The sequence below is a fragment of the Oncorhynchus tshawytscha genome, linkage group LG04, assembly GCF_018296145.1.
Source record: "Oncorhynchus tshawytscha isolate Ot180627B linkage group LG04, Otsh_v2.0, whole genome shotgun sequence".
Lineage (NCBI taxonomy): Eukaryota > Metazoa > Chordata > Actinopteri > Salmoniformes > Salmonidae > Oncorhynchus > Oncorhynchus tshawytscha.
This window is the reverse complement of record NC_056432.1, coordinates 21,129,745-21,249,613: the sequence shown is the minus strand read 5'-3', so window position 1 is coordinate 21,249,613 and position 119,869 is coordinate 21,129,745. Positions and strand designations below refer to the sequence as shown.

The window sequence follows — 119,869 nt, the reverse complement described above, 5'->3', positions numbered from 1 at the left end:
ATGCAGCCTCTGGATATATAGTTTCCAGTTTACATAGAGTCGAGTGAAGTTCCTTGAGGGCCGTCTTGGTGTTCGCTAGAGGGGGGGGGGGTGTTCACAGCTGTGAGTATAACTGACGAGAATCCTCTCTGACAAGCATTTGATTGTAAGGAATTCTAGGTCGGGTGAGCAGAAAGACTTGAGTTCCTGTGTGTTGTTATGATCACACCATGAGTTGTTAATCATAAAGCATACACCCCCGCCCTTCCTCTTCCCAGAGGGCGATGCATGGAGAAGCCCGATGGCTGGACCGATTCCGACAACATATCCCAAGAGAGCCATGTTTCTGTGAAACAGAGAATGTTACAGTTTCTGATGTCTCTCTGGAAGGCAACCCTTGCTCGAATTTTGTCTACCTTGTTGTCAAGACTGGACATTGGCGAATAGTATACTCGGGAGTGGTGAGCGATGTGCCCGTTTACGAAGCCTGACCAGAAGACCGCTCAGTCTGCCCCTTTTGCTTGGCCTTTGTTTTCGGTCAGTTGCTGGGATTAGATACATTGTCCTGGGTGGTGGTCCGAAGAGAGGATCTGCTTCGGAAAGTCGTATTCCTGGTCATAATGTTGGTAAGTTGACATTGCTCTTATATCCAATAGTTCTTCCCAGCTGTATGTAATTAGACTTAGGATTTCCTGGGGTAACAATGTAAGAAATAATACATAAAAAACTAAATACTGCATAGTTTCCTAAGAACGTGAGGTGAGGCGACCATCTCTGTCAGTGACATCTTGCACGTTAGATGCAAAGTAATATGTTCAGAGTAATAGTTTTTTTAAAAGTTTGGTGTAGAATACATGAAGTTGATTTATTATATGGTCAGTTCCAGTATTACGGAATCATGGGAGATTGAGTTTCACAGTCCGCCATTTAAGTCTGAAATAAATAAATAGATCGCTAAAAAGTATTTCCATGTGCTTACACGGTTTATAATATTGATTGTCTTTTTACATAAATGATAATAACAGCGAGCAGATTTTTAAACAGCTTGCTAAAAGGCCTACACGCTCCCGGGAACAAACATGCTAACGTTACCTTGCAACAGCAATGTTGGCCAGAGTGAATAAAGATCACTTCCAGTTAATCAAATCAAATCAAAGCTAATAGTATTGGTCACATACACACGATTAGCAGATGTTATTGTGAGTGCAGCAAAATGCTTGTGCTTCTAGTTCCGACAGTGCAGCAATATCTAACATGTAGCCTAACAATTCCACACAACTACCTAATACACACAAATCTAAGTAAAGGAGTGGAATAAGAGTATAAAAATAAATATATGGATGAGCAATGACAGAGCGGCATAGGCAAGATTCAATAGATTGTATACATTTGTATACCTTTATTTAACTAGGCAAGTCAGTTAACCTTTCGGTTACTAGCCTAATGCTCTAACCATTAGGCTACCCTGTCGCCCCAATACAGTATATACATATGAGATGAGTAATTATTAAGTAAGCATTATTAAAGTGGCATTATTAAAGTGACTAGTGATCCATTCAATAAAGTGGCCAATGATTTCAAGTCTGATGTAGGCAGCAGCCTCTCTGTGTTAGTGATGGCTGTTTAACAGCCTGATGGCCTTGAGATAGAAGCTGTTTTTCAGTCTCTCGGTCCCAGCTTTGATGCACCTGTACTGACCTCGCCTTCTGGATGGCAGTGGTGTGTTATGGGTTGCATCAATCGAATCTGGTATCAGGATAAATATGACATTGAGTCACCGATTGTATGCTATGTACTTTTTATTAGCTAAGCAATAAGTGGTTAATGCAATTTTCGTATATACGGGTTCGCTGTAATACCACGCAGGGCAGAACAGAGAACTGACTTGTTCCTGACAAAGATATTATAATATTCTCTGACAGAAGTAGTTCCTGCTTCCGAGCCGGCCTGTCACAGAGTAGAGACCTGGCATGGTTTAAACTCCAAATCAAATCAAATTTTATTTGTCACATACACATGGTTAGCAGATGTTAATGCGAGTGTAGCGAAATGCTTGTGCTTCTAGTTCCGACAATGCAGTAATAACCAACAAGTAATCTAACTAACAATTCCAAAAAACTACTGTCTTATACACAGTGTAAGGGGATAAAGAATATGTACATAAGGATATATGAATGAGTGATGGTACAGAGCAGCATAGGCAAGATACAGTAGATGATATCTAGTACAGTATATACATATGAGATGAGTATGTAAACCAAGTGGCATAGTTAAAGTGGCTAGTGATACATGTATTACATAAGGATGCAGTCGATGATATAGAGTACAGTATATACGTATGCATATGAGATGAATAATGTAGGGTAAGTAACATTATATAAGGTAGCATTGTTTAAAGTGGCTAGTGATATATTTACATCATTTCCCATCAATTCCCATTATTAAAGTGGCTGGAGTTGAGTCAGTGTCATTGACAGTGTGTTGGCAGCAGCCACTCAATGTTAGTGGTGGCTGTTTAACAGTCTGATGGCCTTGAGATAGAAGCTGTTTTTCAGTCTCTCGGTCCCAGCTTTGATGCACCTGTACTGACCTCGCCTTCTGGATGACAGCGGGGTGAACAGGCAGTGGCTCGGGTGGTTGATGTCCTTGATGATCTTTATGGCCTTCCTGTAGCATCGGGTGGTGTAGGTGTCCTGGAGGGCAGGTAGTTTGCCCCCGGTGATGCGTTGTGCAGACCTCACTACCCTCTGGAGAGCCTTACGTTTGAGGGCGGTGCAGTTGCCATACCAGGTGGTGATACAGCCCGCCAGGATGCTCTCGATTGTGCATCTGTAGAAGTTTATGAGTGCTTTTGGTGATAAGCCGAATTTCTTCAGCCTCCTGAGGTTGAAGAGGCGCTGCTGCGCCTTCTTCACGATGCTGTCTGTGTGAGTGGACCAATTCAGTTTGTCTGTGATGTGTATGCCGAGGAACTTAAAACTTGCTACCCTCTCCACTACTGTTCCATCGATGTGGATGGGGGGGTGTTCCCTCTGCTGTTTCCTGAAGTCCACAATCATCTCCTTAGTTTTGTTGACGTTGAGTGTGAGGTTATTTTCCTGACACCACACTCCGAGGGCCCTCACCTCCTCCCTGTAGGCCGTCTCGTCGTTGTTGGTAATCAAGCCTACCACTGTTGTGTCGTCCGCAAACTTGATGATTGAGTTGGAGGCGTGCGTGGCCACGCAGTCGTGGGTGAACAGGGAGTACAGGAGAGGGCTCAGAACGCACCCTTGTGGGGCCCCAGTGTTGAGGATCAGCGGGGAGGAGATGTTGTTGCCTACCCTCACCACCTGGGGGTGGCCCGTCAGGAAGTCCAGTACCCAGTTGCATAGGGCGGGGTCGAGACCCAGGGTCTCGAGCTTGATGACGAGGTTGGAGGGTACTATGGTGTTGAATGCCGAGCTGTAGTCGATGAACAGCATTCTCACATAGGTATTCCTCTTTTCCAGATGGGTTAGGGCAGTGTGCAGTGTGGTTGAGATTGCATCGTCTGTGGACCTATTTGGGCGGTAAGCAAATTGGAGTGGGTCTAGGGTGTCAGGTAGGGTGGAGGTGATATGGTCCTTGAGTAGTCTCTCAAAGCACTTCATGATGACGGATGTGAGTGCTACGGGCGGTAGTCGTTTAGCTCAGTTACCTTAGCTTTCTTGGGAACAGGAACAATGGTGGCCCTCTTGAAGCATGTGGGAACAGCAGACTGGTATAGGGATTGATTGAATATGTCCGTAAACACACCGGCCAGCTGGTCTGCGCATGCTCTGAGGGCGCGGCTGGGGATGCCGTCTGGGCCTGCAGCCTTGCGAGGGTTAACACGTTTAAATGTCTTACTCACCTCGGCTGCAGTGAAGGAGAGGCCGCATGTTTTCGTTGCAGGCCGTGTCAGTGGCACTGTATTGTCCTCAAAGCGTGCAAAAAAGTTATTTAGTCTGCCTGGGAGCAAGACATCCTGGTCCGTGACTGGCTGGATTTCTTCCTGTAGTCCGTGATTGACTGTAGACCCTGCCACATGCCTCTTGTGTCTGAGCCGTTGAATTGAGATTCTACTTTGTCTCTGTACTGGCGCTTAGCTTGTTTGATAGCCTTGCGGAGGGAATAGCTGCACTGTTTGTATTCAGTCATGTTACCAGACACCTTGCCCTAATTAAAAGCAGTGGTTCGCGCTTTCAGTTTCACACGAATGCTGCCATCAATCCACGGTTTCTGGTTAGGGAATGTTTTAATCGTTGCTATGGGAACGACATCTTCAATGCACGTTCTAATGAACTCGCACACCGAATCAGCGTATTCATCAATGTTGTTGTCTGACGCAGTACGAAACATCTCCCAGTCCACGTGATGGAAGCAGTCTTGGAGTGTGGAGTCAGCTTGGTCGGACCAGCGTTGGACAGACCTCAGCGTGGGAGCCTCTTGTTTTAGTTTCTGTCTGTAGGCAGGGATCAACAAAATGGAGTCGTGGTCAGCTTTTCCGAAAGGGGGGCGGGGCAGGGCCTTATATGTGTCGCGGAAGTTAGAGTAACAATGATCCAGGGTCTTTCCACCCCTGGTTGCGCAATCGATATGCTGATAAAATTTAGGGAGTCTTGTTTTCAGATTAGCCTTGTTAAAATCCCCAGCTACAATGAATGCAGCCTCCGGATAAATCGTTTCCAGTTTGCAGAGAGTTAAATAAAGTTCGTTCAGAGCCATCGATGTGTCTGCTTGGGGGGGGATATATACGGCTGTGATTATAATCGAAGAGAATTCTCTTGGTAGATAATGCGGTCTACATTTGATTGTGAGGAATTCTAAATCAGGTGAACAGAAGGATTTGAGTTCCTGTATGTTTCTTTCATCACACTATGTCACGTTGGCCATAAGGCATACGCCCCCGCCCCTCTTACCAGAAAGATGTTTGTTTCTGTCGGCGCGATGCGTGGAGAAACCCGCTGGCTGCACCGCTTCGGATAGCGTCTCTCCAGTGAGCCATGTTTCCGTGAAGCAGAGAACGTTACAGTCTCTGATGTCCCTCTGGAATGCTACCCTTGCTCGGATTTCATCAACCTTGTTGTCAAGAGACTGGACATTGGCAAGAAGAATGCTAGGGAGTGGTGCACGGTGTGCCCGTCTCCGGAGTCTGACCAGAAGACCGCTTCGTTTCCCTCTTTTTCGGAGTCGTTTTTTTGGGTCGCTGCATGGAATCCACTCCGTTGTCCTGTTTGTAAGGCAGAACACAGGATCCGCGTCGCGAAAAACATATTCTTGGTCATACTGATGGTGAGTTGACGCTGATCTTATATTCAGTAGTTCTTCTCGACTGTATGTAATGAAACCTAAGATGACCTGGGGTACTAGTGTAAGAAATAACACGTAAAAAAACAAAAAACTGCATAGTTTCCTAGGAACGCGAAGCGAGGCGGCCATCTCTGTCGGCGCCGGAACAATCAGCCTATCGTTGATTGTTGGCACACGAGCTGGTCCTAGCCCCCTAGGCGCTTCAGCGGTCAGTCGTTGTAGTTGTGTAGAATATCTATGCGCTCATACACTCGATACAGTTATCACACACCTGGCTCCTGTTATCAAACAAAAGACCGTTTGTTCCCTACCCTACGTTCTGTATGTTCCCCCAACAATTCATGATAGCTGCCTACACCCAAGGCCAGCCACAGCCTTTCCGCTAGTCACACCATATGTTGCAAAATGTTGCTTTTAACATACACAGACACCCTCATGATAGGCCAAGCATATTTTCAACCCTCACAGGTGTGAAAAGGCAGTGGCTCGGGTGGTTGTTGTCCTTGATGATTTTTTGGGCCTTCCTGTGACATCGGGTGCTGTAAGTGTCCTGGAGGGAGGGTAGTTTGCCCTTGGTGATGCGTTGTGCAGACCACACCACCCTCTGGAGGGCCTTGCGGTTGTGGGCGGTGCATTTACGGTACCAGGCGGTGATATAGCCCGACAGGATGCTGTGCATCTGTAAAAGTTTGTGAGGGTTTGGGTGACAAGCCAAATTTCTTCAGCCTCCTGAGGTTGAAGAGGAACTGTTGCGCCTTCTTCACACTCTGAGTGCCCTCACCACCTCCCTGTGGGCTGTCTCGTCGTGGTTGGTAATCAAGATGATAAAGCAATACACATAACTGATTAAAATATAATAATAGTCCAGAATTATGCGGGCCGAAATACAGAAACTACAAATGTATTGGTCATTTCTTGTCAGATAAGACATTTTTAAATTCACTTTAAAATAGCTAGCCATCGACTGTATTGTGTGAGTATCTATTGTCAGTCACTCATAAGGGTGTTTTTGTTTAACCCATGCGAAGGTGACCAAAGACATGACTGAAACAGCAACTAATTTGCTGCGATTCATGTACAATGGAGGAATATTCATGTGATATTTGAGTCTCTCGCTCACAGATTGATTCGATAATGAGTTCGACTTACCACTCAAACGTGCTCAATGACAGAAGGGATTTTTTTTTAACTAAGTTGTTAATTTGATTGATTTCTAATAGTACAACCTAGATTCAAAGCAGTTATTTTATGTAGCTGAACATGTCATTATTACAAACTCGTGAAAGTGACAAATGTTTTAATTTTCATCCAAATCTATTTCATATAGGAGTTGCAACCCAGTCTCTCATTCATGATGTACTTTATGTACAAATTAGCACAATGTCTTTATGTACGAATAGCGCAAACTCATGGCACATCGAACTCCATCAATGCCACGCCCCTTCTGAATCCTATAACTCAATGTTCTCAGAGTTTGTGCTAATTAGTACAAATAAACATAACTTGCTATCTACTGCTATCAAAACTTCATGACCTTTGATCACGTGATTTAAAAAAAAAGCAGTGACCAACGATGTACATCAATTTGACAGAAGTGATTCTCTCGAATGCGCCCATTGACCTCTTTAACCCCGGTCTGCCGAGTCTGCTTCGCAAGCATTCCCGGAAGTCTCGCGATGTCGGGTCTCTCAGTTTAGAAACTCTGTGGCGCTGCCCCTCCTCACTGGTTTCCACTAGTTACCACAGCCACAAAGTGAAATGTGGCTATTATCGTATAAATGTGTGAAAGTAAAAATGTGCTTCTTGGTCGTAATTTAAGGTTAGGGATTGGCATAAGGTTAGCAGTGTGGTTAAGGTTAGGGTTAGCTTTAAAAACGAATTTTTGGAAAATAAACGGTATAAATAGGCGGGGTTTATGACTTTATGGCTGTGAGATCTAGTGACGATCCTCCTTACTAGCACTTCCGCACTGTAGGCAAACTGCAATCTTTTTCAAGACGATTCTAGATTGAAAAGTAGATTCATGTAAAGTGATTTTACCGAGACAGTTTTCGAGGCGTGATTTTCCTATTGACAATAGACGATAGGTGAATGTTTTCTCTAGCGCTGAAATGTAGTAATGCTGTTGTCTTTACATTCGGGACACTGGTAAAATATGGCCACTGTTTTAGAGCCGCATCTAGATTCCCGTGATGAAGAGAAAGAACGCCGAGTAGACATAATATGCGTTTGCTTGATCGTTTCACTAAAACAATGAATGACGCCTAGCTGTGTTTCTGTTTGATCCAAGTGGAGTGACATCATTTTTTCTGAATATTTATCAAACATCAGTTTGTCTTCAGACGATTAGGCTCCGCGTCTGCTGTCAACCATGTCTCCGCACAGCAGCATAATAATAGGCCTAAGAATAATAATCCTACTATATTATCAATTGAGATTGTTTTACGTCTTGATATGTTTCAGTTTTCATATTGATCTCTTATAATATCAGCATTATTGATTGTTCAAAGATTTATTTGATAATAACGAAAATATTATGTCATGATTTTCTATTTGGGTATGGTACACTTCACATTACACTGATAGTCATTGCTCAGAAACATAAATTAATGTTGCACTCTTATCATCATGCTTGACCCTTATAATGTAGTTTGAGCCGTTTTGATGTCTTAAGCCTTTATAATGACATATGTTTGTCTAGGACATTTTCAACTGCCTCAAGCTGGCTGTTATTAAATCAGGATGATTCTGTTAATACTACCTCATAAAGGGATCATATTCTTATAAAAAGTCTTAAAATGCATTTTAACCACATGATATTCCATATACCTGTTATCAAATGCATTGCCACTGTGTTTTCTCCCTCCCACCAGGCCTGCAGGCAGCTGCAGGAAGCCACAATGTCCATGGCCCAGCAGCAGAACCAGGTGATCCTCCAGTTCCGCTTCGGAACCTTCGGAGACTCTATGCTGCAGAAGATGAACCTGCTTCGCCGCCAGACCCGCTTCTGTGATGTCACCGTGCGCATCAATGACCTGGAGGTACACATCTATCAGCCACCTGTGTTTTTGCACATATTATAAGCATTCTCTGCTGCTTATATTATAAGCATTTTCTGTTTACCAAGTTTTTATATATTTAGTATCTTCTTTTTATCATTATTTTATTAGGCACATCACCATGAGGTGCAGTCTCTGTATGAATTGTGCTATACATTTTATTACATATTATTTATAAATATTATTAGGTCCCCGGACACAAGGTGGTGTTGGCTGCCGGTTCTCCCTTCCTCCGGGACCAGTTCTTTCTTCAGGACTCGTCCACAAGGGAGGTCCAGATCTCCATGACCCAGGAGGCAGAGGTGGGCCAGCGGCTGCTGCTGTCCTGCTACACAGGCACCCTGGAGCTGCCTGAGCTGGAGCTGGTCAACTACCTAACCGTGGCCAGCTTCCTCCAGATGGGCCACGTGGTGGAGCAGTGCACCCAGGCTCTAAAGAAGTTCATCCAGCCACGACACTGCCAAGTGAAACAGCAGCCTCAGGAGGAGGAAGGAGATGGAGAGACTCTCAGAGCCTCTCCCATCCAGAAAATACAGGAGCTGCCCCATGCCCAGGTAATAAATCGTGAGGAGGAGGATGATGAAGATGATGATGTGATAATTCAGCCGATGACCCCTACCCAGAGGCGAGACAGGGGTGAGGGCGAGGAGAGCCCCATCACCATCGTAAAGGTGGAGGCCATTTGTGAGCGGGTGTCGGAGATGTCTGAACGCTCCTCTGCCTCCATTGCAGGGTGCTTCCACACCAGCCCCCCATCGTCATTACACTCCCCTGAGCCCCAGCACTCCCTAATCAACTCCACCGTGGACACCCGGGCTGGTGAGATGACCATGCCACATATGCCAGGATACCCGCTCAGCCCCCCCCCACTACCCACCTCAGCCACAGGGAGACCTAATCTGGGTGGGCACCTACGAAACTCAGACAAATCCCTTCAGTGGTACCACCAGTGCCCAAAGTGTGCCCGTGTGTTCCGCCAGCTAGAGAACTACGCCAACCACCTCAAGATGCACAAGCTGTTCATGTGCCTGCTGTGTGGAAAGACGTTCACCCAGAAGGGTAACCTGCACCGGCACATGCGGGTCCACGCTGGCATCAAGCCCTTTCAATGCAACATATGTGGCAAGACCTTCACTCAGAAATGCTCTCTCCTGGACCACCAGAACTTACACAGTGGAGACAAGCCCCATCGCTGTAACTACTGCGACATGGTGTTCGCACACAAGCCCGTGCTCCGCAAACATCTCAAACAAATCCACGGCAAGAACAGCTTTGACAACGCCAACGAGCGGAGTCTACTACATGACGGGGTTCTTGATTTTGAGTACGGGCGTCTGCAGGACTGTAGCATGGACAATAGCATGGACAATAAGCCTGTTGTTATGGATGACTCTCTTTAGTGCTGTATCACGTTTCATTTCTGCTGAGTCATAAATTAATAGATGCGTAGTAGTGTTAGCTGAATTGTAAACCGTATCGGACGGTACTTGAAGGTACAACACTGAATATTAGAATAAAAGTTACTGTAGACGTATACAGTATGTGTTCATATTTTATAACAATGTTAATTTAGTGAATGAGTTAACATGATATTTAAAAAGCTGCCCTGGTTGTGTGGTGTCATTTTTGTAATACATGTAAATGCATATTTTATTTATGAATAGACAACAGAATGTGAATCTGTTAGATTTTTTTATCAGATTAAAATAGCAAGCTTTAAAAATGTGTAATGCTGACATTTCTGTTAAGTCACAACAAGTGTTCTTAAGTGAAATGAGTGCCAAAAATATTACTGACATGATTTGTCCTCAGGAGGATTGTTTTGGCTAAGGTAGCCCACAGTAGGACCAAAGTGATGATAGTGTGTCTTTAAAACATAATATGTTATCATTGTCGATTAAGCCTGTTTTGGAAATGGGTAGACAATAAATTCTTGTATCTTGTGAGAGGATGTGACGTGGGTGAGAATGATGAGGATGTTGTGTTTCTACCATATCAGAGGAGCAGACACCCAACAGGAAAACAATGAGTCCCACATTACTTTAAGTGACCCTAAAAGCTGATCTATTTACAATGTTATTAGATTGGTAGGTACAGGTTAATTACAGTGTGTGTACACATTGATACGTAGTACGGGTAGTTTGGGCCCAACTGTCAATTAGAATTTATTTGCAAATCTAATTGAGAGCCTACAAAGTCCAAACAGCTATAGTTAGCTGTGCAACAATGTGTATCTACACTGTAATTACACTGTACCTGTCAATGTAACCACCATGTAAAACTAGTATATATATATTTTTCAGCACAATGGAACCAAACAAGTTACTGTAGTCAGCCTGTAACCCCAAAAGCATTACTATGCTTCCTACAGCAGATGGAGCCATTGTATACCATGTAATCTCACAACATGATGCGCTGTCTTTTGTATTCTCTGAGAACACTACATATAAGTTACCCATTGTTATGGTTGTATTACTGATGTTACAGTACTGTAATTCAAGATTGTAAGAGGATTTACATTGATGACCATTCCCCATGCCACAGCATCAGGGTTATTATAATATAGTAAATGAATGTTTACACTAGTCTTTTTATCTGCTCTATTTAGATATCAATATACTATTGTACTTCATACCATGCCTTATGAATAGATGTATTCACTGTCACACTGATCTCTGTTTTATTTACATAGATATCAAATTAAGGGGCCACATCAGTTGATTGACTACTTGACTGGTTACAAGTAACCTACAGACAGTTCTATATGCATATTGAGTGCAGTCTAGCCTGCGCAGATTACAAGATCATTATACTGTATCATATTGATGGCATTTCTGAGTAGGTAAACACATCACCAGGGATTACAAATATCTGCAAATCTGAGCAGGCCTGCACAGAGTATGTCTGTAAATCTGGAATACGCCCTCTGTGTGTGTGCAGGTGCATGGACGCATGGTCTGGTGCAGCTGGCATGTCTTCCTGCGCCTAGCCCAATCACTCAGGCAGACAGGATCTGCTTGGCTGAAACTCTGCAGCTCCACTGTGCAGCCAGTCACAATCCTGCAATCCTGCAGCCAGTCTCCTCCCGCTCCGGCGCTCAACGTCACCGGTCTACTATCCACCGGTTCTGGCAACCCATCTTTACGCACACCTGGCAATCATCATTACGCACACCTGGCAACCATCATTACGCACACCTGCACAGTCACATCTGGACTTCATCATTACCTTCATTACTTACAATTTATCTAGCACTGTTTTGTCAGTCATCAGGTAGTATTGTTTGTGTGAGACGCTTCTCTTGTTTTGTATCATTCCATGTTCGTTATCATTAAACTTACTAACTGCACCTGCTTCCCGACTTCCTGTGTCTATGTTACAATTGTTTCGTGGAATATGTCATTTAGACGTTGTCACTGTATATGTTCTGTTGGTACAGATATTGCCTGTTTTGTATATGTGGCCCCTATTAAACCAGCTGTGTGTGTGTGTGTGTGTGTGAATCCATTAAGCAACAGCTACAAGAGCAACATAGCTTTAATCCTCAAATTGCTTAATTATGTCAACTGAAACAACTAATTTGATTTGTTCATTTGTCAAAAATGCTCTGTGTTCACATTAATGAGTTTCTCAAATGTTTTGTTAATTGTGGGCAGGAGCTCTTAGCCTAAAGGTGATAATTGTCAATTTAATACACTGACAAAAACATACAATGCCAAAGAAGTGTGAGTTTTGTTGATGTTCTGTTTTGGAGTCTGCAGACACAATGCCCAGAGAACTGTCTATGGCCACTTGCCCTAATATGCTGTTATTATTCAACTGAATCCACAAAACAACAGTGATACGGAATGTTATCAACCAGCCATGTCCGCAACGATTGATGGTGAAAGATCTTTTCCAAGAAGCCATGTGCACCTCAGATAGAATATTAGACATATTACCACTCTGGGACTTGTCTTTTGCATGGTCAGGCCTCCAGACTGTGGTCATTGTTTTTACAAATGGGACATTTGGGTAGAATTATGGATCCCTTTGTTAAACAAGTCTTGTCTAGAAATAGCTTCAAATGTTTTGTTTTAGTGCAGAATATCAAATATTAGTCACCCAGTGAAGCCCTCAGAGCTCCTTTTGTTCTCCACTGGACATTTTAAGATGTTTTAAGTGCCTGCTTGTCTCACAGAATATGTCTGTCTTAAGGGGCTGGATGTCAAGAACATGAATTCAATTATACTGAGAAGAAACACAATGTTTTTAGAACTGGTCCTGTCCCTGTCTGACTCCGGGTGTTTTCTGTCAGATAACACAAACATAAGGATGTAAATCATAGGTACTGAGGACATTATATTGTCAAGTGGAGTGCATAATACCGTAGTACAGTATATATCCACAGTAATCAAATCAAATCAAATGTTATTTGTCACATACACATGGTTAGCAGATGTTAATGCGAGTGTAGCGAAATGCTTGTGCTTCTAGTTCCGACAATGCAGTAATAACCAACAAGTAATCTACCTAACAATTCCAAAACTACTGTCTTATACACAGTGTAAGGGGATAAAGAATATGTACATAAGGTTATATGAATGAGTGATGGTACAGAGCAGCATAGGAAAGATACAGTAGCTGATATCGAGTACAGTATATACATATGAGATGAGTATGTAAACAAAGTGGCATAGTTAAAGTGGCTAGTGATACATGTATTACATAAGGATGCAGTCGATGATATAGAGTACAGTATATACGTATGCATATGAGATGAATAATGTAGGGTATGTAAACATTATATAAGGTAGCATTGTTTAAAGTGGCTAGTGATATATTTACATCATTTCCCATCAATTCCCATTATTAAAGTGGCTGGAGTTGAGTCAGTGTCAGTGTCAGTGTGTTGGCAGCAGCCACTCAATGTTAGTGGTGGCTGTTTAACAGTCTGATGGCCTTGAGATAGAAGCTGTTTTTCAGTCTCTCAGTCCCAGCTTTGATGCACCTGTTCTGACCTCGCCTTCTGGATGACAGCGGGGTGAACAGGCAGTGGCTCGGGTGGTTGATGTCCTTGATGATCTTTATGGCCTTCCTGTAACATCGGGTGGTGTAGGTGTCCTGGAGGGCAGGTAGTTTGCCCCCGGTGATGCGTTGTGCAGACCTCACTACCCTCTGGAGAGCCTTACGGTTGAGGGCGGAGCAGTTGCCGTACCAGGCGGTGATACAGCCCGCCAGGATGCTCTCGATTGTGCATCTGTAGAAGTTTGTGAGTGCTTTTGGTGACAAGCCGAATTTCTTCAGCCTCCTGAGGTTGAAGAGGCGCTGCTGCGCCTTCTTCACGATGCTGTCTGTGTGAGTGGACCAATTCAGTTTGTCTGTGATGTGTATGCCGAGGAACTTAAAACTTGCTACCCTCTCCACTACTGTTCCATCGATGTGGATAGGGGGGTGTTCCCTCTGCTGTTTCCTGAAGTCCACAATCATCTCCTTAGTTTTGTTGACGTTGAGTGTGAGGTTATTTTCCTGACACCACACTCCGAGGGCCCTCACCTCCTCCCTGTAGACCGTCTCGTCGTTGTTGGTAATCAAGCCTACCACTGTTGTGTCGTCCGCAAAGTTGATGATTGAGTTGGAGGCGTGCGTGGCCACGCAGTCGTGGGTGAACAGGGAGTACAGGAGAGGGCTCAGAACGCACCCTTGTGGGGCCCCAGTGTTGAGGATCAGCGGGGAGGAGATGTTGTTGCCTACCCTCACCACCTGGGGGCGGCCCGTCAGGAAGTCCAGTACCCAGTTGCACAGGGCGGGGTCGAGACCCAGGGTCTCGAGCTTGATGACGAGCTTGGAGGGTACTATGGTGTTGAATGCCGAGCTGTAGTCGATGAACAGCATTCTCACGTAGGTATTCCTCTGGTCCAGATGGGTTAGGGCAGTGTGCAGTGTGGTTGAGATTGCATCGTCTGTGGACCTATTTGGGCGGTAAGCAAATTGGAGTGGGTCTAGGGTGTCAGGTAGGGTGGAGGTGATCGGGTCCTTGACTAGTCTCTCAAAGCACTTCATGATGACGGATGTGAGTGCTACGGGGCGGTAGTCGTTTAGCTCAGTTACCTTAGCTTTCTTGGGAACAGGAACAATGGTGGCCCTCTTGAAGCATGTGGGAACAGCAGACTGGTGTGAAAAAGGTGACATGGCCAGTAGTATCCACTTCAGTAGATATGTCCTGGAGCAGGGGCAGATTGGCCATCTGGCAATTTTGGCAAATGACAGATGAGCTGGCCATTTTTTATTTGGGTGGGCTGGTCAAAATTGACACACATCTTTTTAAAAGTATTTTTTATAAAATAAATGAAAAAGGTGACATGGCCAGTGGCCCATGAGCCTGTTAAGATTTGTTTTACACTTTCATTACAGTAAAGTGTATTATCCTCATGATTCCTGTAATGAAAGTGTGCCCTGCCCTGTGCCTGTTTAGCTGGGGCCTGCTGTAAGTGTAGTTATTTCTCAACTCTCAATAGCAACTATTTTACAACCAAGATATTTGACATGGCTTTGAGATATGGATTGGCGTGAAGTGCTCACCGGCCATTGTGAGGGCTACTACCAGCAGTACGGTCGGGATGATACCAGTATTGTGATATTTTTCCATGGCGAAGCAGATTAAACTCTTTGGTCCTTTAAAAACCTGCTGTATGTAAAATATTCTGTGCTGTAGCTTGGAAAATAAATAAATGTGACTCTGGATGACAACATAATGATGTTTGTTTCCAACATTAGGGCTGTTTTCCTAAAGAAGTTTAATCCATTTTGTGTTTTGTTTCCTTTCCCGATACTAACAAGTATCGTGATACTGCTATCGTAATGGCCCTAACCAGCAGTGGGTGTTATTTACAGTTAGCGATCTAGTTAATGTGTTTTGAGTTTCCACTTCCTCAGGTGTTGAACTCCAATTAGCTTATGATATTAGTTAGTGCACATAAAGATGTAAATGTTATGTGTCAGCATTGTTGTGTCAGGGTGTAGGGTGTATGCTTGGGGATGGGGTGTGTGTGTGGAGCGTGAGTTAGCGGAGCGTGTAGTGACGTGGGCTGGTGTGAATTAAATGCTAGAGCCTCATTTTTGTCCCAGTCCTCCCCTGCCCTGGATTGCTACTGGATGTGCAGGCGTTTGCTCCAACGCTACTGTAACCAACCTTCCTAATCAAGGTCCTGAGGAGCAGCTGTGATGTGTCCACATCAACAAAAGGACAGCTACCAGAAGGTAAAACAAGATTACATGTCCTCATTCCTGTCTCTCTGGCTAAAAAAATATAATGATTTAATAATGTACAGAGCTACCGTTCTTCATCCAAACTATAAATTAATCATAGGCTACATGAGAAATCGCTGATATGTGATATTGATTTCTGACAAAAGTGTGTGTGTGTGTGTGTGTGTGTGTGTGTGTGTGTGTGTGTGTGTGTGTGTGTGTGTGTGTGTGTGTGTGTGTGTGTGTGTGTGTGTGTGTGTGTGTGTGTGTGTGTGTGTGTGTGTGTGTGTGTGTGTGTGTCAACTTTGTCCAAATTGCTGCTGCTTTCCTCTGGTGTTAAGCCCAAGATTACTGTTTTAAACATATCAAGCTGCCTGGTGTGAGAGGGATCATATTAATACATCTATGAAATCAGTGTAGACATTTACTTTGAGTGATTGAACAGTACTGAAATCCAGTGAAGTGGAATGAAGTCTAACTGATTGCCCTGGGGAGAAGCTGAAATAGCACTGTCAGTCATGCTGACTTTCAAAATCCTGCGGTAAGTTGTATGCTCTTCACTTTAAAATTAGAATCCTTAATTAGTGAAGCTGCCATATCCGTTTAGGATATTACAACAACAAGGAAGTTACTGCAAACAACAAACACTGCAATTTTTTAACCATGCAATTATCTAGATCCCTCATCTCCTCGGTTTCATCAACAAAACAATAACAATAAGTTAGGCGCTGGGGGTAACTGTGGCGCTGTTTCCCCAAATGTAGTTTTCATCTTCAAAAGGATGTTGAATTTGTGCAATTGTCCTTAATTAGCTCGCAGTTACTGTATTTAAACTTCACATTGTCATTGCTTTACACAGAGTAGCCTACCAGCCTTGGGACATATTCTTCTATACACACAGTCCCTCACTGTCTCTTTCTCACTGTTTTTCTTTTCATTCATCTCTCTTTGTCTTTCGCCTGTTCACACACATACATTCTACTAATTAAAAACCATTCATGGGGAAATTAGATATTTTAACTAATCTTACTAATTACTTATCTGTCCTCAGGCAAAGCCGAGGGTGCAGAGGCTGGGAGCGCTGCTAAAATCCCACTTCCATTTCTCAGTCTTATTACTCTCACTCATTGTTCTTAATCAGAACCTTGAGATGAATTAAACATAGTCCAGCTGTGGCAATTAGTGCAGCTTACTGCCGGGGGTTCCTGCCACTGTGTGTGTGTGTGTGTGTGTGTGTGTGTGTGTGTGTGTGTGTGTGTGTGTGTGTGTGTGTGTGTGTGTGTGTGTGTGTGTGTGTGTGTGTGTGTGTGTGGGTGCGTGCGTGCGTGCGTGTGTGTGCGTGTGGACGTGATTAACTATTCTTGTGGGGACTTCTGGAGGTAATAGTGAACAAACCAAAAGTTTACCAACTGGGGACATTTTGTTAGTCCCCACGAGGTCAAATGCTTTTTCTAGGGGGTTTAGGGTTAAGGTTAGAAATAGTGTTAGTGTTAGGTTTAGAATTACATTAAGGGTCAGGGTTAAGAACTAGGGTTAATTTTAGGGTTAGGAGCTAAGGTTTAGGGTTTGGGTTAAGGTTAGGTTTTTGGGTTCAGGTTAGGGTTAGGGTTAGGTTTAGGGATAAGGGTAAAGGAAAATAGGATTTTGAATGGGACTGAATTGTGTGTCCCCATAAGGTTATGTGTACAAGACTGTGTGTGCGCGTGTGTGTCTGTGTGTATGTGTGCGTGCGTGTGTGTACAGTATGCACGTTCACATACTCTACATAACCAAAAGTATGTGGACACCTCTACCATCCGTCCTATTGGCCAACGTGCAGTCATTGGAGAATAAACTGGATGAGCTCCGTTCAAGACTATCCTACCAATGGGACATTAAAACCGGTAATATCTTATGTTTCACAAAGTCGTGGCTGAACAACGACATGGGTAATATACAGTTGGCTGGTTTTTCCGTGCATCGGCAAGAAAGAACAGCATCCTCCAGTAAGACAAGGGGTGGAGGTCTGTGTCTATTTGTCAATAACAGCTTGTGCGCAAAACCAAATATTAAGGAAGTCTCTAGAAAGGGAAGCCCAGCCACGAGCTTCCCAGTGACACAAGCCTACCAGACGAGCTAAATTACTTCTATGCGCGCTTGGAGGCAAGCTACACTGAAGCATGCATGTGAGCACCAGCTGTTCCAGATGACTGTGTGATCATGCTCACCGTAGCCGATGTGAGTAAAACCTTTAAACAGGTCAACATACACAAGGCCTCAGGCCCAGACGGATTACCAGGGCATGTATTCCGAGCATGCACTGACCAACTGGCAAGTGTCTTCACTGACATTTTCAACCTGTCCCTGGCCGAGCCTCTCATGCCTTCATGTTTCAAGCAGACCACCATAGTCCCTGTGCCTAAGAACACCAAGGTAACCTGCCAAAATGACTGCCGACCAGTAGCACTCACGTCTCTAGCTATGAAATGCTTTGAAAGGCTGGTCATGGCTCACATCAACACCATAATCCCAGAAATCCTAGACCCACTCCAAATCTCTATTGCACTCAACACTGCCCTTTCCTATCAGGACAAAAAGAACACCTATGTGAGAATGTTGTTCATTGACTACAGCTCAGCGTTCAACACCATAATGTCCTCAGCACAAGGGCCCCTTAGGGGTGCGTGCTTCGTACCCTCCAGTACTCCCTGTTCACCCATGAATGATTGGTCAAGCATGGCTCCAACACCATCATTAAGTTCTCCCTCAATGTGACCAAGCATGAGCATGAGACAAAGGAGATGATCGTGTACTACAGGAAAAGTCGGGCCGAGCACACCCCCATACTCATCGACAGGGCTGTAGTGGAGCAGGTTGAGAGCTTCAAGTTCCTTGGTGTCCACATTACAAATAAACTATCATGGTTCCAAATACACCAAGACAGCTGTGACCTCTATACCAGGCGGTGTCAGAGGAAGGCCCTAAAAATAGCCAAAGACTCCAGCCACCCTAGTCATAGACTGTTTTCTCTGCTACCGCACGGCAAGCGGTACCGGAGCACCAAGTCTAGGACCAAGAGGCTTCTTAACAGCTTCTACCCCCAAGCCATAAGACTGCTGAACAACCAATCAAATGGCTACCCAGACAATTTGCATTGACCCCCCCCAATCGTTTTTTTTTACGCTGCTGTTCATTATCTATTATCTATGCGTAGTCACTTTACCCCTAGCTACATGTACATATTACCTCAATTACCTCGACTAACCTCTGCCCTCGCACATTGACTCGGTACCGGTACCCCTTATATATAGCCTCGTTATTGTTATTTTATTTTTGATCTTTAATTTTTTACTTTTGTTTATTTCTTGAATATTTTTCTTAACTCTTATTTGTCTTAAAACTGCATTGTTGGTTAAGGGCTTGTAAATAAGCATTTCACAATAAGATCTACACCGGTGCATGTGACAAATAAAATTTGATTTGATTTGATTTGAAGAGCATTTGTGAGTTTGGGCACTGATGTTGGGCAATTAGGCCTGACTCACAGTCGGCGTTCCAATTCACCCCAACGGTTTTTGATAGGGTTAAGGTCAGGGCTCTGTGCAGGCCAGTCAAGTTCTTCCACACCGATCTCGACAAACCATTTCTTTATGGACCTCGCTTTGTGCATGGGGGCATTGTCATGCTAAAACCTCCCCAAACTGTTGCCACAAAGCTGAAAGCATAGAATCGTCTAGAATGTCATTATATGCTGTAGAGTTAAGATTTCCCTTCACTGGAACTAAGGGGCCTAACCCAAACCATGAAAAACAGCCGCAAAAACAGCCCCATTCCTCCTACACCACCAAACTTTACAGTTGGCACTATGCATTCAGGCAGGTAGCGTTCTCCTGGCATCTGCCAAACCCAGATTCGCCCGTCAGACTGCCAGAGGGTGTAGTGTGATTCATCACTCCAGAGAACACGTTTCCACTGCTCCAAAGTCTAATGGCAGCGAGCTTTACACCACTCCAGCCGACGCTTGGCATTGCGCATTGTGATCTTAGGCTTGTATGTGGCTGCTCGGCCATGGAACTCCATTTCATGAAGCTTCTGACAAACAGTTATTGTGCTGACGTTGCTTCCAGGGGCAGTTTGCAACTCTGTAGTGAGTGTTGCAACTGAGCCGTTGTTGCTCCAAGACGTTTCAACTTCACAATAACAGCACTTACGTTTTACTGTGGCAGCTCTAGCAGGGAAGAAATGTGACTAACTGACTTGTTGGAAAGGTGGCAACCTATGACGGTGCCACGTTGAAAGTCACTGAGCTCTTCAGTAAGGCCATTCTACGGCCAATGTTTTTCTATGGAGACTGCATGACTGTGTGCTTGATTTTATACACCTGTCAGCAACGGGTGTGGCTGAAATAGCCGAATCCACTGATTTGGAGGGGTGTCCACAAACTTTTGTATATATAGTGTATGTTTGCGTCCTGCCTCTGTTTGATGTGCCCAGCAGCGCAGTAGAACATGTCAAAGAAGTGATTGTTTAGTGATAATGTTACAATTGCAGTATGAAAGTCGCTTTCTACGGTATGTCAGTGTACAAACGTATCCCATCACTCTTTGGCTTTACAGTATGTATTTTTAAGACTTACATAAATAAACAAGATAATAGAATACAATTATTAATGCTTTATTTGCGCTTTAGTGAGTTTGTTGGACTGACTAATCCCATCGTTCATAACTCTGATGAATGTGTAGTCACACTTACATGCTCTTAAGTGTCACTAGATAAACAGTGTTTTGACTCAGACAGACTGACAACAGATAGGCAGGTCTGGCAGCTGTATCAGGTCTGAATCTAGCTACAGGAAACTATTGCAATACAGTGTACTGGTAGCCTATAAAGAGACCTGGATGTGTGTCTGATGGTGTAAGCCTATTTTACAATGTAGAATACAACAACATGCACTATACCTGGGCAAGGTAAAGTACAGTACACAGACGTGTACAGTTTATAGAAGCGTGGGTCATAGAGAGTAATGTACACTTCAGCACCTATAACTGACTGGCTTAACTGTGTTGATCATGGCCATTATCAAGGAACAACATGATGTGTCAGGACTGGTTGGTTGTCATGGAGAGGAAAAGTAAAATGCCACCGCCTCTCTCTGGTCTCATCACTTAGGTAGTACATCTGACCTATGACCTTTAGGTGATGATGCATCCCCACCGGCTCACGCTGGTATGGATAACGTTCATGTGATAAAATTGCTGCTTTTTATCACTGTTTTTTGCTGTCGTTTTGATGTGAGGGGTGAATGTCATCCCACCCGATTTATTGAGTCACAAATAATGACCGACAGACTCAGTTCACTTTATTGGCCTTATTCAGGAATTTGTCTTGCGTCATCAGCTCTTTAGTTCAAAGACATGCAAACAACAGCGAGATCAACTGACAACAACAAGATCACAGAGGCAGATGACAACACAATCAAGATAGGCTCATTCTCCACTGTCCATCAGGTTGTCTGTAGTCCGTCCCTTGAGGATGATGCCAAACTAGACAGTGGACTCGTCCTGCAGAAATGACAGAAATTGTCTCTGGCACCAGTAATCGAGCAAGTGCCAGTGTCTAACTCAATTTGGCCAGGAGTGTGGCGGAAAAGAGACTGTCTTTACGAGTAGGAGTTAGTTATAATAGGTAAATGGATACACTACAGTGATGCACAGCACATGTGTGTGGTTTTGAGTGAAGGTATGGCTCAATGTTCTGTACTCGGATATACATCTTCTTACAGAAATACTGGCTATATCATATTTCCAGTTCCACTGTATAACCAATTACTTCTACTACTGGTACTATTTACTCTCTCAATATAGCTGTATATATACCCATCACACACACTGCAGCTTCACCTTTCTGTGAAGCTGATAATACCTGAAGAAACGAAGGGAAATTAGTCACAGCCCCACCTTCAACCATCACCTTCTCCCAGAGAACAGTGTTTACTATTTGCTGGTTTACTATTTCCTGTAGTAATATTGGGGTGAGACATGTGGGTAGATGTTTACCTACTCTGCAGGGTGAAGGCCACGGAACAACTCAGCACTTGTTCAGCGGGTCCAGGCCGACTTTGGCCCCATAATGGCGGCAGATGTGCATGAATTGACCCTTGACCCAGTGGTAAACACGATCAATGACTGACACCCCCTCCATATGGTGAAGAATAACAAACCACCTCTCAATGCCTGCTCTGTTCCTCTCCACAAACTCGCACACACTGCAGACTGGGCTGGGCGTCTCTCGGATTGCATCTTACCTGTCAGATTGATCCTACCAGCTGATGTGTCAGCACCACGTGTTCTCACTACTGGTGTCCACCATGGCTCGGTTCTTGGCCCTCTCCTCTTTTCTCTATACACCAAGTCACTTGGCTTCGTCATATCCTCACATGGTCTCTCCTATCATTGCGTTGAAGATGACATTCAACTACTTTTCTCCTTCACCCCTTCTGGTACCTAGGTGGCGACACGCATCTCTGCGTGCCTGGCAGACAGCTCAGCTTGGATGAAGGCCCACCACCTCAAGCTCAACCTCAACAAAAAGGAGCTGCTCTTCCTCCCAGGGAAGGTCTGCCTACTCCAAGACCTCTCCATCACAGTTGACAACTCTACGGTGTCCCCATCCCAGAGTGCAAAGAACATCGGCTTGACCCTGGACAACATCCTGTCGTTCTCTGAAAACATCAAAGCAGTACTCTTGCTGGTTCACGCTCTACAACATCAATAGAGTATGACCCTTCCTCACCCAGGAAGCGTCACAGGTTCTAATCTGGGCACTTGTCATCTCCCACGTAGACTACTTCAACTCTCTGCTGGCTGGGCTCCCCACTTGTGCCATCAGACCCCTGTAACTCATCCAGAACGCTGCAGCCCGTCTGGTGTTCAACCTTCCCAAGTTCTCCCATGTCAACCCGCTCCTTCACGCTCTCCACTGGCTCCCAGTCGAAGCTCGCACCTACTTCTAGACCCTGGTGCTTGCCTATGGAGACGCAAGGGGAACTGCCCCTCCCTAACTTCAGGTTCAAACCCTACACTTCAACCCTCTGGACTCTTGGCCGTCCCACCCCAGCAGAAATCTGTCTGAAAATTCAGTCTGAAATTCATCTTCACCAAGTATCTTGTTTAAATCCCACAGTGAGTTCTGTTGTGCATGATCAAAAAGGATGGTTCCATGGCTCCTCTTTCTTTAACCTGTGTGTGTGCGTGTGTCAGTGAGTTTGTGTGTGAATGTGTGTGTGTGTGTCCATGCATGTGTGTACATGAATGCATAACCATATCTCTCTGTGTGTGTATATGCATGTGTGTCTGTATCTGTATTTGTGTGTGAGGGGACACTTGCACACATGTGTACAGTATGTGATGGGGGAGCCTTCAGAGTCTTCTGTGTATACGTAGGTGGGTGTGCACAGTCTGTGTGGAGAGAGTTCTACCCAGCTATACTCACTGGCTGAGCCTGCAGAGAGGGAGGAGCTCTTCCTCTCAGGCTGTTGCTGCTGCAGGCATAGCAAAGGAAACAGAGAGAGAGAGAAAGACAGAGAGAGAGCGAGAGTAAGGGGGAGGAGAGGGCAGTACCATTGCTGCATCAGTGCCACAGCAGAATGGAGCAGTAAAGGGCTATCGTTTCCTCCTTATTATTTTACTCTAAACACTCACTGGTTCAAAAGAGGTTTGGAATCAGAGACTGGAGCTCCTTGCACCGCTGGATGCTCTACTATACTCCTCCTATCCTCCTACTCTCTGTGGATGCTGTGGTATTCTGGATTTCTATTTCTTTGCTTCTCGCCTGCAAAGCACTTCTGCTGCTGCTACTTCTAGACATTTACGGCACTGTTTTGGTTGGAATGTGTTTTTGGCTTCTGATGACTGTTTTTTTCCGTTAAATCTCTCTCTACACTGGTTATAATTTCGCAGAGGAATTATAGATCCAGACTTTTAGATGACCTCCGGGACTCCTTGAACTCCACCTGCGGGTATTGTATAGGGCATGCACAGAAGTTGACATCCAGAGATTGTGTTTGTATGCACCTCTGCAGCTCAGTGGGAAGGAGAGAGGACTAGAGGTGGAACTGAAACTAGTGGGTAGACAGACTACTGCAGCCATGTGTACTGTACACACCAGAGCCTGCATGTGCTAGGTTAGCCCACCAGAAGGCTGGCTGGTACTGGCACACGACTCAATTACGTACACACACCCAGAGACACACACTCATACACAGCAACATTCTCTGCTGTTCTCAGTGCGCAACAGAGGACAACGTTTGCTACTGTAAGACTGCATTGCACTCTGAGGCCAGAAAAGTGGAAAAAGAGACTAGAAGGAGAGGAGCAGCAGAGAAGAGGAGGGGAAGAAACAACCATTGAGTAGCGGCTTACCTCCAGGGGGAACTAAAGTGCAAGGGAGAGGAGCACGGATTGATGAACTGACCGTCTGGTTAAAGAGAGAGAAACTGACCATCTGGTTAAAGCGAGAGAAACTGACCATCTGGTTGAAGAGAGAGAAACTGACCATCTGGTTAAAGAGAGAGAAACTGACCATCTGGTTAAAGAGAGAGAAACTGAACATCTGGTTAAAGAGAGAGAAACTGACCATCTGGTTTAAGAGAGAGAAACTGACAATCTGGTTAAAGAGAGAGAAACTGACCATCTGGTTAAAGAGAGAGAAACTGACAATCTGGTTAAAGAGAGATAAACTGACCATCTGGTTAAAGAGAGAGAAACTGACAATCTGGTTAAAGAGAGAGTAACTGACCGTCTGGTTAAAGAAAGTGACAAAGACCGTAATAAGAGATGAGAGCAGAACTGAACTGACCGGTCTGTTTCCCGCAGCTCCAACATGAACTCTTCCTCCTCTGATGTGAACCAAAGCAGCTCTCCTTTCTGCCTGCTGGGCATGGGCTACTCCTACAATCTCAACACCTGCGTGCTGGAGGTGTCCGTCATTCTCTTCCTCACCATCCTCATCATCAGCGGCAACCTGGTGGTGATCTTTGTGTTCCACTGTGCTCCACTGCTTCACCACCACACCACCAGCCACTTCATCCAGACCATGGCCTATGCAGACCTCCTGGTGGGGGTGAGTTGTCTGGTACCCTCCCTGTCCCTGCTCCACTACCTCAAGGGGCTGGACGAGGAGCTCACCTGTAAGGTGTTTGTCTACCTGGTGTCTGTGCTGAAGAGTGTGTCCATGGCGTCTCTGGCGTGTATTAGTGTTGACCGCTACATCGCTATCACACGGCCGTTCTCCTATGCTACGCTGGTCACACCATGTCGCCTGCGCATCTGTATCGGCCTCATCTGGCTCTACTCCGCCCTCATCTTCCTGCCCTCCCTCTTCGGGTGGGGGAAGCCTGGCTACCACGGAGATATATTTCGCTGGTGTGCGACCTCGTGGCAGACCGATCCGGGCTTCAGCTCATTCATCGTGGCTGTGCTGTATGCTCCAGCCACCCTCACTGTGTGTTTCACCTATGGGAGTATCTTCCTCATCTGCCGTCAGCACACCCGCAAGATCATCCAACGCCTCACACGCTTCGGCCCCCAGGGGAACGAGCGTGGTGAAGGGTGCCTGGATAAGCGCTACGCCATGGTGTTGTTCCGTATTACCAGCGTGTTCTATGTGCTCTGGATGCCCTACATCGTCTACTTCCTGCTGGAGAGCGCCGGCCTCTATTGCCACGTGGTGGCCTCCTTCCTCACCACATGGCTAGCCATCAGCAACAGCTTCTGCAACTGCCTCATCTATAGTCTCTCCAACAGCATGTTCCGGAAGGGCCTGGGCCGCCTGTTCACGTCACTTTTCTCCCCCTGTCTGGAACTGGACTGCTGCACCGAGGGGAAGAAGGGTCCTGCTCCACCCAGCCAGCGCCCAGCCCAGGCCTGCTAGGTGTGACAGTCTCCTACAGACACTGTCTGGTTGGTTAGCTACAGTAAGCTAAGGCCTCGGCTTTAGCTCCTGGTGAGTGCAGTGTATTACTACATTGCATGTCACAGGGTGTCTCGCTACAATGGTAGTGCATAGACCCCTGAGGCCAGGCCAGAGAGGTGCCCAGGTCTATGCCCTTCATTTCAGAGGGGTGGTTTACAGAGGGGTGGGGTTTTCTCCAGTCTTTTTCTGCAGTGTTCTCCCAAGCGTGGGCTGTCTGTTTCTGGCTGTGTGGATCACCACTGTGCATGGAGGAGAAGGTGTAAGGTAGTTTAGATGAACATCAGAATGGATCTGAGGAAAAAAGTAGCAACTCCAGTCGTATAGCTCTGGTGCCATGTTTGGCGCCTGTGAATCTTTAGCCTACCAAATATCTTCCAAATGCAAAAAAAGGACAATATCAGCACAACACGACTTGTATTGTGTAAACCACTGCAGTGAAAAACGTTATTTCAACATTGATGCAAAACTGTTACATTGTGTTCTTTCAGGGTAGACAATAGTGAATCAAAACAAGTATTTCGAAACAAAAGTACTAGAAAGACTGTATTTCTTCTCTTAGAAACTGCAACAGACAGTTTCCATTTTGTAGCAGTTATTGAAAAATTCAAATATTTGAGTGTCAAATTATCTGTTAATGATGCTGTGCACTACATTACAGTATTACATACAGAAAGGATACCAGTTACCAGTAACAGTCACTTTCCAAGAAAATCATTTAGTTTGTTCAGAACCGTATTTTGTGTATTTTATCAAAAGGATTCTTCTAGGCGGGAATGTTGATGTATAAAATTGCCAATTTTGGCAAGATGGCCGACTCTATGCCCACCGGCATTCTGGTTTATCATGGAGCTGTGTCTTCATTCTGCATTCTCAACAAGGAGACAAGTAGATTTATTTGAGAATTGTATTTTCTGTCCATGTTCCCTCAGGTTGAACGTCAGTTGTTTGTTCACCCTTAATTGCTGATGCCTTTAAACTGGTCTTGAAATTGCAAATGCATGACATGCTCCACATTATAATATGGCAGCAATAACATAGTCAAGATGTTCTTATAGATTGGAATTGCATCATGTTAGGCATGCTTCCGATCCAGATGCACAACAAAATACAAAGAGAGACACACTCATTACCGTGTGCATGCTGACTACTTACAGTCGAGCTCTTCTCTCCCTCTGTGCTCCTTGGCTCCTGATATCTGTACAGATGAACTGAGTGGAGGAGTAGCGCATTAATCAGAGGTCTAGACTGTCCTTCTAGAAGGAAGAAGGGTCATGGAGACAATGTGTTTCTAAGGGTTTCATGTAAAGTAGGTTTAGGTGGAACTCCAGTGGGTCTCGAAGGCTTGTATGGACAGTAGATTTGTGAATTGCTTATAGGTTTCTATGTGAACTAAGTTAGATCTGATATGTAGGATAGGAGAGCAGACTTTGGTCAGTGTAAACTTCATTGAAACAATACAATAAAAGGTGCAAAGGTGATTGTTTTGTATGTGCGGGACTCTTCTTATATGATGAACCCATGGGTACCCAGGTGTAGACAATCACTCCCACACACGCACAGTAGAGCAAGCTAGGTTCAACCTACCGTGGCAATTAAGCAAAGAGCATTTTAAGATGGGTCTGCAGTGCAGCACTCTGTATTCTTATCCCCAGGAAAGATTGCATTCCATTCTAGGAATTTCAAGAACCACAAGGACAGCATGCAGGCATCTTTTTACTATAGTGTGTATGCAAAGCTTGTATACAACATCTGTTATGTTTCAAAAATGAACTTTTTTGTATGTTTTTGGATATCTGTTGCAAGAATAGTGTGTCACTGTGGAGTTATGACAGTTGATATCCCAGGTTAATATAGGATAATCCTAGATTTTTTCAAATAAATAATGGGTGAGATAATCAACACTCGTTTTAGGATGATGCTATGGAAATGACTTTTTCCGGCTATAGCCTACACAACAATTTATGATGGTGTGTAAATAGCATATTATACAGTATTTCCTTTAGGTCGTCTAATTTTCAGAAACGTCACCTTTCCGGGAACGACCTTAGTAGTTCAAGAAAACAGATTTATTTTTGTATGGGTCTTTATGGCTGTGTTTACACCGCCACACTAAGAACCCAATTCAGATTTTTTTCCTGACTGTCCACACTCAGTTTTATATGTGACCCATATCAGATTTGAGCATTCTATCTGAAGTAGCACATAGATTCAATGCTCATTTCCTGTCAGTGTTCCTTAACATTTTTGGGTAGTCGTCTTGGTAACGGCACTTCAGAGCAAAACAAATCTGATCTGAGCGTCCAGACTGAGGTTGCATATGGAGCATCAGAACTGTATCAGAATTGAGATCCACATATGGATGTGGTATAAATCTGAACTCAAAAAATGAGATTCCAAAAGATCAGATTTACACAGAGAAAAGGCCATGTCAGAAAAGAGTCTGTATTTAATTAGAATATTTGGAAAGATGTCTGTTTTTCCTCAGGGGCCATCTGTAGGGCTTCCTTCTCCCCATGCTGCTGTCTCTGTTTGTCTGTTTGTGCAGTGGGGGTCTGTGCAATACAAGTCTCTGTCCTCGCCCAACTCTTCTCAAGACAGTAAAAACATATCAGTAGTGGTATTACTTTTATTTATTTGAATTTTTTCCAGGCAGGTCCATTTATAACCAATTCTTATTTACAATGACTGCCGGGCCTGCCACAAAAGGGCTCTTCTTGGATATCTAACACAAGCTTGTTGGTAAACTGCATTATGCGCATGTGATATTTGATATCTATCTGTATCTGATTGGAGAGTAGTTCTGCATTATCTGGCTCACATGACTGTTCTAGAATGGGAGCATGTAGTGTGTGTTCTATTGCGCTCAAATGACTAGAAACGTGAGCGTTTGTTTTATACTGAACTCACATGAATGCTCTTCAATGGGAAAGTACAGTACTCAATGTACTTTAGGTTACACTTCATTTTAAGGGGTTCTTATTACAATGTAATTACATGTGTAATTACACTGTAGCATGTATTGTAGTTAACATTAACAACCAATAGTTACAGTGTAGTAACAAAACGTAACTGGTAGTAATTGCAGTCTGTAATTACAAAGGTGTAACAATCTATTATTTTTACCATGCTTGTTTCAAATGGGCTTAATGTTTTGTTTCTTCTCAGCTGCATTAGATTCAGTAACAACTGTCACAAAGGTTGTGACCCCTCGTGGATGTGCTGGGTGTCCGAGAGATTATGCTTAATAGGCTCTAATTACTTACCCATGAATGTGCACTGTTGAAAATATATCTCCACTCAATGTTATTGCTAGCACTTGCCACCAAAATAAAGTGTACCGTCTGGGTTATCTTGGTCATCCCAGATGAGGAAAAACACACTATTTCAAGCATATTGTACATGGAATGTTTGCCTAAGTACAATGTAATTATTAGGTGTTACACGGGATTTAGCTAGTTATAATGAAGTGTATCTTGAGTGGTACTTACTTGTAATTAATGTGTACTTGTATAGTACACTACCCATCCTGACAACCTGGCCCTCATTTGAAAGCTTCTGGAAGTTTCACTTCATATCTGTACCTTATTGTGAAATGAAGTGAAACTTCCAGAAGCGTTGAAACGAGGGCAGGTTTGGGATGGGGAGTTGTAATGTATTTCGATTGGAACCGCGACCACCATCTCAACTCTCCCATGAATTCTGATAAGGAATGAATTATCATTAATTCTGAGGAATAAAGAGAGATAATGGCCAAACTTCATGAAATATAAAATGTTTCCTGGTGTTGTGTTTTTAATTAACGTGTAACTGAACAACAAGTTTTTTATACATACTGAACAGGAAAGAGACTTTTGCTTTGCTGCCACCATTAGAAACTCCACAAGTGATGTTTTATTGCACATTTTAACTAAAATATAAGGTGGAACAATGCTGGTTTTCCAATGTAAAAAGCAAGCTCTTCAACAAATGTTCTGTACCTCACGTGTTGGTGACTGTACCTGACGTGATGATACGTACTGTATGTATTTTATGACAATTACTGATGACCATTTTGATTCTGATTGTAGCCTGCATCCAACAATTAAATGTGACTTTACCTGCTGGAGCACTTTTTGGCTCATTTCTTTTAGGTTGTGTGCGTTCTTGCTTTAGCATTGTGGGCAATGAGAAAAATGTTTCCTCAAATTGACAGGGCACGGACTCTACCCTCGGTTTTTCAGGCTCATCTGTCCACACAAACATACAAACAAATACATGAGCGCACACGCGCGCACACACACACACGCACGCACGCACGCACGCACGCACGCACGCACGCACGCACGCACGCACGCACGCACACACGCACACACACACACACACACACACACACACACACACACACACACACACACACACACACACACACACCTCTGTAGTGTTTCTCTCCCTCACACACAAAGTGTGTTGATGTAGAGGTGCTGTGGTGCAGCAATGGCTGTGAGGTAACCATGTCGGAGTGTATGTCAAGCCAGAAATAGAGGGAATACGAGCATTGATGTTTATCGTGACCAGGCTGGCTGGATTGCTGGATGCTGCCAACCTGATCCAGGCCTGAGTCACCGCCCATGGACGGGATGGCGGCTGTAGTCGGTGGGAACCTCCGATGTGGAACCTCCGATATCCCTCCTGCCTACTGGAAGTTCTTTGTTTATTACCCTTTCTTCCTTGCTTTCTTTCTTGTTGGTTTTACCCTTTTTTCTAATCTAAATGGGAACTTGGGTTCTGATAGCTGAGAGAGCGTGAGAGCGAGAACAATCTTAGGTAAGTTTGTTGTTTATGCCCAATTAATGTGGATGTTCCCTCAGTACACAGAAATAGCCAACAGCAACTTAATCTCTGATGTGAAGCAGTCAGACAAGCTTTGCTGTAGCAAATGTACAGTACATTCTGCCGGAGGGCACATGACTACAAACCACAGTTACAATAACCCTACCACTACAAACCAGTTACAATAGCCCTACCACTACAAACCACAGTTCCAATAGCCCTACCACTACAAACCAGTTACAATAACCCTACAAACCACAGTTACAATAACCCTACCACTACAAACCACAGTTACAATAACCCTACCACTGCAAACCACAGTTACAATAACCCTACCACTACAAACCACAGTTACAATAGCCCTACCACTACAAACCAAATCAAATCAAATTTTATTTGTCACATACACATGGTTAGCAGATGTTACTGCGAGTGTACCACAGTTACAATAACCCTACCACTACATACCACAGTTACAATAACCCTACCACTACATACCACAGTTACAATAACCCTACCACTACATACCAGAGTTACAATAAACCTACCACTACATACCACAGTTACAATAACCCTACCACTACATACCACAGTTACAATAACCCTACCACTACATACCAGAGTTACAATAAACCTACCACTACATACCACAGTTACAATAACCCTACCACCGCAGGCTAACCACTATACACTTATTAATGTACTGTAGAATGCTTTGTCTAAATCACATTACTTTTTGTACAGTTCTCAAGACACTTGATATGGCAAACAAGCAAGTAAAGTTCATGGTAGGTGGTTGATTATTGTGTGAAGATTTCCGTTTGAGATGAAATGGAAATGAATGGGCCAGTACTGTACTGTAACCTAGCTCTCAGCCCGGTCTGGCAGCTCTCATCCACTTCCTCAGCAGTTTCAGGAAACCCTACCACCCAACACCGTTTGATCTCGCAAACAGTCACATAATTTAAAATAAAAACATGTAAAGAAGGAATCCCTCCTTAAACTGTACAGTAAATATATAAAGTGAAGTAAGAGTAGGATGAGAGATGAGCTGAGAGGTGTTGAGCTTGAGACAACACTCTGGATCCTCTCTGATTTCCTCAATCAACCCAGAGCTGGTGAACATGATGGAGCCAGCCCCAATCTATTATTCATAGAGGCTTTTCTGGTCCACATAAACATAGCATGAATAATTGAGCTACAGGTAATTAATCATTGAAAAGAGCAGGATTGTAATCTATGTGGCACTCTGTACATGGTTGGATGCCTGGGTCTGGACGCCAGCCGACAGGCCCTGTAGTGTACTGTAATCCTTGCAACAGCTCATCTCCCTTCCACATCACATCTCATGATAGATTCATGATGTGGGAGCCTATGGAAATGTGAAATGGCACTATTCCAGACTTCATCATTTAATGCAGACTATACCAGAACCTATGGCAATGCAGGTCTTCTGAAGCCTTGGTCCTGTAACTCAATGGAGCACAGTGAGATGAGGACATGGATCTCTCGCAGTAAATATGTAGACATGCTGTAAAGGGGAACTCACTCTCAGTGAACAGTAGATTAAATACGCTCACTGGCCAGTTTATTAGCTACACCCATCTAGTACCGGGTTGGACCCCCCTTTAGCTCCAGAACAGCCTGAATTATCTGGGGAATGGATTCTAGAAGTTGAACATGTTCCACAGGGATGTTGGTCCATGCCATCACGCAGTTGCTGCAGATTTGACAGCGGTACACCACCACCACCAGCCTGTACCGTTGACACCAGGTCATGCTGCTTACGCCAAATCCTGACTCTGCCATCAGCATGACGCAACAGGAAGCGGGATGCATCGAACCAGGCAATGTTTTTTCACTCCTCAATTGTGCAATGTTGGTGATCGAGGGCTCACTGGAGCAGCTTCTCCTTGCTATTAGCTGATATGAGTGGAACCTGGTGTGGTCGTCTGCTGCAATAGCCCATCCGTGACAACGATCGACAGGTTATGTGTTCTGAGATGCCGTTCTGTACACCACTGTTGTACTGTGCTGTCATTTGTCTGTTTTTGGTCCGCCCGTTAGCTTGCCATTCTCCTTCTACCTCAGGCTCAATGAGCTGTTTTCACCCACAGGACTGCCGCTGACTGGATTATCTTTTGTCACACCATTCTTAGACACTGTTATGCGTGAAAAGCCCAGGGGGCCTTTTCTGAGATACTGGATCCAGTGTGCCTGCCATCGACGATCATACCCCACTCAAGGCTGCTTAGGTCACTCGTTTTGCCCATTCTAACTTTCAATCAAACAGTAACTGAATGCCTCGATGCCTGTCTGCCTGTTTTATATACTATAGCAAGCCATGGTCACATGACTCTCTGTCTGTAGAAGTGAACGGGTGGTGTACCTAATAATAATAAACTGGTTGATAAGTGTATAGTAGTAGTGGTATCGAATCCCAATGTGGAATGGTAACTGTGTAGCAGTTACCATTCCATTTACATAAGTATTCAGACCCTTTACTCAGTGCTTTGTTGAAGCACCTTTGGCAGCAATTACAGCCTTGAATCTTCTTGGATATGACTCTACAATCTTGGCACACCTGTATTCTGGGAGTTTCTCAAGCTCTGTCAGGTTGGATGGGGAGCGTTGCTGCACAGCTATTTTCAGGTCTCTCCAGAGATGTTCGATTGGGTTCAAGTACGGGCTCTGGCTGGGCCATTCAAGGACATTCAGAGACTTGTCACGAAGCCACTCCTGCATTGTCTTGAATGTGTGCTTAGGGTTGTTGTCCTGTTGGAAGGTGAACCTTCGCCTCAGTCAGGTCCTGAGCGCACTGGAGCAAGTTTTCATCAAGGATCTCTCTGTACTTTGCTCCGTTCATCTTTGCCTAGATCCTGACTAGTCTCCCTGACACTGAAAAACATCCCCACAGTATGATACTGCCACCACCATTCCTCACCGTAGGGATGGTGCCAGGTTTCCTCCAGAAGTGACGCTTGGCAATCAGGGCAAAGAGTTCAGTCTTGGTTTCATCCGACCAGAGAATCTTGTTTCTCATGGTCTGAGAGTCTTTAGGTGCCTTTTGGCAAACTCCAAGCGGGCTGTCATGTGCCTTTTACTGCGGAGTGGCTTCCATCTGGCCACTCTACCATAAAAGCCTGATTGGTGGAGTGCTGCAGAGATGGTTGTCCTTCTGGAAGTTTCTTCCTCCCATCTCCACAGAGGACCTCTAGAGCTCTGTCAGAGTGACCATCGGGTTCTTGGTCACCTCCATGACCAAGGCCCTTCTCCCCCGAGTTTGGTCGGGTGGCTACCTCTAGGAAGAGTCTTGGTGGTTCCAAACTTCTTCCATTTAAGAATGATGGAGGCCATTGTGTTCTTGGGGACCTTCAATGCTGCAGACATTTTTTGGTACCCTTCCTCAGGTCTGTGCCTTGCCACAATCCTGTCTCGGAGCTCTACGGACAATTCCTTCGACCTCATGGCTTGGTTTTTGCTCTGACATGCACTGTCAACTGTGGGACCTCAACACAGGTTGTGTGCCTTCCAAATCATGTCCAATCAATTGAATTTACCACAGGTGGACTCCAATCAAGTTGTAGAAACATCTCAAGGATGGTCAATGGAAACAGGATGTACCTGAGCTCAATTTCAAGTCTCATCACAAAGGGTCTGAATACTTATGTTTAATTAATAAGTTAGTAAGGTATTTCAAAAAACTTGCTTTCGCTTTGTCATTATGGGGTATTGTGTGTAGATTGCTGAGGATTATTATCTTTTAATCCATTTTAGAATAAGGCTGTAACATAACAAAATATGGAAAAAGTCAAGGGATCTGAATACTTTCTGAAGGTGATGTATGCCCATACATCCACATTAATACAGGCCTGGGTTGACAAATAATTCACAGTGTGCATGAGTTTGAAGGTAGGAGAAAGAGAGAACTAGTGTACAGCCCCTTCAGAAAGTATCCACACTGCTTTACTTTTTCAAAATGTTGTTGTTATACCATGAATTTAAAATGTATTACATTTTGTTTTCTGTCACTGGCCTACACCAGAGCATGTGAGAAGAGTTGAGTGGTCGGAAATCCGGCTCATCACTCATGGAAAGGTGCTTGAACACCGCTCCAGCGCTCCACATCCTTCTGCTCCTCTAAAAAACACTCCTCTCTCACAGAAAAAAACTGCTGCTCCAAATTAGCTCCATTCATTAAAATCACAATTTAACCACAACATTCATCCGTTTTTTGGACTATCTCCACCTACCATTTGGTTTTGAAGTATTCAAACTAAACCATATGATTTGAATGAAAAGTATTATAATAAACACTAAAAAGGGTGAATGTAAGACGCGCTCATAATTTCAAATAGGCTACATACACCTTTCTTTGGCCACCTCTCCTTCCAGTTCTCTGCTGCCAATGACTGGAACGAACTACAAAAATCTCTGAAACTGGAAACACTTATCTCCCTCACTAGCTTTAAGCACCAGCTGTCAGAGCAGCTCACAGATTACTGCACCTGTACATAGCCCATCTATAATTTAGCCCAAACAACTACCTCTTTCCCTACTGTATGTATTTTATTTATTTATTTATTTAGCTCCTTTGCACCCCATTATTTTTATTTCTACTTTGCACATTCTTCCACTTCAAATCTACCATTCTAGTGTTTTACTTGCTATATGGTATTTACTTTGCCACCATGGCCTTTTTTTTGCCTTTACCTCCCTTATCTCACATCGTATATTGACTTCTTTATACTGTATTATTGACTGTATGTTTGTTTTATTCCATGTGTAACTCTGTGTTGTTGTATGTGTCGAACTGCTTTGCTTTATCTTGGCCAGGTCGCAACTGTAAATGAGAACTTGTTCTCAACTTGCCTACCTGGTTAAATAAAGGTGACATAAATAAAAATAAAAACATGTCATATTAAACAGCATATAAACACATATAAACACTATAAACACTCTAAAGGTCAGGACCACTCTAAAGGTCAGGAGCCAGACAGGGAGCCTAATTATTTAGGCTATATTATTTCAAGGCTATAGCCTACAAAGAAATACATTGTTAAGCGTTTGCAAGTGCAACACACTAGACTGGTAGGGAGTCAGGGACATTAAGCGTTCAGCATTTAAACAACATTTAGCTGTATTAAATCATTAAAGTCTTTAAATTGCAAATTTTTGCTGTGAATTACTTAGAATTAAATATACATTTAACAAAAAGTGCCTTATTAGGCTCAGTCTACATTGCCTCTTAATTCATTTTTAGAAACACTGCGCTAGCAGAGCCACTGGGGATGCTAAATACCGTTTTGCCCACACTTGCCAGGCTGGGCATGGATGCAGATGTTTTTTTCTTTTCTTCTATAGGTAGGCCTAAAGGTTTTTAGGCAAAATAACCAAATCAAAATGGAAAGCTCCTTGAAAGTTGGATTATGACCTATTGTATAGAATAGATAATAGAACAAAAATGAACAAAACTTTTAAGAGATCAGATTTTTCATTTATAAATACATTGCTACAATGACACACTTAGTTATCTACCTGCCTACCTCCTTCCTTTGTTTTAGCATTAGCACATACATCTCCAATCGGCAGATGAGTAAAACATTTAAAGCAGTCATTGAATATTTGTTTGAGCATGATGAAGTTATTAATTAAACTTTGGATGGTGTATCAATACACCCAGTCACTACAAAGATACAGGCGTCCTTCTTAACTCAATTGCCGAAGAGGAAGGTAACCTTTCAGAGATTTCAACAGTTACAGAGTTAATGGCTGTGATAGGAGAAAACTGAGGATAGTAGCATTTTAGTTACTCCACAATACTAACTTAATTGACAGAGTGAAAAGAAGGAAGCCTGTACATAATACCAATATTCCAAAAGAGGCATCCTGTTTGCAACAAGGCACTAAAGTAATACTGCAAGAAATGTGTCAAAGCAATACATTTTGTGTCCTGAATACAAAGTGTTATGTTTGGGGCAAATCCAATACAACACATTATGCTTGTAATTGTTATGAACCGGGGAGTTTTTCAGGATAAAAATAAATGGAATGGAGCTAAGCACAGGCAAAATGCTAGAGGAAAACCAGGCTAATGGGAATCCTAATAAATTAAATCAAAATTCAGTCTGCTTTCCACCAGACACTGGGAGACGAATTCACCAACCAGCAGGACAATAACCTAAAACATAAGGCCAAATCTAAACTTGAGTTGCCTACCAAGAGGAGAGAGAATGTTCCTGAGTAGCCAAGTTACAGTTACACTACTTAAAAATCTATGGTAAAACCTGAAAACAGCTGCCTAGCCATGATCAACAACCAATTGGATAGAGCTTGAACATTTTTGAAAGAATAATGGTCAAATGTTGCACAATCTAGTTGTGGAAAGCTCTTCGAGACTTACCCTGAAAAATGTACAGCTGTAATCGCTGCCAAAGGTGCATCTACAAAGTAAATTAGATATTTCTGTATAAAATGTTCAATATATTTGCTAAAAATGTCTAAAAACAAGTTTTCACTTTGTCATTATGGGGTATTTATTGTGTGTATAGCAAAAAACAATTTCATCCATTTTGAATTCAGGCTGTAACAAAACAAAATGTGGAATACGTCAAAGGGGTACGAATATTTTCTGAAGCCACTGTACATAAAGGTAAGATCTAATGGGAGGGACTCAGATAAGCGACAGGAAAAGTAATACATGATGCCCCCAACTCAACAATGCCATTTACAGCATGAATCTCCCTACTTCAGTCACCACGGCTAAGTTTCATATTTTCATATTTTTATACTGTAACAACCCTACAGAGCAAAAGTATTACAATTCGGGCCCTCATGGTCCCATAGCATCACTAGGTTTCATTCTTCCCCTTTAATCAACCAATCTCGGACCTATAGCTTGATCCGATCCCTGAGCCAGTTAAGTCCTGATACCTGACATGCTATCTCTTTACATCATGAGATTCTACAGCTCAATAGTTCCTCATCTCTTAGAAGGCGGCAGGCTCTGTCCAGGCAACCCTGGGAACTGGGCCGCTAAGAAGACAGAGCTGGAGGTTCTTCCCCACTGCCCTTCTTTTTACACCTCCTGAGGGAGAGGAGGCAGTAGATGGAGCCATGAAGACTTTGACTCCAGACCAACTCAATTTGCCTGAGGCTTCCTAGCTGCCCAGACTGTCCAGCGGCCCCCTTACACCACACAACAGTGACCAGTGTTAATGACGTGACAGAGAGTGGCTGTTGATGATGCTATTTCTCTCCTTTATCTATCCAGTAAGGCTTGTCTCATGATCTCTAGGTGCAGTAAATTAGAAGCACCAGAAACACTACCTGATTTAGAGAGCAAAACAAAGCAGCTCATTCAGCTAATTGATGTTGACGTTATAACAGAACAACTATCGTGGGAAGATTTAACAGGCTTTTCTGGTCTTCTGCTTCATTGATAGATAATGGAATCATTGTCCTAATGGTGTTGGGGTTTCTTGTGTCCTGTCTTGAGTCCAGTCTCATAATTTTCAAGTACAAACATCATACCGTATCTCTTTCTGGTTTAAAAGGACTCCTTATAAACACAACACAGTGCTAGTGATTTATAGTGCAAAAACAAAGCAGCATATTCCCTTGCTGCTGACTTCATGTTACTAAAATTGTCAGCGTAAGATTTAAATAGACTTTGTATGCTATCCGTTGAAAGGGGATGATGAGATCATGTATTGTACTGTGGATTGTATAGGTTATACAAAAAGAAAGCACAGAGGTTTACATTGTTTACATAACATTTACATTGTCATCAAACAGTCAATAAAAACTGGAGAAATCCAGAGCCATCTAGTGGACATGACTTATTACTGTGCAATGAACCCACTATTAGCCTACTAAACATGTTCAGGATACAATGAGGTGAGTTCTACAGTGCCTTGCAAAAGTCTTCACCCCCTTTGCTATGAAGCCCACTATGAAGACCCTAAAAAAGATCTGGCGCAACCAATTACCTTCATAAGTCACATAATTAGTTAAATAATGTCCACCTTTGTGCAATCTAAGTGTCACATGATCTGTCAAATGATCTCAGTATATATAAAGCTGTTCTGAAAGGCCCCAGAGTCAGCAACACCACTAAGCAAGGAGCACCACCAAGCAAGCGGCACCATGAAGACCAAGGAGCTCTCCAAACAGGTCAGGGACAAAGTTGTGGAGAAGTACAGATCAGGGTTGGGTTATAAAAAAATATCCGAAACTTTGATCATCCCACGGAGCACCATTAAATCCATTATTAAAAAAAGGAAAGAATATGACACCACAACAAACCTGCCAAGAGAGTGCCGCCCACCAAAACAGACCAGGCAAGGAGGGCATTAATCAGAGAGGCACCAAAGATAACCCTGAAGAAGCTGCAAAGCTCCACAGTGGAGATTGGGGTATCTGTCCATAGCACCACTTAAAGCAGTACACTCCACAGAGCTGGGCATAAAAAAATAAGCCAACATGTTTGGTGTTCGACAAAAGGCATGTGAGAAACTCCCCAAACATATGGAAGAAGGTACTCTGGTCAGATGCGACAAAAATTGAGCTTTTTGGCCATCAGGGAAAATGCTATGTCTGGTGCACACACAACACCTCCCATTAACCAGAGAATACCATCCCCACAGTGAAGCATGGTGCTGGCAGCATCATGTTGTGGGGATGTTTTTCATCGGCAGGGACTAGGAAACTGGTCAGAATTGAAGGAATGATGGATGGCGCTAAATACAGGGAAATTCTTGAGGGAAACCTGTTTGTCTTCCAGAGATTTGAGACTGGGATGGAGGTTCACATTTCAGCAGGACAATGACCCGAAGCATACTGCAGAAGCAACACTCGAGTGATTTAAGGGGAAACATTTAAATGTCTTGGAATGGCCTAGTCAAAGCCCAGACCTCAATCCAATTGAGAATCTGTGGTATGACTTAAAGATTGCTGGACACCAGCGGAACCCATCCAACTTGAAGGAGCTGGAGCACTTTTGCCTTGAAGAATGGACAAATCTGTTTTTGTGTAGTGTTCTCTTGTTTGTTTCACAGTAAAACTTATTTTGCATCTTCAAAGTGGTAGGCATGTTGTGTTAATCAAATGATACAAACTCCCCAAAAATCTATTTTCATTCCAGGTTGTAAGGCAACAAAATAGGAAAAATGCCTAGGGGGGTGAATACTTTCGCAAGCCACTGTATTTGTTCTAACGTTTTTCTACTACATACCATAAGAAAACTTAGCATTTTCTCACACATTATGCATGTTTACAGTTTGCACTACTGTGCAGTATGTGCTTTGGTACACAGCCCACCTCTAGCAATATAATATCCACATCCTCCCATTTCTTTTACCTTTATTTAACTATGCAAGTCAGTTAAGAACGCATTCTTATTTTCAATGATGGCCTAGGAACAGTGGGTTAACTGCCTGTTCAGGGGCAGAACGACAGATTTGTATCTTGTCGGCTCGGGGATTTGAACTTGCAACCTTTCGGTTACTAGTCCAACACTCTAACCACTAGGCTACCCTGCCGCCCCCTTTCTCTGACCATAACCAAAACTAAACCAAACTTTGTACTGTTACCTTAGGGTGACAAGGAGGAGGATACTACCTACCTACAGTTGAAGTCAGAAGTTTACATACACTTACGTTGGAGTCATTAAAACACATTTTTCAACCACTCCACAAATTTCAGACAGGACATGATTGTTTACAGACAGATTATTTCACTTATAATTCACTGTACCACAATTCCAGTGGATCAGAAGTTTACATACACTAAGTTGACTGTGCCTTTAAACCGCTTGGAAAATTCCAGAAAAATAATGTCATGGCTTTAAAAGCTTCTGATAGGCTAATTGACATCATTTGAGTCAATTGGAGGTGTACCTGTGGGTGTATTTCAAGGTCTATCTTCAAACTCAGTGTCTCTTTGCTTGACATCATGGGACAATCAAAAGAAATCAGCCAAGACCTCAGAAACAAAATGTAGACTTCAACACATCTGGTTCATCCTTGGGAGCAATTTCCAAATGCATGAAGGTACCACATTCATCTGTACAATTAATAGTACGCAAGTATAAACACCATGGGACCACACAGCCGTCATACCGCTCAGGAAGGAGATGTGTTCTGTCTCCTAGAGATGAATGTACTTTGGTTCATTCAGAACAGCAGCAAAGGACCTTGTGAAGATGCTGGAGGAAACACAAAAGTACAAAAGTAACTATAACCACAGTAAAAAGAGTCCTAAAAGGCCGCTCAGCAAGAAAGAAGCCACTGCTCCAAAACCGCCATAAAAAAGCCAGACTGCGGTTTGCAACTACACATTGGGGACAAAGATTGTACTTTTTGGAGAAAGGTCCTCTGGTCAGATGAAACAAAAATAATTATGTTTGGCCATAATGACCATCGTTATGTTTGGAGGAAAAAGGGGGATGCTTGCAAGGTGAAGAACACCATCCCAACCGTGAAGCACAGGGGTGGCAACATCATGTTGTCGGGGTGCTTTGCTGCAGGAGGGACTGGTGCACTTCACAAAATAGATGGCATCATGAGAAATGGAATTTATGTGAATATATTGAAGCGACATCTCAAGACATCAGTCAGGAAGTTAAAGTTTGGTCGCAAATGGGTCTTCCAAGTTGTTTCAAAATGGTTTAAGGACAACAAAGTCAAGGTATTGGAGTGGCCATCACAAAGCCCTGACCTATCCTATTGAAAATTTGTGGGCAGAACTGAAAAACCTGAAATAAATCACTCTCTACTATTATTCTGACATTTCACATTATTAAAATAAAGTGGTGATCCTAACTGACCCAAGACAGGGAATTTATACGAGGATTAAATGTCAGGAATTTTGAAGAATTGTGTTTAAATGTATTTGGCTAAGGTGTATGTAAACTTATGACTTCCAAATGGATCTATACTGAACAAAAATATTAATGCAACAATTTCAATGAGTTACAGTTTGTATAAGGAAATCAGTCAATTGAAATAAATGAATTAGGCCCTAATCTATGGATTTCACGATTGGGCAGGAGTGCAGCCATTGGTGGTTCTGGGAGGGCATAGGCCCACCAACTTGGGAGCCTGATTTAGCCAATCAGAATGAAGCTTTATTTCATCAGCTGTCTGTGTGACTGGTCTCAGATGATCCCGCAGGTGAAGTCGGATGTGGAAGTCCTGGGTTGGCGCTGTTACACGTGGTCTGCGGTTGTGAGGCTGGTTGGACGTACTGCCAAATCTCTAAAACAATGTTGGAGATGGATTATGGTAGCGAAATTAACATTAAATTCTGCAGTCATCATGCCATTTACATGCTCCCTCAACTTGAGGGATCTGTCACATGTTGTGACACAAAACTGCACATTTTAAAGTGGACTTTTATTGTCCCTAGCATAAGGTGCACCTGTGTAATGATCATGCTGTTTAATCAACTTCTTGATATGCCACACCTGTCAGGTGGATGGATTATCTTGGAAAAGGAGAAATGCTCACAACAGGGATGTACACACATTTGTGCACCAAATTTTAGACAATAAGCATTTTTGTGCATATGGAACATTTCTGGGATCTTTTATTTCAGCTTATGATACATGGGACCAACACTTAATATTTTGTGTTTATATTTCTGTTTAGTATATTTGAAAGTGGAGTCAATTTGGAGAGAAACCTAAACTGGTACCTCCACTGAGACCCTGATCATGTAGAGGCTAAAGGCCAGTAGATGGTGCTGCTGCCACACTCCACATGCTTTTCCCAGATGTGCAGGTTTTGGTTCCAGAGCAGCGACAGATTCAACAAAAAAAAATGTATAATAATCAAGCCTTTGAGAAGTTGACATTAGTTTAATCAGGTGTTGGTGTGCTACTTTTACTACGTAGAGGTTGAAAGCTAATGTTTGTAATTACTAATTAAACCCTGACTAAAAATGAGGAAAATTATTGGCAAGAGAGCTGTAAAGTGATGGAGATCACTGCTGCTCTGAAATGGAACCATATTACATATTGCATTTGAAGTCATTGAAAAAATGACAAACCTAAAAGGTAATTACGTGATCAGAGGATTTATAAAGGGGACGGAGATTCATTTGTGCCACAACTCATGAGGATCTGTCCCAAACAATCAAACTGGGCCCTTCAGTTGTCAATGGTTTGAAGCAGTCTATATTTACAAAACATTGCCATAGGCTTTGGCTTGGAAGTGCTAGAATGCACCCTCCACATGCTAAAAATTAATCAATTATCTTGTTCTTAAACCCATGTCTTCAAACACAGCCTGCCACCCGATAGGGGCAGGAGGATTGAGATGGAGGCCCTGAAAAACTGACAGCCCAGCATCTTTTTTTATTTTATATATTTAACCTTTAATTAACTAGGCAGGTCAGTTAAGAACAAATTTTTCTTTGCAATGACGACCAAACCCTAATCCGGACGACGCTGGGCAAATTGTGTGCCGTCCTATTGGACTCCCAATCATGGCCGGTTGTGATACACCCTGGGACCGAACCAGGGTTTCTGTAGTGACACCTCTAGCACTGAGATGCAGTGCCTTAGAACGCTGCGTCACTCGGGAGCCCAACTAAAAAAGGTGCTACCAACCTCCTGTGATATATACATATATAGTTCTGGTCTGACTACTTCGTGACCACTGATCTCAAAAGGACTATACAGCACTGTAAAGTAAGAAAAATCCTATAAAATTTTACTCAAATGGTGCGCCAAAATGTACTTTCATCTATCAGTGGTCACAGACCAAAAGGAGATGAATATACATTTACATGTTTTATTGGGACAGTCAGTGGAAAGATAGGATGACAGACCGCAGCAAAGCTACCACCACTAACGCAAGTGCCAGCGTTGCGTAATCGTACGCCACCTCCTGCTTGGCTCACACTGCTAAAAATACCAGCGTCTCTGCAGATCCATCCGATATGATCATGTGTGTCTAGGATCAAATGACTTCACCATTCCTCTGTGTCAGGCAGTCGCTAGCTTGCCCAGTGTGTGAAGATGCAACTAGAGCTTATTTTGGGTCCCATTCGGGGCCAACGTCAGGACAAGCTGCTAAGAGGGCAAGGCTGGAAGCAAGGGGCTCTAGTGGCTACCATGGAGAGCTTGACTCCAGGTGACAAGGCCTATAACTAACTCACATGTCCAAGACTCTCTTTAAAAGGTTTGTTTAATGCTAAATTCAATTTGTACTGTACATAGATACTCCCCACTGCATGCTCATACAAAACAGAATCCTGTGGTAAGCAGTAACAGCTCAAGAGGAAACGGATGGATGAATGGGTCCAAGAGCAGTAAATCACTAATAACAGGTATAGTCAGCCCTTTATTCTAGGATTGAGACACTCATAAGACTGTAGAAATAGTTGAGGGCAATGAGACAGTACATTCACAAAAAGATAAAAGAAAATGTCCAGAAAACAACAAATAATTGAACTGGAGGGTATAACAAAGCTGCCACTGAAGGAGCGCTCAGGTTTCAGAAAGTTGTGTTGTGTTTTTACAAAGAAATCATTCTGATACATTTTTTATTTATTTAAACAAATCAAATCACAAGTCCATCTGAATATTGTTCTGAGAAAATAATGGATAGAACACGTAATACCATGAGCACACGACATAGACGTGTGCACTAACTTTAGAGGACATTCAATACCAGCAGCATTTGATCAAGTGCAGGCAAAGCCATTAAACCACAACAAACAGGATCTAAGACTTTCTGAAGATAGATACATCAATTACAGAGAAAACTTGAAAAATACATGTATGTCTTGCCCACTGTTACAGGATTAGGTGCATGTGTGAGAGATGGAGACAGAAATTGAGAGTTGTTAATTCCTGGTTGTAGATATCATTCAAGATGTAAATGTGCTGGCCTGAGTAGAGTTATGCTATTAACTGCTACTTTGACATTTTTTTAAATGGACTAGTATTAGTCTACGCTCTGCTAACACTTAAAATGTGGAAATTGTTTTTACAGTACTTAGAAATTAAACTCGTAACATACATACACACACAAAGTACCAGTCAAAAGTTTGGACACACCTACTCATTCAATGGTTTCTTTATTTGTACACTTTCCTACATTGTAGAATAATAGTGAAGACGTCAAAACTATGAAAGAACAAATATGGAATCATGTTACCAAAATGTTAAATCAAAATATATTTGAGATTCTTCAAAGTAACCACCCTTTTCCTTGATGATAGCTTTGCACACTCTTAGCATTCTATCAACCAGCTTCACGAGGTAGTCACCTGGAATGCATTTCAATTAACAGGTGTGCCTTGTTAAAAAAGTTCATTTGCCTCCTTCTTAATGCATTTGAGCCAACCAGTTCTGTTGTGACAAGGGTGGTATACAGAAGATAGTATATATTTGGTATTTTACCAAATAGGCCTATGGCAAGAGCAGCTCAAATAAGCAAAGAGAAACGACAGTCATTACTTTAAGACATGAAGATCAGTCAATCCGGAAAATGTCAAGAACTTTGAATGTTTCTTCATACGCAGTCGCAAAAAATCATCAAGCGCTATAAAAATGGCTCTCATGAGGCCCGCCATAGGAAAGAAAGACCCAGAGTTACCTCTGCTGCAGACGATAAGTTCATTAGAATTACCAGCCTCGGAAATTGCAGCAGAAGTAAAAGCTTCACAGAGTTCCAGTAACAGACAACTCAACATCAACTGTTCAGAGGAGTCTACGTGAATCAGGCCTTCATGGTCAAATTGCTGCAAAGAAATCACTACTAAAAGGACAATAAGAATAAGAGACTTGCTTGGGCCAAGAAACACGAGTAATGGACATTAGACCAGTGGAAATCTGTCCTTTGGTCTGATGAGTCCAAATTTGAGATTTTTGGTTCCAACCGCTGTGTCATTGTGAAACGCAGAGTAGGTGAATGGATGATATCAACATGTGTGGTTCCCACCATGAAGCATGGAGGTGTCGTGAGGGTGCTTTACTGGTAACACTGTCAGTGAAAAATCTAGAATTCAAGGCACGCTACCACAGCATTCTGCAGCGATACGGCATCCCATCTGGTTTGCGCTTAGTGGTACTATCATTTGTTTTTCAACAGGACAATGACCCAACACACCTCCAGGCTGTGTAAGGGCCATTTGACCAAGAAGGAGAGTGATGGAGTGCTGCATCAGATGACCTGGCCTCCACAATCACCCGACCTCAACCCAATTGGTATGGGATGAGTTGGACCGCAGAGTGAAGAAAAAGCAGCCATCAAGTGTTCAGCATATGGGAACTCCTTCAAGACTGTTGGAAAAGCATTCCAGGTGAAGCTGATTGAGGCATAACGTGGCTATTTTGAAGAATCTCAAATATATTTGGATTTGTTTAACCCTTTTTTGGTTACTACATTATTCCATGTGTGTTATTTCATAGTTTTGAAGTCATCACTATTATTTTACAATGTAGAAAAAAGTTCTTAAAAAAACTAAAAAAACTTGAATGAGTAGCTGTGCCGAAACTTGACTGGTACCGTGTGTGTGTGTGTGTGATATATATATATATATATATATATAAAACTCAGCAAAAAAGAAACGTCCCTTTTTCAGGACCCTGTCTTTCAAAGATAATTCATAAAAATCCAAATATCTTCATTGTAAAGGGTTTAAACACGGTTTCCCATGCTTGTTCAAATAAACCAGACAGTTGATGAACATGCACCTGTGGAACGGTCGTTAAGACACTAACAGCTTACAGACGGTTGGCAATTAAGGTCACAGTTATGAAAACGTAGGACACTAAAGAGGCCTTTCTATGGACTCTGAAAAACACCAAAAGAAAGATGCCCAGGATCCCTGCTCATCTTCGTGAACGTGCCTTAGGCATGCTGCAAGGAGGCATGAGGACTGCAGATGTGGCCAGGGCAATAAATTGCAATGTCCGTACTGTGAGACGCCTAATACAGCACTACAGCGAGACAGGACGGACAGCTGGTCATCCTTGCAGTTGCAGACCACGTGTAACACCTGCACGGGATCGGTACATCCGAACATCACACCTGCGGGACAGGTACAGGATAGAAGCAACAACTGCCCGAGTTACACCAGGAACACACATTCCCTCCATCAGTGCTCAGACTGTCCTCAGTAGGCTGAGAGAGGCTGGACAGTGCTTGTAGGCCTGTTGTAAGGCAGGTCCTCACCAGAGATCATCGGCAACAATGTCGCCTGTAGGCACAAACCCACCGTCGCTGGACCAGACAGGACTGGCAAAAGTGCTCTTCACTGACGAGTCGTGGTTTTGTCTCAAAGGTGATGGTCGGATTCATGTTTATCATCGTAGGAATGAGCGTTACACCGAGGCCTGTACTCTGGATCGATTTGGAGGTGGAGGGTCCATCATGGTCTGGGGCGGTGTGTCACAGCATCATCGGACTGAGCTTGTCGTCATTGCAGGCCATCTCAACACTGTGCGTTACAGGAAAGACATCCTCCTCCCTCAAGTGGTACCCTTCCTGCAGGCTCATCCTGACGTGACCCTCCAGCATGACAATGCCACCAGCCATACTGCTCTTTCTGTGCGTGATTTCCTGCAAGACAGGAATGTGAGTGTTCTGCCATGGCCAGCGAAGAGCCCGGATCTCAATACCATTGAGCACGTCTGGGACCTGTTGGACCGGATGGTGAGGGCTAGGGCCATTCCCCCCAGAAATGTCAGGGAACTTGCAGGTGCCTTGGTGGAAGAGTCTCACAGCAAGAACTGACAAATCTGGTGTAGTCCATGAGGAGATGCACTGCAGTACTTAATGCAGCTGGTGGCAACACCAGATACGGACTTACTTTTGATTTTGACCCCCCTCCCCTGCTTTGTTCAGGGACACATTATTCAATTTCTGTTAGTCACATGTCTGTGGAACCGGTTCATTTTATGTCTCAGTTGTTGAAACTTATGTTCATACAAATATTTACACATGTTAAGTTTGCTGAAAATAAACACAGTTGACAGTGAGAGGATGTTTCTTTTTTTGCTGAGTTTATATGACACAAATATTGCAGTGTTATGCAACGTCCATTCCAAAACAGCACATTTCCACTATTTCAAGTAGATATAAAAGATTGTCAAGTATTGCAACACACTGGAAAGTTCCAACCCTGACAATGTTGTGCTTCTTCTCCTTCTTGGATTGATGTCTGCTCAGAGAGATGGGTCCCGATTCTCCACCCTTGTGTGCACTTGCACAATACGTGAAAAGGGTGGAGAATTTGGACAGCCTTAGTAAGGTAGATAAAGCCTGGTCAGACAGGAAACGGGAAGTTTCAAAATGTCAAGTCATCCCCCACTGGCTGCGAGATCAGAAGAAATCCTGAGGACCCAGGTGAATTATAATAGGAGTGGCAATTGTCTGTGGCTGGTAAAAGGCACTGTCAATGTACAAACCACCTACAGAGAGCGGGAGAAAGAAGGGGAGGGAGCAGAGAGACTTTAGTTACGACCGTGGCCTGTAGGAATCAGCGTTACACACTAGTAGACATGACGCCATTTTTGGTCAGGATTTGCTGTGTTGGATCAGGTGAAGAAAGAGGATTGCGGTGGATATTTAAAACAAAAAAGTGGTGACTTGGGTCTAGCTGTGAATTTCAGAACACTAGGCAAGAAGTAATGATAAATAATATTCATTTATTTTTTTCAATTGTATATCTCAAAATACATCTCAAACAACTCAAGTAACCAATTAAATGTATAGATTAGGAACAAAAGACGTATTAATAACAAAAATGTATGGACAATCAATATCCATTGAACAAGATCGATTTTACAGTGCATTCAAGCGAGTATTTTTGTACCCTTAAAAATATATCATACAAAAACTATACAAAATATAAAATAAAAACAATCATATTTTTTAAAGTCTCTGTCTAAGTTGTACACATGGGGGTGAACAGCCGTCCTAAATCGGAGAGTCGTGGTGCGAGACGGAAGATGGGACAATTGTAGAACAGGGAACATTACAGAGGGCATTCTCGAGCAAAAACCTAAAGATGTTTTAATTTTTTAAATGTAGTCTATCCATTCAAATTAAACTTAGAACATAGTCTAGTCCTGTGTATCAGTCAAGTGGACTGAACCAGTCAAGAGATCAAAAATGGAAAAGTGCAGATATATTACTGATCTCACATTTGACTGTTCTATGTCTGACCAACCTCATTAAGAAATCAGGAAATGGAAAGGGGAGGTGGAACAACAAGCACATGCATGACACGGTCTAGTAGCTGCTGGCCCCTGCTTACCATAGGCAGGAAAGGGAGCTGCAGGACCATAGCCAAATGGAGCTCCATAGCCTGAAAACAGAGGTCAAGGAACTTGTTACAGGAGTAGTACTTCTACACCGAGTATACCAAACATTAGGAACAGCTTCCTAATATTGAGTTGCGCCCCCCCTCCCTTTTGTAATCAGACCAGCCTCAGTTTGTCAGCGCATGGACTCTACAAGGCGTCAAAAGCGTTACACAGGGATGCTGGCTCATGTTGACTCCAATGCTTGTAATAGTTGTGTCAAGTTCGCTGGATGTCCTTTGGGTGGTGGACCATTCTTGATACACATGAAACTGTTCAGCATGAAAAACCCAGCAGCGTTGCAGTTCTTGACACAAACCAGTGTGCCTGGCACCTACTACCATACCCCATTCAAAGGCACTTAAATATTTTGTCTTGCCCATTCACCATCAATGGCACACACACACAATCCATGTCTCAAGGCTTAAAAATCCTTCTTTAAATGGTCTCCTCCACTTCATCTACAGTGTTTGAAGTGGATTTAACAAGTGGCATCAATAAGGGATCATAGCTTTCACCTGGTCAGTCTATGTCATGGAAAGAGCAGGTGTTCTTAATGTTTTATATACTCAGTGTATAGCAACAACCTAACAGACACCAGGATTGTTGTCAATCCCATTTAAATTCCAGTCAATTCAGAAAATTCACCAAATTCCAAAACGTCCCAATTTTAAAGCATTGAAGAGAAATGAAATGTTAGTGTTGTTCCTGAATTGATTGGAATTGAAATGAATTTGACCCCAAACCTGACGGACCACGCACTTACACACCAAGCCCCGGGTCTTACCTGGTGGGAGGTACCCATGGGTAGGTGGAGCGCTGATATAAGGTGCTCTGTGCATCACTGGCCTGGTTCTAGGCCTGCTGTGGGCATGGACTGGGATAGACACGGTTGACGACACAGTTCTCTTCACCTGCAAACACACACATTCATTACGGTTATGGCGTCACCTTTCCAGACATTTGGACATATGCTGCACGACTAATATCTATTCTATGTGCCGACAGTGATGTTTGTCCACCCACCGGTGTCCTGGGCCCCCTCGTATTGTTGTGGGGGTCTTTTGAGTCAGAGAAGAGTCTCTTCAGAGCAGCGAGGGCAGCACTAGCCTTCGCTGCTTTCTTATTGGGCCCAGAGCCTCTGAACTTCTGTTTATCAACTTCCACCTACAGTACACACCACACACTGTCAATCATTCAGAACTACACTAGGGCCATTTCACAGCCCAGTGAAATAGCAAAGCTCTAGATTCATTTTTTTGTTTTTAGATAAGTCAGATAAATTATGTAAAGTGAAAGGTCAAGCAGGTGCACGGCTGTGGTGTGTGTGTGTGGATAAAGACCTCTATGATGAAGCGTTTGTCGTAGCTGCCGCCAGTCTCTGATAAGAGTTCATACTTCAGGCCTCTGCGTTTCTCGTTCAGCTCCATCACTGGGTTCTTGCCCCCTGGCGTGAGGAGAGGGCCTGGGATGCGAGACTAGGGATGATAATATGGGGGGAAATCACTACCCCCGTATAGTTGAACTGAGCAATGTTAGGGATGAGTCCAGTCGGTGAACCACACAAAACATTAATCCGGGATGTACACCCTTCTAACATCATTCTCACTTATAAGCAAACAATGAAAGTCAGACAATCTGGACCTGAATAATGAGCTTTCAAATGCTGTTATGACAGAACAGGTTGTCATGTTAGTGTGACGGTTATGTGGTTACCTCGTGCGGTTAGTGTGACGGTTGTGTGGTTAGCTCGTGCAGTTAGTGTGACGGTTGTGTGGTTAGCTCGTGCGGTTAGTGTGACGGTTGTGTGGTTAGCTCGTGCAGTTAGTGTGACGGTTGTGTGGTTAGCTCGTGCGGTTAGTGTGACGGTTGTGTGGTTAGCTCGTGCAGTTAGTGTGACGGTTGTGTGGTTAGCTCGTGCGGTTAGTGTGACGGTTGTGTGGTTAGCTCGTGCAGTTAGTGTGACGGTTGTGTGGTTAGCTCGTGCGGTTAGTGTGACGGTTGTGTGGTTAGCTCGTGCGGCTAGTGTGACGGTTGTGTGGTTAGCTCGTGCGGTTAGTGTGACGGTTGTGTGGTTAGCTCGTGCGGTTAGTGTGATGTGTGGTTAGCTCGTGCGGTTAGTGTGACGGTTGTGTGGTTAGCTCGTGCGGCTAGTGTGACGGTTGTGTGGTTAGCTCGTGCGGTTAGTGTGACGGTTGTGTGGTTAGCTCGTGCGGTTAGTGTGACGGTTGTGTGGTTAGCTTGTGCGGTTAGTGTGACGTTGGGTGGTTAGCTCGTGCGGTTAGTGTGACGGTTGTGTGGTTAGCTCGTGCGGTTAGTGTGATGGTTGTGTGGTTAGCTCGTGCGGTTAGTGTGACGGTTGTGTGGTTAGCTCGTGCGGTTAGTGTGACGTTGGGTGGTTACCTCGTGCGGTTAGTGTGACGGTTGTGTGGTTACCTCGTGCGGTTAGTGTGACGGTTGTGTGGTTAGCTCATGCGGTTAGTGTGACGGTTGTGTGGGTAGCTTGTGCGGTTAGTGTGATATAGGGCTGGGCGAGATGGCCAAAAAATATCATGGTATTTTTTTTTTAAAATACGGTATTTTATGTTTTGATTAATAAAAGTAATACACTTGCTTAATGAGAAGTGTGTGACCCTTGGGTGGCAACACATCTATTCTAAATTATTTTAATGGGTCTTTCTCCATTCTGATTGTTTTATACGGTTCAATTCAACCTTAAATAATTTCCTGCATTTCCTGCACTCATTTGAGTATTTTCACACTGCCCCAATACGGCAAAAATACTAGGCCTTATTTTTAACCAAATGTTGAAATTGCGACTCGCATCAAAACACTTGGGTGAACTATAAAAATGGAAGTTACACGCCGCATATCACATCTAACAAACCAAACATTCAAATAACGTTATAGAAGGTAAAGTAAAAACCCAAACCGGTCCGTGAATCACTTCCGGTATATAGTAAAATACGGTATACCCAGCCCAAGTGTGACGGTTGTGAGGTTACCTCGTGTTGTCGGTGTGACGGTTGTGTGGTTACCTCGCATGTGTCTGTGGAGGTGACAGAGTTGCTTCTGGAGCTGGTGGACATTCTGTCGTTTCTCTCACTTCTGTGGTTGCGTCCCTCACCGTCAGACCTCTCATCAGCGCTCAGGGAGTCCAGGTCCACTTCGAAGCCAGCTGGGTAACCAAGAGCCTGTAGGACCTGGAGACCATGAGCAAGAGGAACAAAGGTGTGGTCAAATAATATGCACTGTAATATCTAGAGGAGCAGCACTTACTTGGACACAGTGTGTTATCATGATAGAGAGCACCCCAAAGTTGTCATATCTGCCATGAGTCCATGTAATACTGTCCGTGTCACAGTGCTACATTACAGGTACAGATGATTCTACGTCATTGTTCAAAATCCACTTCTGTCCTAACTGTTAATCTTCATCCTCTCGTAACATGTATCCCATTCACAGGAGGCTGCTGAGGGGAACAGCTCATAATAATGTCCAGAACGGAGCTAATGGAATGGCATCATATTCCATTCCACTGATTCCGCTCCAGCCATTACCACAAGCCCGTTCTCCCAAATTAAAGGTGCCACCAACCTCAAGTTACTCCATTTGTTTATCCTGTGACATTTACAGATATAGGTTTGTTACCTTAAGTGCTACTTTGAGTTTGGCAGTCTTCTTGGAAGAGCCAGAGGCCTCATGGACAGTGCCCTGTACGTCCACAGACATGGTAAAGACTGGAGTGTGGACCGGGCCAGACTGGGACAACAGCTTATAATGCAGGCCCGGGTGGACCTGGTTCAGTCTCATCAGGGCATTCATGGGGTGGTTGGGGTCCATCATCTTACTGTCCAGAACTAGGAGGAGGAAACATGGAGACCATACAGGCATTCAATAACATCAATCAAAAGTATGCCATTGAAGTCAGAAGTTTACACCTTAGCCAAATACATTTAAACTCAGTTTTTCACAATTCCTGACATTTAATCCTAGTAAAAATTATCTTAGGTCAGTTAGGATCACCACTTATTTTAAGAACGTGAAATGTCAGAATAATAGTAGAGAGAATGATTTATTTCGGCTTTTATTTCTTTCATCACATTCCCAGTGGGTCAGAATTTTATATACACTCAATTAGTACTTGGTGGCATTGCCTTTAAATTGTTTAACTTGGGTCAAACGTTCCAGGTAACCTTCCACAAGCTTCCCACAATAAGTTGGGTGGAATTTGGCCCATTCCTTCTGACAGAGCTGGAATCAGGTTTGTAGGCCTCCTTGCTCGCGCACGCTTTTTCAGTTCTGTCCACAAATTTTCTATAGGATTGAGATTGTTGTCCTTAAGCCGTTTTGAGACAACTTTGGAAGTATGCTTGGAGTCATTGTCCATTTGGAAGATCCATTTGCAACCAAGCTTTAACTTCCTGACTGATGTCCTGAGATGTTGCTTCAATATATCCACATAATTTTCCATCCCTCATGATGCCATCTATTTTGTGAAGTGCACCAGTCCCTCCTGCAGCAAAGCACCCCCACAACATGATGCTGCCACCCCTGTGCTTCACAGTTGGGAGGGTGTTCTTCAGCTGGCAAGCCTCCCCCTTTTTCCTCCAAACATAACGGTAGTCATTATGGCCAAACAGTTCTATTTTTGTTTCATCAAACCAGAGGACATTTCTCTAAAAAGTACAATCTTTGTCCATGTGCAGTTACAAACTGTAGTCTGGCTTTTTTATGGAGGTTTTGGAGCAGTGGCTTTTTCGTTGCTGAACGGCTTTTCAGGTTATGTCGATATAGGACTCGTTTTACTGTGGATATAGATACTTTTGTACCCTCCAGCATCTTCACAATGTCCTTCACTGTTGATCTGGGATTGATTTGCACTTTTCGCACAAAAGTACGTTCATCTCTAGGACACAGAATGCGTCTCCTTCCTGAGCGGTATGACAGCTGCGTGGTCCCATGGTGTTTATACTTGCGTACTATTGTTTGTACAGATGAACGTGATACCTTCAGGCGTTTGGAAATTGCTCCCAAGGATGAAACAGACTTGTGGAGGTCTACAATTTTGTTTCTGAGGTCTTGGCTGATTTCTTTTCATTTTCCCAAGATGTCAAGCAAAGAGGCACTGGGTTTGAAGGTAGGCCTTGAAATACATCCACAGGTACACCTCCAATTGACTCAAATGATGTCAATTAGCCTATCATATGCTTCTAAAGCAATGACATTTTCTGGAATTTTCCAAGCTGTTTAAAGACACAGTCAACTTAGTGTATGTAAACTTCTGACCCACTGGAATTGTGATACAGTGAATTATAAGTGAAATAATCTCTGTACATTTTTTTAAATAAAATTACTTGTGTCATGCACAAAGTAGATGTCCTAACCGACTTGCCAAAACTATAGTTTAACAAGAAATGTGTTAAGTGATTAAAACAAGTTTTAAATGACTCCAACGTAAGTGAATGTAAACTTACAACTTCAACTGTATGTGGTACATTGTGATTCTGAACAGCTGAGTAGTTTCATTCTGTACAGTACTTTCTAGGTCTAACTCTATACAGAGGATTCTGATTCTGTACTAGATCAGCACGGCAGGTGTTCAAGGTGTGTTCTAATCTAAATGCCCAGGCCGACGAGGAGTGATAGTGAGGGTGGGAACAGGTGAGTCAGAGTGGGAGGTGGTGGTGGTAATACAAGGATTGTGCTGTAATGTAGGTAGGGTGTCCTGTGAGAGGTAGGGTGTCCGTGAGTAAGGTGTACTGAAAAAAAAAAAAAAAACGCATTCGGAAAATATTCAGACCCCTTGACTTTCCTCCCCAATTCCGTTAAGTTACAGCCTTATTTTCCCCTCGTCAATCTACACACAATACTCCATAATGACAAAGCAAAAACAGGGTTAAAAAAATAAATAAAATGTAAATATCACATTTACATAAGTATTCAGACCCTTTACTCAATACTTTGTTCAAGCACCTTTGGCAGCAATTACAGCATTGAGTCTTCTTGGGTATGGCGCAGCGGTCTAAGGCACTGCATCTCAGTGCTTGAGGCGTCATTATAGACCCTGGTTTGATTCCAGGCTGTATCACAACCGGCCGTGATTGGGAGTCTCATAGGGCGGTGCACAATTGGCCCAGCGTCATCCGGGTTAGCGTTTGGCCGGGGTAGGCCGTTAATGTAAATAAGAAATTGTTCTTAACTGACTTGCCTAGCTAAATAAAAAAATCTAATAACAATACAAGCTTGGCACACCTGCATTTGGGGAGTTTTTCCTATTCTTCTCTGCAGATCCTCTTAAGCTCTGTCAGGTTGAATGGGGAGCGTCATTGCACAGCTATTTTCAGGTCTCTCCAGAGATGTTAGATCGGGTTCAAGTCCGGGCTCTGGTTGGGCCACTCAAGGACATTCAGAGACTTGTCCAAAGCCATTCTTGGTTGTCTTGGCTGTATGCTTAGGGTCATGGTCCTGTTGGAAGGTGAACCTTCGCCCCAGTCCGAGGTCCTGAGAGCGCTGAAGCAGGTTTTCATCAAGGAACTCTGTACTTTGCTCCGTTCATCTTTCCCTTGATCCCGACTAGCCTCTCAGTCCCTGCCACTGAAAAACATCCCCACAGCATGATGCTGCCACCACCATTTTTCACCATAGGGATAGTGCCAGGTTTCTTCCAGACGTGACACTTGGCATTCAGGCCAAAGACTTCAATCTTCTTTTCGTCAGACCAGAATCTTGTTTCTCATGGTCTGAGAGTCTTTAGGCAAACTCCAAGCGAGCTGTCATGTGCCTTTTACTGAGGAGTGGCTTCCAAAGGCCTGATTTGTGGAGTGCTGCAGAGATGGTTGACCTTCTGGAAGGTTTTCCCATCTCCACAGAGGAACTTTGGAGCTCTGTCAGTGACCATCGGTCACCTCCATGACCAAGGCTCTTCTCCCCTGATTGCTCAGTTTGGCCAGTGGCCAGCTCTAGGAAGAGTCTTGGTGGTTCCTAACTTCTTCCATTTAATAATGATGGAGGCCACTGTGTTCTTGGGGACCTTCAATGCTGCAGACATTTTTTGGTACCCTTCCCCAGATCTGTGCCTCAACACAATCCTGTCTCGGAGCTCTACAGACAATTCCTTCGACCTCATGTCTTGGCTTTTACTCTGAGATGCACTGTCAATTATGGGACCTTATATAGACAGGTGTGTGCCTTTCCAAATCATGTCCAATCAATTCAATTTACCACAGGTGGACTCCAATCAAGTTGTAGAAACATCTCAAGGATGTTCAATGGAAACAGGATGTACCTGAGCTCAACTTCAAGTCTCATAGCAAAGGGTCTGAATAGTTAAGGTATTTCTGTAAAAAAATAATAAATGTGCAAAAAGGTCTAAAAAAACAGTTTTCACTTTGTCATCATGGGGTAGTGTGTGTAGATTGATGAGGAAACAAATATTTGTAAACATTTTAGAATAAGACTAATGTAACAAAATTTGGAAAAAGTCAAGGGGTGTGAATACTTTGGGGGGTGGGGGGGGCTTAATCCCTAACGCATTTCAACTCCCTGCTTTGAACTGTGGGAGATTAAAGCCCTGTGGGATTGGTTTCACAGTGAGGGGGGATTTAATTACATCCATACTAGCCATGAGGGGTGAGTGAGAGATGGTATGGGATGAATACCTCACTCAAAATGCTGTTTTTGAGTAATGACATTCTGGAATGTACCAGCATTCTATTCTAGAGTTCCTGTATGGTCGACAGGCATAGGCTGATCTTTAGAAAGACTATGCATCTACATTACTTCAAGTTGTTCTCCAGGCTGAGTAGAGAGGAAAAGGATTCAGAAATGTTGAGCCAGAGCAACAGTGAATCTGACCTCCCATCAGGTTGCATTTCATCTTCTTGAAGAGTTGTCTGTCGTTAGTGTGTTCATCTTCATGCTGCCTTTTCCGGCAGGTTCCTGTGGAACAAAGTATGGATTCACCTTCAGGAGGGCAGAGACCACCTGAGATCTCTGAGTTTACGCACTAGCACATACACTCAAGGGTGAACACACACACACACCTTTTTTGTCTGACCCTGAGAGTCTGTGTGAGGGTTTGGTTGGAGGGAGAGGATTCATATTCAGAACCTTATAAAGCTGTCCGAAGGCCAGGAGACGTAGGGCATGCTGAAACACACAGCAGAAACACAGTATGAAACCACATAGAATGAGGGCACAAAACGAGTCAAACACACCCACAACTCCTCTAGGAAAGAGTAATGCTAGAAATACCTACAAGGATGTAATCAACTGATTAATTAAATGTAAATATAAATCAATAGTATGTATTTAACCCATAAGAGTCTAAGTCTAAGTAGGGGGGGGTACTACTAAGCTATATGGAATTGTTTTAGCAAGGTCATACCAATTATCATTTTGCTATTTGATTTAGAATTTAAAGATCCCTTGAAGAAAAAAGAAGAATTAGATTAACATTTTAATTTGACCTTACTGCCATTAGCCCATACAAAAGCATTGACTAACAGTTTCACTTCATGGAAAAACAGATCTAAAAGGAAGTTTTCTGAAGTGTCTATCCTACATCTGAGATATAAGATCAGGATTCTTTATTTTATTATTATGTGTTTTTAACCCCTTATTTTTTATTTTACCTTTACTTATACAGGTTTTTTCTCATTGAGATTACATCTCTTTTCCAAGAGAGACCTGGTCCAATAGCAGAGGGAACAACGTTTCAGACAAAACAACTTACATACACTAACAACATTAAACAAAACTATAAACACACATACAGTACAACAAAAACATTTTACATTAAAAGGTCTTGACTAAAAACAGCTGGCCTAAAAACAATTACACTCTATGATATATACATCGATCAAGTGTTTAAACTCCAACGAAACTAGATCATCACATTTGAAAATGTTCAGGAGAGAATTTGAGGACCACGGAGCTAAGTAACAAACTATTTTTACCATGACCTGTTCTAATTTTTTGTACTGTTAGAAGCAAATCAGAATGTGACAGTAATTTATATTTATTTACTAACCTGACTAAAAAAAGAGATAAAATGGCATTTTACCCAATATTGCCTTATAAATCAGTGTATACCAGTGTTTAAGCCTACGCAAGGTCAATGACGACCAGCCAACAGCATGATACACTGAATCAAGTGCTCTCAGGGTAGTGGCTGAGGCCTGCATATATATATATATATATAAATAAATCACTCAAATCTAAAACCGACAGTAATGTACATCGTACCAGCTCCTTTGTGGACTCAAAAGAAAAAACAACTTATGCCGGTAATAAAATCCTATTTTCAGCTTGAGCTTCCTTATCAGGTTCTCTACATGCACAGTGAAGCTCAGCTTATCATCATCCCACACACCCAAATATTTGTACACTTTAACTTGCTCTATAGTAAGTCCAGACAATGTAGCAATGGCATGATTTGTAACATGACTAGCATTTGAAAATACCATTCATTTTGTTTTACCCGAATTTAGAATCAGCTTTAAATCATACAGATTTTGTTGTATGATGTTAAATGCTCTTTGGGCATTTTCAAAAGCTAAAGATAAACTACTTCCACTTGAATAAAGAACAGTATCATCTGCATAAAAATGAACATCCACTGTTTCAATAAGATCCCCAATGTTGTTGATATACAAAATTAACAACAGTGGGCCCAAAATAGAACCTTGCGGAACACCTGAGCACACCTCTATGGATTCAGATTTACAACCATCCGATTTGATAGGTAATTTATACACCAATCTAGAGAATGACAAGTAATTCCACAACATTTCAACCTTTGCACTAACACAGCATGGTCCACGGTGTCAAAAGCCTTCGACAATTCAATAAAAACACACACACAATACAACTTCTTATCAAGAGCACAGTGGATGGGGCGGCAGGGTAGCCTAGTGGTTAGAGCGTTGGACTAGTAACCGGAATGTTGTGAGTTCAAACCCCTGAGCTGACAAGGTACAAATCTGTCGTTCTGCCCGTGAACAGGCAGTTAACCCACTGTTCCCAGGCCATCATTGAAAATAAGAATGTGTTCTTAACTGACTTGCCTGGTTAAATAAAGGTAAAATAAAAAAATTTAAAAAGTAATTTAAAACCTTCAATGTTGCTGAAACAGTGCTGTGGCCAGACGTAAAACCTGATTGCATTCCATTTAAGATATTGTTTTCTTGGAAGTAGACCTTAAGGACTCGAGTACCTTTGACAGTACAGACAGTTTTGATATGGGTCGATAGTTGTCAAGTAGCGAAGGATCTCCACCTTTCAGGAGAGGCAATACAAAAGCAGATTTCCATAACTTGGGGATTTCCTTAACATCAAGCGTGAGGTTAAAAATACTTGTTAAGTGGGGAAGCAATGATGTCTGCAGCTAAGTGTAGGAGGCGGGGTCTAGTTCATCAGGACCAGGGGATTTTTAAAAATCAATTTCTTTCAGGGCTTTACACACTTCTGAAACAGAAAATAATGAAAAGGAGAACCTGGTGAAGGAGTGCACAGGGGTGTCAGGTAAATTCCTTTGACCTTTTCCAATAAACTGCCTGCATCTAAAAAAAATGCTGATTCAAGGCTTTCAGAATGGAGGTTCTCTCAGTTACAATCTGTGTATCGACCAACAATTGTTTGGGAAGCTATGCATCTTTTTTGCACTCCAAACCCTACACTACTTGCCAAAATTTGGATGGATTATTTACATTTTCTGAAGTAGATTTCAGGTAGTGGTCTGCTTTCAATTTGTCGTCACTAAACAGTCTCAACATACAGTAGAAGTCAGAAGTTAACATGCACTTACCGGTAGGTTGGAGTCATTAAAACTCGTTTTTCAACCACTCCACAAATTTCTTGTTAACAAAACTATATATTGGCAAGTTGGTTAGGACATCTACTTTGTGCATGACAAGTCATTTTTCCAACAATTGTTTACAGACAGATTATTTCACTGTATCACAATTCCAGTGGGTCAGAAGTTTACATATACCAAGTTGACTGTGCCTTTAAAACAGCTTGGAAAATTCAATAAAAAGATGCCATAGCTTTAGAAGCTTCTGATAGGCTAATTGATGTCAATTGGAGGTGTACCTGTGGATGTATTTCAAGTCCTACCTTCAAACTCAGTGCCTCTGGAAGATTACATACACATTAGCCAAATACATTTAAACTCAGTTCTTCACAAATCCTGACATTTAATCCAAGTAAAAATTCCCTGTCCTAGGTCAGTTAGGATCACCACTTTATTTTAAGAATGTGAAACGTCAGAATAATAGTAGAGAATGATTTCCAGCTTTTATTTATTTTATCACATTCCCAGTGGGTCAGAAGTTTACATACACTCAATTTGTATTTGGTAGAATTGCCTTTTAAATTGTTTAACTTGGGTCAAATATTTCAGGTGGCCTTCCACAAGCTTCCCACAATAAATTGGGTGAATTTTGGCCCATTCCTCCTGACAGAGCTGGTGTAACTGAGTCAGGTTTGTAGGCCTTCTTGCAAACACGCTTTTTCAATCCTGCCCACAAATTTTCTATAGGATTGAGATCAGGGCTTTGTGATGGCCACTCCAATACCTTGACTTCGTTGTCCTTAAGCCGTTTTGCCACAACTTTGAAAGTATGCTTGGGGTCATTGTCCATTTGGAAGAACCATTTGCGAACAAGCTTTAACTTCCTGACTGATGTCTTGAGATGTTGCTTCAATATATCCACAATTTTCCTCACTCATGATGCCATCTATTTTGTGAAGTGCACCAGTCCCTCCTGCAGAAAAGCACCACCACAACATGATGCTGCCACCCCCGTGCTTCATGGTTGGGATGGTGTTTTGACTTGTAAGCATCCCCCTTTTTCCTCCAAACATAACGATGGTCATTATGGCCATACAGTTATATTTTTGTTTCATCAAACCAGAGGACATTTCTCCAAAATGTACAATCTTTGTCTCCATGTGCAGTTGCAAACCGTAGTCTGGCTTTTTTATTACGGTTTTGGAGCAGTGGCTTCTTCGTTGCTGAGCGGCCTTTCAGATTGTGTCGATATAGGACTCTTTTTTTAATGTGGATATAGATACTTTTTTACCTGTTTCCTCCAGCATCTTCACAAGGTCCTTCGCTGTTGTTCTGGGATTGATTTGTACTTTTCACAACAAAGTACGTTCATCTCTAGGAGAAAGAACGCGTCTCCTTCCTGAGCGGTATGACGGCAGAGTGGTCCCATGGTGTTTATTCTTGCGTACTATCGTTTGTACAGATGAACGTGGTACCTTCAGGCATTTGGAAATTGCTCCCAAGGATGAACCAGACTTGTGGATGTCTACAATTTTTTCCCGAGGTCTTGGCTGATTTCTTTTGATTTTCCCATCATGTCAAGCAAAGACACACTGAGTTTGAAGGTAGGCCTTGAAATACATCCACAGGTTCACCTCCAATTGACTGAAATGATGTCAATTAGCCTATCAGAAGCTTCTAAAGCCATGACATAATTTTCTGAAATTTTCCAAGCTGTTTAAAGGCAGTCAACTTAGTGTATGTAAATTTCTGACCCACTGCAAATACAGTTAATTATAAGTCAAATAATCTGTCTGTAAACAACTGTTGGAAATATTACTTGTGTCATGCACAAAGTAGATGACCTAACCGACTTGCCAAAACAATGGTTTGTTAACAAGAAATTTGTGGTTGAAAAATTAGTTAAGGACTCCAACCTAAGTGTATGTAAACTTCCAACTTCAACTCTATACAGGTCTGACTTTACAGTATTGTAGATGTATTGTTAGGGTGTCTCACCTGTGCGTTTTGAGTGATAGCCTCAGCCTGTTGGCCAGTGATCACTGACAAGGTGTCTGTTGGCTCTCTCTCACAGGGGTCGTGAACTCCCGGCCCATCTGGAACAGCAGTCAAAATCAACATTCAAAAAGCTTCTTACATTGTATGGGCTTACTGGGCTAGTGAACAGGCAAGTAATATTTTTATTTAACCGGAAAGTCCCAGTTAAATGCAGACCTCTTTCCCAGGAAGGCCTGGATATAAAACCTATTCCCTGTGGCTAACCTGGGAGGAGGATCCCTGAGGCAATGCACTCCATGACCCTGCGCAGGGCCTCTCCGGGCCCCAGGGGCCGGTTACAGGTGGCAATGGCTTTCTCACAGATCAGCTCCATGGGCTGTGGTGGGGGGGTGAGAGAACAGATCAGCTCCATGGGCTGTGGTGGTGGTGGGGGGGACCAAAGATACATGATGTACTCTGTCACACACACACACACACACCTCCCTGGACCACTTACCCATCCTTTGAGAGGCTCCCACACAATTAGTCTGTTGCACATGTCTCTGAGAATACGCATGACGATGACACACGACTTCAGATCTGTCACTCTGGACTACATGGGGGACAGACAAGACAATGTAAACAAACTCTATATACCTTCAAAGTCCAGTGATGCTAAAAACAACATGTACAGTCTACCATAATAATTACTCCATCCTTCAGTCATACAATGGATGTTAGGGGAGAGTGGGGTAAGTTGAGCCAAAGGGGTAAATTGAGCTAGTCTTGTTTGTAGGAAACCATACAGAAAATTAGTAATCTGACCAAATATTTAAGAAGAGGTCATCATTTCATGGAGTGAGAAGGAAGAGTACGCATGGAAAAAGTAAGTTATGTTAAGCAAGTTAGATTCCCAATAATTATTTTCACCAAGTCAAATTAAATTGTGTTAGCGTTTTCATGATGCTTGCATCTTCGAAATTGTATTTATATTCTTGTTCAGTGTAGATTGATCGCTATAAGCTACAATAAAAAGTGCATTCTTGTAGCTGTGTGGGCTAATATATAAGGGCAGCAGGTAGCCTAGTGGTTAGAGCGTTGGGCCGAAGGTAAAAAGGTACAAATCTGTGGTTCTGCTCCTGAGCACTGTTCCCCGGGCGCTGAATTAAATGGATGTCGATTAAGGCAGCCTCACACACATCTCTGATTCAGAGGGGTTGGGTTCAAATGCGGAAGACACATTTCAGTTGAATACATTTAGTTGGACAACTTTCCTTTCCCTATAGTATAAATGTTTGCCTTGGGGTAAGATGAGCAAATGACAAATTGAAGTGTTTTCTTCCGAGGCGTAACCTTTTTTTGCCACATCACTGGGATATGAGGTAATAACAGGGCCTGGCCTATGTTAAGTGTTAAATGTCTTACAATTATTAAAATCGACAAAAATGCAATTGTGACTGTGTTGAATTGTGTTTGGGAAATAAAGATGGACATGGTTGTAAAAAGGTAACATTAATATTTCACTCAGCACATAAATTTGTAGGTGGTTTAAACTTTCCCCATACCTGGGGTAAGTGGTGCCAAGAGAACACTTTTTTGGACAAGCATGTTTTACAAACTATAATGTTTACATTCATTCTGATTATTTCCAGGGATACAAACATCCTGAAATATATGTAAATATATACACTGCTCAAAAAAATAAAGGGAACACTTAAACAACACAATATAACTCCAAGTCAATCACACTTCTGTGAAATCTAACTGTCCACTTAGGAAGCAACACTGATTGACAATAAATTTCACATGCTGTTGTGCAAATGGAATAGACAACAGGTGGAAATTATAGGCAATTAAGCAAGACACCCCCAATAAAGGACTGGTTCTGCAGGTGGGGACCACAGACCACTTCTCAGTTCCTATGCTTCCTGGCTGATGTTTTGGTCACTTTTGAATGCTGGCGGTGCTTTCACTCTAGTGGTAGCATGAGACAGAGTCTACAACCCACACAAGTGGCTCAGGTAGTGCAGCTCATCCAGGATGGCACATCGATGCGAGCTGTGGAAAGAAGGTTTGCTGTGTCTGTCAGCGTAGTGTCCAGAGCATGGAGGCACTACCAGGAGACAGGCCAGTACATCAGGAGACGTGGAGGAGGCCATAGAAGGGCAACAACCCAGCAGCAGGACCGCTACCTCTGCCTTTGTGCCAGGAGGAGCAGGAGGAGCACTGCCAGAGCCCTGCAAAATGACCTCCAGCAGGCCACAAATGTGCATGTGTCTGCTCAAACGGTCAGAAACAGACTCCATGAGGGTGGTATGAGGGCCCGACGTCCACAGGTGGGGGTTGTGCTTACAGCCCAACACCGTGCAGGACGTTTGGCATTTGCCAGAGAACACCAAGATTGGCAAATTCGTCACTGGCGCCCTGTGCTCTTCACAGATGAAAGCAGGTTCACACAGAGCACATGTGACAGATGTGACAGAGACTGGAGACGCCATGGAGAACGTTCTGCTGCCTGCAACATCCTCCAGCATGACCAGTTTGGTGGTGGGTCAGTCATAGTGTGGGGTGGCATTTCTTAGGGGGGGCCGCACAGCCCTCTATGTGCTCGCCAGAGGTAGAATGACTGCCATTAAGTACCGAGATGAGATCCTCAGACCCCTTGTGAGACCATATGCTGGTGCGGTTGGCCCTGGGTTCCTCCTAATGCAAGACAATGCTAGACCTCATGTGGCGGGAGTGTGTCAGCAGTTCCTGCAAGAGGAAGGCATTGATGCTACAGACGGGCCCGCCCGTTCCCCAGACCTGAATCCAATTGAGCACATCTGGAACATCATGTCTTGCTCCATCCACCAACGCCACGTTGCACCACAGACTGTCCAGGAGTTGGCAGATGCTTTAGTCCAGGTCTGGGAGGAGATCCCTCAGGAGACGATCCGCTGCCTCATCAGGAGCATGCCCAGGCGTTGTAGGGAGGTCATACAGGCACGTGGAGGCCACACACACTACTGAGACTCATTTTGACTTGTTTTAAGGACATTACATCAAAGTTGGATCAGCCTGTAGATTGGTTTTCCACTTTAATTTTGAGTGTCACTCCAAATCCAGACCTCCATGGGTTGATAATTTTGATTTCCATTGATAATGTGTGTGATTTTGTTGTCAGCACATTCAACTATGTAAAGAAAAAAGTATTTAATAAGAATATTTCATTCATTCAGATCTAGGATGTGTTATTTTAGTGTTCCCTTTATTTTTTTGAGCAGTGTATATTTGTTAGAAAGAATCCCTTGACAAAGCATTTCTAAACATAGCCCACTCTCCCCTCAGCCATTTAATGTTCACCTAGATATCTCCCAGGGAGCAAACTGTTCTATCTGAATGAGATATGAATTGAATATCAAACCATGAAATCAGAACAGATGTCCCACCTGGAACCATTTGGTGTGTCTGAGTGTTGCCAGTGCGGCCTGGCACCGCCGCTCGTCCAGCACCTCAAGGTCACCCACGCCTTCATCTGGAGAGAGGGACAGGATGAGGACACACATTGTGTTGGCTGAGGGGACCTTCAGAAAGACTGCCAAACAGACACAGGCTGCATCTGAAATGGTACCCTATTACCCATGTGGGCGCTGGTCAAAAGTAGAGCACTTTAGGGAATAGGCTGCCATTTAGGATGTATCCACAGACACACAGGCACGTTTAGGGAATAGGCTATCATTTAGGACCGACACACAGGCAAGTAGGGTGGCCGGCTATAAATAGCATCCCACTGATCTGATAGAATGAGTTGAGGGGAAATTTTGAAGTTTGAAAGTTAGATTTTTTCCCCCTCCTGCACAGAAGCTGACAGAAGTGTTACAGAGCCGTAACATAAGTAAATGTGAGTGCATGCTATGCTTCTGCTGTGGCTCTGCCGGATGGACACTGAAGTCTGGATGCAGATCAGTGGCACTGAGATGGCTTCACCACCAGAAGTGTGTTGTCGGTTCAGTGCAGGACAACGAAAATGAGAGCATGGCCACAACTCAGGACACACGACAGACTTTTAGATGAGAAGAATGTAAGGGGATCATGTCTGGAGATTAGTTCTGTAACCATAGGATGTTTAGAGAAGTAGTTGGAAAGCCTTGGAATTGAAATTGTAAAAATGGAATTTGGTCATAATTCAATTAATTTGTAATGTATTGTAGTAGGATGCCATGCTAGTATTTTCTGTCTTGCAGGTTGATCAGATGTTTATGTTTATTAAAAAGTTTCCACACTGGCTTCCTGTGGGATCAACCGTGCCGTGCCATGGCTGGAACTGAGCCGTGGGAGAAAATAAAAAGCAACGGCAGAACATAAACATCAGAGTGAGGACGCCACCCTGGAAAGAAAGTGAAAGCTAATTTTCTCGGGAGCAACTAGCTAGGAGGTGATTACTCTGGGCCGAGCAAACATACTGCACACCACACTAAAGAACTCCGAGCTTTGTAAGAGAACCTCTCCATCTCCCCCCAAATAATTACCGTGGCAAATTGGCAATGGAATTCACATTCAATTACATCTACTGTATATTGGCCTACAGTTAGAACCACAAATGACACTGGCTATTTCAAAAAGGTACAAAAACTTAGCCCCCACTCCTCACAATCAAATGCCTTTTCGGCAGTAATTATATTAGGTTGTACCTCTTATTTTAGAATTAGTAATTGTATTTTTTGATGGATAATTGACTCCAACCTTTGGGACATATTTTCCTGCAAATATTTATATCAATAAGACTAATGAAATTGGACAGTAAGAGCCACTTATTTTTAGGTTTTAAATGTTAATTCCTTGCTTGGTTTATTGAGCTGTGGAGAATAGAGGAAGCTGGAAATCAAATTGCTTTTCTGATTTCTTTAAAATGGCGAATTCTTGTTCTAAGATCATTGGCTTTTTAATTTAGTGGCCACACTGGCCATTTCAAATGCATGGCTAGTAGCCATGTGCGGTAGTATACTGTATTTACAGAAGGGTTTGTAAGAGCACGGTGTGTGTGGTTTTGCAGATCTTTGCTGTAGAGTCCATTGTGAAAGCTGAACAGGTTGGAAGAGGTGGAGGACTAACAGACAAGCCAATGAGTGACACAGGCCAGGGTCAACCCGTATCACAACACAGGGTCATTCCATGTCCCACCTCCTAATATTAGACTGAGGGCCTTCATGGTCTGAGCCAGGGGAGATCTGGGAAATAAAATGCAGGCATCTGATAAGGAACTTGGCCCAGAGACTGCAAGGACATAAATAGGACAATAGAGGCACTGAATACACACTAAGTCTCAGTCCTTTCAGGATTTCTCAGGGATTTTGTGATATTTTCTGCAGAAATGAGATTGTCCAAGAAACCAGGCAAATGGAACCTCCTGAGCCCTTCCTATGCTCTCCACCAGCAGCAGGTCATGAAGAAGCCATCAACCATAAGTACCACATTACAATAAGACAACACCAATGAGCTTTCCCACACATCATCAACTTAGATTTGGATTAGTGACCAAAAACCGAAGAAAATTAATTAATACCACTGACTTTACAACATGAATTTATGGGATGTCATTCTGAGCAAATCAACTGCAAAGTTAGAGAGGCCTCAATTATTAATGGGCATAGACCACCAGTCTTCCACAAATGACAAAATATGATGAATATCAGGAGTCAAGAAGGCAGTTGGATACCAGTTTGTCTGTCTTTGGTCAGCTCTGAAATGGACATGGACCAAAATGTCATGGTATACAGTAAACCAGTGAAGAGAAGTACAGTGAACAGAAGGGGGGAGCCATGTCAAGGGCTAGACAGAGTGGTTTAAGGGGGAGCCCCTTGTACCCGGGCGTCTTGCGCTGGGCCTCGTTGCTAGGCGGGCTCCCAGCCCGTAGCTCCCAGGTTTAATAATCCACAGACGCTGGGCCTCGTTGCTAGGCGGGCTCCCAGCCCGTAGCTCCCAGGTTTAATAATCCACAGACGCTGGGCCTCGTTGCTAGGCGGGCTCCCAGCCCGTAGCTCCCAGGTTTAATAATCCACAGATGCTGGGCCTCGTTGGTAGGCGGGCTCCCAGGTTTAATAATCCACAGACGCTGGGCTGGAGTGCTGTGGTAAAATACAGACATTTGCACATATACTCCCAAACATTCAATGGAGAGAACTGTTTCAGGGCAATGTGCCTTCCTCAGGGTTGAGGATGCTACGGTAAAGTACCACAACTAGTTGCGAGTCCAGATGGAACCGTGTAAATTTAATCCTAATTTAAATTCTATAGATTGACTGACTATTCTATGTTCCGCTCGGGTTATTCCCCAAAACTAGAGGTTGCCGGAGAACTTGTGCTGGCATATTGTATTGGTTACTTCTTTGCTTGTGCTGTTTGGATTATTTGGAGGCTCAGGACAAAATCTTTCTCTCCTAGAATTTATCTGCTCCAGTATTACACTTAACACTCAATGCAATATTTATGCTGCAACGACCTTTGTACAGAATGCTGAAAACCTTTTTCAGTCTCCCCCAGTGGGGTTGACACAACAATCGGTGTTACATAATGGCTGCTCTTCATGTCTGACTCACCTTTCATTCATTCCCTTTTTAAAAACCACAGCATAAGCACTCCTCTCACTCTCCAGTTTCCCACTAACTGGATATTGGGCAAGCAAATAAGCATCCTGACTCTCTGTTAGACAAGAATGATGAGACAGAACGCTGTAGGAGAAACCTGAGCAGAGATGGCTCTTTTTACACTTGGCTGTATCCCAACGGAGATACGCTTCCAGATCTTACTATCGAGACACTTAACAGATTCATGTCCCTCCCGTCCCTCCTGACCACCTCCAACCCCCTCCCGTCCCTCCCCTTTCTCCTGACCACCTCCCCTTTCTCCTGACCACCTCCCCTTTCTCCTGACCACCTCCCTTTCTCCTGACCACCTCCCTTTCTCCTGACCACCTCCCTTTCTCCTGACCACCTTCTTTCTCCTGACCACCCCTCCCCTTTCTCCTGACCACCTCCAACCCCTCCCCTTTCTCCTGACCACCTCCAACCCCCTCCCCTTTCTCCTGACCACCTCCAACCCCCTCCCCTTTCTCCTGACCACCTCCAACCCCCTCCCCTTTCTCCTGACCACCTCCAACCCCCTCCCCTTTCTCCTGACCACCTCCATCCCCCAACCCCCTCCCCTTTCTCCTGACCACCTCCAACCCCCTCCCCTTTCTCCTGACCACCTCCAACCCCCTCCCCTTTCTCCTGACCACCTCCAACCCCCTCCCCTTTCTCCTGACCACCTCCAACCCCCTCCCCTTTCTCCTGACCACCTCCAACCCCCTCCCTCCTTTCTCCTGACCACCTACAACCCCCTCCCCTTTCTCCTGACCACCTACAACCCCCTCCCCTTTCTCCTGACCACCTACAACCCCCTCCCCTTTCTCCTGACCACCTACAACCCCCTCCCCTTTCTCCTGACCACCTACAACCCCCTCCCCTTTCTCCTGACCACCTACAACCCCCTCCCCTTTCCCTGACCACCTACAACCCCCTCCCCTTTCTCCTGACCACCTACAACCCCCTCCCCTTTCTCCTGACCACCTACAACCCCCTCCCCTTTCTCCTGACCACCTACAACCCCCTCCCTTTCTCCTGACCACCTACAACCCCCTCCCGTCCCCTTTCAACGCTCCTCAATCACCCTCCCTCATCTCTTTTCTCCACACCCCATTCCACCTCTGCTTTGTACTACCCTCATTCCTGCGGTCTCCCTCTTCTTTCCTTTGCTCCCCCTCCTCTCCCTCCCTCGCTAATTTAAGGAGAAGACCACAACGGAAATAAGGGTTAAGGTTTTACTGTGTACATCTTTAAGGAATTCAAGATATGAATGTATGATTTTATCAGACAGTTAAAACATAACTGTTTCAGCTGGAGACACGATAATATACTTTTAAACGATATTAAAAGGTTAAATAAGAGAGAAAAAACATCTCATGGCAAGGACAAACAGAAGGGGTAAATACCTTCTTCTGTGGCAGTGTGTTTCTCTCTCATGGCCAGAGAGGACAGGGTAATCTTCAGGGTGAATTTGGGGTTGTTGGTGTTGACCACCTGGATGGCTGACTCCGACACACTCGGCCGCACCTCATACTGGTCCTCTGTCAGCGTCTGAAAGGGCAACCAACCAGGGTTGAGGCAGATCATAAGCCTGCTGTGGTACGTCCAACATCACACACACACTATTATATTACTAAAGTTTCAACTTTACAGGCAACATACTAAGAAACTTCCAATTCAATTTTCTATGCATGGCATCTTATTTTGTAGTGATTATGTTCAAAGGGAGAAAGATTCAGGTGTATTATCTAGTCTAGTTCCTGCTAGTTCCTTTGAAGAATGCATCATCGCTCTACTTCTGTGACAACCTCTCTCCACCCCATGTGCTGTGAAGCCGAAAGGTGCTAATGGAATCGTCCCTTGATGATAACCTTCACAGCAGGCTGGAGCGGTATTTAACTGGCTGACGAGGAGACCATGTACAGTACAGTAGTCAGCTCTGCAATGCACTAGAGACTGCAGTTGTGGATGTTGTTAGGTCTGCACTATATTACAGAAAGCAATGGTGGTAGGCTCAGATCTGCACTGCACGACATAAAGTACTGGTATTCCAAACTCACATCGGAAAATTGTACATTTTTTAGGATAATGTGCCATCCCATCCATTTTAAAATGTTACAGTTAGTTTGCTCATGTAAAATGCTTGAGTGGAAACAGACCTGTAGTTGCACTGGCAGGTTGGTGCCGACAGTGTACAGCAGTAGTTTGGTGGGTTTGTCTCTGCACATCAGGACCAGCTCCAAGTCCATGTCTCCTTTAACCAGGAGGCCTTTAGCCACAAGACCAACACGCATAACCCCACACAGGATTGAAGCATTCTGGGGCCTGGCGAGGATAGAGCAGAGCAGTAAATCAGCCACATAACACTAGTTTCAAAGGATGCCATTTTTTACTAAAAATGTTTTGCTTTCAGATGCTCAAAATTAAATTCATGTAGCCCACACATTTTCACCAGAACATAGGTGGCAGTAACTGTATAAGTGCTTTGTAAAAACCTACCATGTAGAGTGTCTCAAGCTTTTGCAACATGGGAGAAGACTCACTTTGTGGTGCTGCGGCTGCCGGTAGAGTCTTCAACATCCTTGGGGTCACTGGTGGTGGGGGTCGGGACCTTGCTTTGGGAGGCGTTGAGGTTGTCTATCCAGTCTGATACCTGCTTGAGGGCACATTCCACGGTGGACACCAGCTTCTGGACAGCCTCCAGCTCCTCTGGCGAAGGGTAGATGTTGGCATGCTTTGCCATGACGTGGCGGTCGTCATTGGCAAACAATCGGATGGACCTCTGAGAGGAAGAAAGAACAAAGTAATTGAGAACATGATCCTTTGTAAAAAAAGTCTGAAGAAAAACTCCAAATGACTTTGCCAATTACAGTTAGGTGTTTGTTTGCTGAGCCAGACAAGCCATCTTACACTGCATATACTTGACAGTAACACCTCCTAGCAACAGGTGCTGCAGCATATTTCCATTTGTCCTACTTACAAAGCCAATGTTGCCCTATACAATATTAACATTGAGATATTCGTAGGGATAGCGTGCTTGCCTAGAAATAAGCTGCATCAGCTAATGTGTGCCGATTTGCAAGCCTAACTGTACACAGTAGAGAGAGAGCACCATGTGGAGCTTTGAGCCCAAGGTCAGTCTCTCTATTCCCTCTATTCAATGTTAATGGGCTTTAGTGGCAAGGGAAACATACATTGCACTGCCGGTCTGCATCAGTGTTAACGCTTTATACCCATGAGAATTGGCTTATAGAGAAAGGTCTAAATGATATTCTTACAGAACAAATATGAAAAGCATATGCATAATCATGGTAGCAATTGAAAGGGAAGAGTTTGGTGATTATGGGACAATTATTAGACCAAATTTGAGGACAATAGTTCATGTGTCAAGACTGAATTCAAATATTACTGTTCATTTTACTGTACTTTGCAGCATTTGTTGATAACAAAATACTGGTGGATACATAGTAACATTAGGGGTGTAACAATTCACTTAACACGTATCGGTCCCCGGTTCAAAGTTGACAGCATCATTCCGCGGAGCCCAAACTGATCCAAATGTAACATGCATTGGTCAGACAATCGATTAAAACGTTACAAATTGCCGATTCACACACACACATACATTATTATTATTATTATTATTATTATTATTACGTTCTACCTTCCAAAAATACCCCGTGTTATGGGACAACTGATGCTTCCTCTCCTTCAATGTTGTGCTGTGTTGACAGTCATTGATCTACAAATTATTTTTCATGCCGAACCACCCCAGGGAATATTTGTAGCCTAGTCCAAATGCGCCCTGCTTCCTGACCCATGTGAGGTAGGTGGCCTGTTCCTGATCTTGTACATCTGTGTCGCTGGAAATTTTTAGGGCCTTCCTCGGACACCGCCTGGTATAGAGGTCCTGGATGGTAGGAAGCTTGGTCCCGGTGATGTAATGGGCCGAGCAGTTTCCATACCAGGCAGTGATGCAACCCGTCAGGATTCTCTCGATGGTGCAGCTTTAAAACATTGAGTATCTGAGGACCAATGCCAAATCTTTTCAGTCTCCTGAGGGGTAATAGGCTTTGTCATGCCCTCTTCACAAATGTCTTGGTGTATTTGGACCATGATAGTTTGTTGGTGATGTGAACACCAAGGAACTTCAAGCTCTCAACCTGCTCCACTCCAGCCCCGTCGATGAGAATGGGGGGTGTGCTCGGTCCTCCTTTTCCTGTAGTCCACAATCATCTCCTTTGTCTTGATCACGTTGAGGGAGAGGTTGTTGTCCTTGCACCACAAGGTCAGGTCTCTGAACTCCTCCCTATAGGCTGTCCCATCGTTATCGGTGATCAGGCCTACCACTGTTGTCATCAGCAAACTTAATGATGGTGTTGGAGTCGTGCCTGGCCGTGCAGTCATGAGTGAACAGGGAGTACAGAAGGGGACTGAGCACACACCGAGGGGCCCCCGTGATGTTACCTGCCCTTACCACTTGGGGGGCGGCCCATCAGGAAGTCCAGGATCCATGTATTAAACCATAAAGGCCTGACTGTGGAGTGCTACAGAGATGGGAGAACCTTCCAGAAAGACAACCATCTCCACAGAGGAACTCTGGAGCTCTGTCATCCCTTGACTAAGGCCCTTATCTCCCAACTCCCTCAGTTTGGCAGGGCGGCCAGCTCTAGAAAGAGTCTTGGTGCTTCCAAAGTTCTTCTATTTAAGAATGATAGAAGCTACTGTTTTTGGGGACCTTCAAATGCTGCAGACATTTTTTGGTACCCTTCCCCAGATCTGTGCCTCAACACAATCCTGTCTCGGAGCTCTACAGACAATTCCTTCGACCTCATGGCTTGGTTTTTGCTCTGACATGCACTGTCAACTGTGACACCTTATATAGACAGGTGTGTGCTCCTTTCCAAATCATGTCCAATCAATTGAATTTACCACAGGTGGAGTCCAATCAAGTTGTTGAAAGATCAAGGATGATCAATGGAAACAGGATGCACCTGAGCTCAATTTTGAGTCTCATAGCAAAGTGTCTGAATACTTATGGAAATAAGGTATTCGTTCTTTTTATTTTTATATATTTTTTAACATTTGCAACATTTTCTAAAAACCTGTTTTAGCTTTGTCATTATGGGGTAGTGTGTATATTTATGAAGACTTTAAAACACTATCCATTTTAGAATATATAGGCTGTAACGTAACAAAATGTGGAAATGCTTTCCAAATGCACTGTGTGTATATATATTTTTCATTGGCTATGTCATAGCTAATTTGTAAATAATAAAAATGGATACATTACTAGCCCAAACACTTAATCTGCAAAAATGACAAGTTAATTAGTGGGTGCTAGTAAATTCAGAACCAAAGTGGGGGGACAAAAAAACAGATGACTTATTGCTGCCCCCACCCACCCCCCGAATTGTTTCAAACTACAACGTATAGTTTCTTTATCGTATCAGAGTCCATGTATCGAATTGTCTTGAAAGGGAAAGATGCACATCCTTAGGGAAAGATGAGAATATTCCTGGAAAATGTGGGGTACTGTAGGTATAACATAAGACAACAACAAAAACTGAGGAAGAAGACTAACTGGTGTCTCCAAGTGGCCACACACCTCTCTAAAGTGTACACAGTTCCTATGTAATTGCAATGCACATTTATGACTCAAAGAAGAGTCTTCAACTTTTTTTGAGCTCTCCTAAGCTGTGCCGTTGAGGAACTAGAGCAAGCATACTTTTAGTTGTTTTGTTTGGAACAGAACCCTACATCCCCGTAATTACACAATTACTGTTGTTAAAGCAATCCAAAAATGGCCCATTATAAATCGCAATCTGGGTCAGGTGGGCATCATTTGAAAGCTTGTTCTGACCAGCGAAGTTATAAAATCTTAGTGTTAGACTTTAACAAGGCAATTCTGACTAACAGATTGTAATTCTGGTGCAAATAGAAAGGAGTCATAAGTGCATTCAGGTGTGTGTTTTCTGTGGCAAGGTTTCTTCACAATAGACAAAACATTGTGTTCAGAACAACCCAAGGTGTGGCGCCATGTCATCTTATAACTGTACATCAAACATAGTGAACATAAACGTTGACACTGTATATGACATGAGTTTTATATGGAAATGTGAAGTGTACATTTGGACTCTTTGGCTTGCTTCAGAAAATATTCCCACCCCTGACATTTCCCACATTTTGTTGTGTTACAGCCTGAATTTAACATGGAATAAATTGCTTCTTTTTTATATCAATGGCCTACACATACACACAATACCCCATAATGTTAGAGGAATTACATTTTGCGAAATTTTTGCAAATGAATAAAAAATGGAAAGTGTCAATAAGTATTCAACCGTTTGTTATAACAAGCCTAAATAAGTTCAGGAGTACAACTGTGTGAAAACAAGTCAAATAATAAGTTGAATGGACTCACTGGTGTTTGAAATAATAATATTTGGCATGATTTTTGAATTACTACAGCATCTCTGTAGCCCACACATACAATTATCCATCTGTAAGGTCCCTCAGTCAACCACTGAATTTCAAACACAGATTCAACCCCAAAAAACAGTGAGGTTTTCCAATGCCTCGCAAAGGGCACCTATTGGTAGAATGGTAAGAGTTGACAAGCAGACATTGAATACCTCAGAGCATGGTGAAGTCATTAATTACACTATGGATCCTGTATCTAAACATCAAGTCACTACAAAGATACAGGCTTCCTTCCTAACTCAGTTGCTGAGTTGCCGGAGAGGAAGGAAACCGATCAGAGATTTATTTCACCATGAGGCCAATGGGGACTTTAAAACAGTTAAAGTTTAAATAGCTGTGATAGGAAAAAACGGAGAATGGATCAACATTTCAGATACTCCACAATACTAACCTAATTGACAGAGTGAAAAGGAAACACGTACAGAATAAAAAATATATATTCCAAAACATGCATCAAGGCACTAAAGTAATAATGCAAAACATGTGGCAAAGCAATTAACTTTTTTGTCCTGAATACAAAGGTGTAATGTTTGGAGTAATTCCAATACAACACATTACTAAGTACCACTCCTCATATTTTCAACCATAGTGGTGACTGTCATGTTATGGGTTTGCTTGTAATCGTAAAGGACTGGGGATGGAGCATGGTTATCTAGCAATGATCAACAACCAAATGAGAGAGATTGAAGAATTTTGAAAATAATAAAATCGGCAAATGTTGCACAATGCAGGTGTGGAAAGCTCTTAGAAGGACTTACTTAGAAAGATTGATTCTAACATGTAGTGGCTCAGGGGTGTGAATACTTATGTAAATGAGATATTTTTGTATTTAATTTAATACATGTGCCAAAATGTCCCCAAAATTTTTTTCCCACTTTGTTGTTATGGGGTATTGAGTGTAGATTGGTAAGAAGAAAAATAAATATAATTCATTTTGAATTCAGGCTATAACAAAATGTGGAATAGGTCAAGGGATATGAAAACTTTCTGAAGGCACTGTATGACATCAAAGCAGGTATTTATTATAATCCTCAACGTATCATCTTTCAAAATATATCGAGTCCTCTTAAATTTACAGCATTTTCCTCACTCAGACAATTTGTTTTGCAAAAGTTGCCGAATTAGCGGGAGAGATGGGTGCAACTTCTTATCGTGTGCGGTGCTTAATTTCAGAACGGCTGTCAGTCAAAACCCATAGAGCGATGTGAAGAGCACAGCCTGGGCGCTGACGTAATTTATTTAATATTCCGGTACAGCTAATGCGTTACTATTGAGGCGCTTATCAGTTCCCAAATCTCCAATTTTCAAAGGTGTAAAGGGCTACTTTAGCAGCTATTTTAGATTCAGTTTTATTCTTAGTGTAAGTCTTAAAATATACTTTGGTCTTAGTCACTTTAGTAATTTCATTCTTTGGTTTTAGTTATTTACCATCTAGTTTTAGTCAGTGCATTTTTTTTCCCATTAAATAATTTAGATTTACCTCTTACTTGCATCATGTGCACACAGCCTATTATAGCCTCATATTCCTTAACTGACAACATTGTAACCAATGCCAGCCAAAATTAACCACAGGCTATAGGATTTAGCTCTGATTCTCTCTACATAATAACCGTCGGAGGGGGGTAAATAACATTGATTTCCTTTTAAAGGGGAGAATATGAGCCTTCCAACAAAGCCAGAAGTATTACTGTACTCCTAATATTTCAGTGAAAAGCATTTGTTTTTCCAATCAGAAAAGGCAACTGCAACACGCAGATAAATGACAGCGCACATGGTAAAATAGAGCTTCGATGTGATCAGAGCAAAAGTGGCATATATGAAAGCAAAGACATTCAAATAGATGATTGTTTCTAATTGAGGTTAGTGTGTTACAATTGAACAGTCCTGACTGTGCAGGCAATTCTAAATAATCAGTTCAAAAGAGACCGAAGTGTCCGGGAGCTGTGTGCGTGTGGGAGAGCTAGATAAACGCAAAAACCCTGTGAAACAGAAAGATGTTATCAGTCAATGAGAGGATTGCATGATATATTCTGCACAGGGATGCCTGCTTATGATTGGACAAAACAGATGAGTTTCATGTCTACTTGAATGTCCATTAGTCTCACGTGGAATTATCGTCTCGTTAAATTTCATTAAAGTGAAATTAACACTGCAGGGAAAATCACACCTCTACATCAGAGAGAGGGGTGCACATCAACAACCAAAACAAATACATTACACATCACCTCTGACTCTTTCTCTCTCCTCTCAAACAACCGGTCTTTATGTAAGAACTGACATACAGAAACATACACACAGACCCAAAATACATTATAACCACAGACAAAGATAGCCATCTCAGACAGACATACTCACACTCAGACAGGCACACCAGTGGCTGATGGGAGGTGCTATAGGAGGACGGACACATTGTAATGGCTGGAATGGATTCAATGGAACGGAGTCAAACACGTTGTTTCCATGTGTTTGGTACCATTCCATTGAATCCATTCCAGCCATTATGAGTTGTCCTCCTATAGCTCCTCCCACCAGCACACAGACAGAACACTCACCATCTCTAGAGGAGAGGACCACAGACCTCTGGTCTAGAAGTGTGACTGGTTGGGGTCCAGGTCAGGACCAGGTTCCCTTAACTCTGCCTCCTCATGCAGTCAACTCTGACCCTTCAGCTAGCTCGTGTCCCATGTGGCAGAGATACAGGTAAATCAGCACAGCTGTGGAAAAAGCTGTGGGATACAATGATAGGCATTTAGCACACTGTATTGCCTGACGACAAATGGAATTCTTCCGCTGCTCTGTCGTTCGCTACATACTTCAGTCTGAGACTGCAATCACTGAAGTTAGTTGTTGTGATGTCAAAATGAGGAGTATTGTACAACAACAAAAAGTAATTAGCGATTAGATCATCTCTACCCAATGCAGAATTTTCAAAACGGCTCTTTACCCACGTGTGTTCTGGCTCAATCCATCGGTTTCTGGGACCAATCAGAACAGTTAGAATGTGTCTGCGTTTTACAAATCGTCAGAGGGGTACTCTGATCCAGGGTAGGAAACGGTGTAGGATCTTGAAATCTAAAACCCAGGATGGCACTGCTCAGGTAGCCTCATTTCCAACTTTTAGAGAAGTGGTTTGTCTGCACTTCCCCTTCCTGTCCTCTATTTGGAGGTTATGTGAACCCAGGGAGGTTTATTTTGGGGTTGTGTTTATTTAGGTCATTTTCACTGCAGTAGACTTTATGAGCTGGGATTTTATGTTGGCAGAGGACTTCTTCCAAATGACATTCTGTCTGCACCATGTTACTGGCCAGGACAGATGAGCGCTCACTGAATAAGGCCTATTTAGCCTACAGCTATCTACTTCAAATGGTGCGTCGCTCAACATTTGATGTATGACAATGTCAACTTCTCACTTAGTAAATCACATTGTTAAGATGATTTCAAAGTTATAACTTACGCCAATTCCATAACTAACCTTGGATCATACAGTCCTGGAGTCAGATCGTAAATAACTGGACAAAAAAATATATATTTAAGTGTCAAATATGCACTAGTGGACGAGTCAAATTCCGGAACTTAAGAGTACACAAAGTCCTAATCCATGTTCATGAAACCAACTATTTTAAAGTAACTTAGTGCAATTTAGTCCAGGGGGGAAGCTTTAATCTGTCTGCGAAATTGGCCCTTATGTAACAGAGGCACAGCTGGCTGCTTTAAAAAAAAACAGATTAGGCTAAGTGGTACACAATTTGAGCAGCGGGTAAGGCATAGAGCTCTCCATTTTGGTTCGCTAACAACTGCTCTTATTCAACGGGATTGATAAAGTAGTCTAAAGTGTCTTGATAGTGACACAGGAGGTCTCCTTCTCAAAAGGCCAAACCATCTGCCCAAGGACTCTCCAGTCCACTCACTTACAGGCTACATGAGGACAGTTTTGTCTATTCTTATAGTAATGTAACTTAACTTGCATGTTCATTTGAATGAAACAACTGGCCTAGAAGATGTTGTGGTTCCCTCAAATATTTCATTGGTTCTCAAAAGCGTATTTATAGAGTCCCGCTGTGTCAGACTGGGCAACACATCCCTGATGGGGACTGCACAAACAACTGTATCTGTTATGAAATGTCCGGCTTAAAAGGAAAACACATTTTATATTTAGGATTATGCCTTCGGTAATACATTAATGGATCTATGAGAAAACAGTGCGATGTGCTGTAGGCATACAGCATACGTACAATGCTCTTATCAAAGTCTGTTCCTAAAAGCAGCTCAGAAAGGGTGTGTGTATGCATGTTCGTGTGCGCGCACTCGTGTCCTCATTTCAGGCCTAGCTGATTTCCTATTCACACACACGCCACAGTAAGAAATCTGAATGTTAAGGTTGGGTTTGGGTCTATGAGTCTATAGGAGCTGCAGCAGAGTACCCCTGTCCTGACCTGAGAGCTATCCTTGTCTATTTCCCAGGTAATGGAAACATCATGTTCCCATGCATGAGTGAGCACTGAACAGCAGCAATCACAGTCCCATCCACTACACCTCATCAGACAGAGCCACATCGGCTCTGATGACGGTACTGGGGAGGACAGAGAGCAAACAGGCAGCAAACGGTGCAAGTAGGCCAACATGGACAAGGCAGAGAGACTACCATAGATGAATCTGTGCCCAAAACACAACTTTCATGCAGATCAAGTGGACACAATCAGGACAGCTTACATATAGGCTTGTAGACCTCGAGATTGAAGCTCTGAATTGGCTTCTGATTCAGACTCACCATCCGTGAGACTATTATCCACCAAGTCCATTGGACAAGCAGCAGGCCAACCTTGGGGGGATATCTTTACAACAACTCTGGATTACGTGTGCGTGTCTAAAGTTTAAACCACTGCTTACATAGCTTTAACACTTAACTGGTGCCGAGGTAAAAGACTCAACCACTGTCACCACCACTACCAAACCTTCAACTAACTAGCCTGCAGCAACCAGCGAGTCAGTGACTACCCCAAGGGACCTAGAAAGTCCTCCATGGGAGAGCTGAAGGGAGAGCTAAATGTGTCAGAAAGAGGAGAGCCTCTTGGTGCTTGTTCAAAACAGTGAAAGAGGAGAACATTGTGCCTGTTCAAAAACTCTGGCATGAATATTTCAGTGCCAGTAAAACAGTCGGTAAAAAAGCCTCTTTGGCCCGGAAGGTCCTATATCAGGGATGCTGAAAACAGTTAGAGGCAGACTTCATGAGCAGTACATTACAGTGCTTAAGTCCTATATCAGGGATGCTGAAAACAGTTAGAGGCAGACTTCATGAGCAGTACATTACAGTCCTGAAGAAGACATGTGAGGACAAAGGAAAGAGTCTGTCGAGGCGTAACTCGCTGGTGTTTATCGGAGGTTTGACATCACCTCAGGTAGGCCTATTTATTCACACACCTGCTCCAAACCAGGCCTACCATTGTGACAGTAACAAGAGGCAAATCGAGTTCTCGCCTTCATATGGAACTTAATTTGGGAATTTGGTCAACAATGTGGCTACTCGCTAGTAGTGTAGCTACAACCTGAGCATGATAATGCATTGCAAACCTCTTACAGGTGCAGTAGAGAATAATCTGCCCACACATGCTCAAACTGTTTTCATTTTTCATAGCACATTAAATAGTTGCCCCGAGGTCATTCAATTCTGCCGTCTCTTTGGGTAAAGCACACATTTCAGACAAGGCCAAATGAGTGTTCTAAGTAAGACTTCGCTATTCCACACCATATACACTTGTTTCAGGCATCCTCCTCCCTGTGTGTGGAGAGTAGAAAGGGGGGGGCGTCATGTCTATAAGAGCACACCTAGTGATCAGCATTTTATTAGTCATTATGGGATACTGTCTTTGATTCAGCCACCCAACAATAAGCCAATAATCTTCAAAGATTTTGTGTGCACACACGTGTGTAAGAGGAGATTAAAAAATCAGCAATTCAGCAATAATATCTTAAGAGATCTTACCCTTCAAGTCAGAGAGAGAACATTCCATCCATTAGGCCTTGATGACTGCCAACACTTAGTTGAGGCAGATATGGTTTCAGTTTAACAGTTAGGCTATGAAGGGACTGAATTCCAAAACATCCCCTTCTGAGCAGCGGAGCCTTGGGCATGGAACACTGGAATATGTTGATAGCAGGGAATTTGGGTGCTTTCAAAATGTATAACTATGCACACCCACAAACAGACAACCCATCATGTATTACGAAAAGGATTGAAGCTAAAACAGGATCATTGAGATGGTTTAGTGGTCATTGTAGATGTACCATTGATCAATGGAATGAAATTAATCTATTTCAAAGGGGTCATATTACGAGTCCGAGGTGTCCATTACTGGACTCTTCCTTTCAACCCATCTATCCTGCTCTTCAATGACATATCTGCTGGTTATAGTATGGCTTCTCCTATTACTGAAAAAGTAACACCCAAAAAGACTGGCAAGCAAAAACTGCATCACCACCTCGGCACTGTTGACAGTAGCCTCACTGTTAGACGCGTGGTTGAGAAAACAGTGGTGTACTCTGTATAAACAAGACGCATAACACTAATTGCAAAACAAAATGTCACTCACACACTTCTCATTTACAAGCCGTGCACTCTATGCCCGTTTAGTTTAGCTTGACTGGGCCAGGGAGCCTGTGGAAATTAGGCTCCGGTTACCGTTTCCATTCTATAGGCAAGGACCAGTACCTGCTACAGTCTGTGCACTCTGCTGCTTACTCTGAAGTAAAGCTGGGACGATAAAACATTATCGACACCGACCATAACGAACACTTATCGCAGGCATTTTGCTGATATCGTTCCTTAGGTTTACTAATAATGGTGATTGTTAATGGCTACAATCAAACTTGTAGTAGCAGTGGTTTAAAAGGGTCATTTAAAAACCAAATTAAAAATTAATCCATATCGCCCAAGTCTACAGTCTTGTACAGCAGGGGTTCCCAAACTTTTTCACTCAGGGCCCCCTTCCAGCATTGGGGAACATTCTGCACCCCCCTCCCCCCTCCCTTTTGCACACACATACATACACCACTTTTATTTCAATGTGCACAAGCACTGTTCATGACAAAAACTGTTCACACTCATCTTGTTGGTGGAGAGAACATTTTGCAGGTTTAAAGCTTATTTCATGCAATTCTACACATTTTGTCATGGGGTGCAGATAAAATGTTGCAGTTTTGCCATGTCTTATGTGTGTTCATGTGTTATTTGAGGGACAAACATTACAGCAACATCTATGGACAAAAAAAAACAGAGCAACGTTTATTTTGCAGACATGGGCAAGTTGATCTGTACATTTCTGACAAGTTATAAATAGCTCTCTAAGGTCTGCAATGACAAGAAGAAAACTTATGATGCACTACCCAATTTCGAAAGTGTACCTTGTGCATTCTACTATTACAACTTTCAGGAGTAAATTGAGATAAGTTGCATGATATGACAGGTGTACTTATACATCAAACAACCGCAAGTGAAAATATAAATACACAAAACTCGAACCAACATAAAAGTCTATTTCGTCCTCTTTTCAATTTGTTTCTGACAATCCTTTTGAATTGTGATATTACGTTAACTAGCTAGGCAAATGGCATGGCTTCCTACCTTGACAGACATCAATGATTAGATCACTGAAAGTCACTGGAAAATAAAAACATCCAGAAGAGTGCATGTCATATAAAGGGGGAAATAACAAGTAGCCACCTATCATGTTCAGAAAACGTTCGGAATTTGCATGCTGCCTTGTTAAGTTGCTAGCAGCACCGCTGACCAACAGTGCAGCAGGATATGCATCCTTGCCTGCGCTATTTCAAGCAAAATTTGGCATTGAGTAAATACTTACATAGTTACAGTTCTTGAACCAAACCAAGGCAACACATCCCAAATATTTCAATGGTAGCTTTTTACTGGTAGGACTTCGTGTTTGCGCAACCAACTCCGTTTTCATCTCGGTTTGGGACAGCGTGGATTCAGCACCCGACAGCACACGCTTGTTTCTTGGTCACAACCGTGTCAGGCGCGCTCACTGACCGTGGCAGCAACGAAGAGCGGAATGGTTGCGCACGCGCGTTATGGTTGTTCAGCGCTAAAACGCAAGACATATGACTGCATTTGGTAAGCAAATTATGCCTTGAAGAATTGGACTAGGCCTATATGATTGTGTGAGAATGAATATGACTGAAAATAAGTAGTGGGTGCTTGCTTTTTGTCCCAACATTTCACAGTGGGAATTATTCACAACCTTGAACAAGTCAATAAAACATAGGCTAGGCCTACAGAAACGGCATGGAATTAACCAGTTACTTAAATACAAAGTCAATCAGCACAATAATTACATCCACCCCTGCACAATAAGACCAGGACATAATGTCAAACCTCAATGGTAGGAAAATGTCAGCTGTGGATATAATAGACATGTTACATGCATAATTATACAGTTTGTTAAATAACATCCATTAGTATATAGTTTCAGCTGAGAGTCTCTTGCACACTCCTTTCACATACACTCTGATTATGAGAATGAGTTATTGGCCTCACTCTGACAGCTGATAATTTAAGCCCTGTGTGCATCACCTCCAAACACACAGACACACACACAGGCATTGGTGATGTTGACTCTTAGTCTGCAATATCATCAAGATCAATAGTTTGCTCTTTGCTTGATCTCCAGTGTCGGATCATTCATACACTGAATGCCCATGACTGTTTGATTCACTGTGCTAGACGTTATGGTTTTCAATTGTCATATTATAATAGTATCTTGTTTCATACGATAGTACTGTACTGTGCTATAGAACGGTCTTGTTTCAGTGCAGTGAGATTGCTTGTGGTTCAGCTCCATCAGCAGAAGGCTCAGCTGGAGGGAGTATGACGTGTTCTCAACCTGCGTCAGACAGCAGCAGGTGTACCTCAAGGTGAGACAGCCATTGCACTGCAGAACAAGATCAGCAAACATGCAGGGGTTTGACAATGCGTGTAGACAGGACACACTGCAGTGCTTAGATACACAGGTAGTTGTGTCTCTGGTATTAATCAAGTCACATCACACCTTCATATCTACAGGTTATGGAATGCGGTGTGTATACAACGATGTCCGAAAAATAATAACTCCTATGATTGAATCTTTCAATGCTAAACACTGCAATTATAGGAACCGTATACGACCATCTGGGTGTTCTGTAGGATAGTAGACAAGGAACAGCTATTTTCAACACTTACAAAATGAGGTGAAAAAGAGAGTATATAGAAGTGCAATGTGTTTCATCTTATCCTGTAGTGTGTGATTTCACACACCAGCACCGAGTGTTTCTGCAGACACACCTGGCTGATACTGTCTGGCTTTATTGTAGCTGTCAAGATTTCTGTTGAAGTCAATAGCAGCAGTATCTCCAAGCTCTTAAAATTATTGTCTGTATGTAGTTAATTTGTTCGAGATCATCAAAAGGGTGATGTATCATGGGTAAATTGACTGATTTACAAATATTATTGAGGAGTTATTTATGATGCAAGGTGATTTGTAGAACAGTCAGTCGGCAGTCGCCTGGGCTAGGGGGTGTTCGGGTCGGCAGGGGGGAACTCATAACGGCTTTCAACTTACTCTTGAAAGTTGTAAGAGTAGAATGCACAAAGTGGAATTTCGATATTGGGTAGTGCATCATCAGTTTTCGTCTTTTCATGTCAATCATTCCACACCTTAGAGAGCTATTCATAACTTGTCAGAAATGTCCAGATCAACTAGCTCGTCAGCTAGCATTTTTTAGGTAGGTTTTTTAGCCCATAGACCCATGTTTAAGTCACTCAAATATCACATGAATACACATTAGACATTGCAAAATGTATAGAATTGCAAGAAAATTAGCTTTAAAACTGAAGAAAGAAGAATATTCAGTACATGCGAGTGCCTTGATTACTTCTGGAAGTTTGTTTTGGCTATTTCGGCATTGTTCATTATCCAGCATCAAGTTATTTTTACTCTATACTTAAGACATTGGTTTGAATCTTGGTTGTGCTTTTAGATTTTGAGAAAAATCACTGCAAAAACTGGATGAATCAACATTGTTTCCACTTCATTTCATTGAATCTACGTGGAAAACTGATTGGATTTTAAAAACGTCATCCATAAACCTTTTGTTGATTTAACATTGAATTCACATTAGTTGACAACTCAACCAAATGTAAATCAAAACTAGACGTTGAACTAGACGTCACTTCCCTCATTGACTTCTCAAACCCCAAACCCCGGCCTGCTGTTTGGTCTGCTTCGCAAGCGATCCCGGATGTCTCGCGATGTTGCGCCTCTGGTTTTAGAAACTCTGTGACACAACTAATAACAACAACACTGAACAGCCCATCCAGATGTTAGAGATTAGCCTAGCTTTATCCCTCTCTCTCTCTCTCTCTCTCTTCCTTTCTCTCTCGCTGCCTCTCTTTCTTGCTGCCTCGCTCTCTTCCTCTCCATCTCTCCCTCTCTCTACCCCCATTCTGTTTTTTCTCTCTGACACAAACATTTCACTCATTCTCTCTTTGTCAGTGTCACCTTCACCCTATTTATTCATTTTTCAATCCAACCCACTGTATAATTTCTCCTGGTCTTTCCTTCCCAGATACCTACACAGCAGCTTGGCCTTCACCTCTGCTGTGAGTTCCTATCAGGGGATCAGGACAGAGAGAGGGAACAAAGCAGAGCAGTCTGCTAAATCAACAGGGGATTGCTACTGGAGTGGTGACAGGGCGTCAACTGCATTGGGAGAGGGGGGTGCTACCAGGCCAGTGAACACATTACATGTAACATTAAGAGCTGTAATATGTGATACAGAAGGAGGAAGCATGTTGATGTGGAAGGGAGGGGATGTGAATGATATCACTGTTCCCAGTATATTGAGGTCATCTCAGTGTTTCAAATTAACTTGAGTATTTAAAACAGATTTTTATGTGAATTGGAGATAAAAAAACAAATCTAATAAAATACATTCCTCCATAAAAATCCCTTTTTCCTCCATGTTTACTCTGAAGCAAGCTGGAGCAGTCATACAGATGTGTTTCTTTTTACTTTACTCAACCCCAAGAGAGATGGATCCTGGCCCCAAAGCAAAGGAAAACCACATGAAGTCCTGAATTAGATCTGGGTATAAATAATTGATGGGCTGCTGCATGTTCACAACGACTCTGCTGATTCATGGGCATTCAAGGTCAAGAGGAAATGACTGCAGCTATAGGGAGAGAAAGAGGATGGATGGCTAACACACCTTACTGCTGTTCAGCTGACAATAATATGATAATAATATCATTATGGACACTTTTATCCAAAGCAAATTACAGTACTGTCAACACTGACAGTGACACATATATTCAGCATAAGTGGCCAATGAGAGCTTTGAACTCACAACCCTGATGCTACAAACACCTTGCACTGACCTAACACACTAGCCATTGAAAAATGTATGAATGAGGAGTGAAGACTATGAGAGATCCCTGATCCATTCAATCAAAACCTGTACTGAACTCATGCATCATTGAAGTATCATCGATACTGAACACATACATAATTGAAGTATCATCGATACTGAACACATACATAATTGAAGCATGGCAGGAGAGCACTGTATAAAAATAACCATGTACTTGATTGCTATGCCAATGCCTCAGTCTCAGTAGACTGCAGTTCAGTTGCCACTCATGCATCTAGTATAGATGCCCATACTAAGAAAAAAAGGTGCTATCTAGAACCTAAAAAGGTTCTTCGGCTGTCCCCATGGGATAACCCTTTGATGAACCCTTTTGGGTTTCATGTAGAACCCTTTCTACAGCGGGTTCTACATGAAACCCAAAGGGTCCTCCTATTGGGAACAGTCGAAGAACCCGTTTGTAAGCCTTTTTCTGAGTGCATCCTACACTGGGTTAGCCTGGCTGATGCGACTCACATGGTACACAGCAAGGGAGTGCTGTTAAACACTGGTATGGACAGGAGAGCATTGATGGTGCAATATTCACACAGAAATTGTCTTGAGCTTTGATTGGTTCTCTCAGTTTTTTTTCCTGGGGTTGAGACATCTCATTGTTTAGATTTGAAAATTCAACAGTTGTTTTGGAAGGGGGCGGCACTCAGGGGCTGTGTGGCTGTCCATGTGGGTGTTTGGTTCTCCTGTCTTTCTCACTCAATCAGAAAAAACACAGCTCTCTTCATTATCAATGCATTGTGCCTACAACATAAAGGAGCCTTTCCAGACTGTAATCAGGAAGACTTCGAGTTTGGTGTCAGCCAGACTAACGGTGGGTAGCTTACCAATCTGTTTTAAAAACAGCTTCTGATAGCTCTGAGTCTGAAATGGAACCCTGTTACCTTTTTTAATGCACTACATTTGACCAAGGCCCACAACCTATTCCCTATGTGCACAAAAGTGGCGCACTACATAGGGAATAGGATGCCATTTCAGATGCAGCCGGACTGCCTTTGAAAAGGAACTGAGAGGTCCATCTGTCTGCTGTTGAAGGGAAATAAAAGAGGACATTGGTCAGCTCATACAAACCTTTTGTTTTCCTTTAAGCTCTAGCTGCACCTAGGTGGTTCCAAGCAGCAAAATGAGGAAGGAACCATTTTAATAGCCCGGCCTGGGACAAAACATTGTGTAGATCCAGCAAGGAAAGATCTACATTCTCAAAACCTCACTGGCCCAAGAAATAAATCATTTTATCAGGGCTGAGAAGACAGGTATGTTCACCTGGGAATTACTGCAGAGGAAGGTGATAAATCACACCAATTAAAAAGAGCTACTGCCTGTAATGTCTTCTCATGACCCATCAAATTATATGTCCCTACAAATGAGACACTGATTAATTTAGGGAGAGATATTTTTAACTAGCTTTGACAGGTAAAGACATCATCAAAGCACGTTGAATTATGAAAAAGAGATACGATACAGCTGAACATTTACAGGGTAGTAGTCCCAAAATGTTTGCAATGAGCACACAAAAAGATATCTAAGAAATGTCCCCATCCACATTCCCGTATTCACATGCATCTAGTCACAGAGCTTTCATATGACAAAGATGTAAACATTGCTGCTGTTGAAACACAAGCACCATTGTGCCTGGGGTCCCATAGAGTCACTTCAAAAAAGAAGTTGCCTCCATCAGAAAGGGATACAAAGACAAAGAGTTTAGATAACAAGAAGATCAGGATTTAATCAATACGTCAATGCATAAAATCAGGACGTCATGTCAGCTCTACAATAAAGGTCTGTGAGATTGCCATTGTCTCATTATTAAAATATATATTCTATGGGGAATATCCTCTCTATGATCATATGTTTCTAACACCCTTGGAACTTGTGAAGGTCTAAAAATGATTTGATAGGTATAGTGTACATGGTGTGCAATGACAGCTTTTATTCGTCTGAACAAGTGAAAATGTAACCCTAATAAATTAACAAGCTTACATCTCAAAAGGCAGATGGTAATGCAGTGATGGGCCCATTTTAATTTGATAAACCAGATGTCCTCATTGACTTTGTGTTTATTTGCATTATAGAGACTTTGACAATGTCAAACACCAGACTTCACTTAATGTAAAAGATGTACAGTACAACAGCCCACATTCTGTCCTCATAACAACCATTGAACCTTGTAAAATCAGCCTTATAAAGATCAGCATTTTAAAAGTATTTTCCTCTGTTTATTACTTCATGAACTACATACTGGATTTAGTAGATGGACAATTGGCTTTGTTACAGTATCACCTTTATTATTTTGAGTATACATTTCTAATGTTTATTGTTTGGTTTTAGTCTCCAAATAAATTTGACCTAAATCATAACACAAAATAACAGAGCCTTTATTAGATTTCTAGAGATAAAATTATAGTGTCTGGTCTTTGTCTGCTTCAGTACAACATATTCTAAGAGTTGCTCCTGCCACCTAGTGGCTGGAAAATAAACAGAATTAGTCATGTCATTCCAAAAAGTGAGCATAACCATGTAGCAACATTTATTTTTTGTTGAAATGTCCCATTAAAAGGGGTTTAAATCCCAGTCCCAGTCCTGCCTATCTGAGGATGGATTCAGTGGCGCTGCCCCTGGTTGGAGAGGGCCTGTGGGGGGAAAGCAGGCTCCCTCTGGGAGGGTCCCTGAGTGGAGGAGCCAGGCTCTCTGGACCAGAGGGTTTGGATGGGCTGGTCCTCTTCTGGGGTGGTGAGACTTTCCTGACAAACAGAGGCGCTACGGTCACCAATACATTGACACAAATCGGTTTACATTTAAAAAATCCACTTAACATAAAACATCCCTCTGACCATTGAATTAAATAAAAACATTCCCCACAATAAAAACATGATCTACTGTAACTAAGTTACAATCTATATTAATATATACACTGATGACATTGCATTTCCTAATCTAAGAGTATTTTTGGCAAGCATAAAATGCAGCTCAATCACCTGTGCAATTGAAGGCGGGTGCTCTTGGAGAGGGGTCCCATCTTGGACAGGATGTTGTTGTAGTTGTGTGTCCGTCGCGGTACGAGGCCCAGGTCTCCTGTCTTGAAGTGAGACAGCTGGGTGGTGTCCTTGAGAAGAGGACCAAGAAGCCCTGATGATCTGGAGGAGGGTGTAGGAGACAAGTATGCATGTCATTTAAGAAACATAGTGAGCTAGAGAAATGCACTATATATACAAAAGTATGTGGACACTTTTTCAAAATTGGTGGATTTGGCTATTTTAGCCACAACCATTACTGACAGGTGTATAAAATCAAGCACATGCCATGCAATCTCCATAGACAAACATTGGCAGTTGCATGGCCTTACTGAAGAGCTCAGTGACTTTCAATGTGGTACCGTCATAGGATGCCACCTTTCCAACAAGTCAGTTCAACAAATTTCTGCCCTGCTAGAGCTGCCCTGGTCAACACTAACTGCTGTTATTGTGAAGTGGAAATGTCTAGGCACAACACACAGAACAGGACTGCTGAGTGCTGAAGCGCGGACCGCTTAAAATTGTCTGTACTCGGTTGCAACACTCACTACCGAGTTCCAAACTGCCTCTGGAAGCAACGCCAGCACAAGAACTGTTCGTCGGGAGCTTCATGAAATGGGTTTCCATAGTCGAGCAGCTGGACACAAGCCTACGATCACCATGTGCAATGACAAACGTCGGCTGGAGTGGTGTAAAGCACGCCGACAATGGACTCTGAAGCAGTGGAAACGCATTCTCTGGAGTGATGAATCGCGCTTCACCATCTGGCAGACCGATGGACGAATCTGGGTTTGGCAGATGCCAGGAGAACACTACCTACCCGAATGCATAATGCCAAATGTAAAGTTTGGGGGAGGAGGAATATGGGTATGGGGTTGTTTTTCATGGTTTGGGACCTTTAGTTCCAGTGAAGGGAAATCTTAACGCCATCATACAATGACATTGTAGACTATTCTGTGCTTTGTGGCAATAGTTTGAGGAAGGCCCTTTCGTGTTTCAGCATGACAATGCCCCGTGGACAAGCGGGCTCCATACAGAAACGGTTTGTCGAGATCGGTGTGCAAAAACTTGACTGGCCTGCACAGAGCCCTGACCTCAACCCCATCGAATCGAACACCTTAGGGATGAATTGGAGTGCCGACTGCGAGCCTAACATCTGTGCCCGACCTCACTAATGTTATTGTGGCTGAATGGAAGCAAGTCCCCGCAGCAATGTTCCAACATCTAGTGGAAAGCCTTCCCAGAAGAGTGGAGGCTGTTGTAGTAGCAAAGTGGGGACCAACTCCATATTAATGCCCATTATTTTGGAATGAGATGTTGGATGATGTTGACCATGTAGTGAATCTTGAGCTTCTTGATAATCATACCATATGGCAACAATGTACTAACTCTTGCAACATAAAAAAATAAACAGTAATTGTTATGGAATAATTATGTTGCTGTAGTTCTGTATTGACAGCTTTCTCCAAGACTGTGCTAATGTACAGAGTAAACCTGCACAATGGTTACTAGTGCACTAGCTCACATCTGCTACACTAGCATTAGATGAGAGGAAGGCAGTATGTAGGCAGCCTCCAGTACCTTCCTGGGCCAGGACCGGTCTTGAGCACGTGGAGGGAGTCTCCCTCTGGGATGAAGTCCTTCATGGCAGGCCCTTTCCCCAACAGAGCAGCACTGTCCAACACAGCCAACAGCTTCTGCATCATTTGGTTCCTCCGGACCAGAGTCTTCACCTCAGAGTCCTCCTCTTTAGGCACCTCCTGTTAGGATAGGCGAAGGAGTTACGTTAGTGCTACTAATCGCAATGTGACATTTCCAACTGGTGAGCAAATGCGAGGTAAATCTAACCACAAGTGTTAACTACTCATCTCAATGTGGAAACATTTTACACACGTGTTTATAACTAAAGTAACAAAATTCTGACTCATAGCTACAATGTAATGACACAATAATTGCTTCAGGAAACAGTTTATAATACATAGAAGACTATCTACACACATGCAATGTTTACACCAGTGGAGGAAGGGGAGAACCATCCTCAGTGAATTTTAGAAAAAATCTCAATTGAAAAAACAAGTTAAGTCCTTTTTAGATCAAATCGTATTAGTCCCATGCGCCAAATACAACAGGTGTAGACCTTACAGGGAAATGCTTACTTACAAGCCCCTAACCAACAATACAGTTTAAAAAAAATATGAATAAGAATAAGAAATAAAAGTAACAAGTAATTAAAGAGCAGCAGTAAAATAACAATAGCGAGACTATATACAGAGGGGGGTACCGGTACAGAGTCAATGTGCGGGGTCACCGGTTAGTTGAGGTAATATGTACATGTAGGTAGATTTATTAAATGGATTATGCATAGATGATAACAACAGAGAGTATCAGCGGTGTAAAAGGGGGGCAATGCAAATAGTCTGGGTAGCCATTTGATCAGATGAACATCTAATCAAATGGCTACCCAGAAGCCTCTTGGACCTAGACTTGGCGCTCCGGTACCGCTTGCTATGCAGTAGCAGAGAGAACAGTCTATGACTAGGGTGGCTGGAGTCTGACAATTGTTAGGGCCTTCCTCTGACACCACCTGGTATAGAGGTCCTGGATGGCAGGAAGCTTGGCCCCGGTGATGTACTGGGCCGTACGCACTATCCTCTGTCGTGCCTTGCGGTCGGAGGCCGAGCAGTTTCTATGCCAGGCAGTGATGCAGCTAGTCAGGATGTTCTTGATGGTGCAGCTGTAAAACCTTTTGAGGATCTGAGGACCCATGCCAAATCGTTTCAGTCTCCTGAGGGGGAATAGGTTTTGTCATGCCCTCCTTATGACTGTCTTGGTGTGCTTGGACCTTGTTAGTTTGTTGGTGATGTGGACACCAAGGACCTTCAAGCTCTCAACCTGCTCCACTACAGCCCCGTCGATGAGAATGGGGGTGTGCTCTTTTTCCTGTAGTCCACAATCATCTCCTTTGTCTTGATCATGTTGAGGGAAAGGTTGTTGTCCTGACCTCCTCCCTATAGGCTTTCTCGTCATTGATCAGGCCTACCACTGTTGTGTCATCGGCAAACTTAATGATGGTGTTGGAGTCGTGCCTGGCAGTGCAGTCATGAGTGAACAGGGAGTACAGCAAGGGACTGAGCACGTACCCCTGAGGGGCCCCTGTGTTGAGGATCAATGTAGCGGATGTGTTGTTACCTACCCTTACCACCTGGATCGAGTTGCAGAGGGAGGTGTTTAGTCCCAGGGTCCTTAGCTTATTGATTAGCTTTGAGGGCACTATGGTATTGAACGCTGAGCTGCAGTCAATGAATAGCATTCTCACATAGATGTTCCTTTTGTCCAGATGGGAAAGGGCAGTGTGGAGTGAAATAGAGATTGCATAATCTGTGGACCTGTCAGGGTGGTATAAAAATTAGAGTGGGTCTACAGTTTCTGGGATAATGGTGTTGATGTGAGCAATGACCAGCCTTTCAAAGGACTTCATGGCTACAGACTTGAGTGCTACGGATCGGTAGTCATTTAGCAGGTTACCGTAGTGTTCTTGGGCACAGGGACTATGCTGGTCTGCTTAAAACATGTTGGTATTACAGACCCGGACAGGGAGAGGTTGAAATTGTCAGTGAAGACACTAGCCAGTTGGTCAGCGCATGCTCGCACAGTACACGTCCTGGTAATCCGTCTAGCCCTGCGGCCTTGTGAATGTTGACCTGTTTAAAGGTTTACATCGGATGGGGCGGGGGGGGGCGTGATCACACAGTCTTCTGGAACAGCTGGTGCTCTCATGCACGTTTCAGTGTTATTTGCCTCGAATCGAGCATAGAAGTAGTTTAGCTCATCTGGTAGGCTGGTGTCACTGGGCAGCTCTCAGCTGTGCTTCCCTTTGTAGTCTGTAATAGTTTGCAAGCCCTGACACATCCAACAAGCGTCAGAGCCAGTGTAGTACGATTTGATCTTAGTCCTGTATTGACACTTTGCTTGTTTGATGGTTCGTTAGAGGGCATAGCGGGATTTCTTATCAGCATCCGGGTTAGAGTCCCGCTCCTTGAAAGCGGCAGCTCTAGCCTTTAGCTCAGTGCGGATGTTGCCTGTAATCCATGGCTTCTGGTTGGGGGTATGGTCACTGTGGGGACGACGTCATCGATGCACTTATTGATGAAGCAAATGACTGATGTGGTGTACTCCTCAATGCCATTGGAGGAATCCCGGAACATATTCCAGTCTATCCTAGCAAAACAGTCCTGTAGCTTTAATCTGCTTCATCTGACCACTTTTTTATTGATTGAGTCACTGGTGCATCCTACTTAAATTTTTGCTTGTAAGCAAGAATCAGGAGGATAGAATTACGGTCAGATAAACCAAATGGAGGGTGAGGGAGAGCTTTGTATGCATCTCTCTGTGTGGAGTAAAGGTGGTCCAAAGTTGTTTTCATCTGGTTGCCCATTTAACATGCTGATAGAAATTTGGTAAAACATATTTAAGTTTCCCTGCATTAAAGCCCCCGGCTACTAGGTGTGCCGCCTCTGGGTGAGCGTTTTCCTGTTTGCTTGGCGGAATACAGCTCATTCAGTGCGGTCTTAGTGCTAGCATCAGTCTGTGGTGGTATGTAGACAGCTACAAAAATACAAATGAAAACTCTCTAGTTAGATAGTGTGGTCTACAGCTTATCATGAGATACTCTACCTCAGGTGAGCAAAACTTCAACACTTCCTTAGATATCGTACACCAGCTGTTATTTACAAAAAATACATAGTCCGATGCCCCTTGTATTACCAGACGCCGCTGTTCTGTCCTGCCGATACAGCATATAACCAGCCAGCTGTATGTTGATAATGTCGTTGTTCAGCCACGACTCCGTGAAGCATAAGATATTACAGTTTTGAATGTCCCATTGATAGTTTAATCTTCTGCGTAGGTCATCACATTTTATTTTCCAAAGATTGCACATTTGCTAGCAGAATGGAAGGAAGTGGGGGTTTATTCGATCGCCTACCACTTTTCAGAAGGCAGCCTGGCCTCTGGCCCCTTTTTCTCCGCCTTCTCTTCACGCAAATGACGGGGATCTGGGCCTGTTCCCGGGAAAGCAGTATATCATTCACGTCGGGCTCCTCGGACTTGTTAAATTAATTAAAGGATTCTGCCAGTCCGTGGTGAGTAATCACAGTTCTGATGTCCAGAAGTTATTTTCGGTCATAAGAGATGGTAGCAGCAACATTATGTACAAATTAGTTAAACAACGCTAAGAAACAAACAAAAAAACACAACTGGTTAGGAATACGTAAAACGTCAGCCTTGTTCTCTGCCGCCATCTTATCACACATGACACCAAATAATTGATTAAAACACACTGTTTTGCAATGAAGGTCTATAGTAGCCTCAGCAGCACTCTGTAGGACAGCACCATGGTGTAGCCGGAGAACACCTAGTTTCAGTCCTCCTCTGGGTACATTGACTTAAATACAAAACATAGGAGGCTCGTGTTAAACGGCACCGACCGCCTTTGGTTTACACTGCTATGATTTTGATTCCTAGCACTTCTTTACCATGAGGGCCTGTTTCAGGGCGAATGCAGCCGCCTGTAGGATGGTCTCCAGTTGTCCTCTCACGTCCCTCTCCTCCTCCAGCGCTCTCCCCAGCCTGTTTGCCTCGGCACAGTTCCTCCCTGTCTCCTCCGACAGAGAGGCCTGCACCTGCCTGTAGGAACAAACCAGAAGGTTGGGGTTAATTACTAATTCAGTTCTTCAATATCAATTGGGTTAAAAACAAAAGACAGAAATCATACTTTTCAGGAAGTTCCATGCATGCAGTTCCATTGAAATTCAATAGATTTTGTGAGAATTAGTTTGACTGTTAATTGAACATATCTCTCACTCGTCGCTGGCATTTGAGGCCTTCGTGTAACAATAAACTGACTAGGGGAGCACCTGACATTCAAATGTCACAGTCACAGGCTGAATGAATTATTATTTCTTTGTCTGACATGAATAAGAAATACTGTATCATTGTTACACATTAATGTCAGTTAGCCAGGCAAAATACTAATTAAATCATGTACAGGGCCGCAGTCCTGCTGGTTTTGGTTTCTCCAAGGCATTGATCAGTAAATTACACTGACTGCTCAGAGAACAGTCACTGAATGACAAGGAACAAAACCAGCAGACACTGCGGTTTACCAGGACCAGAATTGTGGACCCCTGATGTACAAAACAGGAACTCTGGAGAATTTTTGAATTCTGAATGGAAACATCAGACCTTAGGGCATGCATCTCTGCCAGCAGTACAACATGATCCTTCTGCAGTTGTTGATGCTCCTCTTGAGCCCTAGCATACTCCTCCAGCTCAGCCTGCATCTGCTTACACTTCTCTGTGAGCTGATGGATCACCTGATGAAAAGAGAAGAGGAGCAGAGAGGAAGAGCAGGGTAACCTGTCAGCAATCAAATCAGGCTTCAGACAGGTCCTGTCATTATCATGTGGAGGTGTTGATACACCAAAATCATGCAAGCTGACAATCATGACAATCATCGCTCTCACCCCTTATCCCTCCACAGTACCTTCTGGTTGCTGAGGCTCTTACGGGTCATCTTGTTGAACAAGGGCTCCAGGACCTCCATCTCTCTGCGGATATGCTTCTCTTTATCCCTCAGATCCTCGTTCTCCTCCAGCAGCTGCTTGCTCTTGTCTGACAGCTGACTAAGCTGGGCCGTCACAGACACATTCTCGTGGATGGCCCTCATGGTCGTCTCTGGCATCTTCCTGTCCGACACGCGCCGAAACTCGGCTGCCACCGCCGCCACGTGCTGCTGCATCTCCTTCTTTAGTCTAGAGGGGGCAGGGAGGGAGGACAGCATGAGCAGGAGCTCATGACCAGATCATACAGTGTACAAATGGTTTCTTAACATAATGGCATTGACCTGTCATTGTCCAGCACAGCCTTCCTCTCCAGGCTGTAGATGACTGTGTGGTGCTCCTGTCTCTGCTTCCCAAGCTGCTCCTCCAGGCCTTCCAAGTGGGCCATCAGCTCCTCCTTTTGCACACGGAACTCCTCGAGAGCTGCTAGCTTACCCGCTGCATGGGGATGGAGATAGGAGTAATACAATTACAGTTGAAGTCGGAAGTTTACATACACTTAGATTGGAGTCATTAAAACTTGTTTTTCAATCCACTCCACAAACTATAGTTTTGGCAAGTCGGTTAGGACATCTACTTTGTGCATCACACATGTAATTTTTCCAACAATTGTTTACGGACAGATTATTTCACTTATAATTCAATGTATCACAATTCGGGTGGGTCAGAAGTTTCAATACACTAAGTTGACTGTGTCTTTGAATAGCTTGGAAATTTCCAGAAAATGATGTCACGGCTTTAGAAACGTATGATAGGCTAATTGACATAATTTGAGTCAATTGGAGGTGTACCTGTGGATGTATTTCAAGGCCTACCTTCAAACTCATTGCCTCTTTGCTTGACATCATGGGAAAATCAACAAAAAAAATGGTAGACCTCCACAAGTCTGGTTCATCCTTGGGAGCAATTTCCAAACACCTGAAGGTACCCCGTTCATCTGTACAAACAATAGTACGCAAGTATAAACACCATGGGACCACGCAGCCATCATACCGCTCAGGAAGAAGACACGTTCTGTCTCCTAGAGATGAACGTACTTTGGTGCAAATCCATCCCAGAACAGCAGCAAAGGACCATGTGAAGATGATGGAGGAAACAGGTACAAAAGTGTCTATATCCACAATAAAATGAATCCTATATCGACATAGCCTGAAAAACCGCTCAGCAAGGAAGAAGCCACTGCTCCAAAACCGCCATAAAAAAGCCAGACTACAGTTTGTAACTGCACATGGGGACAAAGATTGTACTTTTTGGAGAAATGTCCTCTGGTCTAATGAAACAAAAATAGAACTGTTTGGCCATAATGACCATCGTTATGTTTGGAGGAAAAAGGGGGATGCTTGCAAACCGAAGAAGAACATCCCAACCGTGAAGCACGGGGGTGGCAGCATCATATTGTGGGGGTGCTTTGCTGCAGGAGAGACTGGTGCACTTCACAAAATAGATGGCATCATGAGGAAAGGAAAATTATGTGGATATATTGAAGCAACATCTCAAGACATTAGTCAGGAAGTTAAAGCTTGGTCGCAAATGGGTCTTCCAAATGGACAATGACCCCAAGCATACTTCCAAAGTTGTGGAAAAATGGCTTAAGGACAACAAAGTCAAGGTATTGGAGTGGCCATCACAAAGCCCTGACCTCAATCTTATAGAAAATGTGTGGGCAGAACTGAAAAAGTGTGTGTGAGCAAGGAGGCCTACAAACCTGATTCTGTTACACCAGCTCTGTCAGGAGGAATGGGCCAAAATTCACCCAACTTATTGTGGGAAGCTTGTGGAAGGATACCCGAAACGTTTGACCCAAGTTAAACAATTTAAAGGCAATGCTACCAAATACTAATTGAGTGTATGTAAACTTGGAATGTGGGAATGTGATGAAAGAAATTAAATATGAAATAAATCATTCTCTCTACTATTATTCTGACATTTCACATTCTTAAAATAAAGTGGTGATCCTCATTTACCTAGGACAGGGATTTTTTACTAAGATTAAATGTCAGGAATTGTGAAAAACTGAGTTTAAATGTATTTGGCTAAGGTGTATGTAAACGTCCAACTTCAACTGTAAATGATCAAAGTTTGATCAGACATTTTAGAGCTGGTTTTAAATAAAAGTCTGGTGGTGGATCATGTGGATGGAATGTTATGGTGTCAAGGTTCTTAGTATCTTACCAAGGACCATGTTCTCTGAGGTGAGCTTGTCCTTGTTCTCCTGGAACTCTTGGCGAAGTTGACTGAGCTGCAGCTCAAAGGAGTCCTTCTCAGCATCCTTGGCCTGCTGCAGTCCCACCAGTCTCTCCAACAAGTCTGTGAGCTCATCCTCCTTCTGGGCCAGCGAGCGCTTCAGGTAGAGCACAATGTCTTTCTTCTCCTTCTCAACGGTGAAATACTGAGAGGAGAAGTCCTTCTGTTGCACCTCCAACTCATCACATTTGTGCTGATATCTGCAAATATGAGGTGAGAAAATAGGATGATGGTGGGATTCAGTCATGGAAACTTGATTGGAATATTTAGTTTCATATTCATGATTTAGTTTCATATTATTATGGTGTATTTTGTTTTAACCGTTAATGTGCAGTATTTTATAAATAACACATATTTTTATGATTTGCATTAGTCCTAACTGATTCGTGTTTGATTGCCAATTTTACGCACATGCACCGCAGTTTTCATAACGGCAATGGGTTCTATTTTGTCATTATGTGGTTATATTGTTCCAACAATAATCTGATGGTGTCAGTGCGTGTTGACTCGCAACATTATTTCTTATTCAGAGGATCAGAGATTAGCCTAAATATGAATAGAAATTATCTGTGCGGACCACCCAATGAAAACTCTCACTTTTCCAATTGTTCCTCCAAATCTCGTATCTGCGACCGGTAGAAATCTTTTCCACCTTCAGACAATGCGTCGTCAAAACACGTTTTGTCTCCAAATCCAATGATCTCTTTTTTGGTTGATTTATCTCCGCTTTTCTTTCCATTCTTTTTTGGCATATTTGCAATGAAACTTTGTGATTGCACTATTAAACAACTCGGCAACCACAACACCCGTTGTTACCAAGAGAATGACGTCAGGTGCTGACCCGTTGAATTGGAATGTTAGTCTGCGCCAAGTATCCCTGACTGCAGTGTGCAGTTCGGGGCCGGGCTCGACGTTTGACCCCGCCCACTTTTTTGTTGGTCCGTTGACAGTCCCACACTGAATACAAACACACAAGTTTGTACAAGGCACACGTTGAATACAAACGTATTTCATTTTTGAAGATCATAAGAAATATTATATAAAGTGGTACCAACATATGTGTTGTAACGCTTTTTGCTTCATCCTATATTTGAGGCCAGCTACTGATATTGTTGCAGGGAACAACAGACTTGTCATGTACTGTTGAAATTGTGCTGATAAATGTCATAACTTTGTAATTATATTATTTAATTGAGTATATATATATATATACACAGTTACTACCCATCCTGATTTATACTGCTATTTACTTTCCACATGAGAATGGTGATATACCATACAGACAAGCTGAATGTGCTTTGTACATGAAGTTATACCAGCTCCAGTACAGAGATCAGAGACTCGGGTGACTTCTACGTCATCTTTACTAAACAACACAATTAATCAAAAGTGTTGGAAAAACTTGTCAATAATCAACTGACTGGCTTTCTTGATGTCTATAGTATTTTCTTGGGTATGCAATGTGGTTCCGCTCAGGTTATGGATGTGTCACTGAAACTTTAAAGCTACTAAATGATGTCACCATTGCCCTTGATTCTAAGCAATGTAGTGCTGCTATTTTTATTGACTTGGCAGAAGCTTTTGATACGGTAGACCATTCCATTCTTGTGGGCTGGCTAAGGAGTATTGGTGTCTCTGAGGGGTCTTTGGCCTGGTTTGCTAACTACCTCTCTCAAAGAGTGCAGGCTGTCTCAGCCACTGCCTGTCACCAAGGGAGTACCGCAAGGCTCGATCCTAGGCCCCACAATCTTCTCAATTTACATCAACAACATAGCTCAAGCAGTACGAAGCGCTCTCATCCATTTATATGCAGATAATAGTCTTATACTCAGCTGGCCCTCCCAGGATTTTGTGTTAAACGCTCTACAAATAAAGCTTTCTTAGCATCCAACAAGCTTTCTCTGCCCTTAACCTTGTTCTGAACACCTCCATAACAAAAGGTCATGTGGTTTGGTAAGAAGAGTGCCCTCTCCCCACCGGTGTTATTACTACCTCTGAGGGTTTAGAGCTTGAGATAGTCACCTCATACAAATACTTGGGAGTATGGCTAGATGGTACACTGTCCTTCTCTCAGCACATATCAAAGCTGCAGACTAAGGTTAAATCTAGACTTGGTTTCCTCTATTGTAATCTCTCCTCTTTCACCACAGCTGCCAAACTAACCCTGATTCAGATGACCATCCTACCCATGCTGGATTATGGAGATGTAATTTATAGATCGGCAGGTAAGGGTACTCTCGAGCAGCTAGATGTTTACTATTTGGCCATCAGAAATGCCACCAATGCTCCTTATAGGACACATCACTGCACTCTATACTCCTCTGTAAACTGGTCATCTCTGTATACCCATCGCAAGACCCACTGGTTGATGCTTATTTATAAATGCCTCTTAGGCCTCACTCCCCCCTATCTGAGATACCTACTGCAGACCTCATCCTCCACATACAACACCCGTTCTGACAGTCACAATCTGTTAAAGGTCCCCAAAGCACACACATCCCTGGGTCTTTTCAGTTCTCTGCAGCTAGCGACTGGAACGAGCTGCAAAAAAACACTCAAACTGGACCATTTTATCTCTTTAGTCAAAGACTCAATCATGGACACTCTTACGGACAGTTGTTGCTTCTTCATGTGATGTATTGTTGTCGCTACCTTCTTGCCCTTTGTGCTGTTGTCTGTGCCCAATAATGTTTGTACCATGTTTTGTGCTGCTGCCATGTTGTGTTGCTACCATGTTGTGTTGCTACCATGCTATGTTGTCGTCTTAGGTCTCTCTTCATGTAGTGTTGTGGTGTCTCTCTTGTCGTGATATGTGGTTTCTCCTATATTTCTTTTATTACATTTTTTAAAATCCCAGCCCCTGTCCCCGCAGGAGGACTTTTGCCTTCTGGTAGGCCATCATTGGAAATAAGAATGTGTTTTTTACTGACTTTCCTATAAAGGTTATATAAAACAACAAATGTTTTTACCTAAACATGCTAAAATCATCAGATATAATTCATAGCAAACAGTGCACTGGGGTAGTAAGGATTTATTAAATATAACAGATTAACTGGAATGACAATCCCTCTCATGGAATGGGTTGCCAAAAATAACTAACTGAAAGCCACACCCCCAATAAGCCATGAATATGACTGCATTGAGGCATGCCACCGTGCTTCTATGGCTACAGTATATGGACCATACTACTGCCAATTTCTTTTGTTCATTTACCACAGTCCACCACAGTCAACACACCTATATTGTCAGTTTAATTAGCTTTAAAAAAGCAACATTTCTTAGCCTCATGGCACAATGTGTAGAATAGCATGAGATGAGCTATACAACTTTTTCCTTTCTGCCCCAAAATGTGTAAAATGACAGGAAATTAGCTTTCAAACAGCAACATTTTCTGCCAGCCTCATGGAAAAACACACTCTTCAGATTATTGTTTGTAATGAAAAGCGCTATATAAAATAAATCAACTACTACTATTCCATTCAAACAATACAGTTGATCCACAGCAATACACTGGCTCAAATAATTTGATGATAGGACTTAGACAAGTTATAAATGCAACAAGTGCTGATATTGTATTATGTAATAGTCCTAACACTCACAGCTTTCCAAGAATACAAGAATTTAGATATTTATGTTTTGTTTACATATAATTTAGCAGCCATTTATACAGACATTTTTATAAAACCTGTATAAACTAGATTTATTATTATATGACAATATTTTAGGTTGACAATTTTATTACACAATTTCTGATACATCACATGCCTGACTTTAATTTTCCTGCATATGTAAAAAACAGGAAAAGCATCACCTCTACTGCCAATCATTCATTCCAATTAGACTTGCTTGGATTTCTCCCTGACCATAATGGCTGCCATTGTAATCCATTACATTCTGGAACTTCAGGGGTTTATGACATAGCAACCCCTCTAGTAATTCTTCAGAGTTCAAGTGACAGACACATCTCAACATCAACTGTTCAGAGGAGACTGCGTGAATCAGGCATTCATGGTCGAATTACTGCAAAGAAACCACTACTAAAGGACACCAATAAGAAGAAGAGATTTGCTTGGGCCAAGAAACAGAAACAATGGACATTAGACAGGAAATCTGTCCTTTGGTCTGATGAGTCCAAATGTAAGATTTTTGGTTCCAACCTCTGACTCTTGGTGACATGCAGAGTAGGGTAGCCTAGTGGTTAGAGTGTTGGACTAGTAACCGGAAGGTTGCAAGTTCAAACCCCTGAGCTGACAAGGTACAAATCTGTCGTTCTGCCCCTGAACAGGCAGGTAACCCACTGTTCCTAGGCCGTCATTGAAAATAAGAATTTGTTCTTAACTGACTTGCCTGGTTAAATAAAAAAATAAGAAAGGTGAATGGATGATATCAACATGTGTGGTTCCCACCATGAAGCATGGAGGAGGAGTAATTCTGAGGGGGTGCTTTGCTGGTGACAATGCCTGTGATTTATTTAGAATTCAAGGCACACTTAACCAGCATGGCTACAACAGCATTCTGCAGTGATACACCATCCCATCTGGCTTTCGGTTAGTGGGACTATTGTTTATTTTTCAACAGGACAATGACCCACAACACACCTCCAGGCTGAGTACGGGCTTTTTGACCAAGGAGAGTGGTGAAGTGCTGCATCAGATGACATGGCCTCCACAATCACCAGACTTCAACCCAATTGGGATGGTTTGGGATGAGTTGGACCACAGAGTGATGGAAAAGCAGCCAACAAGTGCTCAGCATATGTGGGAACTATTCAAGACTGTTGGAAAAGTATTCCACATGAAGCAAGAGTATGCCAAGAGTGCGCAAATCTGTCATCAAGGCAAAGCGTGGCTACTTTGAAGAATCTAAAATATATTTGAATTTGTTTAACACTTTTTTGGTTACTAGATGATTCCATGTGTATTTCATAGTTTTGATATCTTCACTATTATTCTTCAATGTAGAAAATTGTAAAAAATAAAGAAAAACCCTTGAATGAGTAGGTGTGTCAAAACATTTGACTGGTAGTGTGTGAGATAGAGAGAGAGAGAGAGAGAGAGAGAGAAGGATCTGAGGACGCAACAGTCCTAGAGCTCTGGCATTATGATGAGTCAGGGCAAGGGAGGATGCTCAGCCTCTCTTATTGTGACTCAGTGACTCCTATTTGTAATTAATGAGTTCTATTGACTCGTTTCTCCTTGGAACTTTTGAAACATCTGTGTAAATGGCCACAAATTACAAAGTCTCTTTAAAAAAATCAGATGGATCAACGCCCTCCCTATCTTTCTGTAGTCTCTCCAACACTTCTAGATCAACTACTGGAGGCAGGAGTAGCCATGGTGGATTTACAAGAATAGCTACTGTTGGACTAAACTCCCTACCATTCAATCCCATCTCCTTCCCCTGGATATTACCCACCCAAAGATTGTGTTCTGTCTTTGCTCATTTCCCAGCATGGCTGTAAAATCCCTTTTGCAGGATGAGAAACCCCATGTCCCTGTAGGTTGACCCAATCAATGAATTGCCAGCTACTGTCTTCTAATCTGCAATGGCATATCCCCCATCTCCACATGTAGTAAAGCCACTGGGGACGTCCGAAACGCCCCTCTACATATTCAGAGTCCTTGTATGACATCTAGTCTTTCCAATGAAGTCCGGGCTGCCGAACCATATACTATACTGTCATAGTCTATTGCAGATCGGATCAATGCAACATACATGGTCGTCAATGAGGAACACCAAGCCCCCCAATCCTTTCCCGTCATACAGCGCATCACATTCTTATACTTTCCCACAACTCCCTCAATGTGTTCTGTCCAGGTCAGTCTAGTGTCAAAGTATACCAAGGAACCTGAAGGCCCCCACCCTCTCCAAGTTTATCCTATACTGTATAACCTCAAGCATACCTTGTCTCCCACCTTCCTCCTTGTAAAAAACACTGAGTTCTCTCTACAGCGAACCTGAATCCCCACATTAATGCTCACCACTCTACCTCATCCATTGCTTCCTGGCTATGTATGGCACATTTCTTCCCCTCTTACATAAGGCCCCATCATCTGCAAATAACGGCCTCCCGATATCCGGCTGTACCTGAGAGTAAACATCATTGTTCATGATTGAGAACAACAGAGGACTAATCACGTTCCCATGTGGTGTACCGTTATCCACCAGGTAGCTGCCTGATAGTGACTTTCCCACCCTCACCTGGATAGACATTCCAAACATGAAATCCTTTATCCAGTTGTACATTCTTCCTCCTACCCCCATAATATCAAGCTTGATTAACAATCCCTCCTTCCACATCATATCATACACCTTCTCCATATCAGAAAAGACAGCGACAACAGTCTCCTTGTTCACCTGAGCCTTCCTGGCCACTTCTAAGCAGAGCACTGGGTCCATAGTTCCCCTTCCCTTCCTGAACACACTCTGATGTAGCGATACTAGCCCCCTGCTCGCCAAGAAGTAAGTCATCCTCTCCGTAATCATACGTTCCATAATCTTACATACATGTGATGTTACAGCTATAGGCCGATAGCTTATTGGCCTCATTGGGTCCTTTCCTGGCTTCCGGATTGGTACAACTACTGCCTCCTTATAATTGCTTGGTAATCCCCCCCCCCTCCCACACTGTGTTGTACAACACCAAAACCTTATCCAGTGCCTCATCACTAAGATGGGCCAACATAACATAGCACACCTCATCTTTCCCAGGTGAAGTTAACCCAGCCTTACCTATTGCCCTTTTCATCTCTTCCAAGGTAAATTCAATGCATCATTTACATCCTCCCTACTATCCAGCATACCAGGGTGCTCCTCTCTCGTTCTCTCTCCCCCTTCTGCCCCTCTGACATATTTGCCGAGCTATGCACTTCGACAACCACTTTGGTCATCATCTCTGCCTTCTCATGTTACTGTCAAATCCTCTCCACTCATTAACACTGGATAATCTCACTCCCTTCTGACCCCACTCATCCTCTTAATCATCCACCACACTTCTCCCACAGGTGTCGCCCTTCCAATGGTGTCACAGAACCGACGCCAACATGATCTCTTTGCCTGATGGATAGTTGTCCTCACCAGGGTCTGGGCCTGCTTATACTGAATCAGGCTGTACTCCCTAGTGGCGCAGTGGTCTAAGGCACTGCATCTCAGTGCAAGAGTTGTCACTACAGTCCCTGATTCGAATCCAGGCTGCATCACATCTGGCTGTGATTGGGAGTCCCATAGGGCGCTGCACAATTAGCCCAGCGTCGTCCGGGTTTGGCCGGAGTAGGTCATCATTGTAATTAAGAATTAGTTCTTAAGTGACTTCCCTAGTTAAATGAAATAAAAATTAGTTATGCGTCCTTTTCAGTATTCTAAATGCCCTGTTCCTACTACTAAACATTGCCCGTCACTTCTCCGTCCACCATAGGACTGCTTTCCTCCTCCTCCCTGAACTCTTAGGTATAGCCTCTGTAGCTGCCCCCACTAACGCTGTTCTCACCCAGTTATTCATACTATCCACATCCCCTCTCATATCCACCTAAGACATCACCTGCTCACTCAGCTCCTGAAATTGATCCCACTTTGCCCTTTCAAACACCCACCTGCCTACTCCAGCCACTGACATCTCCTCCCTCCAGGCTACTGTGCATGCTATGGGATAATGATCACTCCCTACTGTTGACTCCTTCCATTTACAGATTCCTGCCATCGCACTAGATACCAGAGTGAGGTCCAAGGCAGACTCCTTCCCTGTGGCTAAATCAATCCTGGTCCCTCTGCCATCATTCAGGCACACCAGATCTTTCATCACTTGGCCATTTCCATCCATCCGTTTCCCACCCAGAGCATGTCATGGGCATTAAAATCCCCATACCACATTACCTTACTTCTATCCTGGCCCTCAACCCTCTCCAGCACTTCCAGGTCCAATATCTGACTTTATAGTAGTTCACTACCACTATCACCCCTCCTCTCAACCACATATTCCTGTTCAATACCTCTGCCTAGCATCCTGTTGGAAAGTACTTTCTTTATGAAGGTGACACATCCCCCTCCCTCTAGATCTCTGTCCCTACAAACCACTACATATCCCTGTATGATAAACTCCACATTCGGTTTGAGCCATGTACCCTGCACACAAATAAATCACATCAGGCTTAGCTGGCATATCTACAATGAACTGCTTGTACTCCTGCCCATGAGCCAACAGGCTTCGAGCATTCCATTGTAGTACTACCACCATAACTAAGATCCAGTAATAGATGACTCCAGCCTCGGCTGATTGAGGTCGTCTCAAACCTCTTCCCATGTCAACCCTGTCATACTCAGATGTCTCCCAGCAGCTTTAACTATTAGCTGAATCCTCTGTTTTAGACTCTACTCCAGCAGTGCTATTGATAGCTCCTGCTATGAACGTCGCCAGCTTTCTCTTTTCTATGTATACTATATCGCCTCCCACCTGCCCCGTAATCCCAGGTCTAGATGCTCCTACACATCTCTCCCTTGAACCTGTATCTCCCTGGACCACCCTCACTACCTCAGCATATGACACTCCTCTCTCACTTGTTGCACCTCCACTGCCTGCTCCATAGCCTCACACCCACTATATGCCACACTATGAGCACCCCCACAGGTGCAGCACTTCGGTTGTACACCATCCCCACACTTCCCATACTCCTGCTCCCCTCCACACCTGGCACACCAATTTCTCTCTTTACAGGCTGTTGCCACATGCCCAAACCTCTGGCAGTTATAACATTTTAAAGGCTTTGGTACATAAGCCCTCACATAATAACTCATATATCCTATGGTTACTTTATTTGGCAGTACCCGGTCCTTGAAGTGTAACAGAAGATGGGCTATCTAACCTAACCCCCACCCCTTGTTGCTTGCAATCTTTGAAAATCCACTAGAACGCCTCCTCTCAAATTGTCCCTTGCATCTTTAGTGCTAACAATCACAGGCACTCCTGTTATCGCCCCTTTATCATTCCAGCTGCTCAACACCACCTTACACTTCCCTATTTGCTTCACTCTGAGAGCTCTCTGCGCCATGTCCGTACAGAACACCAACAAGTTCCCATCTCTTAACTCTTTTATCACAGCCGTCAACCTTATCGGACTCATCGTCCCCTTCCTCCCTAAACTTCAGAATCACTTTATGCTCCTCCTCAACCACATGCTCCCCTAGCGTCTTTCTTGCCCTTCCTCCGCACTTTCTACCTCAGAAATGCCGCTAGCGTTGGAAACAATGTTGCTCTCTTCAAACTTATTTTTCTGGCTCCTCTCTTCCTCTTGCTTCCTTTCTAACCATACTCCCTTTCTCTCTTTCTTACTTCCTCCTTTATTTGTACCACTATGCTCCATACCTGCCCCACTTTCTTTTCTATCACTGTCTCCTACCATCTCTAACCCAATCACACCACAGACGTGCCAAACCGCCGCAATACCGAGTAAAGTTTGATATTTTATCAACGACTGATTGGTTTCAAAACAGTCGGAAATCCCTCGCCTTGACAGAACTCACCGCTCCGGACTTCGTTTATTCAGATGTATTGTGGGAGTTGCTGTTCATGTTAAGCATAGCGGTGGTTTGTTTAAATTAATTTAGAAGACAATAAAACTACAAACGACGACCCCTAGCGGTGACACTTGAACATTTTGATTGCGTGGCAACAGATTCTCGGCGGTCAGACACATAACCAGCAAGATGGCTGTCAGAAGGGCTGCTATACAGCTGGTTCTGATGGTTTTACTGTATTTTTCCCCCGGTGTCCAATGTTTTTTTGAACGCATCAGCTGTACCATATCGTCTGACTGCAATTGTGATTTTAAACCAAATATACGAGGTAAGAAAACGGAAGCTATGACTAGATAGCTAACCAGCTGGTGAGCTGCTCCAGTTTATTGTTTGTAAGAAGACCCCATGGCTAGAGTTAACTAGCGAACGAACGTAGTGATATTAAATGGTTCTGCAAATGATTAGCTACACTGAGCAAAATTGTAAACCCAACATGCAACAATTTCAATGATTTTACAGAGTTAACGTTCATATAAGGAAATCAGTATTTTATTTAGGCCCTGATCTATGGATTTCACATGACTGGGAATACAGATATGCATTTTGCCTTATGCAGCGTAATACATCTTTGCGTAGGGTTGATTGTGGCCTGTGGAATGTTGTCCCACTCCTTTTCAATGGCTGTGCAAAGTTGCTGGATATTTGCAGGAACTGGAACGTGACAATCCAGAGCATCCCAAACATGATCAATGGGTAACATGTCTGGTGAGTATGCAGGCCATGGAAGAACTGGGACATTTTCAAGCTTCCAGGAATTGTGTACAGATCCTTGTGACATGAGCTGTACATTATGAGATGGTGGCGGATGAATGGCACGACAATTGGCCTCAGGATCTCATCACGGTATCTCATAATGCAATTATGTTCGTTGTCTGCAGTTTATGCCTGCCCATGCCATAACCCCACCACCACCGTGGGGCACTCTGTTGACATCAGAAAAAAACGCTCGCCCACATGATGCCATACACGCCGTCTGCGATGAGCTTTTTGTGCATATGGAAAATTACTGGGATATTTAATTTCAGCTCATGAAAAATGGGACTAACACTTTACATGTTGCATTTATATTTTTGATCAGTATAGTTAACAAGTTTTGAATCTTTATAATAACATTAGCTAACAAGCTAATTATATTAGACTGTTACAGGGAACCCAAACCGGCTGCGCGAGTGCGCCATCGTGCAGAAATGTATTTTGTCCCCCCACATCTAACACGATCACGACACGCAGGTTAAAATATCAAAACAAACTCTGAACCAATTACATTAATTTGGGGACTGGTTGAAAAGCATTAAACATGTATGGAAATTTAGCTAGCTAGCTTGCACATGCTAGCTAATTTGTCCTATTTAACTAGCTTGCTGTTGCTATCTAATTTGTCCTGGGATATAAACATTGAGTTGTTATAGGTCCTCTACTCTGACAACTAATCCACACAGAAAACGGTCAACCGAATCATTTCTAGTCATCTCCTCCTTCCAGGCTTATTCATCTTTGAACTTATATGGTGATTGGCATCTAAACTTTCATAGTATTACCACGATGACCCGGCAAAACAGTTTGTCTTTCAATCACCCACGTTGGGTATAACCAATGAGGAGATGGCACGTGGGTATCTGCTTCTATAAACCAATGAGGAGATGGGAGAGGCAGGACTTGCAGTGCAATCTGCGTCAGAAATAGAAAGGACTTCTATTTTAGCCCTTGACAACGCAGACACTCGTTGGCGCAATAATTGAATAACATGGATTTCTAAATGTATTTTGCAAAGCACGTGACGTGTCTGATCAGCATAGGCTAGTTAGCATTGGTTCATCGCGTGACAACAACGAGTTTCTTCTGCGCAGTGTCACTTTAAGTGTATAATTTTTGGGGCGGCAGGGTAGAGCGTTGGACTAGTAACCGAAAGGTTGCAAGTTCGAATCCCCGAGCTGACAAGGTACAAATCTGTAGTTCTGCCCCTGGACAGGCAGTTAACCCACTGTTCCTAGGCTGTCATTGAAAATAAGAATTTGTTCTTAACTGACTTGCCTAGTTAAATAAAGGTCAAATAAAACATTTTTGGTAAGTTCCGAAACTATATTGATGCCAGCCACTAAACAAAATTGGGGAAACAAATCCTCTAGCTATGAAAGATTACTTGGCAAGTGAGAGCGCAGAGGCAACCCGTTATTGTCATGCGATGGATCAGAGCAAGCTAGCTTGCCAGCTGTCTTAGATGTTTCTTGTTAGCTAGCTAGCTTGCAAACAGACTACACTCACAGATGAAAGGGGAAGGAAACCTTTCAAAGGGGTTATTATCTTCGCTTGACTGTTCCCTCACATATCTGTGCATGCCAAATGTTTTGTTTTGTAGCCCTGCTGTCATACTGAAACCATGGCAAGTTTGATGGTCTTGATCTAACTACATTTTGTTAGTCCAACACCTTGATCTCTGCAAATCTATCTTCCCAGGTTTGGAATGGGATCTGTATAAGAATCTCTACGGACAGCATCTGGCCCAGGACACGGTGTCAGAGGAGGTGGCAAACTTCCTTCAGAAGGAGAGTCCAGACCGGCCCCTTGTCCTGTCCTTCCATGGGGGGTCAGGGACAGGCAAGACTCTGGTCAGCTCCATGTTGGGGAGACACCTGTATGGCACGGCTATGGGCAGCCCCTACATCCATCAGTTTGTGCCAACACTACACTTCCCCTCGCCTGACCGCGTCCAACAGTACAGGGTAGCGCATCTCTCCCAACTTGGACCACAGAGTATCATGTACTGCTTAGTGCTCACACATACACACCTTTGCAATGCCTACCGTTTGAGACAGTACTATTCCCCTACAATCAGCTTGATGTGCACTTGTCAAGTCACAGCTTTATGTTGTAACCACAACCTTTCCTGCATTTTGTATGTCTGAGCCATTCATTACCTTGTGAAACAACGTTATTTTCATGCATTGCTAAGTAGTTCTGACCCCCACTCTTTCCTCCCTATTGTCCCGTAGCTGGAGCTGAAGGACTGGGTGCAAGGGAATTTGACGGCCTGTGCCCGCTCTATATTCATCTTTGATGAGATGGAGAACATGCCCCCGGGGGTCATCGACATCCTGAAGCCCTTCCTCGGACCCTCACACACCGTGTTCGGCACCAACTACCGCAAGGCCATTTACATCTTCATCAGGTAGCAGTAGGCTGATGTAGATGGCCTTGTGGTAGTTGACTGAATGTCTATCTCACGGTTACTATAAATATCCTACGTTTGAAGGTTTGGATGTTGGAACTATCATTGTGCTTTTTAGTAGATCGATCCCCTGTAGAGTTCCTGTATTCCTAGCCATTGTCCAGGGAATTTGACAATACTACTGCAGTTCAGTCGAGAAGTGTTCATTTAGTGCCCTGATTCTGTGAGAGGTCTGGTTATTGCTCTAACAACAGGAGCATATCATGTAGGTTGTAGAAATAATTTGTATCACAAAGCCCCTGTTATGAGTTAGCGTTCACTGTCATTTGGTTCTGAAATGGAAGTGCTTATAAGCTGGACTTCAATGTGTGTGTGTGTCTCACCTCATCAGGATCACTTGCCCCATCATCAGGACTTGCCTGCTATTTGCCGGTGGATACCGCTAAGCAATTTGTCTGTTTGTATTGTGATGAAAGTTTGACTGACTGGCTGTATTTTGTGGCTGCAGCACCATTGGGGAGGAGGTGATTCACCGAATGGCCCTGGAGACCCGGCAGGCTGGCAAGGAGAGAGAGGAGATCAGGCTGGTGGATCTGGAGGACGCAATCTCACAGGCAGTGTTCAATAACAGCAGAAGTAAGAGCCTAATTGACCTATCAATCAACAGCCCCATCCATTTAGAATACAACTGTCCTAAAAGTTTTATGTTATTATGTTCTAACAGTTCTGAACAGCCCTGTCTTTCTCCCCCCAGGTGGATTCTTCCATTCCAGCATCATCCAGGAGAAGCTGTTGACCAGCTTTGTGCCGTTCCTTCCCCTGGGCAGACGCCATGTGGAGCGCTGTGCCCGCAGAGAGCTCTGCCAACGGGGTGAGTGCCAGCGCACCGATGTGGTGGAGGCAGTAGGGGGAGCCGTTGTCTACATGCCCGAGCAGGGACAACACTTCTCCAGCAAGGGCTGTAAATCTGTGCCGGCCAAAGTCAACCTCTTCCTATGAGTTAAGGTGAAAGCCATTTTTTAATTGTTAGAATTGTTCCCAGAGCCTCAATCTGATTAGGGTGGATTTTATCAGACGGTGAACTGAACTGTTTCTCAATGAAGATCATCTATATATCCACACTACAAACAGGAGAAGATTGATTGTATTCAAAGAGGCATGTAGACGTTTGAGGTGGTCTGCACACACAAGGTCAGAGCTGCAAAAGCAGAAACGGTAACATTGATCACATTTTTACTGTGAATCTCTAGTGATGTATCCCCTGGCCCGGATTCAGTTCAGAAACCGTAGGAGAGAGATTCTGCAGTGTCTGGAACCCAGAGCCAGCCTCTACCTCCAATCCAACAAACAGAAATGTGCATCATTGAAGTTCTAAGTGTAGTGTGGCCGTAGGGGAATGCATCATGGTTTCACAATGTTCATTATTGCTACTAGCTAACCCTGGTTGAAAGGAGACGGGTCACTAAATGTTGTCAAAATGAACCAGTGATCTGTGACTTCATTCAGGTATGTGTTCTTCCTCCAATAGGAATAGACTCTTCCAGGGAAGTATAACGCTGACCAAAAGGCAGGCCATATTCTAAGGGGAAAGTAAGAGATAATGTTAAGGGGTAGTTTGGGATTTTGGTAATCAGGCCCGTTATCTACAGTCAGATGAATTTGTGGATATGTTAGCATTGCATTGTGTCATATATCCTTGTCTACCTGGTTTTGTTAAATTGAAACAATCTGTCATTACTTGAAAGTTGAATGATCAAGCGTTATCATGGTGGGATGACGAGGCAACTAGGAGCAGAGCAAGTGTGCTCCTCTTGCCACTAAGTGGCAGTAAAGGCTCTTTTGATTGCCAAGGAGACCGAATTGAACATCTCAAGAGTTTTTCATTGAAGATTATTCTTTTAATCACTGTTTTTAAGAATCTTTGTCAAATTATTTGTTGATGAAAAGAGAAACAAAGAATAATTGAGGAATGTTGGTTTGAAATTATAATATATATATTGTATGGATGATGCCCTAGAAGTTCAATTTACGATGAAATAGCCTAAATAATATTTAGAATACTTAGGCATTCTTTGAATTAGGACATACAGAAAAACAATGTGTTTACTTTTTACAACTTTTGTTTGATGCATTTTGATATGCTTCATATGCTGTTGAAAAATCCATATGCCTTTAATTTTACTGATACATGATGACAAACTGTAAATCTAAATATGTGTTACTTACTTTACAGACTAGTTTTGGACAGAGGGAGTCTGTTCTTTCATAGTAATCTCTGAACAGCAGGCTGTGTAGGTTGTCAATCATTGTTTGCTGGTGGAAGTGGGATAATCAAAGGGTTGCCTTCTTTATACTTGAACTAATGTTTATATAATTTGCATTATTAAGAACAGAACAGAAAATATCTTATTACCTTCGCTTGTCTGTATATTTATTAGGAAATGTAATTGTTTAAAAAAAAAAAAAAAATGTTTAAGGTTCCACCAAAATCAGTTATCAAAGTTAATAGGCTTGGTTTCTTTATCAGTTATTTTACAATTTTGCTTTAAGGCAATTGAAACTTTCATCAAGTTTTATAGAAATCTATATAGTGTTGTCCCTTCTTAATGCCTCCAGAGAAAGCTTTACACCACCAACAGATTGAAGTAGTTAGGTGGTGACTAACCCACGTTTGTTCGTATCTGGATATTTGTGTCAAACATGTTTTTGATAAAGATGCTGTTTGTCTAATCCTACAGTGGACAATGTGCTCCTGACTGAAACTAAACACGTCCAGAAGTGCGAAAAGGCAGACCAGAAAGCAAGCGTTGACAAAGACCGATTTATGGTGGAAACGTGTCTGCTTTTTCATAAATAAAAGAGCACCTATGCATTAGAGAACTTTTGTTTCTGCCTTTTTGGGAGATGCCCTCACCTTTTCTTTTTGGGAATATCCAGAACTGCATTTGAACAAAATTGTCCATTGTCTTGTCAGTCTCACCTTTGTCTCATATGTATTTATAAGTTGTTACCCCTCAATTTTAATTCCAGTAACCCTGATTCTGGCTATACCAACTTTTAGCTGAAAGATTAGTGCTTTCTCAAAGTATTCACCCCCCTTGACTTTTTACACATTTTGTTGTTACAAAGTGGGATTAAAATGTATTTAATAGTTGTTGTTTTTTGTCAAAGTTTTACACAAAATAATCTAATATCAAAGTGGAGGAGAAAATCTAACATTTTGTAGAACAAAAATAATGAAAAATGAAACCCTAATATATCTTGATTATATAAGTATTCAACCTCCTGAGTCAATACACATTTTCATGTCTTGCCATAGATTTTGAAGCCAATTTAAGTCTGTAACTAGGCCACTCAGGAACATACAATGTTGTCTTGGTAAGCAACTCCAGTGTATATTTGGCCTCGTGTTTTAGGTTATTGACTTGCTCAAAGGTGAATTTGTCTCAGTGTCTGTTGGAAAGCAGACTGAACCAAGTTTTGTGTGCTTAGCTCTATTCCATTTATTTTTATCATAAAACAACTCACTAGTCCTTGCCGATGACAAGCATACCCATAACATGATGCAGCGACCACCATGCTTGAAAATATGAAGTGGTAATCAGTGATGTGTTGAATTTGCCCCAAACAACGCTTTGCATTAATTTACTGCAAACAGGATGCATGTTTTGGAAACATTTTTTATTATTTAGTCTTCCTTTTTCACACTGTCAATTGGGTTAGTATTGTGGAGTAACTACAATGTTTTACTACTCCCTTCACAGAATAGCGCAAACTGGCCCTAACCAGAATAGAAAGAGTGGGATGCCCCGGTGCACAACTGAGCAAGAGGACAAGTACATTAGTGTCTCATTTGAGAAACAGACACCTTACAAGTCCTCAACTGGCAGCTTCATTAAATAGTGCCCACAAAACACCAGCCTCAAAGTCAACAGTGAAGAGGCGACTCTGGGATGTTGCCTTTCTAGGCAGAGTTCCTCTGTCCAGTGTCTGTGTTCTTTTGTCCATCCAGTCTCTGTATTTTACCAGCCTTTTTCTTCGCAACTCTGCCTAGAAGGCCAGCGTCTTGGAGTCGCCTCTTCACTGTTGATGTTGAGACTGGTGTTTTGTGGGTACTATTTAATGAAGCTGCCAGTTGAGGACTTGAGGCATCTGTTTCTTAATAGTTTCTCCACAGGAGATGAACAGGTGTCAGAGGTTCTGTTGGTGTTTGCGTTGTGTGTGCGTTCATGGCTGTGAATGAGAGATGCCATAGAAGAGATATAAGCACTGCCACTAAACTTACCTATAGTTTGTCTTGTCGAGCACAACTCTTCTCCACTAAGACCAACAACTTGTGTACTCACAACATTTCGAGACCCTTGTCCTAAGACTTTTCAGACTTCCTTGCATATATGCCACTTCTCTCCATCCAGCCCTACTGTGATGACTTCATTACCCCCCCCACTCTCTCTGTCAGTGAGGAAGATTAGGGGCCTAAAGGGTCACTGTTCTGAGTGGCCTCTTCACCCAAGCTGAAGTAAAGGACAGGGTTTTCTGTATCGCCATTCCTGACTGTCCCGTCCCCCTCCAACACTCCTGGCCTGACCTCTGGGCCTGTTGGGGCCTGCTTTCACACGCTCCCCTAGGACAGCTGGACCAGCCTGGGCCCCGGCCTACAGCCAGACCCTCTGTATGGCCATCTCTCCCCTCCGCTCCTCCGTCACAAATCGGGTTTAAAAAGGCACTGCACCACCTCCCTCACTCCCCCATTCCTTGGGAAACAATGGGCCACCCCAACCCCTCTCCTCCCCCCTCCACATCTGTGAGTGCCCCTCTGTTTCCTTATTCTTTCTCTAACCGCTCCATTATTGGCTTTCTTTCACTTGTAAATGTGGCCAGCGATACTGCTGATGGGTCTTTTATCCACATGGCTGGGGTCAGAGGAGAGGTAGGGGTTGGAGAGGATGGGGGAGAGTAGGGTGGGCCAGAGTGGAGGGACAATTGCAACAAAGAGTTAAATCCTTTTTTGTGTGCAATCATTTGGGACTGTTGGCCAACCAAACTCTTGCTGCAAGACATTGCAGAGGCAGCAGAGAGAAGCCACAGGACAAGACTTTGGTTGTCATGGACACTTGCTATGTCACTAGCATTACGACCGATGGAGTATGAGTGTAGCGTGATCTCATTGGTCTTATTTGAAATCATTGTGAATCTACTATTGTCGTTTCCTATCAATGACTAAATTTGCTATTCAATCATGATATGGCTACAGTTATTTTTCTATTTATACATATAATTTGAGTGTGATACTTAGTGTTGAAATAACCTGCTCAAATTGTTAGAGGGTGAGGATAGAACGTGTCTGGCAGATTCTCCCTGTGTATGTTGCAGGTGAGTGCAGGTAAGGAGGGAGGTGGAACAGCCACCATGGTGTCATGGCTTGGTCGGTGTAGTGTGGGATTCTGTTATTTTAGCTTCCATTCTGACCTCAACAAAAACCCTTGCACACAAAAAGGTGGTCTCTGTGGCATTAGTCTCCACGACAACAGGTGGACAAATGGGGGAGTGGTGGGGTGACGGTTAGAGGTAGGAAGGGGGGTGAGATGACCTTGGCCTTTATGTGGTCAGATGGAGTGCGAGAGCCACTGGCCTGGTGGGTTTAGGGAAGAGGAGGAATAATATCATGACACCTCTCATTCTCTTCCAAATAGAATGATTAATGACAACACTAACCCCCTCTCTCTCTCTCTCCACACACATCCCCCTTCCCAAACCCCACTGTGTGCACACACACCACTCCATCTGACCTCTATAGGCCTACTGCTGCTCAAACACTTGGACATGGTCACTTTCCCAACAATGTTGATTGATGAATGACTATTCCCACCTACGCGTTATGGTAATGCTGATGATTATGCAAAGGAACGTGAAACTTTTGAACTGCCATGTTTGTGGACTAATGCTGCTCAAAGTAGAAACAGCTGCATCCCACTTTAGTTTTTAAATCCTTTCTGTTTCTGCTTGTGTTAGTTTCTAGACATGTTGATTAAAGGACATCTACATCACAGGAGGCCGCTGAGGGGAGGATGGCTCATAATAATGACCAGAACGGCGCAAATGGAATGGCATCAAACACCTGGAAACCATGTTTGATGTATTTGATACTATTCTATTTATTCTGTTCGTCATTACCACGGGCCCGTTCTCCCCAATTAAGGTGCCACCAACCTGTGATACATTAGTGTATTAATTGTGTATTATTAACAATTCTGAACATTGGATGTTGATGACACAGGTAATAAAAATAGATTGCTTCTCTTTCTAACCCTCAATATAAAATCTCTCCCTGAATTGGTGTCGCTCAAAAAAACAGAGCATAATGGCTGTCATTAGAGCCAATCAACCATGTCATCCCTCTCAGTCAGAGCTGGACTATAAACAGTGTATGTCTGTAACTGTGACTCCATGGAGAGGTGGAACAATGATGCAGTGTGGAGAGGAATAGTAGATAGTCACTGTTCTCAGAGACAACAGAGCAGGGTTCCTCTGGTACCAGAAGGTTGTGGTGGGGATGGAGGGGGCACTATGGATGCTCCGGCTCTGTGAGTGGTCAGCGTGCTTCAGCGATGGCTCCGGACATCTCAGACATCTCTCACTCAGTCACCGGTCACACGCCTGCCCGCTGCCACTGACAGAACTAGGAGAGGGCTAGTGGTGCTAGCCTGATTGTGCGTGCAGCCGTGCTGCTATGACATGTATGCGGATCGACACAGACACACGTATAGAATAGCTGCATATTACACACCTCATACAGGACAAGCATACAAGCTGTTCTCTTATTTTTTTTGTGTTTGTCCATCTCGTCAGAGCGTACCACCACAGAGCAAACTGGCTCGATCCAGCATATCAGATAGTGATGACATTTCTGGGTGGTGGCAGAGGCGGGGTATATCATCATATGGATATCTGCAGTCCCTGCCTCCTTCAGCTCTGTCATCACTATGCTGCTGTGGTGGTATGCATCTCAAGACTACGTAAGAACGCAAGGGGTAATATGAAGACAACAGGCTTGTACACACACAGTGTTATTACCTGGTGGTCTCTCTCCCTCGCTCGCTATTTCTCAAGATACGTTATTGTGTCACAATCTATGTGTTGTATAAGTGAGGATCTAAGAAAAGCCTTGGGATTTCAGGTTGTTTGTGGCGTACCATGCCTAGCAGAGTCCATGTGACCAGACAGTGGATAATGTAATGTCAGCTCAGCAGCCCTGTGATGCTCTCACGCCTCTCCGCCATACCCTGCTCTTACACAGTGGTGTTGTCACCCATAGCAATGTTACAGAAGCCTGGTCACGTGACTGGGCTGTCAAAGGGACATAAGGAAGGAAACGACTGACCCGGATCAGAATGAAGGCTGTTATAGTATCAGCTGTGTGTATTGAATGTATATGGAACCTGATGATCCAGCAATGGAGGTCACTGTTTAAAGCAGTAGAACAGTGATTAGATAAACAATACATCTAACACATCTTTTATCATCTTATTTTCCTCCACAATCAGTCAATCATGCACTCCCTGTCCATACATCATCCTATAAACATACTACCAGCTTATACGGAATACAAAGTCAAATCACTGCTTCTCTCTGCCATACAGTAGTAACCCCTACCTAGTTGGATATTGATAAATACCTAGTTTAACAAAGCAGTTGGCAGCTATTTTATGTTGGACTGTGTCTATCTCATTACAATGACAGGTTTAACAGAGGAGTTACAAGGCTGGGTTCAGACCTCACAAACACACTGCTGTTGATCTGTAGATCAAAGAAATTACATCAATAGACAGGAGGCAACATACAGTAATGGATGGATATCAGATCATAATCACAGTCATTAGATGGCCTCTTCAATATACCATTTTTTACCCAATTTCTTATCAATACACACTGATCACTAAGAATGCTTGTTCAATAGAATTAAATGTGTCAAAATATGCACTTTATGATTATTTTATCCTCTACTGTCAAAGATTTAAATCTGAAAGATTCAGACTTGAGGCTGTTGGTGGTATGTTTTTAGAGCTGCTTGTTCGGTGGGAGTGAGAGGACCACAAGTTGGTCTTTACTTTTCTATTATGTCATGTGTAAATGGAATAAAGAAATATATTTGCTGGATCACACCCATTTACCAGGGACACAGATTAATAAATATATTTGCTGTATCACACCCATTTACCAGGGACACAGATTAATAAATATATTTGCTGGATCACACCCATTTACCAGGGACACAGATTAATAAATATATTTGCTGGATCACACCCATTTACCAGGGACACAGATTAATAAATATATCCTCACATTTGCTCTCCATGCTAACCAAGAGGAATTAGAGAAGAGTCTGGTGAAGTAATTACTGAGAGCAGTACCTATCAGAACTGAGATGATAATGTGATGTAACAATAACCCGAATAGATCCCCAAGCTACTGCTAGGGAGTAAAAACCATGGTTGGTTATCCCACATTGGAGACTTGGAAGCAATTCCATACTGACATCTCTGATTAGAGCAACTATATAAATTCTTTCTTGGTTTTAGTTTGAAGCATTATATTTCTGTTCATACTAATTATGCAGTTATGCAGTAACTTCCTAGGTCTTATCGTGAAAGTTTGAAGATGTTATAAAGCTGAATGGTTGAGATGGAATGTCCAAAGAAGAATGGAAAAAAAAGAGTAAATAATGTTTTACAAAACACTGACCACTCTGCCCCTGACCAATCTACACCTTTAGAAACTTGAATATCAATGATGGGAGGATATGAGTTGATGAGTTGAAATGACAAAAACAAAGGAATATAGGCCTATTCTATTCATAAAGACATATTGGAATAATTTCGAACTGAAGTTATTTGAAGGGCTCGTGTGACAAAAACATTTCAAAAGGTCAAAACCAACGACTGGTCTAAGCAAAGATAAAATTGCAATTTAGGGCTCTATTCAATCAGTTTGCAGAAGTTCAGCATTACAGCGTGATTGAAATTTAAAGGCAATGTTCCCGCGTTAGCAGAGACTGCATAAACGCTGCATATGTCGGCTCAATCAGAAAGTACCTTTAAATTTATATTGCACGCTTCAGCGATACAGATTCAATAGAGCCTTGAAATAAAATAACTGAAAATAAAAATAAAGCCTTGTAATATCACTAACAATTTTGATCATACATAAACATAAATGGAAAAAAATACATAGCTAATTTTGTTGGTTGAATTTGTCATTAATTTATTTGT

At 43.1% G+C, this 119,869-nt stretch overlaps 5 protein-coding genes and 1 long non-coding RNA gene across 10 annotated transcripts; 4 read left to right on the top strand and 2 right to left on the bottom strand.

Moving 5' to 3' along the window:
• The first annotated feature begins 7,227 nt into the window (after positions 1-7,227).
• Positions 7,228-11,017, top strand: LOC112232809 (zinc finger and BTB domain-containing protein 26). Of its 2 annotated transcripts, XM_024400040.2 has the most exons (3): positions 7,239-7,379; positions 8,166-8,333; positions 8,540-11,017. In XM_024400040.2, exons 2-3 carry the CDS (start codon positions 8,193-8,195, stop codon positions 9,749-9,751), a joined length of 1,353 nt encoding a protein of 450 aa, XP_024255808.1. In that variant the 5' UTR covers positions 7,239-7,379; positions 8,166-8,192; the 3' UTR covers positions 9,752-11,017. The 2 variants fall into 2 exon arrangements, with proteins under 2 accessions (XP_024255807.1, XP_024255808.1); XM_024400039.2 differs by having other exon boundaries at positions 7,228-8,333.
• Positions 11,018-24,203: 13,186 nt separating this feature from the next.
• LOC112232810 (probable G-protein coupled receptor 21) lies at positions 24,204-29,603 on the top strand. The gene has a single exon (XM_024400041.2). The coding sequence runs from the start codon at positions 24,438-24,440 to the stop codon at positions 25,485-25,487; it is 1,050 nt and encodes a 349-aa protein (XP_024255809.1). The 5' UTR covers positions 24,204-24,437; the 3' UTR covers positions 25,488-29,603.
• A 17,670-nt stretch (positions 29,604-47,273) lies between these two features.
• LOC112232811 (spermatid perinuclear RNA-binding protein-like) lies at positions 47,274-82,518 on the bottom strand. Of its 3 annotated transcripts, XM_042320460.1 has the most exons (19): positions 82,380-82,511; positions 82,142-82,177; positions 77,076-77,249; positions 70,584-70,822; positions 70,200-70,365; positions 69,447-69,591; positions 64,867-64,952; positions 61,953-62,048; positions 61,721-61,832; positions 61,457-61,554; positions 56,706-56,811; positions 56,518-56,601; positions 52,312-52,520; positions 51,699-51,863; positions 50,004-50,138; positions 49,687-49,827; positions 49,448-49,574; positions 48,615-48,665; positions 47,277-47,766 (listed from the first exon to the last, which is right to left on the bottom strand). In XM_042320460.1, exons 3-19 carry the CDS (start codon positions 77,076-77,078, stop codon positions 47,678-47,680), a joined length of 2,052 nt encoding a protein of 683 aa, XP_042176394.1. In that variant the 5' UTR covers positions 77,079-77,249; positions 82,142-82,177; positions 82,380-82,511; the 3' UTR covers positions 47,277-47,677. The 3 variants fall into 3 exon arrangements, with proteins under 3 accessions (XP_024255812.1, XP_042176394.1, XP_024255810.1); XM_024400042.2 differs by lacking the exon at positions 82,142-82,177 and having other exon boundaries at positions 82,380-82,518; XM_024400044.2 differs by lacking the exons at positions 49,687-49,827; positions 50,004-50,138; positions 82,142-82,177 and having other exon boundaries at positions 47,274-47,766; positions 82,380-82,518.
• A 44-nt stretch (positions 82,519-82,562) lies between these two features.
• Positions 82,563-85,272, top strand: LOC112232812. Its single transcript, XR_002950698.1, has 3 exons — positions 82,563-82,651; positions 83,373-83,451; positions 85,141-85,272. It is a non-coding gene; the product is annotated as an uncharacterized LOC112232812 (long non-coding RNA).
• Positions 85,273-87,902: 2,630 nt separating this feature from the next.
• cfap157 (cilia and flagella associated protein 157) lies at positions 87,903-98,726 on the bottom strand. Of its 2 annotated transcripts, none has more exons than XM_024399996.2 (9): positions 98,465-98,726; positions 97,796-98,067; positions 95,908-96,061; positions 95,548-95,815; positions 95,247-95,377; positions 94,538-94,688; positions 90,585-90,763; positions 88,968-89,126; positions 87,903-88,728 (listed from the first exon to the last, which is right to left on the bottom strand). In XM_024399996.2, the coding sequence occupies exons 1-9, from the start codon at positions 98,617-98,619 to the stop codon at positions 88,593-88,595; spliced, it is 1,605 nt and encodes a 534-aa protein (XP_024255764.1). In that variant the 5' UTR covers positions 98,620-98,726; the 3' UTR covers positions 87,903-88,592. The 2 variants fall into 2 exon arrangements, with proteins under 2 accessions (XP_024255764.1, XP_024255762.1); XM_024399994.2 differs by having other exon boundaries at positions 87,903-88,733; positions 98,465-98,725.
• Positions 98,727-107,520: 8,794 nt separating this feature from the next.
• tor2a (torsin family 2, member A) lies at positions 107,521-113,480 on the top strand. The gene is made up of 5 exons (XM_024400045.2): positions 107,521-107,702; positions 109,889-110,154; positions 110,425-110,600; positions 111,109-111,236; positions 111,355-113,480. The coding sequence occupies exons 1-5, from the start codon at positions 107,564-107,566 to the stop codon at positions 111,597-111,599; spliced, it is 954 nt and encodes a 317-aa protein (XP_024255813.1). The 5' UTR covers positions 107,521-107,563; the 3' UTR covers positions 111,600-113,480.
• Positions 113,481-119,869: the final 6,389 nt, after the last annotated feature.

What these genes read in the sequence shown, in the direction of transcription:
- LOC112232810 (XM_024400041.2), top strand. Translation starts at nt 24,438, where the DNA reads ATGAACTCTTCCTCCTCTGATGTGAACCAAAGCAGCTCTCCTTTCTGC.
- cfap157 (XM_024399994.2), bottom strand. Translation starts at nt 98,619, where the DNA reads ATGCCAAAAAAGAATGGAAAGAAAAGCGGAGATAAATCAACCAAAAAA. An exon ending in GCTGTGCTGGACAATGACAG is followed by an intron (nt 95,816 to 95,907) that starts GTCAATGCCATT and finishes TGCCCCCTCTAG; the next exon opens with ACTAAAGAAGGAGATGCAGC. An exon ending in ACCGGTCCTGGCCCAGGAAG is followed by an intron (nt 89,127 to 90,584) that starts GTACTGGAGGCT and finishes ACCCTCCTCCAG; the next exon opens with ATCATCAGGGCTTCTTGGTC.
- tor2a (XM_024400045.2), top strand. Translation starts at nt 107,564, where the DNA reads ATGGCTGTCAGAAGGGCTGCTATACAGCTGGTTCTGATGGTTTTACTG. An exon ending in ACCGCGTCCAACAGTACAGG is followed by an intron (nt 110,155 to 110,424) that starts GTAGCGCATCTC and finishes ATTGTCCCGTAG; the next exon opens with CTGGAGCTGAAGGACTGGGT. An exon ending in GCCATTTACATCTTCATCAG is followed by an intron (nt 110,601 to 111,108) that starts GTAGCAGTAGGC and finishes TTGTGGCTGCAG; the next exon opens with CACCATTGGGGAGGAGGTGA.
- LOC112232809 (XM_024400039.2), top strand. Translation starts at nt 8,091, where the DNA reads ATGCATTTTAACCACATGATATTCCATATACCTGTTATCAAATGCATT. An exon ending in TGCGCATCAATGACCTGGAG is followed by an intron (nt 8,334 to 8,539) that starts GTACACATCTAT and finishes AAATATTATTAG; the next exon opens with GTCCCCGGACACAAGGTGGT.
- LOC112232811 (XM_024400042.2), bottom strand. An exon ending in GGCAGCCGCAGCACCACAAA is followed by an intron (nt 70,366 to 70,583) that starts GTGAGTCTTCTC and finishes TATCCTCGCCAG; the next exon opens with GCCCCAGAATGCTTCAATCC. An exon ending in GAAATGCAACCTGATGGGAG is followed by an intron (nt 52,521 to 56,517) that starts GTCAGATTCACT and finishes TCCTCCTCCTAG; the next exon opens with TTCTGGACAGTAAGATGATG.